Source organism: Diadema antillarum, unplaced genomic scaffold, assembly GCF_040938485.1.
Source record: "Diadema antillarum isolate AM-2024a unplaced genomic scaffold, OU_Dant_1.0 scf00000032, whole genome shotgun sequence".
In the NCBI taxonomy this organism is placed as follows: domain Eukaryota; kingdom Metazoa; phylum Echinodermata; class Echinoidea; order Diadematoida; family Diadematidae; genus Diadema; species Diadema antillarum.
Window position 1 is genome coordinate 1,271,792 of NW_027270921.1, and position 123,282 is coordinate 1,395,073.

Sequence of the window (123,282 nt, forward strand, 5' to 3'; positions counted from 1 at the left end):
ATGACTGTGGTGCCATGCAAACACTCGCAGGTGGTCACACGAACCTGAGTAGGTCTTGATTGGTCGCAGCTGAACTTTCAAAATGCTCGAAATTCAGACTCAACTTGGTGCAATCGATTCACTCGCATTAGTTTGTAAGGCCGTGTCACACCTTTCCGGGCAAGCCTTGCGTGCGACTTGCAAAGAACAATTTTTACTACCCGGAGGTCCCGGAATGAGCCGCACGCGACAGTACCTAGCACGTATCTCACTCGTAGTCACCCGGAGGTGTGCACTGCAAATCTTTTTACCCGCAACCATGTCTAGGCCCTGTCACACCTTTCCAGGCTTGTTGCGTGTAGGATTTTCCAGCATACCGGCAATTTCTGAGGGCGAACAAGGATTTAGGCGAGTCAGTGCATGTGCCTTACTTGCTGGACGAGTTCTACTTAAATTCTACTTGCGCGTATACTGTGTGACCTTTGTACCAGTCGCGTAGGGGCTGACAACTCAGTGAAGGAATTCCTCTGAAGGAATGGCAAAGTCCCACGGAATGTCATTATCTTGGCTGCATACGGGGACTACGAAGTACCTGCGTAGGAGTTGCCTGCGAGGTGCTGCCGCTAAGGAGCCTCCTACTGGCGTTCTGCGTGGACCTCTCGGGCAGCGTTTTTTTTTTTTAATAGACGGCACAGATTGGGCATGGCGCGTATTAATCATATTATATGGAAACACGTTGGTTAGGGTATAGGGTTAGGGTTAGGGTTAGGTAGGGTTAGGGTTAGGGTCCCCAATCTGTGCCGTCAAAAAAAAAAAAAACACGCCTCCGTGCATTCCCGCGGCTCACCCGAAAAAAAAAAAAGAAGTTTGGCGTCATGCTCAAAACTTGGTTGCGGTTAAATCGGACTTGCGTGAGCACCTCCGGGCAAACTACAGGCGAGATTCGTGCTAGGTACTGTCATGTGCGGGTCATCTGCGGGACCTCCGGGTAGTAAACATTGTTCTTCAAGTCGCATGCAAGGCTTGTCAGGAAAGATGTGACACGAACGTAAGACCTGGTACGACCAGTTGTGCGACTGATCATTGATGTACGAGCATGACGAGTGTTGTACAACGCATCACGGCTTCATGCCGGCTAAACGACTGTGTGACTATTCCTAGGGCGTTTGTTTGGGGACTATGGGGCCATTCTTCTTTTATCAATATCGATGAACATTCAAGAAAATATAAATCCAAATACGTTTGCGTACATTTTGCAATCAGTATTCTATCTATTACATTAATTTTGCTCATATTTAAGATTGACAGGGTAGCCCGTTCACATACAGTGGGCTAGCTTCCACAGGGCCCTGTAATATGAAATATCAGACATGGAAATCCTACAGCACAAATCATACAAGCATAAATATAATTATGTAAATACAGGTAGATTGCTTCATCTGATAACGTTCAATGAAAAAATCATCAAATGAGTCAAAAATCACACAAACATACAAAATAAACGTACAAAGTCAATCCATAGCATAAAAAAGAAGAGCACTAACCATAATTTTCAGAATACGAAAGGTCACACTTTTCACATTTCCCCAAATTGAAAAATTCTTTCCTGATCAGCTCTATTCACATACAAAGTTGTTTTTGGTTTTTGGTTTTTTTTTTTTGGATGTAAGAATAAGTCTACGGAAAAGCTTAACTTGAATAAAAGAAAAAAACAATGATAAGGCATATACGGTCCGAGCTGGATTATCCGACTCTCTCTCTTATCCGGATTTCTCCACTATCCGGACGCCTCTAAAGCGGGTGAAGAAAAGAATTAAAATGATATCACAGTCACAGTTAAAACTTTTAAAAACTCACACTACAATTTTCCTGTGATGTTCCCTTCAGAGACATGTTATTGATTTTGCGGTATGATTTCGAAATTTCATGACTGTGTTTTTTTGGTAGGAGATGTCGACTGGAGGATCATCAACTAGATTGCTCTGAATAACAGTATGTATAACGACTTTTGTCCTTCTTCCACTCAGTTATAATAGTGTGTTTGAGGTAGAGATGGAGTTCTGGCATCTTACAATTCCTTTGAAATCGTGCGATATTTGAATAATATGAGCCGCTTTTCCCCGTAAAGACCACGTGAAGTTATCCACTTCTCTCGTTCCGATGGCACTTGAATACACTACTTGTTGGACCAGACGACGAGTAGCTGCCTTGAAGAGTCCATTGGTTGCGTAATAAATGATCGGATTCCAACTACAGCTAGCCATCAGGAACCAGGACAAGAGTACATCAAGCCAGTTAGGTATGCTATTGATGTACAGGATAAAAAACCAAGGTGTCCAAGTCAGCCAGTGAGACAGGGTAATGATGGCGACTGTCCTTAAACCTTTGAAAGATCTCCGAACCCGATGTCGTGGACGATTTCGTGGCGTCATCGTTCGAATTTCTGGATTTCTGTCCTCACTGCTATTAGTTTCGACTCGTCGTGACTGTGAGTGGGCAATGTATAATATATGAAAAGCTGTCAGGATTTGAATGGCTAGAAACAGTACGACAACAGATAGTAGTACTGAACTTGTAAGCACAGCGGGTACCTGAAAATTGTCCAGAAGATATACTGCTGAAGCGAGACATACAGCTACTCCAAACCAAGCTATTTGAATTTTCACTGTTCTTCGTTTTGTGAGAAAGCGTGTGTATCTAAGGGGCTTGATGATTTTTAGATACTGGTATAAACTCATCGTTATTATTGTTCCAATTCTTGTAAATACATTACACAGCTGTATGTAAACGCAAGATTCTCCTGTTAGTTCAATGGCGATATGTTTACTCACTCCATCTTGCAGTACAAAGTTACATAAAACATAGATGGCATAAATAACGGAGAAGACTGCGTCGATTATTGCTAACATTTGGTAGAGAAAACAGTCGATTGCATCGAAAACTGCACTTCGACGGATCAGAAATATTATGAAAGCATTCGAAAGCAGCGATATGGGGCAGAGTGGTGCAACGACAATAAAGAGCAACAAACGGTTGACATTAGTGTTTCCCTGATCAGTATAGGCTTGAGTTGTCGTTTGTGCAGTGCTCCTGAAGGCGAGTGTATCCATCATTGCACCAAGAACCACAGGGTGTTGTCCTTATTTTCTGGCGGATTGTCCTTTTTAGTGTAACTTCCTAAGTCAGATGGCTCATTTTATATCACGGCAAAAATTAAGAGAGAATAATTCTTCCGAAGTGACTTAAAAGTGACATCAAATCAGTGCTTGCTTTACGGCAAAAGTCTCCAGCATCATATCTTAACCTGGAAATGCGGTATCAAATCGCCTAGGAGGAACTACAAACATACAGTGTAGAACTGTATAAACATGATAACAGAGGATAGAGGGTTGATTACACACCACTTGAGTGACATGCTTAATTTCCTGGCTTCAAGTTTCTCTTCTGAGGTAAAAACAGAATGAAATGAAATCCAGATTGGACAAAAAATGTGACGTAAAAGCTTCACATTGAATGGAAGGACGGGATGTGGTCAAGAGAGGAGATGTCGTGTTGGCAGAGAAATCATTAGTTCTGTATTACTGTTCGCAGATTTTGGCCTATACCGGCAAAAACCCACTCAAAATGAATTCAAATTTTATGTAGTAAATTTCAAACGGTCACGTAGATGTATTTCACTTCACATCAGAAATGAAAAAAAAAAACCTTTCCTACAAAGAGGAAGACCATTACCTTTAATACAAGCTCTTGTCATTGAAATGTATAATCATATATTGGAGATTTGGTGTGTGTTTTCCTTCCAAGTGTAAAGTAATTAACGTGAAGGACTATAAAGGCGATAGAAAGGTTTACAGCTTAACCTGTGTACGGGAAATCGTTACATTGCACGTCGGTTCTGTCACGTCGCCAAAATATGGAATAGATCACGCCACTACCCCGTACTGACTATCTACGTATACATAATTATCATGGACATCCATCTCGCACTCATGAAATTCTTCAGAGAAGGAGACTTGTGCCCTTTTTAGTGTTTTTAATGTTATCTATACGCTTTTCTAATTATGAACACACTCAAAACAAAGGGACAAAACCCAAATAGATGTACCAGCTTAATTTTGGCAATTATCATTAGCTTGAGTTCTATCGGTTCTTTCTGTGACAACTGCACTTTTTTTTCTAAGACATCGTATGCTTTTCCTTTTCCAGCGTCCACACACTTTTATCTACAATCTTTATCATAGCATTGAGAAATGCGGCATATGTAGGTAAATATTTTTGTCTGGGAGCAAGTCTTCACCAAATAATAGGAGTCGATTTTTATGCCCCATAATAAACTGTTTCCATGTCCTCTTATACTACAACAGTTTCACATTCGGACATCTATAGATCCAGATGACCTATTTAGTGACAGACACACAGATATAATTATTCTTATTTCATTAACTTTTCTCACTGGCTTACCTGTTTTTTTTTAAAGAAATATTTTCTCTGCAATGGTATCACACGCTAGATGTTCATTGCGACCGCTTTTTGCAGTTAAACGTACCCGGCTCCTTCTGCGCCAGCCCAAGCCGCTAGCCAAGGCTCCAGATCTTGATTCTCTAATGGCTGATGAGGAGCTACAGAAGTTACACCATCCTTTTTGTGATTGCCTTCAAGGAATCAACAGACAAACAATGCGCACACATACCTCAGCAAGATGACAGATCTAATATTTTTATTTAATTTGATGTAGCAAGATGATGATTTCCATTTGTCCGGTTGCTGTTTAAGCGAATCTTTGTCATATTCATGTATAATGCAGAGTGATTTCGGTTTGCGTAGTTTTTTTTATTCCTTTTTTATTTTACTTTCTTTTTACAATTTCACTTACCACTGTTGGGCCCCATGAAACCTTGAAGATACAATCTCGAGAGAAAAGCTAAACTGTTAGCTTCATCTTGAAATGAAATCTTTCGTTACAGTGCCAACCTTACTAATGTTTCAACGTTACAAAAATGTGCCCCTATGTTTTAACTTATGTCGCGTGAATTTTCTATGCTGATCTTGATAGGCATCTCCATCTTACAAATATTACGCTGCACCGTAATGAAGATTCTAAAATCGGCTGTTACGACCTCGAGGATGACATGGATACGATCGATCACACACACCTCATTTTTTGTAACGCTAGACAATAATAAGGACATGTCAGCACCAATCGTCTAGGAGGAAACGACAAAACCTGACTTTATTCCTCGCCCGCTAAAAGTAGGATCTCTAGAAACATTTTACCACTTAGGTTACTCGTGAGTACACGAATAAACATCATGCATACATAGCACTGAACATACAAATGTACGACAAGGCAATATTCAGATGCACATACTCATTATTGGGCTGGTACTAAGGACACTAAATGAGGAGATTTCTTCCAAAAGACACTAAATCCAGTTTTACCAATGGATTTAGCGCCTTTTGGTTGAGAGCTCTTCAAATACAGGGTAGGAACGCATTAAACACGTGAAGCAATATTTTGTTAAAATATCAACTATTGTGTCATATAGTTACGTCAATTCATTCTTCTACTTACATAATTAGACATTCTTTTTAAACTATATTGGGAACGAAATCAATAAGTTTCACAATCCAACTTAACATTCATCCTACTAGTTGACTTGAAACTGACAGCAAAAATTACAAGACTAACCATTATAGAAAAAAAAAACGTATCCTGTTCTCCGAAAGATGACCATTTATTTTCATGTTTAGAAGATGATCACTTCCTATACCGAGAAAGAGAGAAATAAAGAGGAAAGATGACTTCATCGATAATGCAGAAACATTTTCTGCATCAATCACACTTCTAACAATGTTCTTGTAAGAATATTCTTTGACTTAATCACTACGAAGACAAAACAATTATCACTAACATTACATATTTCACGAGTAATAATTGGTCAAGAAAGCTAGCGACAAAACACATAGCAAATTAGAGATTAATGAAATTGTACAGTCACTATAATGTACAGCCTACAAAGCCTCGAGTTTTCAGTAACCGATATATGGGCGGGGTCAATTGAAATCTATTCTAAGCCGGTGTTACAGGCGATCCGTTTCAGGATCCAGGGGAACCGATATACTGGCCGAATTCAATCGATTGGTTTCGCCGGAACGAATATACCGCACAATAGGCAGTATGCACAAACGTTTCGCAACCGCCGATCCTATCAGGGTTGTGCGAGTAGACCTCGTTTAAAACAAGATAATATCGTTTATTGTGGATGCCTATGCCAAACCGTTAGACTGTTTTGGTTTGCATGAAGTCATACCGAAAACCTTTCGATACTGCCAAACATAAATAATGTTCTTAGCCTTAGAGACTTTATGCTATTTCCGAATCCGAGGATAATAGTGAGATACGGAAACAACCCATTTTCACCCCTCCTCATTTATGTCCCCCTGAATGTTATTTAAAACGACCACGTTAACAACAATGTAATGATACGACTCGGAACGTTTGAAATGTGTTTCACTCATAATTTTCGTAAAGAATAATTTATATCGATTTTGTCGGCAGTCCGGTATGTTTTGTAACTGAAGCACACTGACATACTTTCAAACACAATTTGAAACAAATTTTCTTAAATGTACTTATATACATGTTACATACCTCTTGTGATATCTTTACACAATCATAACATACAAGGATTTTTATGTTGCATTTATAAGGTAGAGTGGCAGGGAAACATTTTTACGCACCTTTAGCCACTCTTTAGCCTACAGAAGGCTATACAAGTGTTTTATCCACAATCCTCTGGATTGTGTATTCTTTATTACCACTTCTACAACCATTAGCACATTATGATTATCTAAGGCATAATTTACCATTTTGCAGATGAAACAAAAACCCATTCTTTAGTGCTAGAATTTGTGGTTGAATTTCTGTGCGTTAACATGTGTCAGGGATATCAGAATTAGCTGGCACAGGAACTACTCTGAAACATATAACCTTGATGTACTAATTCCTCTTTCACAGAAGAGCAAATGGGTCCCTCCAAAGAAGTTTCATTATGTTGAAGGGGATGTGATTCAAAATTACTTTTAAGGGATGGTATAGTTTTGGCTAAGATGGGGATTCAGATTTCATTTTTTTTTTCAAGATAAGTAGAAGCCTCTCATTCAAAATGTATTAGAGAATATAATGCTAAAAGGAAATGAAAAGTTTATTTGATGAAAATCGATTTGCAATGACTGGGATATCAAAAAAAGAAAGTAAAACAAAGTCGTCTTAATAAAAGGTAGGACCCACCGTTTATCAAGACCTCTACGTGTTTGAATATCTCAACCATTTCAAAACTGATTCCGCTTAGAATCGTGTGCTCTTTTATATTTCATGTAATTAGTTTTTAGTTATTTTGAAAAAAAAGTTAAAACCTTAATCCCATCTCAACAAAAACTATACCATCTGCTTATTTTCTACTTATATTGAACCACATAAAATCCATAAAATCTTACCGGTATTTTGATTGCCAAGTTATTGTTGACAATTAAGGCATTCAGCAGACATCAACTTTCCTATTGAAAGGAGTTTCCATTGCCTCCTTGTTTTTACTTTTGGCGTCATGTGTACATCAAGCAAACCATTACTGCCCACTCGTCACCGATACATAGGTAAACTAGGGTCGCAAAGGATTGCTTATTTTCTTTAACTGAACGTATCATTAAGAGATCTCTCATTTTCACATCTCTAAATAATTTTTCTCGTCGATGGAACGATATCGTGATAATACACCTTACAATATTTGGACGTATAACTACTTGTGTTTTTCTTAACAAGGCTTTGTTAAACTATCCACTTTTAGCGTTGCCAAAGGCACTGGCATACACTTCTTGGATTGCACGTCGAGCGGCTGCCTTGAATAGTCCATTTGTTGAGTAATAAAGGATCGGATTCCAACTGCAGCCGGCCATCAAACAGAAAGATACGAGTAGATAAAGCCAGTCAGGCGTGCCTTTGGAGTACAAGAGAAACATCCAAGGTGTCCAGGTCAACCAGTGAGACAACGTAATGATGGCGACTGTCCTTAAACCTTTGAAAGATCGCCATCCTCGAGGTCGCTGACGATTTCGTGGCTTCATCGTTGGAATTTCTGGATTTCTGTCCTCACTGCTATTCGTTTGTACCGCCCAGATGCGTCGCCACTGCGAGTAGGCTATGTGTAATATATGACATGCCGTCAGAATTTGAATGGCTAGAAACAGTACGACAACTGACATGAGTACTGCATTCACAAGCACATCGGGTACCGTAAAGTAGCCCATCGGATATACAGCCAAAGAGAGACCGAGAGCCACTACAAGCTCAGCTATTTGAATTTTCACAGCCCTCCGCTTCGTGACAAAACGTGCGTGACTAAGGGGCTTGGTGATTTTTAAATACTGGTTTAAATTCACAGTGATCATTGTACCAATTCTTGCGAATAAATCGCACAGCTGTATCTGAGTACAAATTTTTGTTATTACTTCAATGACGTGGTAACTTGATGTATACGGAGTAAGAAAGCCGCACAAAACGGAAATGAAATAAGAAACGGAGAACACTGCGTCGCATGTGGCCAATATTTGATGCATAAAAAAGTCTATCGCATCGAAGGCTTCACTTCGACGGATCAGATATATTATGAAAGCGTTGGAAAGTAGTGACATAGGGCACAGTGGGACAACGACAAAGAGCAACAGACGGCCGAGATTTCCCTTATCAAGAGTGTTCAAAGATGTATTTGCGGCTGGTTGAATGGGCATTTGTGCAGTGCTGCTCAAGAAAAGTATATCCATCTTGACGATGAGATGTTTAACGTCTTGTGTTGTACTTATCTGTTCGATTGTCCCTGTCAGTGTAAAGATCTGTAAGAGGGCTGATGTATTATAACACGACGAAGTGCAGGAAGAAAATTCTTCATGAGATTATTTCAATAATGGGTATGCGAAAGAATTTGTCACACGGCATATGGTTCCTGCGTGACACTTTACTATGCCTGTTGGTAAATCACCTGAGGCGAACTAGAACCAGTCGGTAGCATTCACCAGTTTTTCGAACTGCACGAATGAGCTTCTTTTGACAACACTTGACTGACATGCTCAATTTTCCGACTGAATTTTGTGTCTTGTGACGTAAAAGATAAAACGAATAAAACACACATTCGAAAGAGATGGAGATGACACTAAGATTTCATTTGGAATGAAAGGGAAACGTGTCATGTCATGAAGGAAAACCATCAGCACTAGATAAATATTCACAGGTTTGTTGGAGAAAATGATAAAATTGTGTGTGGGCCTAGTTACTTCCTAACACTGGCATTGATGCATGTCACTGTCGAATCAGAATTGAAGAGATAAGAATTACCACCGAGGGGAAAGATTATTAATTTTGATACGAATACGTGTCGATTAAATGTCGAGAAATTGATCTGTGTTTGCTTTGTATATAAAGTAATCGTCATCTTCAAGGACTAGACTACAGAAAGCAATACGGAGTCTACACGAAACCGTTATATGTATTGCACGTCGGCTCTGTTGCTCTGTCACGTCACTATTGTCATATTATGCCATTAAACCTCTGATTATCAGTAGATGAGATGTCATGGTCATCCATTTCATACTAGCAAAATTCTTGACAGTGAAAGACCAATGACAGATGAAAAGAACCAAGAACTAATGAAAAATCTAAACCACGACTTTAAACAAGAGACGATTATCGTGACCTGTTCATAAGGTGCTATCAAAAGTTATTGGTACAACTGCGTTCAGATGATACAGAAGTTGATGGTGTAAATTTAAGTGTATCCCTGAAGAGAACAAGCAAACTGTATGAACAACATAGAAAAATGGAAATGTGTAATTAGTGGGTGTGGTATGATTTTCCCCTGCTGGGAAGCACGTTGTCTTAAATCAGGCCTAGAGTGGAATCGTGGTCTGTTTAATATTCCCTACCATACTAATGGCAATACGGTTAAAAGTTTCCAGTGTGAATAGTTGAGATGTCGAAGCGTTCGAGTTTAGACCACACTATTTTGAACATACACCAACGCAAACATTCAAGTATCAAGTTACGCACTCACAGGCATGACGTGCGAAGAAACATGATCCACGCAAAACATACGCACAATCTTAAATAGTCTCATTACGTTTAAGTATGGTATAATATCTGCACATACTTAGATATGTGGAAAGAAGTACACGTCGTATATATTACATTTTCTTCAAAATAGTTTATTCAGGTAAAAGGGTCTTTTTCAGAAGGTATCAAGCAAACACAGTGTATTTTAAGATGACAAGCTTTTACTTTTTCTTTGTATTTTGGAGTGTATTTAGAACACGCGTTAGTAGTTTAAGATTGCAAAAAAATTGAAATGCTTCCCAGTTACATCTTGATCGGTCAGTGAAAAGATTGCGGATGTTCCGTATGTCAGCGTTTGGGTTCATATGAAGTAATTCAGATCAGGATCTGTTGAAGTAAGAAGAGAGAGGTAAAAATAACATGTCACTTACAGTGTATGGTTTCTATCTCTTAAACCGTCGGTCTTCTGTAATCAGACATGTGTCTGAATCCATATCCTTACACTGGCAATTATTTTCAGATCACTCGTACACAAGGTCATTATAATGTAAGATGTTATACAATCGTATTACTTTCATGCAAGAGGCGGAATATAAGAAAAAAATAATAGTAGTAATACCAAGCATTTATAGCAACATGATGGTAGAGTATCAGCATTCTTATAGGTAAAGCTTGGCATCATAATCGAACTGCAACGATGATCCGAAGTCTGAATACTGTTGCTTCTGTTATCCGACTAAGTTGGGCAAAAGACACCCCATCACGGATATCTAAACCTCTAAACTTTGTTGATATGCGTATTTTTCCTTGCAATGTTAGATTACAGTGTCAAATTCTAGTACAGTGAAGGGATTTTTAAATTCATTTTTTAACTATAAGGTTCACTTACCTAAATCCAATGTCAGAGGAAATCTACTACCAGATCTAGAAGGCTTTAGACGGGGTCATCCCACGAGACCGACACCCACGAGTCTTACGGTCCACGAGACCGACATCAATAATAGGTTCATGAGTCATACAGCCCACGAGTTATACGGCTCAGGAGTCATACAGCCCATGAGTTCGACACTACACACAAAAGGCTCATGAGACCGACGCTAAGCAAACACAGCCCACGAGACCGACACTAAGCAATAAATGCTCACGAGACCGACACTAAGCAAAGAAAGCCCACGAGACCGACAGTAGACAAAGAAGGCCCACGAGACCGACAGGATAAACAGCGCCATCTACATGTCAATTACCTGTACATGGTATTCCATGAACGGAAAATAACATACTGGCGGGTGCAATTTCGTCATGCTATCAAGTGAAAGGTGGTAACCATCTAAATATGAACGACATCGTGTATTCATACTTGTAGGGGAATTGAAAAATAGAATCGTATTCTTCATGCCCCCCCCCCAAAAAAAAGAAGAAGACAAAAACACAATTGAATTAATAAAAAGGGACAAGAACGATGTATGGATTAATTTTAGAGCTTTGATAATGCAATCGTGCTATTTTTTTGATAGGCTTTCCCAGTTTTTAGCTAGAAGATGGATGTACTTTTTACCTCTTCTCTTTCTTGATTCACTAGTTACTTAGGCTATATTAGGTATCCTACCCTCCTGCTTAGACGTTTTGGAGTAAGATCTATATGTAATTTTCTCTGTAACTATAATGTATGTAATTCAACTGATTAAAACGTTTTATATCGCAGGGATTCACCTCGATTTGTGGCTTGTGTTATTTTCCTCCAAACAGTACATTTTTCGTGAAATACAATAGCTGTTCTCATGGATGCATTTTGTTTTTTCCGAATCCCTAACGCTACCTTAATAGACGATTACGTTATATGTATATATATATATATATATATATATATATATATATATATATATCATTTATACTAAATCAACACCCTTGCAGGTGACTACCCCCTATCCAGATCATGTATAGCAGGAGTGATGCACTGGAACATTGACCATTTTGTGAAATATAATTCCTTGTAAACTTTATTTCTCTGCTGAAAATGTTTTCTAGTTGATTTATCTGAAAGTCGAAAGTATTTCATTTTCCCCCTAGTACGTGTATTTATTTTAAGTTGAAAGGGACAGGCAGTGTTTTTTTAAGTACACATATTTGTGTTTTGCGGAAAGGGACAGGGATGGCATCGGGGGATGAATTCGTCTACCTCCTCAAAAAATAAAAAAGGGACGGTGAAGGTACAAAATGTCTATTTCATAAAGTACTGTTATAAACAAGCACATAAAATTATATGTATTTGTACTAAGGCGACCATTTGATTTCTTGCACACTTTCACTGATTTTTGTTCATTTTTTTTTCACAAACACACAACCACGCAAACACGATTAAGGATCCTGATCATTTCTGTGGGTGGGGGCAACTGATGGGGTAACACCCTGGCAACTCTTCTTTTTCCATCTCTCATTATTATCTTCCTTATGCCATTATCAGGACACCCTATACAATTTATTGGTCTATAGGTGGCGCTGTTCATCCTGTTACCGCACTGTGTCGGTCTCGTGGGCCTTCTTTGCTTAGTGTCGGTCTCGTGGGCCTTCTTTGTCTACTGTCGGTCTCGTGGGCTTTCTTTGCTTAGTGTCGGTCTCGTGAGCATTTATTGCTTAGTGTCGGTCTCGTGGGCTGTGTTTGCTTATTGTCGGTCTCATGAGCCTTTTGTGCGTAGTATCGGTCTCGTGAGCCGTATAACTCCTGGGCTTATTTTACTTGATGTCAAACTCGTGGGCTTCATTTACTCAGTGTCGAACTCGTGGGCTGTATAACTGGTGGGCTGTATGACTTGTGAGCTGTACTATGACTCGTGGGCTGTATGACTTGTGAGCTGTATAACTTGTGGGCTGTATGACTCGTGGGTGTCGGTCTCGTGACGTGCACCCCTTTAGACGAGGGGTGTTAGTAGACACCTTTATGAACACACTGGTGAAGAAAGCTCTTGGTAAGCAATTTTTCCACAGATGGTCCAGAGATTTTCTAAAATGCCCTAACTAAATGTAAATACGACTCGGAACATTTGAAATGTGTGTCACTCATAATTTTCGTCCAGAATAATTCATATCGATTTCGTTGGCAGTCCGGTATGTTTTGTAACTGAAGCATAGTGACATATTTTCAGACACAATTTGAAACAAATTTTCTTAAAGGGGTAGTACAGTATTGGCGGAGATGAAAATTGGGCTTTAACTTTTTTGCGAGATACCAAGAAAACACTTATGAAATAGTACAGAGCATACCATTTTGAGAGGAATTCAAAGTTTATTTGATGAAAATCGGTTTGGAATAGCGGAAACATCCAAAAACAAAGTAAAACAAAACGATCGTAATAAAGTGTGGGTCCCACACTTTGTTAGTATCACTCTGTTTTGGATATATCTCAGCCATTTCAAAATCAATTTTCATCAAATAAACGTTGAAATGCTCATGGAATTACATGTTCTTTCATGCTTCATAAGAGATTTCTCACTATCTCACCAAAAAACGATAAAAACCTGAAGTTAAGTCTCAACCAAAACTATACGATCCCTTTAATCTTAATGTACTTATATACATACCTCCTGTGATATCTTTACAAAATCATAACATACAAGGATTTTTATGTTGCATTTATAAGGTAGAGTGGCAGGGAAACATCTTTACGCACCTTTGGCCACCCTTTAGCCTACAGAAGGCTATACATGTGTTTCATCCACAATCCTCTGGATTTTGTAGTCTATATTACCACTTCTACAACCATTAGCACATATCGATTATTAAAGGCATAATTTACCATTCTGCAGATGAAATAAAAGCCTATTCTTAGTGCTTTAAGATAGTAATGTTTTTAAATGTGAGTTCGGGATAGAAACAACCTGTGTTTGAATTTGAATCCGTATAATTAATGTTGTAAAAGTTATAAAAAATGTTAACAATAGTCATAATAAAAATGGCTCTACACTAAACCGCGTACAGCTCTAGTTTATTAAGAGAAATACTGATATCTCCTTATTTTTAGACTTTTTAGAAAAATTTTTTACAAGATAAGATGTTTTGTGATACAACCAACCTACACATTTGCATTAAATTTGATATCTTTTTAAATCACTGCTCCCAAAGGTAAACAGGACCTTTAAGATCATGACAACGGGTTTACTTCACTATAGTAATCAAGTAAATGGAACTACAGTGCATGGTAATAAGGGTAATGAATGGGTTTTCGATGGATATGGTTTGTGACCTAACATTGCTGGCACTGCTTTCACTCTTGCATTACTAATACATTGTAATGTCGCTACTGCTTCTCTGCTATACTGCTAATCATAATGTTAGCACTGATCATTATTAGTAGAGATCTTTTGGGACATTTGAACATCACATACAGAAACTGCCCATCTTCGTTTCATCTGATGTGGGTATTTGATAACGTTTTTGTAGTCAGAAATCAACTTACCACCTTAAATCATATGTAGCAAGTGTTGCTGATTTTTACTTGCTCCTACATGTTTCTCCTTCCAGTGGTAATCTGCTGTTCTTACTTGTTTCTCGTACCGATTGAATTTCTGTGCGTTAACATGTGTCAGGGATATCAGAATTAGCTGGAACAGGAACTACTCTGAAACATATAATCTTGGTGTACTAATTCCTCTTTCACTGAAGAGCAAATGAGTCCCTCCAAAGAAGTTTCATTATGTGATGTGATTCAAAATTACTTTTAAGGGATGGTATAGTTTGGTTAAGATGGGGATTCAGATTTCAACTTTTTTTTTCAAGATAATTAGAAGCCTCTCATTCAAAATATTATAGATAATACAATGCTAAGATGAAATGAAAAGTTTATTTGATGGAAATCGATTCGCAATGACTGAGATATCAAAAGCGAAAGTAAAACAAAGTCGTCTTGATAAAAGGTAGGACCCACCGTTTATTAAGACCTCTATGTTTTTGAATATCTCAACCATTTCAGAACTGATTCCGCTTAGAATCGTGTGCTCGTTTATATTTCATATAATTAGTTTTTAGTTATTGCGAAAAAAGTTAAAACCTTCATCCCATCTCAACAAAAACTATACCATCTGCTTATTTTCTACTTATATTGAACCGCATAAAATCCAGCGGCTCTTACCGGTATTTTGATTGCCAAGTTATTGTTGACAATTAAGGCATTCAGCCGACATCAACTTTTCTTTTGAAAGGAGCTTCCATTGCCTCCTTGTTTTTACTTTCGGCGTCATGTGTACATCAAGCAAACCATTACTGCCCACTCGTCACCGATACATAGGTAAACTGGGGTCGCAAAGGATTGCTTATTTTCTTTAACTGAACGTATCATTAAGAGATCTCTCATTTTTCACATCTCTAAATAATTTTTCTCGTCGATTGAACGATATCGTGATAATACACCTTACAATATTTGGACGTATAACTACTTGTGTTTTTTTAACAAGGCTTTGTTAAACTATCCACTTTTAGTGTTGCCAAAGGCACTGCCATACACTTGTTGGATTGCACGTCGAGCGGCTGCCTTAAATAGTCCATTTGTTGAGTAATAAAGAATCGGATTCCAACTGCAGCCGGCCATCAAGCAGAAAGATACGAGAAGATAAAGCCAGTCAGGCGTGCCTTTGGAGTACAAGAGAAACATCCAAGGTGTCCACGTCAGCCAATGAGACAGCGTAATGATGGCGACTGTCCTTAAACCTTTGAAAGATCTCCATCCTCGAGGCCGTGGACGATTTCGTGGCTTCATCGTTGGAATGTCTGGATTTCTGTCCACACTGCTATCTGATTCTACCGCCCAGATGCGTCGCGACTGCGAGTAGGCTATGTGTAATATATGACACGCCGTCAGAATTTGAATAGTTAGTAACAGTACAACAACTGACATGAGTACTGCATTTGTAAACACAACGGGTACCGTAAAATAGCCCATCGGATTAACAGCCACAGAGAGACCGACAGCCACTACAAGCTCAGCTATTTGAATTTTCACAGCCCTCCGCTTCGTAATAAAACGTGCGTAACTAAGGGGCTTGGTGATTTTTAAATACTGGTTTAAATTCACAGTGATCATTGTACCAATTCTTGCGAATAAATCGCACAGCTGTACCTGAGTACAAATTCTTATTGTCATCTCAATGACATGGTGATTTGATGTATATGGAGTAAGAAAGCCGCACAAAACGGAAATGAAATAAGAAACGGAGAACACTGCGTCGCATGTGGCCAATATTTGATGCATAAAACAGTCAATCTCATCGAAGGCTTCACTTCGACGGATCAGATATATTATGAAAGCGTTGGAAAGTAGTGACATAGGGCACAGTGGGACAACGACAAAGAGCAACAGACGGCCGAGATTTCTCTTATCAAGAGTGTTCAAAGATGTATTTGCGGCTGGTTGAATGGGCATTTGTGCAGTGCTGCTCAAGAAAAGTATGTCCATCTTGACGATGAGGTGTTTATAACGTCTTGTGTTGTCCTTATCTGTTCGAATTTCCCTGTCAGTGTAAAATCCTCTGTAAAAGGGCTCATACGTGTATTGTAACACGACGAAGCGCAGGAAGAATATTATTCATGAGGTTAATCCGATAATGGTTATACGAAATAATTTGTCACACGGCATATGTTTCCAGTTTCACACTTTACTATTCCTGTTGGTAAATCACCTGGGGCGAACTAGAACCAGTCGGTAGCATTCACTGGTTTTTCGAACTGCACGAATGAGCTTCTTGTCACACCACGTGACTGACATGCTCAATTTCCTGACTGGATTTTGTCTCTTGTGACGTAAAAAATAAAACGACCAAAACGTAGATTGGAAAGAGATGGAGATGACATTGAGATTTCATTTTGAATGAAAGAGAAACAGGGTATGGGAGTATAGATGTCATGAAAGACAGGAAATCTATTAGCACTGGATTGCTGTTCTCAGGTTTGTTGGACAGAAACCCATGGAGAAAATGATAAAATTGTGTGTGGGCCTAGTTATTTCCTTAACACTGACATTGATGCATGTCACTGTCGAATCAGAATTGAAGAGATAAGTATTACTACCGAGGGGAAAGATTATTAATTTTGATACGAACACGTGTCGATTAAATGTCGAGAAATTGATATGTGTTTGCTTTGTATATAAAGTATTCTTTATTATCAAGGACTAGACTTCAGAAAGCAATACGAGATCTAGAGACAGAGGTGATAGGAAACCGTTATATTACACGTCGGTTCTGTCACGGCACTATTATACGCTATGACATATTGTGCCATTATACCTCTGGTTATCCGCAGATAAGATGTCATGGTCGTCCATCTGATACTTGACAGTAAAAGACGAATGACAGATGAAAAGAACCAAGAACTAATGAAAAATCCAAACCGTAACTTTAAACGCGCGCAGATTTATCGTGACATGTGTATGATATTATTGTTGTAGAAATCAGCCGGTGCGACAACTGCGTTCTGTTTGGTGGTGAGGTTGATGGTGAAAAGGTGTATCCCTGAACAGAACAGGCAAACTGTACGAACAATATGAAATATGAAACTGTAGAATCAGTGGGTGTGGTATATGTTGGAAACAGTTAGTCTTCAACCAGGCCTAGAGTGGAATCGTGGTCTGTTTGATATCCCTTACCATGCTAGAAATGGCTATACGGTTAAAAGTTTCCAGAGTGAAGAGTTAAAGGGTGTGTACAGTTCTGGTCGGGGTGAGGAATTTGCTTTTAACGTTTTGCGAGATATTCAGAAACCACTATGAGATGTCAAAGAGCATGAAATTCTAAGGAGTATCAGAAGTTTATTTGATGAAAATCGGTTTTGAAATGTCTGAGATATCCAAAAACAAGGTGAAACAAAGAGATCCTAATAAAGGTGGGGCATGTCGCCTTTTATTATTATCACTTTTGGGGATATCTCAGCCATTTGAAAACCAATTTTTATCAAATAAACGTAGAATCCTTCTTAAAATCACATGCTCTTTCATATTTCATAAGAGGTTTCTCATTATCTCACTTAGGAATGTTCAAAACGTGAATCCCCACCTCAACCACTACTGTACAGTCCCTTTAAGATGTCATTCTGTTCGAGTTTAGACCACACTATTTTGAACATACAACTGTACACCAATCCCGGACACCAATCATCCAATGCAAACACTCAAGTATCAAGTTACACACTCCCAGGTATGACATCCAAAGAAACATAATCCACGGAAGACGTACGCACAATCTTAGATAGTCTCATTACATTTAAGTATGGTATAATATCTGTACATACTTAGATAATTATGGTATAGTAAATGGAAAGAAGTCCACGTCATATGCATTACATTTTCTTAAAAATAGTTTATTCAGGTAAAAGGGTCTTTTTCAGAAGGTATCAAGCAAACACGGTGTATTTTAAGATGACAAGCTTTTACTTTTTCTTTGTATTTTGGAGTACATTTAGAATACGCGTTAGTATAGTTAAGATAGCAAGAAGATTGAAATCTATTTCCGTTGCAGTCACATCTTTGGCGGTGTGTGAAAAGATTGAGATGTTCCGTATGTCAGCGTCGGGGTTCATATGAAGTAATTCAGTTCAGGATCTGTTGAAATAAGAAGAGAGAGGTAAAAATAACATGTCACTTACAGTGTATGGTTTCTATCTGTTAAACCGTCGGTCTTCTTTATATGTAATGAGACTTGTGTCTGAATCCATATCCTTACACTGGCAATTATTTTCAGATCACTCGTACACATGGTTATTATAATGTAAGATGTTATATCAATTTTATACAAGAGGCGGAATATAAGATGAAAAACATTAATTAATACCAAGCAGGTATAGCAACATGATATTAGAGTATCGGCATTCTTATTAGTAAAGCTGGCATCATAATCAAACTGCAACGATCAACCGAAATCTGAATACTGTTGCTTCTGTTATTCGATTGATTTGGGCAAAAGACACCCCATGGCGGATCTCTGAAATACTAAACTTTGTATTTTTCCTTGCAGTGCTAGATTAGAGTGTCAAATTTCAGTACTATGAAGGGACTTTTAATTTCACACTTAACTACAGTGAAGAAGGTTTCCTTACCTAAATCCAGTGTCAGAGGAAATCTACCACCAGATCTAGGAGGTTTAGACGGGTGTGCCCATGTTCGCTGGCACGCAGTTGACGTAGCGCCTCCTGTTGTTTCGCCTGTACTTCCTGTCGCACACACAGTTGTCTCCACGCTTGTTCTGGCAATCTGGGATGAGAGTTAAAAAGAAACGTAGCGGTTTGTTGTTGTTGTTGTTTTTTCACATAAACCATACTGCAGGAAATGTGCAAATGTTGATAATGGTTATCCGTTACAAAGCTAACGTATTAAAGAATGGAAACCGAAACACAATTTTTACATGAAAGGACGTGTAGTGGAGTAATGTGTAGGGTAAAAACATTGTTCTCACAACTGACATGTACCATGACATCTTCTTTCTTTGTTAGGTTTCTCCAATAAAGAAGTCAGACTCAGAAAAAAAAAGTCTAAAGAAGACATAAACAAATGCAACGGATTAATACTGGTTTGAAAGGTCTGTGGTGTAACTGCATATTCTTGATTACCCGCTTAAAAAAAGTTAGTTGTTGTTGTTGTGGTGGTGGTGGTTTTTTTTCTCTCAAGTTTCTCCAGTAATATAACCATCATTACTTATGCTCTTCATAGTAATAAAAAAAAGTGTAATGATATTCTAGTGACTTCTTGAACAAATTGGTTGTCACTAGATTTTTTTTTTCTTAGAACCATTAGGAGGATCGCATTTAATTCCATCTTCAGTTTTCCGGTTGATTATAAATACATGATGTGATCAAGAAAGCAATTATGCATAAACTAAAATCAGTTTAGGTTGGTTTGATTTGGTATGAAAGCTCAAGTTGATTAACATCCTCTGTTTTCCATACCAAATCAGGACCGTTATTGTATCTTCATGCGTTGTAAACTGCCATAAATCTACCAGATGCTGAGTATTCTTGCATGACATGATTATTAACTGCATCATGCGTGGAAATCACAGAAAAAACGGATTACTGGAATGTAATCATTATAATTTTGTTTTTCTTGATTTCATTTTGTTCTCATATAAGTTTACGTGATCTTTTGCATCATTTTCCTTTTCATTTACGACTAAAAAGGTTGAGTAAATACTTGGGCTCTACATTACAGTGTACCTATCATAAATACTCTCAGTCAACGTAGCAAAGGCTTTACATTTTAGTAGTCTCCTCTGATCAGTCTTGATTACTGGGTAGAATAAAATCTGCCAAAACAAAATCGTGTCTATGTGGCAAACATAACGTGCACCACACTGCGTCTTTCACGTCTGTGTGCACAATACCAGAAAGTCTACCGCGAAGTAATATGCATGCCTCGGGAATCATACTGCAGCTTTGCGGATAAGCGAAAAGAAGGAGTGAACTTATACAACAAAACATCAAAACATGACGTTACCAATTAAGACATACGCTAGAAGACGCAGCGGATCTTTTAACACCTGAATGCTCATGAACGTCGGTAATGATGCATTCAGTAAGTTTTATCCGTGCGCATCATACCCGACTCGTATTCACTGTCACAGTGACTGAGCCATGAACTCTTCAGGTTCGCTACAGCAAAACTAAAGGGCGTCGTTTGGTATAGCTCTTCAATCTTTTTCATCAAAACTTCATCTTCATTATCAACTTGAACATCAATGGCAATTAGTAAAGTTAATCAAAATAAAAACAACAACAAATTTTCCTTGTTGACTAAGAAGTCCTGATGATTTTGTCAATCTATATTAAGGGATTGATTTTTTCCCACGGTCATTTTGAAGAAGAAGAATAAAATCTTCAATTTGTCCAAGATCGTAAATCTTACGTATTGCTGTTTAAATGCCTTCAGTATTTCAAACAATGCATTGCTACAATAACCGTTTTCTTTTGTTGTTGTTCCCTTTCCATTATTCTTCCCCTCCCTATTTTTATTTTGATGGATATCCTTACCTTTTTAGATCTTTGTTTGTAATATCTTCATTCTCGCATTTTTTAAGGGGAGGATGGCGGATGCAATTTCGTGATTATAATCATCAAGTAAAGTCATTAGCAATGAAAATTACTCAAGATGGGGGCGAAGAATTGTCAGAAAAGAAGAAACTTCATCTGTAATGACATTCCTCTAGATTATTCTCATTTAATCTCAAGATTTCATAGAAGTGCAGAACGTCCTTATCATTCGTCAAACGAATCATAAGTCATTTGTGCCCCCCCCCCCCTCCTTCTACAAGCATTGAATATACTTTTTTTTTAAAATTGGTCTACAGTTCTGACTCTATTCCTGGAAAATCACCAGAATATTGCAACTAATGGTTAGTAAAGTTTGTTTGTGTAATATGACGTTGCTTATTATAAGGCTTGAATTTCGTTGTCTTATATATGATTTTAACAGTCTTACATTTGAATCGTCCCCTCTTGACCATGGGCTCACTGCCGTACGCCATTTCCTCCAGGAGATCGCCCTCCTCCGGTGATCGCTTCTCAAGCATCTCAAAGAGCTCGAAGTCGTCTTCTTCCTCCACGGCGACCACCGAAGCCACGACGACAGCGAGAGCGAGGATAAGGTAGAAGGCCTTCATGGTTTCTTCGATGATTCTAAAGGACAAAGAATATAATTCTAGATGATTTCATGAAAAACAAACAAGGCATTATTAGCAATTAAAGCTCCTCCAGTTTTGAACAAATTCCACGTCCTATGTGTCCCTATAGATACACGTCAAACTTTTCCCTAAATTCTTTTGGGCTTGGAAGATATTATGTCATTTTCTATTTTGAAGACTTTTCATGTCAGGTAACAATATAAAGTATTAATATCTACAGTTCATATGTTACAAAGCTACTACAAATTCACTCTCGCAAAATATCACAAAAATGAATTATCTTACATCGGTTATGAATTATATCTGCTTGTCCTCCCAACACAAAAACATATAAACACATATGCATACCCCTACCAGACCTTTGTAAGTTAGTCAAACTAAAATGCCAGCCAACGACCGGCTAAACATCATCACATTACAGTGGAACATATTTTGTTTGATAATGATCCATGGGCAGAACAGTTTGAAATGTCCACCTGTTGGAGAGTTATGCAGAGTGGAATAAAGTAACATGCTATAATAAGTTAATACATTTGATTATCAAACTCAAAACGGATAAAGAAATAGATGACGTCTTTAGTTGACAGGAATAGTAATACATACTGTTCTAATATGAGGGTTTTATTCCATTTAGATATTGAGTCTAGATCTCGCAACCTCCCTCAAAAGCATTTCAAACTCTTCGGATGGATTATCATGCACGTTCATTCCTGGCCACTCATTATTAGTATTTATATCCATACTTGCCAAGTCGAAGAAGTAAAAGCCCTTTGAGATTGATATCAAATGAAAATGTAGATTACATGCTATTTTTATTATTTGTTATTACTGCGATTCTTGACTCTGGGTTTAGCTGACAAATATATATATATATATATATATATATGTATATATACACACAGTATATTTTATATTATGTTGTAAACGAAATGGATGTCACAAATAACAATAACACATTTAGCCTGTGATTCGTTCATCCAAAAAAAAAAAAGAATGATAATGATTTTCTCTCATCAATTAAAAATAATCAAACGCAATTTGTTATGTTACCACACAAATGAAATTAATTCAGTTTTGTTTCTACATTGTATCGAACCATCAATGACAGACTAATCAGCAACCACTGGGATTACGAGGCTGTTGGATGAGAACCTGACAAGTGATATTTGAATTACATCTCGAGTAATTATCATTATTATTTTTTCGCTTTAAATTCACGTTAGCAAATCACTTTAGGACAGTGTAAAAACAAGTCTTTTAAAGTAGCAATTCTTGAATTGAATAAAGACTGATTCAAACTTACCGGGTTCTGCTTCTGATCACTCTCAAAGTATGCCTGGGATGATGTTCGGTACGATTCTTGATGGGATCTGCGTACCACAGAAACCCCTTATATACAAATTGATTCCGTTTGTAACGCTTTATGCCGTCCCTTATCCGCTCAATGACCCTATGCAATAAAAACAAAATCCATCAACGTAAATTCATTACCACTTCCGTCCGCATCAGTCCAAGGCTCACGGGAGTAAGCCGTTGCCAACAAGATGTTATGGTGGTTCCACACAGATTCGACGCCTAATATACCCTGCTCCAGCACACAATGGGTTAAGAAATCACCATTATCACACTTTATTACGCCTCAGCAGGCTAGTCGTTCCTCCAGTAGTGAATTTTTGATGTTATATTTCAACGTCATGCGGTAATCAGTTCTTGGGAGAGGCAGCCAAGCTTGTCTCCGGCTATGTCATCAACTCGTAGTTTGGCAGGATGATAATTCACGGAAATAATAACAATCATAATGATAATGAATTCAGCTCAAAGAGCTATTACCGCTTGATATACCACTGGTGTATGACATATCATCTGCATATAGGAAAGAAATTCAATGGAGGACAAATTAGCAGTGTATTTAAAAAAAAAGAAATTACCTCATGACAAAAAAAAAAATCCAAGGAGTTGAATCAGGGGGACGAATGGTGAACATTGTTTTGTATATACTTGAACGTGTGGGGAGAATAACTGAAAAGTTAATGATTTTTTAATAAAATGATAAAGCATTGCATCACACCCACACCCACACACAAACGCACAGACACACACACAGTGATACACTCTCTGTGACTTATTCCAGCACTTTCCACTTTTTTTTTTTTTGCTGCATAAATGTTGATCTCTCCCTCTTGTATGATGTATGATGTCGTGTCCTTTGTGTACTACGAATTAATGATAACTTATTATACGTGTGTGTGTTTCTATGAATGTTTTATGTATACGTACTTTTGGAATGGAAATAAATCTCAATTGAACTGAACTGAACTGAAAAACTGATTACTGGTTATTTGTTTATTTGTTTGTTTTTTTCTAAGAATCATAAAACTGCACTTGTCTTGTACTAAATTATGTAAACAAGAAAGCGGTTACTCTTGACTTTGCATATAACATGGTAAACAGATGAAGAGTTTGTAATCCGAAATCCTCACATAAATATGTGTTATCTGTGTCTGTAAATGTCAGTAAATGGACAGCATTTCGTGTCTATATTAGTGTATACATGTTTCATTGTCTTTCACTGCACTTCTTTTACAGGTCGTGCAGTTTGTGGCCCACCATACAACCTTTAAAAGATCACCGAGTAGTTCACTTCTCTTTCTCGGATCACTCGATCCCATGTTGGACCTCCGAAACAGACTCTAACTTTTCAGTTCTAATTCACTATACGGCAACTCCCTGCAATGATATTCTACGTATATGTAGAAATGTCCACCTTTTGAATCCCAAATTATTAGTGACACATAAATCTATAAGACATTCGGGTCCGGACATTTGGAATAATCTCCCGGATAATATAAAGTCCTGTTTAAGTACTTATTCTTTGAAAGCTGCACTAAAACGATATTTGATACAATTATATTCTCCAAACCAATTGAGCTAACAAATATTTATAGTATAGATTGTCATCTTATTATCAATCTCTATTTTCTTCCTTCAACTGCATCTTGCACTATCACCTACGACTGCACTGCACTCACCTGATCACCTTCCTCCAAGAGAGTTATGTCGTTGGATAGTCATTTTATGAGGCCTCCATCCATTTCAGGCTTAATCGCTTATGATGGTGGTCTCCTGCATTCAATGATCTCTGTTGTTTACTGAAAAATACTGTTAATCTTATTTTATGTTTCTGTGTATCTACATTGCTTAATGCAATCACCTATGTGTATCTATTTATGTACTGTTATCGATTTATTTCACTGCACTTGTTATTCTTTGTCTTTGTACTTTTTGAAGTTTGCATTCAAATTGCATCTGATTGAATGCAGAAATAAAAGTAAACAAACAAACAAACAAACAAATGACACTGTATGCAAAGATGCAGATTTTGCTCGCAACTTTTGTGATGCCTTGATAACTCGAAACAGTTGTATGCATTTCGTGCTTGTATGCTATCTTATAAAATCATGCAAAAAATGTCCCTATTGTTCAATACATGAGTCTTATCTGAATTTTCCTATGTATTTTCGGTTTGAATAATACTTGTAGATGTTCGGATATTGTGAACCTCATCCTGAATGCTTTGACATTTCAGATAATATGTTGTTTTCTGCTTTGCTGTGAAGGTTTTGTTCTTACATACATGTAGGCCCATTTTAACAAACTCTTGATTCTTCCTAATATGGAATGAAAAATGTTTGTGTGTATGGTTTTGTGGGTGTGTTTTTACGTGACGCTACCTACAGAGACACCAGAAAATATGATAAACGTAAGCCATGACGCAGGTATCACGTGGGTGCCGAGTCAGGCATGATCCAAACTTGAACTCATGGCCAGATTGTTTCCAGTGAAGCGCGCAAACCGTTAGACAATGACACCGCCGCTGTTCAATCAACCATTGAAATCTTCGGATATCTTGCGTCATAATGGAACGAGCTTCAAGTGTTTTAGAATAATTATAATTATTGAATAACCCCTTGCTTTCTACTCCCTATTCCATCTTGGTTTTTTTTTACTTTCTCTCGCCCTCTCTCTTCGGGATGAACGTATCTATCAGCCACTGTTTTTAGAAATATCTATCAAAAAGTGAAAATGACGCAAAAAAGTTTATGAAGTTGATTAATTCAAACGATAAGCACAGCTGGTATTCTAGATTTTTATGTTATAATAAGATCTTGCTCTCCAATCTCATCCAACCATTTACACATATAAGGCAGATGCAGTATTAGAGATGCCTTATCATACAATCGCAAAGTTAACCATATTGTCTTTCTTTTTCATTATGAACTTAGATATTTATAATTCTATAAATGCATAAATATATACGTTTATATGTATCAATGTATATATACATAGGGCCTATATGAATGTATGTATGTATGCATAAATATATATGTATATACATATATACATATATATATATATATATATATATATATATATATAGGAGTAACTGTTGCTTTGGCGTCTTGTCCACTATCGGCGATTTCACGCTGTGGCGATCTTCAGGCAGACTTTACGGTATCGAGCACTTTTCATCAATCCTCAACAAACTACATATTCCCGACGGATATATACCCAACGGATATATATATATATATATATATATATATATATATATATATATATAACCTGCTATAGATCAAAGAACGGATTAAAGGTAACTGGAGAGGAATAGTGTGTTCATTGGTGTTGGATACGAAAAGTTGCTTAAGCGGAATTTGTAGTGACGCACAGCTTTATGACGGAATCTTATCGGGTATGTGTATGATGTTTACTGACAAATTCCGCCCTCTTCCGAAATTATGCTACTGGGCAAACAAGTTCAGTTAAGATCAGTCAACTGCATTTGATCAGACGCATGACAACAATTCAACAATTTCCCAGACCAAAGAATGATAATATGGTAAAGAAACGCCGTCATTGACCGACGTAACCATTTATTTCAACATTGCTGTTAGGAAAACCACGGTATGTTAAATACTAGTAGTTGTTCTTGTCTTTCGTTATTGGTCACTTGTTTTGTTTCAATGGCAAGCAGGTGTAGTAAAATACAACTGTTGAATCCATGACGAAGGTATATCTGTGGACCTTCTCTCTGCCCTTAAGGCCACTGTCGAGGCATTAACAAGGAAAATGGATCTTGCTGGATAGGGTGCATAATTTTCTGAGTCTGTTACGTCATGACTGCTCCTGTTGATAGAAAAAGAGTATAATTATATATAATTGTGGATTTATATTGCGCAGTTTCTATGAAGCATATACTCAACTGCGCATAACAATAAGATATAATCAAAGAAAAAATCAGATTCATAAGTAACATAATCTAATTCTTAACTGAAAATCATACAATATAAAAAAATATATATGATTAAGGGACTGATAATTGCATAATCCTAATTCATAAAATATCTTATATCTGGGAACCATGTAGATAATGTACTAAACTGTAACTGGGAAACTTTCATGAAATAGATGTGTCTTACGGAAACTTTTGAAACTGTTGATTGATGATGTATGTCTGATTGCGGAAGGGAGGATATTCCAGAGTTTTGGTGCAGCACTAACAAAACAAAAGAGTAGACAAACTGTCATTAGTGTTCTTTTGTATGATTATAGTCCAACTCACAAGACTTGACTCACATGGGATGTAAAGAATTTTGTTAAAGACTTGCAAGATTTCATAGCAATCGGAATCTTAACTTCACTTGTTTGTTTCCTTTTACTCAGGCTAATGAAACACATGTGACATCAGCATCTAAAGCATATTGAACTTATATTACCGAGCGCTCCAAGAGAGAAAACGAATGATAAGTAAATTACCTCTATTTTTAAAGATTCTCAATGCCAATTTTTTTTTGCAAGAGAAAAGATGTCACCCTATGAAGCCTCATTGGAAACCCCGTGAAGTTGATATGAAAACAAAATTGTTAACGTTATTATGCTGACATGACGTTTAAAAATCATTTTTCAGATTAATACATGTGATATTCCAGTTATTTCCACTCAATGTCATAACCAATATATTAAGAACCAGAAAATATGACATGTATTTTACAAGTACCTGAGCATTTTCGTTGCTGCAGTGGTTTACAGCCCCTTGTCCTTGGGTACACAGTTAACATAACGCCTCCTGTTGTTTCGCCTGTATTTCTTGTCGCAGATGCACTGGTCCCCGTGCATATTCTCACAGACTGGTCGTAAGAGGGCGACAACAAGAAAAAACATTGTTTAACTGCCACCGATGCTCAATAGAATAGATAATTAAAGCAATAAATCATCCTAGATAGCACGGATGATAAACCTGGCGATCAAGATTAGAATGACACTTTGATTGACAGCAGCAGTTGTTACGGAGTTGATGATTTGCGGTTATCATTTATCTCTTATTCTTTATCACATTTATCATCATTGCCGTTATTGTTATCACTATCATATATTTATAGGCAATGGCATTGATATAGCACAAAGAATCACTGAAGAATACGGTCAATAGGGACCACCAGAGCTGATGAAATGATGAAGATTCTAGTCCTACAGATTGTGGATTGCATTATAAATCGAGGACTTTGGACAGTGTGGACAAGGATATTGAGTTTTCTGTGCCAAACGACAAATGTGCTGTGTGTAGAAGAGAAGGTTAATTATGCATTCAGCACTCTGTGTGAGACATCCTTCAGATTTACGTGACAAACAACTCCACCGAGTCACAAAATTTGCATGACTGCTTAGAATGAATCCACTTAAAACCTGTGGTTGTAATAGAGTACAAAAGTATTATGCATCATTTATATTGGGAGTCGTGGGCGCCCTGTCTACAGGCAACTGTGATGAATAAACTATGCTAATTGCTAAAAAAACGATGCATTTTTTCTTTGTTCTCAACAAAATTGAAATTTCTCTCCCACGTGTAACGCCGTGCCGCCAAAGTTTCTATCGACATTAATACTCTGAATTAAGTTAAAAAGAGTAAGCCTTTCAATTTAAGCATTGTCTCCGTGTATGCTTTTTGTTGTAATGCTCTCTCCCCGAAAATTTAAATTTGAGTGGTGTGAGAGCATGTCCTAAGAACTCTAGAGAAAATTCTATCCCATCACCAAAAATACCCAAAACTGTGAAATATAGGTTTTCCCATCCATTTTCTCACTTTTGTCATTCAATTTGAAAGATTTATCATTTAATTTCGTCCCGAGAAGCATGTGGAACGCAAATCCTAACTTCAATTTCGTCAATTGGCATTGTCATTCGTTTTTCTTCAAACATTTTCGAAGACATAGCATTCAAAATCGTCAATTGTCATTCAAATTCATCCCTCCCGCTGACGGATCGCAAAATGTGAAGATCAAATTCGTTTTTGTTCACACAATTTCATGATTTTTCATTCAAATTAATGTCAGTTAATAAAAAAAAAATACATGAATGACTGGGAAATCACACCGGATAGAGATATGAGACGAATATACATGAATGAAAATTTAACGAAAATGATTGACGAAAGACGAAATCGATCCTGCTGTTTTGAGTGCTGCGAGTGAGACTGACGAATTTGAACTGTAAATGACGAAAATCGCCTCATCGCTCCATATGCATCCGCATGAGTAGATGATGCCGTGGCTGCCTGGTCAGCAGCCCGCGGCCCGGCGCGGCGCGGCAGCACCAACCTAGCTGCGTACGTGAACATTTGCGTGCGTTTGCGTGTTATGAGAGTATCGTAGTATACTGATCGTACAGAAAATCATCGAATTGCGCAATCGAATGCAGTACATAAAGCCAGACGACTACTCTGAGATCAAGGCAAATGTAATTTTTTGCATTTTAGAGATTGCTCTATCTCTCTTTATATATTGCTATATCTCTGCATGTGAGTACTCTTATATTTGATAGGGATATTACCAGTACAATAACCTACAATGTCAGAAAACTAAATTTCTGTGTACAGATACACTTTAAGTCCACGCGCTGTTCTTTATTCTTGTTTCTTTTGTAGTGGTATGTTCAATTATTTGTTAAATTATTTCCAGGCAATCTCGCTCACAACAATTATTCTCATTTAAGTGGATCTTCCCATTTTTTTCAATCTGAATGAGATATAAGAAGAAAACATATCATGATTGGATTTACAGCGTAGCGTGTAATCAAACATTAGTATATATGTTCTCTTATTTATGTGAATACTACTTTGTTCTGTGTTCTTATTTGATTGATTTACGCTTCATTCAATGACATTTTATGCGTATTTTGTGCTCATTTTCTCTATCCCGTAGATATGTAAGACATGACTGAACTGCATGGGCTGAAATAATAAATCAATGAAATCTACCGAAGATATGAAAGAAGTGACAGATATCTACCTCTAAATAGCTCATGATATAAATACTACCACAAAGACACAGATACACATACAATGAGAGTGAACCGAAGAGTTACAAAGTGGAGTTCATCCTCGACACCCACGAGTCATACTGCCCACGAGCTTGTTATTGAAAAAAGAAGGCCCATGAGTCATATATAGCCTACGTTCTAGACACCGAGTAGACCAGGCCTATGAGCTAGCCACTAAACATACAAGGTCCATGAGCTCGACATTACGCAAATAATGCCACAAGCTGACACTCACAGAGAAGAAAGGCCCACTAGTTCGACACTACATAAATATAAGCCAACGTTGCAATGTAGAACTGATGGGCCTTATCCACCTAGTCTCTAGCTCATGGGCCTCGTTTATCTAAGTGTCTATCTCGAGGGCTGAAGGACTCGTGGGATGTAGGACTCGTGGGCAGTATGACTGTGGGTAATATGGCTCGACTCCAGGGTGTCGAGGTCTTGACATGCACCTCAAAATGGAAAGGGATACCAAGGTATAAGGGCGACAAGAAATCAAGGCAACCTGTACTCTGACGAGAGCAGTGTAACACAGGATATTCAAATACACACTTCAGAACTAGAGAAAAGGAGAAAGAATGCGTATTGTGGTAATGCTGGATATAGGAAAATCAACAGCTTGAAAATAGCAATGACAAAGAATCCATTTGAGCCGATGCAGCTTTGATCTATTGCTAGAACAACAACAACAACTACTACTACTACTACCACTAATACTACTACTACTACTACTGCTACTACTACTACTACTATTATACACTACTACATGTACTACTACTAGGCCTACTATACTACTTCTGCTGCTACTACTACTACTACTACTGCTATATGTACTACCTACTATTATATACCTCATATCTAGAATCCTCTCATCTGATTGGTTAAAAGGGGAGTCATGAAAATAGCTGTGCCCCATTTTTTAGTAACTGTGACCGGGGGCAGGGCACAGTTGATCAACTGTGCCCTGTAATAGGTTTGGAGACAGTCGCGTCCCCGTACACATAGATCGCTCATTATGTACGCACCAATGATACGACCGCAGCGCATTCGTTCAGCGTGCTGTAAATGAGACTAGCGGTCACTGCACAGGTCGCAGCGCGATGATTTGACCTAAGTTTCATTCATGTTCGCAGACGACGATCGACCTTCGCACTGCCAGTTCACGGTACGTGTAGTCAAAACGTAGTAGCGCATTTGTTTACATCTGTCAAAATAGCGAGAACATGGCTGAAAATCAGAGATTTCACCTAGTGAATGATGAGGAACTCAAGGCAATGATGGATGCCGCTGCTAGCAAGAGTACTAAGCAACAAGTGAAGTACGCGGTGAAGGTGTTTGAAGATTACTTGAAGCTTATTGGTATGGATTTGGCAACGGTAGTTGCACTGCCGAATTCTGACCTGGATGATATCATCGGGAAGTTCTATTGTAGCGCACGTCAACAGAATGGTGAATTGTACTGCAAAAAGACCATGCAGGCAATCCGTTTTGGGCTCCAACGTTTTTTCATCAATGAAGGTAAATCTGACATCATCCTGCATGCTGATTTTGCTGGATCATCAAGAATCTTCAAGAGCTTCTCAGCAACATTGAAACAGAAGGGAAAAGGATATGTAAAACATAAGATGGCAATAGCCGAGGAAGATATGAGCATCATTCAAGATTCTCTGGATGTATCTGATCCATTGGGCCTTCAGAACAAGGTATTCTTGGATTTCATGTTGTACTTTTGCAACAGAGGACGAGAGAATCTGCGAGAAATGACACGTGATAGTTTTGAGGTGAATGTGGAGTCGCGTACTGGAAAGCGATACATAACTTTTAACGATACACTCACCAAAAACAACCGTGAGGATGATCTTGAAAAGAGCCAAGGTGGTGTGATGATTGAAACAAATGATGCGAGATGTCCAGTGGCTTCCTTCTTGTCATATGTGGAAAAGCTCAACCCAGAATGTGAATGGTTCTGGCAGAAACCCAAGCCAGAAGTGCCAAGGTCAGGTCCATGGTACTGCAACTCTCCACTTGGGAAAAATAAGCTTGGTGATAAGATGAAGGAAATTTCCCTGAAAGCTGGAACCCGCGTGTATACGAATCACTGTCTGCGTGCTACTAGCATCACGTTTCTGAGGGATGCAGGTTTTAAAGACAGGGACATAATGTCAGTGTCTGGTCACCATTCCGAATCCAGTTTGAAGCACTACGCAAGAACCACAGAGAAGAAGAAGGAAGAAATGGCCCGTGCCATAAGTTCAACAATTAGATCTAATCCAAACCAGCAACTCCAAATCGCACCATCTGCGGGACCATCAGCTATTGACATCCCTTCAACTTCCTCGATTGCTGATAACATTCCTGGCCATGTAAATCAGGATCTTGATCTGGAGGCAATCTTGCGTGACATTGCTAATTCACCACGGGGCACAATGAACATCCCTGTCAGTATAACCAACACCAGCAGCCAGGAGAACAAACCCACCAGTTACAATTTTCACAACTGCGTGGTGCATTTTCATCAGAAGTAACTTCAGAAGTGTGAAATCAGCCACCTGTAAATATGTTTAACTGTTCTTGACTGTGTTAAATTATTTGTGTTGGAACAGTTGGATTGATGGATTTCAAAAACATCCGTGATGGATTTTAACTGTTACTGACTCTTTTGTGGAACTCAGTCAAACTTTCTGATTTGGATGGATCGACACAGTCAGTACTCCAGTAGAACTAGAAGAGGTCATAATTTTGGTAAGTTCTAACAATCTTATTACATTTCAAAATCAAAGCGGATGCTATAATTTTGAACAGCTTTTAGTCCTTGTTTAGACCTAATTCATGACTCCCCTTTTAACCAATCAGATAAGAAGATTCTATATTTTCGGTATATAAAACAAATAATAACTGCTTGACATTCGGGTCACAGTTAAAATTATGGGCCCTCGGTGCTGTGAAAACCATAACCATGCCCTCATCTTCGCTTCGGGCATAGTTACGGTTTTCACATCACCTTGGGCCCATAATTTTAACTGTGCCCTCATAAGCAGTCATTATTTGTATACTACTATATACTACTACTACTAGTACTTATACTACTTCTACATGTACTACTACTACATACTGTAAAACATGATATATTCGCGGCATGAAATTTTCGCGAATTGGGGCTGACAGCCTTTTTCATGGCATGAAATTTTCGCGAAGTGCCACTGGCGTTCAATGCATATAGTGTAAACAAGAACTTTCGCGTGCATTTTAATTTCGCGAATCTTGGCGCTCGCGAAATTCGCGAAATTAAAGTCCTCGTTTTTACTACTACTACAGATACTACTTCTACTACTGCGACTACTCACAAGTGAATCGTCCCCTCTTGACCATGAGTTCGCTGCCGTAGAGCATTTCTTCCAATTCCCCTTCGTCCATCGATCGCTTCTCGAGCATGTCGAAGAGCTCATCCTCCTCTTCGTACGCAGCTACGGAGGCGACGACGACAACGAGCGCGACAAAAATGTAGAAGGCTTTCATGATTGGTCCTTTTATATCCGACAGGGGATGATAAAACGCGAAAGAAGGGTATCAAAAACGAGATCTCTGGTATGTGTAGAAAAAAGCAGTGCTCAGGGCTTACAAAGAGCAAAATGAAGAATGAGCGAAAAAGCGACAGAGAGTAAGGGGAAGAGAACGAGAGAAAGAGGTTGTAAACAAGTCAGACAAAACAGGAAACAAGCAAACGCGTGTATATATTTTTTTTGTGTGTGTGCTTCCAAATAAACACTAAATCGACACCTTGTCTGATCATGTTTTGTTATTTTGTTCCTACTTATGCTTTTGTTTGAAAACTATTTGTGCGTTTTCAAATTTCTGACCAAGAAAGTTATTTGAAAGTTTCAAATAAGTGAATAACAATCGTAGAAGGAGATACGTTTGAATCAATTCATTTGTCTTTGTGACAGATCTTGACTTTGATCTGTCGTTTTGCTATAATTATATGCTTGAGATTCACTTTTGTAATCTGGAAGCATAGGTATGAATTGAAACAGCGGCAAGGCATAAAAACAACAACAAACAAACTTAGAATTTTGTAACGGGAAAATACAAACAATTACTCAATTTATTGTGATGTACCACGTGTATTGCAATAGAAAAGACACCTAACTAATCTTACCTTTGATAAAATGGAACAAGGAACTTAGAGGTTGACGGCTTACTGGAACCTGGCTGTAGCAACAGCAGGGGATCTTCCCTATTTATGGGAATTGGGCTTGCTCCGTTTTCGTCAGAGTTATAACCCGTCTTTCGTCTACTAACAATAATATTGATCTAGTCGATTTCACAAAAAGGTCGCCGACTTTTCAAAACGTTCTGAGAGAGAATTAGCTTGGAAGGTTAAGGTTTATGAATTCCATATTTCACTGAAGTCATTTTTCGGGGTCAGAGCTTATCACACGAGGGGAAAAAAGGGGAAGAAATGTCACGTTCACCCTTCAACCTGCTATCCGCCCATCTGGGCCAGCCTTTATGATTTACCGCCTAATGTGTCATCGGTTAATTACTTCAATAATACCTCTTTGATTTATCATACGTCGAGGTTGCGTTGGTACAAGCGTGCCCATACAAATTCAGATTGAAAGAAAAGAAGTGATCGTTATCATTACAAGTTGATGATGATGATGATGATCGACAGCATTTGTATAGCACCATATATCTGTTGAAGAAACATTCAAAGGTGCAGTCTCCTCCAAGAAATTTAGCAATTGAATGCCTGGTGAAAGATGTGATGTCTTGAGTGAGGCTTTGGAATGATCCAGTTTGTCAATTTCACAGAGAAAAGATTGGAGTTCCATCGGCTAGGAGAGATAGAGGAATATGCCCGGTGATCATAGTCTTCCATTCTAATGGTTATTATGGTGTGAACTGACGTGTACACAATTACCGTGTAAAAGAGCTTGCTTTACACTGTCTTGCCATTAGGCTGCCTTAAGTTGTAAACGTTTTTCTCTCTTCAGACGTCTGAATTCCTCGTTACTCTGTAGATATTCTCACAACTGTTACCGAAGGATGATTAAAGTGTTTTAGCTATTTATCGAAGTAAATAGCACAAATTCATTTAGTGTTTGAGTGATAGCAATGATGCCAAAGAGAAGAAGACATGAGCATACATACTCGGTTAGGACTAGAACCCACGACCTCAAGATTGCTAGACAGGCGTTATATCCACCAGACTTCCGCGTATGACTTCCGAGCTTCCGCCCGATAGCCAGTGAGGTTCAAATTGATGATGATAATGATAATACTTATATCAATTTATTCTGATTTATATTTCTCTTGAATTCTATCATCATTACGACATTATTCAATCATATAATTTTTCTACCTTTCTCATGTCGAATATTCTCTTCATAAACAGGTGATAGACACATCCGCTGATATGTATGTAATGTATTTATATTCGTATATTTGCAACAAAGACACACAGACAGAGTCACAGACACACACGCACACACACATACACACACATAATATATATATGTATATATATATGTATATATATATATATATATATATAAATTACATATTACATATTATACATATAATGTATTCATATATGATATATAAGTCTCTTCTCTTGGAAACTTGTTCTCTTTTTTATTATTATGACATCATGTTATTTTTCGACTTCTTTGATCTTATTGTCATATACTATAGAACAGAGTGTGTACCGCCTATTTAAGTAAGCCAGCTGTGGAAGAGGGCGAAATAATTTCGTCGTGTTTTTTTTTTTCCATTTTTTTTTCAGGTCAATTCGAGAGTTATATAAGAAACTAAACAAAACACTGCCGCTTCTACTCTTGTGATTTTTTTATTTATTGAGACAGTGATAAACATTATGTGCGTTGAAGCATGGCTTTATATAAACATAACAGTTACAACAGCAATTGTGGTCAATATTGTGATAAAATGATTAAAATAAAGATATTTATAATGCTTATATTAATATGATTACTAAGAATCATGATGATAATGATGATAATCATGGTGACAATAATGAAAATGTTTATGTCAAAGTGGCCTAATCATTTAGGTCTGCCCTTCCATAGTGCTTCTGCCATCATCTTAAATTCAGACATTAATTCAATGCGTACCCTTAAGGTACCAACTTGACAGAATTCTTTCTCGGCATCATAGTAGGAGTTTAGAGGGTTTCTTCACTTTATCACAGATGGAAGATAGATAACTGCTTTTATTCAACATTGGAAGACAGTGTGATTTTGTCGCAAGTATTCAAATTCTTATTAATACTGGATGCAAACAAATTGCAAGAAAATTACAGTATACACTTAAAATCATACACTACACACAATATGTCACAAATCCAATCATTTCACCAATACCATTGTAATTACAATATAATGCAACAAACAACATTACGGTATATAGATAGTAACACAAGAAAAACAACAACTGTTGTAATGAGTGAAAAAAGCAGTGTTTTGACAATCGATCATAGTTACATGTTTGCGAATAAGAACTTAAAATAGACTGATGTAAATTCTTCTCATTCATCCAGTCGAAGTACAAGATCAAAGATTAGTTGAATCAAGAAACTGGAAATAAACTCACTGTTGCGACGTTTCGCCAATTATCAATTGGCTTCTTCGGGCGAATGAAGCTCCCGATGATGGAATGGCCCTTAAATAGTGCGAGATTGTGCAGAGCGCACTGGACCTTGTCCAGCGCGCGAAAGACGGCTTGGGATCTTGCGAACGGCCCGGTCACTTTCCATAGATCAGATTGTTGAAGCGTTAGGGGTTTGTTTGAGTACAACCTATTTCTCTTTCAACGGCAAGCACTACATACAACAACATGGATGTGCTATGGGTTCACCAGTTTCTCCCATAGTGGCCAACATCTACATGCAAGAGTTTGAGGCCACAGCACTGAGTACCTACTCTGGACACAAACCACGTATCTGGCTCCGCTACGTGGATGACACTTTTGTCATCCTCCATGACGAAGAGAGTGCGTCTTTCTTTGGTCATATCAACTCCTTGGACAAGCACATTTCCTTTACACAAGAAACATGCAAGGATGGACATCTGGCATTCCTAGATGTTGAGGTCCACGTCGATTCAAATGGTACCCTCTCCACTTCAGTGTACAGGAAACCGACCCATACGGACCAGTATCTTAATTTCCAGTCACATCACCCCTTGGTTCACAAACTTGCAGTCATCAGGACCCTCTTCCACAGAGCAGACACCATAGTTCACAGTCCACCGGAGGTTGAAAAAGAAAAGACCAACATCAAAAACGCCCTGGCTGGATGTGGATACCCAGACTGGGCATTCTCTAAGGCAGACACCCCGAAACGACAAAGCAAGAACACACAGAGAACCTATGGTACACAGGGACGGAAAGTCACCATCACTATCCCGTACGTGCATGATCTGTCGGACAAGATCAAAAGGCTGTTTCAGAAACAGGGCATCACTACTGCCTTCAAGCCCCACAACACATTAAGGCAGAGATTAGTTCACGTCAAGGACCGAGTCGCCAAAGAAAAACAGAGAAACGTAGTCTATGGCATCCGATGTGCCCAGGAGGATTGCCATGATTTCTACATAGGGGAGACACAACAATCACTAAAAGCTCGCATGAACCAACACAGAAGACCCAGCAACTCAGAAAGCATCCCGGATTCAGCAGTATACACACACATCAATGCCAGCAAACATTCGTTCAACACCAATCAAGTGATTATTCTGGATAGAGAATCCAAGTGGTTTGAGAGGGGCGTCAAGGAAGCCATTTGGGAACGTGTGGAGAGACCTACACTTAACAAGAGAGGAGGTCTCCGCTTCAATTTATCGCACGCGTGGGACCGGGCCGTTCGCAAGATCCCAAGCCGTCTTTCGCGCGCTGGACAAGGTCCAGTGCGCTCTGCACAATCTCGCACTATTTAAGGGCCATTCCATCATCGGGAGCTTCATTCGCCCGAAGAAGCCAATTGATAATTGGCGAAACGTCGCAACAGTGAGTTTATTTCCAGTTTCTTGATTCAACTAATCTTTGATCAAGAACTTAAAATAGATACAAAGCTTAATTACAACACAGTTTAAAGCCTTGTCTAGATCAATATTCAGTGCATTCCCTTCTTTCCGAATACATGACGTTGATATGGTTACCAAAGCCAACCAGGGGAAGATGATTTGAAGTGCTGTTTAGTATCAATTGCAGTCAGCAAAGTGACTTCTACTTGCTAAATACAGACTTACTTCAAGAATCTTCTTTGGGAACAATTTACATTGCTGTTTCTATTTGATTTTGAATAACTGTTCTTGGTGTATGGACGCAAAAGACGAAGGGATGTCTACATCAGTGTTGCACCAAGTGTGCACGTCACTACAAGTCCATACACGCAACTACCGTTACCACGAAGTCCTCGGTACTGCAGTTTTCTTTCGTTATATCAAAAGTTCGTAATATCCGAACAAATAAAGTGTACAGAGGTATCTTATTGATAATTTTGGGCCCTAAAATTTACTTCGTTGTATCAGAAATTTCGCTATAAGCGTGTTCGTTATAACGGGAGTGCACTGTATAACATCATGATGATGAAACATGATCTCCCTGGCGAGTCTTGACTCAGGGTTTGGGGACTCGGCTTGAGCTGCCTGTGCTGTACCGTCGGTTGTCCTCGTATTTCCGGATGCGACTAGTCGTGTCATCCTTGGCTCTGAAACAAAGTAAAAGAGTATATGCTTTGATCACGGTTAATGTTTGCTTGTTTCTTTGTTTGTTTGTATGTTTCTTTCTTTCTTTCTTTCTTTCTTTCTTTCTTTCTTTCTTTCTTTGTCTTCCGCAAGTGGGAGAGTGAGCCTGGAGATAAAATTAGTATCTGTCAAAAAAAGCTGCTATCTAGTACTTAGGTATGATAGGGTCTCTTCGACTTTGTTGATTTTAATCTGCGTGTAATTTCATTGCAATGCTCATTTTGCATTCAAGTTTCGCTGCAATTTATCCATGCGTGTCTTTAAATGGTTTAGGTCCTACGCATATTCTCAGTTGAACGTATGGAGGTCGTAGTCGTAGTAGTAATCACCAGTATCATAGAATTTGATGTAAGATTTCACCCGTGTTGGCACTGCAGGGCATGTTAATATTCGAGAATGTCATTTGGAATACAATCATCTTAGTCCCGAAATAGACAGCTTTTACAACATTGATTGCATTGAATCAGATGATGGTCGGCCTTTATTGCTCTGATTCAGTAACAAAAACTTCAGCTCTATAGATCATCAACTGAGAACGGCAACTCATAAAAGACTGTCAAATCAGGCTTGTGCCGAAAGGGTGGGTTGGGTGGTGGCGCGTCGCGTTAATGGGAACACCACCCTTCGTCCAAAGCCCCCCCCCCCCCCCGGTTTTGCCGAAAGGGTGCGTTGGGAGCGTTGGATCGCGTCGCGTTGACTGGAACCCCACCCTTCGTCCAAAGCCCCCCGGTTTTGCCGAAAGGGTGCGTTGGTACTTTTTCTCTTTTTCTCATGTAACCCTATAAAGCCTAAGTTATTTTGATGTTATTGTTTGATGTTTCATCGTCACATTTGGCACATGGGTAGAGCAACTCATAGTCTACATGACCGCATACTTGATTTTTTTCATGGTGACACATAGAGGGCGCTATTTACCAAAATATAAAGAAATACATAGGAAATATGCTAAAAACATGATTTTCTGTATAATTTCTTTGTCCCCAGTATGTCTTATCAGAGACCAATATTTTTCATATTTGCCTCAAATGATCTGCAAGTCAAAGCTCATTATTTTATATGGTTGAAATTTCTCAAGGTCAATACATGGGGGCGCTATTCATAACAAAATAAAGAAATACATTATGAGACCTGTGATGTATTGTTAGGGATAGGTACATGCATAGTTATCATATTTCATATTCCAATAATATCGGAATTTTAAGTTTGCAGATTGATAATGTGATAAACAAATGATATTAGAGGTATAACTTGGGTGGAGGAATCAAAATGACACAAAATAGAATGGCAATCTTTGGAAAATACTGTTATTTTCAAGTATCTTTATTATATCTACGGTTTTATGGCATTGTCACAGAAAAACAAAGGAAATAATAGGAAAAACATTTCAGGGCCATAATTACTTCACATTTTGCTCCTTCAGCAAATTTCAGCCAAGAAACGCCCATTTTATACATCATGATATGGTTAATTGGAATTGGAACAGAAAATATGCAAAATCTGACTGACATGGTTGTCAGTTTTATTGTTGCCATGGCAACTAGCAATACCAAATATAGCTAAATTATATATCAAAATGTTCGAAATAAGATTTTTGGAAAAGTCACCAAATTTGGTTAAAACTGGATTAAGGGCGAAGGAGTGGCGAATGAAAATCTGGTAGGGGGCACAATGTGCCCCCCCCCCCTTGGGCTTTATAGGGTTAAAAGACGAGTTTTGAATTCATGTTTAACCAACTGATATTAAACAACAAATAGCAATTAGACCAAGCAGTAATTGGACGAAATGATGACTAGACCAACTGGTATATATTAGACCAACTGATATTAAACAGTCTATTAGACCAACTGGCTGTAGACCAAGTTGTAATAGAGTGTAAACCGATCCGGACGATAGCCTCTTTGAAATGGTTGTTTGAAGGTTAAATATAAATTCAAAACTCGTCTTTTAATATTACATGAGAAAAAGTACCAACGCACCCTTTCGGCAAAACCGGGGGGACTTTGGACGAAGGGTTGGGTTCCAGTCAACGCGACGCGACCCAACGCTCCCCACGCACCCTTTCGGCAAAACCGGGGGGCTTTGGACGAAGGGTGGTGTTCCCATTAACGCGACGCGCCACAACCCAACCCACCCTTTCGGCACAAGCCGTCAAATCATCGTATTCCAATATCGAAGTGTCCGACCAAGAATTGTGACCATGGCGTCTACACTCTTTGTTAAAATAACAACAACAACACATCGGACTCACTTTCGCAGCTTCACGCCAAACAATGGCTTCTCTTGTTCCTTGTTAGTCGGCTTCTTGTCCATGCCCATCAGGCTGTTGTAGCGCATCAAAATCGTCGCCGTCACGCGTCTGCGCAGTCGGGGTATCGTTGGCGATGAGGGGGCGCCCTGACGGATGGCTTCTTGCTGCAGTGATAGTATGAGTGTGGAAGGAAGAGGAAACCATCTAAATCACTAGTCCTGCCAGAAAACATCTTGAGATTAAGAGCAGATAACAAGTTCACCTATCGCTTTCACATGGAGACCCGATTGTGTGTAGTGCTGTATCAATTTCATCTTACAATAGTATTCATAATGCTATTTCTAGGGTGGTTACAGCGCACTTTATAATAAAGACCCATTGTCAACATTAGCTCTTACCGCTCAACACAAATGGCACGGTATATTCGTGCATTCACGATGATCAGTCAGTGAAATGAGAGCTATCGTGATAACGATCACTGCTCTATTAGTTTCGTCCGTTTGGTTTTGGTTTGTTGGCACTTGCCATGATTGCAAATATGATAGCATTTGACACAATCACAAGACCATCTATAATACGGACCGTGACTCATGCATAATGGCAATAAGTTAGCATTATTAGGGAGCTTTAGGTTTGTGTCGTGGACGTTTAAGAGGAAGAAAAGAGCGACTGTTCTGCGCATGTGTCGTCTGAGTTTCACGTCTGGACTAACCACATTAGCGTCCGCTGAAATTCACGGCACAGAAAGCTGCTTGATGCAATGATGATTATGGCGGCGCCATTTACTTCTTTATACGCTGATCTTCGCGAAACCTGAATCTACTTTGCAACACGACGCAGGAAGAGAGGAGAACTGCAAACGTAATCGTCGTCTTTAATAACGCCCGCGTCGCAAATCTAAAGCTCCCTATCATGTATTTGTGAGGGAGTGTAAGGTGGGGAACTTGAGTTTCATCACCGCGTAAGGATTGATGTGGCATTATATGTCTCCTAAGATTACAAGGAGTGTACTTATAGCCCTGACATACACAACTCTGTGGAACTATAAAAATGAATCTTTGACTTCCGTTAAATCACCTTAGCCATGAGGGCTCCTTTGCGGCCAATGACGGGCTGGAGACGCTGACTGCTCTCACTCATCACCATCACCTGTGTCCCCTTGTTTCTCGCGCGGAACTTCTCCATCACCTCCCCTACGTGAAGTGTCAGACCGTATACCTCCTCGTGGTAGCGTTCCTCGTCCTGAGGGGGTTCAAAGGGCAAAGAGGCGAGGTCAGAGTTCATTTCATTTTGTCGTCAATATTGCTTAATGTTTCCTAAATTTAATTGCGCTTCTACTGTATGTCACCATTACTCTAGGACTAACCAAATTGGTCTAAATAATATGTAAATGTTTTCTGTTGGGGAAGTTCTTGATAACTGTACGAACTTTTAGCTTGCTTGTAAAATGCATTGATCAGAATTTGGGACTAGAAAGTTTGCTGCCTTTAAAGCAAGACTGTCAATTACTATCTTCTATGTAGATAAGGGCATAAGCAGACATGCTAACTGATGAAGGAGAAAATGGTTACAGAACAAGACATAAGGTAGCATTTGCAAGCATCAATTGATATTCATATTTGGATTTATGATTATCACCTCATAATGAAATTACCTTTAGACGCCTCACAAAGCCCTTAGCTTCTGCTGCCCCCATGCGTCCAAACTGAGAGATGATTTCCTCTACCATGTTGCTAACTTCGGTTATCATTTTGACGTCACCGCTGACGTAGATATGGCCATGGCGGCGGAACAGGACGTTGTAGACCAACCACGGATGGTCCTTCAAAATATCTTGGACGTATTTCTGGAATGATGACGGTGACCATGATTAATTACATATGTTTGAAAGGCAGGGACCCAGCTAAAGGTCAACTGAGATTTATCATCTGTTTGGTATCTAACATTCGACACAATAGAGTGATAATGCCCAGTGCCGTAGTAAATGATGCCTATAACTGGTTTATACAAACTTATCTTGAGAGTTATACAACAACAGCAACAAATGTTACTAAATTCTTGTCCTATATTTGAATCTTAATCATCTTTTTAAAGAAATCAATTATTCATTTCTGAAAGTCTTATTTCCTCTTCATTTGACGAATCGTTATTTCTTTTAGCTTTTATTTTGTTTCAACAATAAACATAATTCAAGTATTATATCGGCTTTGGAGAGTAGGTCCTTAAACACCTTTTTAGTCACCTATAAAGGAATAAGATGAATAGGATGAATCATGTGCTCTTAACTGCAAGACGCCATAAATGTAGCATTGATCCTGCATGTACAATGAATCCTAAGTGGTTGGTTTCATATTGAACATGGCTGTTTAAGGTATTGAGCCAAGTGTTCTGTAATGATTTTCTCTCTTTCTATCTTCAAAAGAAAAACCCTCATTTATACACACAAAAGAAAATAACACAAAGAACTGTTGATATCATTTTTCCTAGAGAAGATAAGAGAATGCCTACTCGTGTTCGGCCAGGTTCCCGTGAGTATCCCGTCAGCACGGAAGTAAGCGCCCCTTCGTCCTTGGCAACCGACGTTTCGCCCTTGAAGAGGTCCTCCTTCGAGTTTCGACAACCATACACCAGAGTCATGTCTCCGTACGTATCCGAGCCGTCGCCTTCGCCGCGGCGGTTCCTCGCGTCAAAGTCTTGGCGCTCCTGGCCGTCTCCACCGGCGCTGGTGGAGGGGGAGGAGGAGGAGGCAAGTTGTCTCAGCTCCATCTGACGCTGCTGCCAGAAAGAACGGAAGGGCGCCACCCCGTTGCCAGGTCCCACCATGATGATCGGTGAGGATGGGTCTTGAGGGAGGTGGAAATATGGAGCCCTGCGCGCGTGGTAAAAGATGGAGAACATGATGGCTTTGACATATTGTTTTGAAGTATTTTCGATTTGGACGTTCTCGTAGTGGACCCGTAACCTACGTGATAACGTAATCTGAACTACTTGTTCATTCTCATTGCAATTGATTGTTCATTCTCTCCGTTCTCTAGCATCGGGATCTACATTTTGTAGAACGAGTCAAGAGATTATTTCATGCAAGCCACTCATGACTTCTTGACGTTCATGTCATGACCTCATGTTGGCTGTAAATCAAAATGTGTTTGCATTGAGTGGACAAGACTTCAACGGTTTAGTATCAGTCTATGGAAGGGTTTTTCTATAGTTTTATCGTTCTATAAATGCAAGGATTTCAAGGGAAATGTGGAGCAGACTGTTCTGAACAAAGAGGTGAACTCATGATCACAGAAAAGATGGAGACGATATCTTCAATCCTGAACAGTTATCACACTGAGTGACTGACATATATGTTTGACTTTAAGTTAAGATCAGTCTTTCTGGAATGAACAAGGTGTTGAAGTGATCTGGTGGGTAGATACTCATCAATTTTTCAAAAGGGCAATGGTGATCTTTGTTAATCAATTATGAAATCTTTGCGTTCGCTCTAGAATATGATATATTGGATACTGACTGTAAAGCCAAGTCACACTCATGTCAACTTAGATAAAAAAGGAGCCTGTACTTCTGAAAAGTTAGTTATGTTCACCCACTTGTCGATAAAGGCAGGAATGACGTCATCTTTCCACACCCGATAGAGCCAAGACGAGCAGGTTCCGTAGTGAACTGGTCCTCGTCCGTCTAGTGACAGAAACAAAAATATGCTGCTGTGCATTTCAATGGTAACTTGTTTACGATTCAGTGTTAGCTTCTGTGACTCCGCGTATATGATACAGCAACTTGCTACGTTGTGTGGCATTTTTTTTTCAGACTCGTTGAATCACCAAATGATCTCTCTGGGTAGTTGTTTTCCCCAAAGGCGTCTATGACTATGAAAGAGTGTGAGGGTATTTTATCTCTGATTCATTTTACTTATCTTCTAAGTTCCTGTGATGAGTACTTAATAGGCCCTAATTTAGAACTAACATCAGCTAAAGGCGAAGCTATCGTGTCATTGTCTGAATAACCATCCCTGTTTCCAATCGCTGCTCTACAAAATCTTAGATGAATGGACAAATTTGAGAAGAAAAGAAGTTGGACAATCACATGCAAATTTGAAGTGTAATCAATCCCTTGAGGTTTTACTTCAGTGCTTTGACCAGAAAAGTAAAACATATAAAAATCAAATTGTATCAAATTTCTTTTCTAAATTGCGTTTTCAGTGATAAGTGATAGGAACTCGTGTTCAACCGGCTACAGATCCACACATTAAAAACAAAGTCATTACCCTAGCAAATTATAAATCATAAGTATGAATGTGGACTTTAAAAGTAGTATCATCAGAGTTTTACATTCATATCTTAGGTCGAGTTATTAAAGTATGCATTCAATTTGTCACTGCTCATTGTTCAATATCAGTATACGATCACTCCGGGAACGTACGGAAATCACGTGACCACAACCACAGCACGCTCACCATTTGGATGATACGTCAGCACGGACACCGTGGCGTGAATCTCGTTGGCGTACTGTTTGGGACTGGAGCTGATGGAATACTGACGAGGTTTCAGCAACGGGAGCTGAGTGAGCAGGAGCGAGGCGGGTACCTTGAGGGAGGGGTAGCCCTCCAGCACCTCGGCCATGTTTGGCCAGTTCTCCGATCTCCATTCCTCGTACTCTTCGCCTCCCTAATAAGTTTGTAAAATTCAAGATGGAAAAGATGGATAAATATCTTTTGATTTTTTTATACCTATTATCATTTCACTGTAAATGTTTTATTTCATTTCTATAAATCGATTGCCAAGCAATTTATTTCTGTTTGTCTCGGATATAGCTCCACTTTGTTGATGATTTTCTATTCTACCTAACTTCATAATGTTTCACCAGAAAATTTCAGAACCAATGCTATTTATACAGTCAACGCCGCCTAAGTTGAAACCAAAGGGACCGGAGAAAATCGATCGACTTACGTGAATTACGATTTATATGATAGACTTAACACATGTTTATTTCCATCCGAGAAGAACTTTTCTTCGATTTAGCCGATTCTTCGACTTTTGCGAGGTCTACTGTAGGCAAGATTGACTGCATTTATCTGTAAAAAATGCTAATGATGTTCAATGACAGAAATGATTGCTGCGTACAGGGAAGAAAAAGAATAGTCACGACATAACACCTTTGATAGAGGTAATTATAAGAATGCTAGGATGAGATTAGAAAGCAATGAGAGAACCCATTACCAGTCCAAGAATAGTGAGCTTCTCTTTGTCTCGCGGATCAGTGGCGCGCGTTGCTAAGAGACGGAGGAGGTCCGGAGTAGGGGGCGTGGTGATGTCAAGAAAGCGTTCGAAGGCTGTTCGCATTGAGCAGGTTGGGAGGCGAGATACGGTCGTCCACACTTTTAACATTCCTGCAGTTATAGAGAAATGTATGATAGAATCAGCTTTTGTTGAATACATTTTTTTCTCAACGATGAAAATATTAAGGAGATTTCTGAAAACATAATGACAATAGACTGTTTATAATGCCCCGTATGAACTGAACCTTTCAGTATGTTCATATCTCATTTTGATAATGCTAATACACAAATACACAACTTTGGTAAAACATGCAAACACACACACATACAGACATAAACACACACGCACATACATCCAAACACACGCACACGCACACACACACATACTCACACACTCACATACTCACACACTCACATACTCACACACGCAAAGAACCAAATGTATCGTGAATATCTCACCCAACTGCGTCTCTCTCGGCTCGAGTTTCTCGAGTTTGAACACGGCATCCGGGGCTTTGTGGTAATCCAGGCGTTTGAGGATGCGAGAAACCAGCGCGTTTTCATTGGCTGGATAGATGGCCACGTGATCGCCAGGTTCATACGCCAGCTCTTTCTCTCCATTTGTGTTGAGACGGACGAGGATTGTGGCCCGGCTGAACGATAAGGACGAATCAATCAAGGGTAATCACGTCATGTTCATCATGTAAGATAACTGTAACAACATATATCTACTCTCAAACAGGGCATCGAGAACCATACTGCACCTGAGTCCTGTTGAATAAAAGATTAGTTCAGACATAAAGTCAGAAAATCAAACATAAATCTTTGAATACTCGATTCTGATTGGCTGATGCCTTACTTATGTTTGATTGCATTATTTTATGCAACAGGGCCCAGATATCTTACAATATGCAGATTATATGCAGATTATATGATTATCTAGTGTACGTACCAGGCGCCTCGACGAGATCGTATTATAGCGCATATCTTTGGTAATTTCAATATCATCATGAATAACACTTCATAATATTCATGCATGCAGGAAATATGACAATAAAAGAAAAAAATCACCTTGATTCTTGCGATAAGAGGTTCTTCCTGGAAATCATGTTGGTTGGGTAGATCCGGCGCCCGTGCAAGGCTGACAAAGCATCACAGATATCGGGTACACCTGTTGTGGCGTTCGGTCCCGCCGCGTAGATTCGAAACTTGGATGGAGCCCATTCCGATCCCGCGGAGATGACCGTTGGAGTAGGGACTAGTCCCGAGGCGCTGTCTCCTATTTGGAACCTCTCACACGCAGACTGTTGGTAACAATGGATGAACATGGAAGCACAAGATTTAATTTCAGGCTTAAAAGCAGTGTATTAGTTTACTCAAGTTCATAATAGGCCGTCTACTCCTTGATATAAATGAAAAAATAACTACAATAAGGTCGCCAGTAATGATAAAAACGACACCAGTATTACTAATGGTGATGATTAGACCACCTATAATTTGAAAATTATTAATTACAAATTAATGTTCATGTTTTCCTTGCACAGCGAAACCATTAGCACAAGCGATACGTTGACTAACGGTAGTAATGGTGATCAAAAAGAACATCAGCGCGCTACTTTCATGTTTGAAATGTAAAAATGACATATCATGCTGACACCAAAATATATGATTTGTCTGTACTACTAAAAGGATTTCTTAATTGAAAACAAAAAAAAAGAAATAAAGAAAGAAATGGCGTCGTAGGAATTATATGAGTTTTGATATAGTCGGCTTTGTGTGGTATATTATGTTAGGCGCATGGGGTTTGTACATACAATGTATATACACTCAGCAAAAAAAGAAAGTAAACACTTTTTCGAGGTCATATTTTTCATAGAAGATTTTTATAGAAATCAATGTATTATATACCATATTAAAGGTAATCAAATTGGCTATTAAGCTCATAGGTTAATGGAAAAGAAAACTTTACACATGAGTGAGCACATTCGTTTTTATCCTCCAAGGCACAAAATCAAAAATTGCAAAAATTGACATGTTCTCTTTCATTTGCAAATGCCCTTCACGATAACACTGACAACAAAATACCAGTTTAACACAATGAGAGACATGAATGAAATAGGAAAAATTAATTTTTTGTTCTTTTTATCTCTTTATTTCCTCTAAGAAAACAAAGTGGGAAACTAAAGGGGAAAAATAAGAATTTTCTGTCAAGTCAAACTTCAAACGACATAGGGAATAAAAAGCATAAAGATGGTTAGTTGAGCAGAATTTCTTTATTTACTTCTTTTAAACTGGTGATTTAAAATCCATGTGACAATTTCAAGAACCTAACATTATTTACAATTTCCTACTTTGAAAAAAAAGCTCAAATTTGTAACATTTTTGTTAATTATTACTTCTTCTCTTATTTCATTTGAATTTAGATTTGACATAAGATGCTTTATTTTCCTCCATTATTTTTTTCATTGGTCTTTTAGGCTTTAAAGATATAGAGATCAAAGGTTTGTTTTTGCAACTTAATTCATGTTTCTTTTTGTGTGAAATTTGTTGTTTGTTCTTATTGTTCTATGGAAGAACATATACGCATGAATGACAACTTGTTCAGTTTTGCAATTTTTACTTTTGTGCCCTGGAAGAGAAAAACAATGGTGTTCACTCATGCGTTAAGTTTCCCTTTTTGTTGACCTACCAGGTTAATAGCCAATTAAATCACCTTCAATATGGTATATAATACATTGGCTTTCAGCCAAATATTCTATGAGAAATCTAAACCTTAAAAAGCGTTTACTTTCTTTTTTTGCTGAGTGTACAATAATGATAACAACACTCAATAGAGAGGAAGACGACAGCACTGAACATGTTGTTGTTGTTGTCGTTGTCGTCGTCGTCGTCGTTGTTGTTGTTATAGTTGATGTTGTTGTTGATATAGTTGATGTTGTTGTTGATGTTGTTGCTGCTGTTGTTGATGATGATGATGATGTTGTTGTTGTTGTTGTTGTCATTATTCTACCATTATTGCTGTGTAAACGCAAACAGTCAGATGAGCCATGTACTCACTCGGAATGTTTTCATCAGCCAGCAGTCGAAGGATTCGTCCAAGCCCCCCATCTCATCCCCGACCCCCATGTCTCCCAGTCGCTCTCCACCGAGGCTGTCCAGCATCCAGTCTACACCTCGGGCAAAGGCGCAGAAGTATGGGAATAAACTGGACCCGAGACCGAATACCGCATAGCTGGAATCAAACAACGTCACACATTACTGGAATGATCCCTACGAATACACCCAGCATGATGCCATAGCAATGAGTGATAATACTTGATCGGAAATACACGTTCGTGTGTAGTAATAGAACCGTGAAACATCGGATTCGTCTTTTATTTTTCTTGTTTTCAATCCTCTCTGATGAGGCCGACATCAGTTATAAGCTCACTATAGCTGAAAGCAATCTTCCATTCATACTACGGTAAGTTTCTGTGCCAAGTCTTGCTGTAGTTGCATGAGAACAGACACAATGTTGCGAAGTGGACGTTATCTATCTGTTGTCATATACTTGTAAATATGCGACTAAAACGTCAAGGAAGCAATTCTCAAGTATCCTTTTTTATGTAGTCCCATACATCAAAGGGGTCGATTTTGATACAAAAATTAGGAGAACAGTGTTCAACACTTGTGAATCCCGTGATACATTTCATTTCATTTCACTTATTGTTTCTGCATGGAACAAATCAGCAAATCACTGTAGAAATTATACACATCGATTCATCATTCATCATTGCTAACTTTGCACGTGAAAGATAAAGAAATCATCGTGAGAGAATACATAAAATACAACAAAATATCAAACGACCATGCAGGAAAAATAAACTAACATGAATCATCAGTCCACATACATTTTATACGTAAAGCTGGTGAAGCGGGTGACACGGGAAATTGCTGAAGATTTATCATTTATATGAGGGGAGGAGAGAGAGCCATGCAGGGATGACAAGAGAGAGAGAGAGAGAGAGAGGGGGGGGGGGAGGGAGAAAAGAGAGATTTCAACTTTCAGTTTCCAACATCAATGACGACCTTACCTGAGACTCCCCAAGATCCCGGCCCCCTTGAGATGGAATCCACCACCTGTCTCTGAGAACGGGTTCTCCTTCAGGAATTTCTCACAGCGAGGAGACACTGGGGATCTGTACGTGACATAATAAAATTGATGCTGATCTTACTTCCGAAAAAAAGGGCTGAACTCCATTTCTTTAATATCTTTCTCTGTGTTTTATCACTAACAGTAAGTGATGTCAAATAATCTGTTGCAGGCAGTGGGAGGTGTACCATATAAAAGAACGCTGAAGACTATTGATGAACTAGCTTGAACAATACCTCCTAGGTAGGTTTGTGTTCTTGGCCTTTTCAATAGGTTTTGACTTGCGTTTCTACAAGGATTTGTTTTACCCCATTTCATAAAACGATTCATCAGGACGATTAAAGATTTATAGACTTTTATAGAAAGTGGCAGCATCTATTCCCATTCGATTTCTTTTCTACCAGTGGCTCACGAATGAATTGGTTATCAATGGAGACATTTTCTGCATTGATTCCTGATCTAATGACTTGGATATCGATTGATCCATATCATATTTTTCGACAATTATGAAAATGTGTGAGACATTTGGGTGAACAAAAATATTATTAAAATTTGAGAAAAATCATAATGAATTTGCTTCAGAAATTTTCGGATATTTCGATGTTCTCTAATATCTACATTTGGCTGCTGGGAAAAAGCTATAAATCAGAATTTGAAGATGCACTGAAATCATCTTTGAACTTACTCTGGAGGGACCGTGTTGTTGTTATTGTTCTCAGTCATTTCCATCAGATATCGGCAGAAGTCCTGTTTTAATTCATTGTGTGAGAACAAAAAAAGTTTCGATATAAATTCTTTTACAGAAAGATTCTAAATTGTCTATAACTTAACATCGTAGAATGTGAGGATTAACATAAAATGGAAACAATAGTAGAGTAGAGGATAGTTAAATAGATCAATATGCCCTTAACCTTGTAAAACAATTCCCAACAAATACATGTTGCTGATAAACTGGACCTCAGTAAGATAACATGGTACAAAAACAGATGAACAGTGATGAAGCTTTAAACAAAAGTTAGTTGATATATAAGTTAGTGTAACTAGGACATTACCTGCCCGTTGCTAGGTGGTTCCCCGTTGCCCTGGGTACTAGTAATGACGAGCAGCAAGTTCTCATGCTCGAGGTTCATGACGTCATACTCATCCATGCGCATGAGTCGGATGTCGAAGGCCTTTCGGAACATCTCGTAAACCTTCTTCGCGTAGTGCTCGGACTTGCCCGATTGGGTGGCGTACAGCACGGTTGCCTTGAAGGTACCGGAGAGCGCTCGGCGGAGTATTCGCGACGAAAATCGAGAGGGACTGTGAGTGGATAAGAGTTAGGTGAGGAGAGAAGAAAAAAAAAAGTTTTCACAAATTGAATTGACCTTTTACACAGATAAGGAGGGTGTCAGAATAGTACATGAGATATGATGATAATGTTTATGTAGGATTTCACATTGCGCGATTTACTGAAAATGTTAGCATGTTAGTCAATGTACAGCATCAATGTTCGCATAATCACTCTTTAACAATTTTACCATTAACACACCAGTATGAAAACATTTATATACCTACGTCATAATTCTTCATGTTCAACAATGCAAATAGTATGTACATAATCTGTGCATTTGCCTCATGATTAAATACTCATTTGGAACCAATGTTCGCATAACCACTACAATGATTATACATTGGCTGCGTACTAATTACTAATTAGTTATCACCTACTTATGCACTTACTCATAGTTCTCCACGTTCAACAACGTAATTCAGTAATGTCCACACAACCAATAGGTTATTTTCATGGTGTGTGGACAGAGAGTTAGGCTGTTTATCTCACGTGCTGGAGGATACGAAGACTTTGGCCTTGTCACGACAATTAAGCCTTTTTTTAAAAAATAACTATTTATCATGAAAGACCATTAAATCCATGAATTTTGTTGGGTGTATCATTACCAAAAACGCTAGCAAACGACATTCGTTATTTTTGAAGCTATCGTAGAAATCATCACAAAAGAAAAATACCAAAGTGACTGCAGGAGAGAGCTGAAAGTATAATAACAGAGAAGACACGTACTCTGCTCCGGGGGATCGCAGCCTGTCCATGCCGAGTCTTCCCGATGTTATCTTAGAGTTCCACTCGGGTGTCTGCCAAGGGTTGTCCTGTGCGTAATAGGTGTTTTTTTTTTTGAAAAGTCGGGAAAAAATGGATTATTGTTTGGTTTTCTGTCTGAGCCAGGGTAACCATACATACAAACGAATAATCTCACTTATAGAAATGAATAATCCTCATATTTCACATGTATTCATACTCTTTAATATGTTACTATTTGTTTGTATTTTACAATTTGCACATTCAATTCTTGATATGTTTAAGATTTACTTCTAAAATCAAGAATATAGAACATTAACACAAAACCAAAGATACGACGATTACCATAGATATCATATGGCTCGCTTCTGTTGGACAATTTGATGAAGTTAAACTTAAGTGGAATACTATAAAGCTTAATAGAGGGATGTAGTTATATCACAGGTGTCGGTCTACGACGTTTACTGTGATATCGTTTTCTTCTCATAACATATACCTACTTGTCACTATTTTCTTTACAAACAACATAGCAAAAAATTTAGCATTGTAAAATTAATTTTAAACGAGTTAGACCAGAAGCAGTCTGGCAACACACCTGGACAATAAACGAGGGAGCTAACTGGTAGCAGAGCGTCTCCTGGTAGAACAGAGACGTCAGGCTGGCGGTCAGCGGGGAGACGACCGCGCGCCAGTCCGTCGGGCAGCCTCCTCTGACACGATGCTCTGTGGCGAAGAACTTCATGAATTCTGCCGAGGCCGTGTGGTGATCCATGATGGTTACACCGTATTGCTGAATCAAAACAAAAAAGATCAAAGAGACATAAAAACGTCTGTGTTCCTTGTTCAGCAATGACATCCAACACACATTGTCCAACGGAGAAATGATTAGACACGTACAAAATCGTAGCCACAAATCCTAGCTTTTTCCCCATTTCTGTTCGTCAACCTTTCATCTTTCCCTGTGTAACTCTTTTCCTCTTTCTTACATAATATTATTACACTTCACCCTTTTAATGTGTTTTTCCCCTCGTGTCTTTTGATATTTACATTCTTGTGTTATTATCTTTTAAGGATCTATATAACTTGATTTATTTCTTTTCTCTGCATATCTCCGTTCCTCAATTTCAGTGCGATGGGATGATAGGACTGTGGTCTGATATTACCCAAATTCGTCTTTGCTAACGTAACAGAATATGCAGTGACTTTCTGCGAACATCATCCTAATCTTGCGGAACATGAGTCAAAACAAGCGAAAGATCTCCTCCCCCTGTCTGTCTGTCTGTCTATCTGTCCGTGTTTGTGTCTATTTTTTTTTCGCCTAAGATGTGAAAGAACACAAACCTGGAAGCTGTGTAGCACGGCCACGTTCATTTCCACCAGGGTGCGGTCTTTCCATAGAGAATCTGATGACGAGGTGTCTAGACCGAGACGTTCGGCTACCATCTGGGTGAGTGGATATTTAGGGCACGCAGTTTACCGAGAGAATAAGACCAGATAAACGAGGAGACGGACGAATGGAAGAGGGGAAGAATTGGAGGAAGATAGAAGAATGAAGATAGAAAGAATTAAGAAAAATGAACATGATGAAAGGTAAAAGTAAAAATATGCGTCAGAAATAAAGCTCGCAATTAACACAAAATTGTATCTCGTACTTTGTAATACTTCTACTGAACTTTTTTTCTTGTCTACGCAACAATGATTTTTGAGAAGTAGTGTACTCTGGTTTTTTTTTTCAGATGAAACTACAATGTGAACAGATATCGCTTGATATCGATTGACTGTGTATGAAACGATAGAGATGAAAACAAATATTCAAATCTAACCACTCTTGTGATGATATTCCTGCAACAACTCTTACCTTTAGCATGTTGTATCTCTTGGCGCCACACAGTGCGATGTTGGCGATGTCCGTGGCGACGTACCACTCGTTGATTGGACAGGCGGGAAACTGGATGCCGCCGACGTCGAGTAGGAAGTTGGCGCACGACGGCATCGTGTACCACTTCAATCTCAAGTCGATGAACCAGCGAAGCCTTTGGGAATCAAAAGACAAAAACAGGAAGTCTAGACTGCAAATCTGCATTGATGCGAAGTCATCACAGAAGCAAAAATGAAGGAAAAAAAAAACAGAATTCCTACATTATCACAAATGAGGATAATCATGCCAAAACTTCAGTCACTCACTCGGGATGGACCAACTCGACTTCATGGACAAGTTCGGGTGGGATGTCGAAGACCTCGGGGTCGTCACCGTTGACTTGGAGGACTAGGGGGAGGATGTCGAAGCGGGTCCGAGCGCTACGCCATCCTAGAGCCCGACAAACCTGAATTGAGATATAAACCCAAAAGGTAGAAACAGGATTAGTTAATCTTGAACACTTGAAACTAATAGCTCAATGGTCGTGCCGAATAGTCTCACTTGAAATCTGGAAATAAACACCAGATCGATATGTGATTTACTATGAAGTTAAGCGTACAGGTGTTCTTTCACATTGTGATTCTACTCTCTATGTACATGATGTATCAATCTATCTATCTATCTATCTATCTTTCTATCTATCTTATCTATATATCTATATATCTATCTTTCGTATCTCTCTCTCTCTCTCTTTCCTTAAAACTTACTATTTCATAAACATTAAGTAATCTGGTATTCTACGTTGGTGGTTTTTAACTCAGAATGGTTTAACTTGATTTCTAGTGCTAGCAGGAAGAAAATTACAAAGGACGCTTCAGTGATTGTTATTGCCGCTTATACCAGAATCTGTGTCTGTATTGTGCTTTCAACTTATGTATCTCACTGATGAATGATATTCTCTGATACTAGTAATCTGTATGCACACATGTTAATGAAGTATGTATAGCTGTGACATAGTGGGTAGACTCCCGACTCCCGTTTGGAGGACCCGAGTTCGAATCCCGCCCAGTGCTTACATTCTTTGACAAGATTTTTGACCCATGTCCCTCTCGACCCAGGTGCATAAATGGGTACCTGGCAACGCTAGGATGATAATGATAGCAGTGCCCTCTTGTAGAACAGTGGAAACACTGAAGAGGCTAACCTGGGTGAATAAGACCTTATTATTATGTGCGTGTGTCTGTCTTAATGTAGGTGTCTATACATAATGTCTGAGCTCGAGTGCTTACATCGGTGAATTCTAGATTGCTTGGATCCCCTAGAACGGATCCGTCAGGCTGTCGATAGCCGGCGTAGCCCACCAACTGGGAGTTCCAGATGCGGAAATCCCTCTGTCCATCTCCGTTGCGTGCGGGGAAGATCGTGATTGCTGGTCTGGTGGATAATGCACGAGTAAACGATAGACGAAACCAGACTGAAACATAAAACTTCAGTAGTAGTTGTTAAAAGAAGAGCCAAAAGCAAGGAAAACTCATGCAAGACATGTCTGTCTCTATATATCTCTCTTCAAATGTACACATAAATACACATATACTGAGTATGTAGTATCTAATAGATTTAGATTTATGTATAGAGATATTCTTTGTTGTTTCATACCATGTATTTAAAGATTCACGGAGACACCAAGAAAAACATATAAAAACATAATGAATAAGGGCACAAACAGATACATAATATATATATATATATATATATATATATATATATATGTATGTATGTATAGCAATAATAAAGTCACAACAGAGGAATGCAGGGAATGCATTAATAGCCAATCTTGATTTTAATGAATAATCCGAATGTTCGAGGATCCTTCCTCTTCATCAGGGATGACTGTGCGAATTTTTACAATGATTATTAAGAGAACGGATCTCTTAATTATCTCTTAATAATCATTGTGAAAATTCGCACTGTCATCCCTGATGAAGAGGAAGGATCCTCGAACATTCGGATTATTCATTAAAATCAAGATTGGCTATTAATACATTCCCTGCATTCCTCTGTTGTGACTTTATTATTGCTATTTCTAGTACTGCCAATACGCGGAACAACTACAATGTTTATATACATACATATATATATATATATATATATATATATATATATATATAGCTTATATCATACACAGAGAAAAAAAAAGAGACAATGAGATGGAGAGAGAGATACATATAGATGCTAAAGAAATTAACATACCTCACACTGCCTTTGTTTGTTGCGTAGAGTAGATGCTTACAAATCATCTCAAACATTTCCCGAGAAGTAGTCACCTTTCGGCCATCGAAGACCTGCGTATCAACGTTGGAAAGAGATATTCCTTATCAAAGCCAGGAAGTAACACTTTAGACATTGATTCTTCGTAATGACTCTCCATAATGATATCATTCGTCTATTTTCAACCGTCACGATACTTAAATAATGTATGTCATGCGTTGATCGAACACCAATTACTATAAAGTGTACCACAATGTCTTAGTGATTCCCATTTGCGATTATTTCCGGCTTCAAAGAATTGTGTGTAAATATCAAAATCAAAATCTCATCAATTTTGTAGATCTCAACTCAAATTGCTTAACTGATTTTAACGTATCGCATATCAGTTTGTTGTTAATGTCCTTTCGAGTATCTTTTCGTTGAGAACTATATATGAAATCTTGCTCTCCGTGGATTCTCATGTTTTGAATCTAAAAGTAAGATTATTTCTCATTTTCTTATGACGAGCTCATTCACTTTCCAGTTTGCATGTTACAAAGATCGTTTAAATCTTGGTGTGTTTCCTTTGCTGCTAATTGTGCTGATGGTTACCTGAAGTTTATTCCAGTAAATACGGCACTTTGACTGTGGGAGATTTCTCCACGCAGATTTGGCGCCAAATATGAGCTCGGCCTCCGTCAACTGAAACGTTCCAGTTTCCTTAATAGCCATCTGGACCTCGTACAGCCGACGCTCATGTGACACTGTTCCAGATCTAGCAAAAAAAAAAAAGAAAGAATGTGATTAATTGATCGAAATCAAATTGTCGATGACTATCTGTTTGTGATCCATGCGTTTTGTTTTCCTTCGCAAAAAAAAAAAAAAATATTTACGCATTGTATGATTATCTAATACTGGTCAGCCAATAACCTTAAATAAAACGTGAACCCGGAATTCTAAAGAGATGTAATTTATCAATATTTGATACAATCATGATCACAAAAGACAAATTTTCTGCTAATTTCTTTCTTATTGTTGTTGTATTTTCTGGGAATATATTTCCTTCCTATCGAACACTTACCGTTGAGCATGTGCATAATAAAGGTCGACGAACTCTCTTGCCAGACGAATCTTCTCATCTTGTGACCTTGGAAGTGGCCTCTGACGTGTTGGTGACGTCATCGGCTCAGTGCTCGAAATTCTGTGTCGTGATTCGGTGGATGTTCCCTACAAGGTAACAAGAATAAAATGTTCTCTTTCTAGAGTAAGTATATACCATGTCCTCATTGTACATTCTACCAGGATCATGTCAATAGTTTTTGGTTGAGATGGGGTACTCAGACTATAACTTCTTCTCTTTTTTTTGCGAGATTATGAAAAATGAAAGAGCATACAATTCTCAAAAGAATTCAAAGTTTATTTCATGAAAGTCGTTTTGAAATTGCTAAGATATCCAAAAACAAAGTAAAACAAAGTGGTCCTAAATAAAGATGGGTCCCAACTTTTATTAGGACCTCTTTGTTTTGTATATCTCAGCCATTTCAAAACCAATTTTCATCAAATAAATTTTGAATTCCTCTTATAATTGTATGCTCTGTAACATTTTCATAAAAGGTGTCTCACTATCTCACAGAAAGTTGGTAAACTGAAGCCTCATCTCAACCAAAACCACACCATCCCTTGGAACTAAAACATTTCTGTTGGACTACACTTCGGCATCTACATAGCTTGAAAGAATCTAAAAGCAATCAAAACGTCAATTTCTTTTTACATAGTTCATGAGAATTCGTTTTGTTCGAAGAGCCTGCTATCATCCCCTGTCACAAAAGAGCGCGGCAAGCGTATAAACACAAAATCGACTACATTCGTGACATATCAAAAGCACATGGTGGGGGAAAGCGATTGACCCGCTTCGACGCCCTATAATGTTTTAAAGGAATGCAGATCATACCAAACTGTATTCAATAGAATCGCGGGCGGGAATTTAAAGTCCCCCAAAAATCGATTTCTTCTGCTGGGTTCATCGCATCCGGCAAACAATACCTGACCTTACAAAGTTGTATCGATTTCTCATGGATATTTAATCTCGAAGACTTTACGTGCCTAATCTGCAGCAATGGTATTGGTTTTATGTGCTTTCAGTGTGAGGTACGTATATAAAGAAAGATAAGCCGAGAAATGACAGAAAAGCAAGCAAACATGATATCAGTGGATCATCAGAAACAAACAGCACAATGTTTCCGTGAAGAAATGCATCTCATTCTCGTCGATGTTGGAAATGGGTATTCCAGCGGGGTGAAAAATAAAGCCAGTCTAGGAGCTGCAAAGTTTCGCAAAATGTGTATTGTACTTTTGACAATCTTGTTTCAGAGTGCATTCAATAAGATGATACATGATATAAACGAGTGTATGTCTGTGCGTGTTTGTTCAGATATACGATCTGATCATCTTAATCATCATGAATAATTCTCAAACACTAATGGAGCAGGAGAGGACGTATAATATTCCTGGGGGGTTTTTTCGGGGTTGTTGTTGTTGTTTTTTTTGCGACCAACAAGACAACATAGTTGTTGGAAATACATAACAGAAGGCTGCGAAAAAAGTAAGATACATGCGTTACCTGATTTGAGCTCCTGTGGATACCCTTTGAAAACTGATGATAAAACTTACTTATAAAAAAGAAACGAACAAACAAACAAACAACTCAACGTGTTTTTATCATGTGTGTTTACAAGTAAAACACACATTGTCTGAATGGATTATACCAGGATGGTACAACGTAGAGGCTATACGAATTTGTTCAGTGAGTTTTGTATAGATAATGATTGCAACATTTCTTTTCTCTATTTTTTTTTCTCTCTCTCACGCACACACACACACACACACACACACACCAACCTTTATTGCCTGTGGGTGCAATGTGTCGACAACCTCAGAACCATCGAGGTGGTTAGTGAGCACTTTAGAGCTTTGTTTCTTCGCGGGCGATCGATTTCCTGATTGATGGAGTGTTCGAATGGCGGGAGGAGATGCCATCGATCTCGGCGACTTCTCCTGCTTCGCGCCCTCGGCCTCGCCGCCGGGGACCCAGAGAGAAACGAATCGAGCCGGGGCTGTGGAGATCAAAGACGGGTTCGAGTCGAACGAATCCTTGTTCGCCGTCGGCGGATCCTCCTCGGTCTTCCCGACAGGTCTCTCACCCCTTTCACCGCCCTCGCTGATGTCGATGGTCGTCTTCGTCTTGACCTCACTCTTACCAACAGGTACTGACTCCTTTCCTTTGACCGACATGGCGGCGAGGTCATCCGCCATCCCGTTTACCATCTCGTGAGGGGCTGGCACATCGTCGAATTCTTCGTCGTTGTTGTCCATTTCCGTCTCCTCCACTGATATTTCTTGCTTCCAAAAGAAAGTTACGGCGAGTGGGACACCCTGCTGAACTGAGAACTGTCAAACCACGTGACCTATATGGCGGTAGGAATGTCCTGTCTTTTCTCTTGCTCCAGGAAGTTGGAAGTGATGCGGAGTGATCAGATCTTGGAGATCCTGTCCAACCTAGAATCTATCAGTCCACGTTGTTCACCACGTTATGTCTCTTTGCACTTTCGTTTGTCACAGTGCACCCGAACGCCTTTATGGCAGAGACTCCTTCACCGGTGAAATCGTGTATCTTTACAATGTGTAAGAGAAGGAGATGTTTTGTGGCACGACAAAGAAATGTATTGATCTGGTTCTACAAAACGCGTGGGTCTCTATTAATTATGCATACCCATGGGTCCTCTTACAATTTCTAGCAAACTGACAGGCAGCTTTGAGACTCGAAGATCAACTAAGTAACGATAATCATTACTAAAGGTTGGCAAAGAAGTCAAGCTACATTGACCATGGAATACAGAGAGAATGCGAGGAACAATGAGGACGAGAAGAAGAGAACGATTCAAGGGGAAAGAAGAAGAGCGTTAATGAATTCTTGTGTGTTCGCCGAAGTTTGTTTAATCCGTAATACGTATGCAAACACACTTACTGCATCTGTTTATTGGAATCGGAATGTTCGATGCAATCCATGCATTGCATTCGGTTATAGATTGAAATAATCACATATCGCAGGACTGGTGTACAAGATGACAAAACGAAAACAAACAAACAAACAAAGGACACGCTTTTATCACGCCATCTGTGGTGCCCTATAACTGTCGTAGAGTTCCTCAAGAAGCAAACATTTTACATGACAATCTCGTGACGTTTATTTCGCGAAATCTTCTCGTTTGCATTTTGCATTACAATACAATGCAATGCAATGCAATGCAATACAATATAACAATACAATACAATGCGATAAACTTAATGTTAGATATAGATATGATCTTTCCACCAAAGGCTCAGAATGTTTACAAATTTACATAAATTGAACATTTAAAACACATTTCAGAATAATGAATGAAAACAATATCAAGCAAGATTTAATCTATCATTTGGAGAATACACAACAAGTTCATCATGTTCATAGAGGCAAAATACAGTATGTCAAAAAAAAAATTACATTTGGACACTTTTGCATTGATAACTTCCAATATGATTAATCTGTCTGAATGTAATTTCATGGTCTTCAAATGTAACATATTAGCTATATTTCGCAGAAAACCCCATTCAATTTAGTTAAGTGGTCACAGAGAAATATGGATCGTTGTAAAGCATGTCATGAGTCTGATTCTTTCAAGTTAAGCAGTTGGACCCTCTTGCTCTTGCAACTGCATAGTAATGTGTGAACATAATGGGGACAGAACTTGGAGGGAAGGGATTCCTGACATGCTTTGCAAAAATCCTCATTTCTCTTTGACCACTGAACCAAATCGGATGGGGTTTTCTGTAAGATGTCGGTAATAAGTTATAGTTTCATACCCTGAAATTGAATTTGGATTGATTCACTAAAGTTCTCGTTGCAGAGGGTCTCGTATTTTTTTTTTTTGGGGGGGGGAGGCATATGGATTGCAAATGGGTGATTATAAAAAAATAATAGCATTAATCATATCAAATCAAAAGATGAACTGGACAAGTATTAAAAGGTGAAGGTCAATCAAGTATAATAGAAAGCTGTGGCATCTGTTCAGCCGAGGAACATTTCCACTCATCTCTCACATCACTGCCAAACCTGACTATCTAATCGGCATTGCACAGAAGTCTTTTCCCCCTAAATCATTTCCACTCTACAAATAAATGATTATTAAAGAGAACTGTGGTCAGGTGCCTTATAGGCTGTATATTCTGTAACAGAGGATCCCGGATTCGAATCCTGTCTGGCGTTTATATCCTTGGATAACGTAAACTTTCACTGCATTCGGAGTTCCTCGTGATCCAGGCACATACGTACACTCAAGAGGTAACTGGTAAAGAGAGGATAATGATTGAAACAAAAGCAGAGCATGCCATTAGCACAGTGAGACAGATCAGGATCATTAGAGTAATAGACAATGTAATGTCTTCGTATGAAGAGGGGGGGGGGGGGGAGGCGACAGTTGGGACTCGCCTTGTGCGCACGGCGCACACCTACGCTTTTCCGGCGGAGGTGGCAAACGCAAGAAAACGCAATCTTACAATATTATTGACCCTGGTATGGCGAGGGGTCCCAGGGCCGTCATCACTTCGCTTCGATTAATACATGGCATAATAAGTCCGTCTTTTCATCGGGCGTAGGAAATCAATGAACGATGAAGCGGCAATCCAAGCTGTTTGATGGCGGTCCTGTCACGCTTGCCTAGTTCCCACTCATCGCTCGGTCTTCTGTCTTCTCTATCTCATCTCACTTCCCAAGGTTCAATATGCGCGATTAGGTACCCTCTATGAGGTATATGGACATACCATCTGCAAAGGTGTGATGTATGTATAGCTTGCAGGAAGAAAACGCTAGGAAAGAAAGAGAGGCAGAGAGAGATAGATACAATTGTATATGCACATGTGTACATTCAATTAGTGCACCTGGAAGAGGAATAGAGGGAGAGCAAGAGAAAGGGGAGGCGTTGGGTGAGAACAGATTAAGGGTCGTCGACTCATATTCGCACATATATATATATATATATATATATATGTGTGTGTGTGTGTGTGTGTGTGTGTGTGTGTGTGTGTGTGTGTGTATTATATACAGAATGATGAACAAAACAATTATCTAAGATATTATTACGTCAAAGAATTAAAAGGACAAATTTATCGGCAAGTACAATTGGAAAGAAAGAGAAGGGTCATTTTAATGTTCGCTCTTGTCAATATCGAAAATAAAATACTTCGAAAGCCAACTGATCCACAATGCACCCGAAAGGGCTCTGCGTTATACACAGTCAATGAATAATATCATAGTCACGAAACATGTTCGGATTGTTTCAATTCCCTGACGAATAAAACTGAGTCCTCCCCTGCTTTGTTCAGCCAACAAATTATACGTAAGTTCAGATGTTGTGCTGTCCCGTGGAAAAAAAACCCACACCAAACAAACAAAGAAGACGAAGCCTGAATCGGTTTCTCATTTGATAGTACAGAGTTCAGCACCCAGCTCGGTTGATTGTACTTAATTTTTTCCATTCTTATGGCAGGAATTCACAATATTGATACCTGCAAGGAGATAGAAGGTATACTTCATAGGTGTACATTATAGAGCATTTAAAATTTGGTGACCTAAAACAATTTCGATGAGATACGAGTCCAGGTCGAGTGATTTCAAGCACTTTCTACAGACTTGCCACACAGTCCCTAGAAAGAATAACATCACCCTCTGAACTTAAAACTTTCGTATCTTTTCGTTTATTTCATTTCCAACACATACGATTACAACATTTAAATGCATATACATATCCATGATACAACAACGCAATGAAAAACAAATAATGAACCATAATACATAATACAATTTTATAATAATTTCAAGACAAGTACCAAAACAAAATGGTTGGGGATGGAGGGAACTGCTAAGAGCTTGTAGTCTGCAGTTCCCTCAAATTGAAAACTGGGAAATTAATACTCATGAATAGCAACTTCCGAGGGCGCCCCCAACATGTAACGTATGATGAACATCAGAAAAGGATGAAACTGATATACTAGCGAGAACTACAATAGGAATAAGATAAGCATAGCGATATCCACGCAGTGGCGGATCCAGAGGGGGCGCACCGGGCGTGCGCCCCTCTTTATTTTTAGTTAAAACAAAAGAAATAAAAAGAAATAATGGGGGTGGGGTTACTCGTGCGCTCCCCTTTAATTTTGTAAAGGAGCCTCCCCTTTACGGAATTCCTGGATCCGCCCCTGCCATGTATTCCAATTTTTAGGTAAGACATGATGGTATTGTAGATAATGCTCAAACGGATGTCCTAAAGTTCGAATCCGGACAAGATGTCCCATCCATCATGTCATCTTAACAGGGGCGGATCCAGGGAGGACCGCAACCGGCGCACGCCCCCCCCCCCCTTTATTTTTTGTTGAAACAAAAGAAATAAAAAAAAATGGGGGAGGGGTGGGTGCGCCCCCCATTTAATTTTGTAAACACGCCCCCTCTTTACGGAATTCCTGGATCCGCCCCTGCTTAACAATGGTCACACAATGTGTACTATGCACTGATGGAGGAAATAGTATAGCAGGAAATGTCAAGGTCATCTTGGAAAAAACAAATAAAACAAACAGTGCTAACTCTGGAGAGACTGTCAAGGGTTAATAAGAGCACATTATACCTTCATTATAGAACATTTGTTCGAAGACAATGATATCATAAACTTTTTAAAAGACGTCGTATCAACAGCAGTTTTTTTTTAAAACAATTATTCGTAGCTTTGATGGGCAACAGCCTTTTATTGGCGCCGGCAAGGTCTTGCATTTTAGGATACAATTCTTTGATAAATTGCTTCTACTCTGTCCTTATGATTTTTTATGTAGCCTGCATGTGCCCTCTGTGTAACATTCCACCTCCCTGGTAATGTCTTGGGTGGACCGTCGCGCCATTTCGTGCGTCGATTTTCAACGTATTTCCGCTCAACACAGCCAGGCGCCATCATTCGGTGGAAAGTGAACATTAACAAAACAAAAAACCAGAAAGTTGTGGCGTCGGGTATACGTATAGGCCTACATTAAAGTGAACGGAACCCCCTTTTTTAATAAATGTTTCCTCAGCAATTTACAATACAGAATCTATAGTTTATAAGAAAACTAAAAAAAAAAACTCGTACATTGAGTATGAATTTCTTCATTAGATCGGATATATATAAACATACTTTTGAGTGAGTGTTTGAGACCATGTTCGTGGAAGCTAAAAGGAATTATAATGTTTCGAAAATTGTTTTTTAATTAACGTTTATATTTAATGATAATAAAAAACACATAATGCAGATATATCTGCAGATCAACTGAAGACTTTTGAGGCTATGAGACCACATTGATTTACGAACGTGATTACGACGAATTTGTTTGTTTGCGTGTGTGTGTGTGTGTGTGTGTATTTCTGAGCAAACAGTCAGAATTCCATAACATCTGATAAAAATCCAAAATTCCATAGGGCCTAACTTTCTTATTCCATGTTCATTTTCAATATACTTCAATCATTTTCTTTGTTTGAATTCACTCAAAGTCAGATGGTAGGGCCTACATCAGAAGTTGGTTGAAGTTAAATTTAAGCTTAAAGGGGAAGGCTAGTAACTGATCAGTGGGAATCAGTGGAAATGCTTGGAGATGATTGTTCCAATCCTTATGGGATTCATTCAAGAGTTCATTGTATATCTATTGTTGTGTGAAAATGATTTGCTTCAGAATGGTCTCATATTCAAGTAATGTGCAGTTTAATGCTTCCAGGTTAGCGTCCCTGGTCAGTGACGGAGCATTAATCTGCACATTACCTGAATATGAGGCCATTCTGAAGCAAATCATTTTCACACAAGAATAGATATACAATGAACTCTTGAATGAATCCCATAAGGATTGGAACAATCATCTCCCAGCATTTCCACTGATTCCCACTGATCAGTTACTAGCCTTCCCCTTTAATTCTGCAAGTTTGTTCTAACTTTGGTCATGAAAGTGGGGGTAAACTCATTTTCAATCCAGGACAATCTATCTAGGACCAGGGTCGTCAGTTCTGATCGGGTTAGCTCAACTCTCTCTTTTGAGGTAAGCCGGTGAAGCCGTGGTATAGCATGCAACAAGAATCTGGAGAACCACGCGGCTGTGGAACGAAGGCTATAAACAGCGTTCCAGCCAACAGCGCCCTCAGAAGATTAAAAAAAAAAAATGACACACAACGTTATAAAAATAGTGAGAAGAGCAGAAGGCAGTATAGATGTTCAAAGAAGAAAATCACAACTGATACAAGGAAAAAAAGTTTTAAAAAATTGAAATCTCTTTTTCTATTACATCACCGTGAGTGACAACGTATAAAGGACTTGCCGTTACTATGGCTGAAGTCACATCAAGGAGTGTTTCTATACACACTAAACGCAAAATTTCTGGCAATAGCTACAACTTTGCATATAGAGACAGTTCCTCGGGGTATACATACATCCGATAGTTCCGACCCGATCCGATACTTCAGCCTTGATTCATGTTTCAATTATGTCATGTTCAACACTGCTTATTTTGTGTATGATTTTATCGTTTCGGAAATAAAAACAAACAAACAAACAAATGACCTGGTGCACACATTGGTTGGAATATTTGGAAAATAATATTCAGGGGAAATCTGAAAGGTTAAGTGGTCGTATACTTCGCCTCTTGTTCCGCGAGTGTTTCTTCGCTGTGCACTCTACGTTAATGGAGGTGTATAACGCTTACCGGCTGTAGCAAAATAAACGGCAGTGAATAGACTGGTGACAGAGATCACGATAATGTCATGTATATTCTCACAAACACACTAGTAAAAAGGAATCTTAGACTCTTTAATCATTGCGTGATTTTCTCATTTGCTGATCAAATTATTGGAAACTTATATCTGAGTCAAAAGAAATATGGGAGTTTGAAAAGTTCTGGTGGGCGATTGCCTCCTCCCCACCCACCCCCTCCCCCACCCCCCCACCCCTCCCCCACCCCCGCCATGGGGCTGAAGACAGGGCTTGGCTAGAGGTATTATTTGAATGGTCAGTGGTAAAGGATCTATTTTTCTAGTTCCGAAAATTACCAATGGACGGCCTGGGATTGAAGAATGTTTGATAGGGGTCAAGGATAGTCGGGCAGTACAAAAATGGATGAAGGTTCTAGATATTGAAGCTATGATTGGCATGTTGATATTGCGTTGTTTGTCAAAAGAAACAGAATTCCTATCATGGGCTTATGAATCAAGTCAAGCCAATCAGTCAATTAGTCAATCAATCAAACAAGAGATCAGTAAGGACCATTCTCCTACGTGCCCGTCCTCAATACCAAAGGCCTCTTGACAAGTGAATTATACACGCAATGTTCAGTATGACAGCACGGACGGTACGCACGTCACTTCCATCAAGTTCATCGGTTAGTAATTTGAAGCCATGAAGACAGATTTCATGATCGGCGTATTGCGTGAAACACAACAGTGTAATAGACTTGCTTAACCTGTTCTGTGCCATTAAATCAATTTGATTACAGATTTTCTCCGCTTATTACAGTCTCGTTCCTTCACTCGAATAGCCATAATGACATAAAATGTAAAGCAATCCATAGCTGTCCTCGTCGTCAACGTTTTTGCAAGTGCTGCTGCTTTTTGCTGCTCCCACCGAGGAAGCAAAGGCTTTAGATGATCCGTAAGCAATAAGGAAGTACATTTCTCACGCTTTTATTGCGTGTGTGTGTGTTAGTATACTCGGTTTCTTTCTTATTGTAATAATTATAATTTTCTTTTCTTGTGGGAGGAAGGAAAAAAGATTACAGCTGTATTGATAATTTCAAGCGTAAGATCGTAGTAGAAGTTTTGCTTCATTGGACACGCTTTCTGAATACAACTGTTCATATTTACAGGGGTAGCCCAATGATAAGTCGGCATAGAAATGACACCATATCATGAAAATGGGTATTTGCAAGTCACTAAGCTCTTTCCTGAACATTTATTGGAACACGCAAGGTACGACGCTGATGTTGATAGTCCAATTGACCCAAGAAATTCATAACATTAACAGGCCGGACCTGGGGCAGAAGTGCGCATGCTCAGCGTGCTGTTTATCCAGCCTTTAGTTACAGTTAGCCTGAATTCTAGGCTTTGTTAGGCACTTTGAAATATACATACTCGTAATATTACATTGTTGCATGGGTTTTGAGTGCTATCTCCCTTCTTCAGTATAATTCTAGGGCATTCATTTACTGGATGAATGTTTCAAACTTTCGATAGGTATAAGGGCACAGTTGAAGAAAGGTTTACGACCGTGTATGAACTAAAGACTAACACCCTGGACTGGCAGTGGCACATATCTGGGGACGTCGAAGGCACTGTATACCAGTACTTAGGTCTACCAGGGGTGCACTCGCTTGAGTGGCTCTAGTTTGAGGTGTATGACGTAACAATCATCCAGGTGGACAATTGAATTGGGTTGCTATTTATACCGTACATGTGTGCTGCAGGTATTCTAGCAAAACCTGTACACATACGGATTATATAACTTCTCTTTCTGGGAGTCCAGATGACTTTTGACTGAAAATTCTTCACGTATGCAACGGGTTGACAGGGAGAATGTCGCATGAAGATGAGTACAAGTTTATTCCGCGCGAACTTTGGAGTATGGACCCCGTGTACAAATCGTATGCCCGGTTGTATATCGACGATATTCTACACATGAACGCCTATGCCACGGGCCCAGCTGGTAAGGACGAATATAAATGGTGTTTCCCCTTCGTCCAAAACGTGAGGACGAGACATGATTGGCCCAAAGTGGGGCATGCACCCTCTCCCATAGAAATTAACAAGATCATAGTCATCTGTGATATAGGAGGAATGTGTATAGGTAGTTGATAATAACTTGTCTTTTTCAATCATAGTCTTTCCCGACGGAAATCTGAAGAAATGTGTGCCGAAATGTCAAGGCATAGTCTTTTCCCGGGGCCCAACAAAATGTCAACATTGTTGTGCGTGCGTGTGTGGCTACGTTTGCTTGTTACAGTGGTGGAATCGTTACTGGGTGGGCTGCTATTATATCGGTACCATCACCTCGTAAAGAAAAGCTATGAGTATGAAAGCCTGGACTGGAATTGTGGGCTATATATTGCACTGAAATATTGTGCTTTCAAGAAGCTGTGACCATGAGTATTTGAATGTTTAATGGACAAAATTATAGTGGAACAAAGTTGAACGTTGGGGAGAAAAGGTCAATCATGTGAGTTTCGATTGATTATCATGAGGGTTGCATTTGGCCTAATGCAATGGTGTAAAAATTATTATTTATGGGAATTTGTGTGACACAAACACTAATTATGTATAAAGGTGTTTCAGAATAATGATTTACTGAGCAAATATTGGTAAACTTGGAACTTTCCTGCGCAGCACCCTTTTACCCAAACTTTACAGCATAACATAAATGAAAAGTCGGAATAACTCGCAACAGAGTCCGTTCAATTGAAGAAGAACACCCATTAACTCTTTTTCTTTTAGCATGTAAACATTAATGATGATTTCTTCAAGAGAATTGAAGAAATAATGTAATCAAAATTGTAATCCTTTCTGCTGCTCTGGGTGATTTGAAATAATTATTTGTCGTATTATTTGATGACAGCCTTCCATGGCTGTACTGAGTATTTAATGAATTAAGATTTCCCTATGAATCTTAAATGCCTCTTTTGTATTCCCGTGTATATATTGTCTCCTCGTAGATTTATAATAGGCCCAAGTAGAAAAATTGCACTGCACATTCTGTAGGCTCTGTCCTAGTTTGTTTTAAACTTTTCATATGAAGCAAATAAAAAAAAAAACCAAGAGCTGAAGATTTCCATGGTTGAGTGGTAGGATAACTCTGAATGTCGAAAATAATTCATTTGATTTTCGGTTCACATAAGCCAAACAACAAGAGTTGTGATGTGAAAGTAATTAGACCGCAACATGTAATGTCTAGAAAAATTTCTGTTTGGACAAAAATTAGAATGATTCCTCCCATGCAGCAGGAGATTCACAGCACACATTTGACGAACATGACACATTACAAATATATGTACTTCTACACTGTTATTGTTATTTTGCTATTACTATCATTATTACCATTTATCATGATTGATATCATCGTCATTATGATTATTATAAAATTCGAAGACTGCAGACATTTCCTGTATCTGTAACACTCTATTAATCATATACATTTTGTCCATTAAGATTATTGTCAGTATTACCAGTTATCATGATTATTATCATTGCCCTTATGATAATCATAAAAGGTCAAAACTGCAGATATTTTCTCTACCTGTAACACTCTTCCAATCATTTGTTTTGTCCAGTAAGATTTAGTGAAATAGACACTATCACAGCAACTCACTTCCTCTGGAAATAAGAACAATGCCTGAGCCACATACTTTTTTTTTCTTTTTGGTTAATGATTCTTTCATTTTTCTGCATGATAAAAGTAAAGTGTGTATGGATAATTTTACAAAAGGCCTACTGGGTTATGAAAGTGTGACATCATCTTCGAAGTTCACGGGATCAAACATTATTGAAATATCCATCTGGGAAATCGAAAGTTACTCTTGGTGACAGAGCATTTTTGTATGCTGCACCAATATTATGGAATAGTCTCCCTTTGTTTGTAAGACAAGCAGTTACAATTAATGAGTTTAAGGCCAGGTTAAAAAGTCATCTTTTGAAGTAATGTATTTTCTGTTTGAATTTCTTGTATGCATGTCATTTTGTAATGCGCAGTAGAGTATATTATCATAGTAGCTGCGCAATATAAATGTCCTTTATTATTATTATTAGTGCTAAAAAGAACACCTTTTGAATTTGATGAAATGCCAAATAATGCAAAAAAAAGGCTTTATCTTATAGATTGGCTTTAAATTTGCTGTGAAGGTTGAGTTTAAGTTTGAGTGATAGACACGGTCCCCAAAGAAATTTTAGAACTTCAAATGTGCCCTGTATTTCTAAGTATTACTTTTCAACCGTCTTCTTCTGAATCTAATTTGTTCCATGGAGTTCTTTAAAGAAATAAACTTTAAAACAGAATAAGAACCAAATGTAACATTCATTATGAGGTGGACATCAGGGATCATCAATGTTAAATGACATGAAATATTGTGATGATTAAAAACAAAAAACAACATGCATCCAATGGTTTTTAACTTTATGAGAATGTTATAGATCAGCACTTGCCATGTGACAAAAATTGCACATTGGTTATAGTCTTGCAAATTTCTAGAATACTCATTCTCACAATTTTTGTCTTTTTATGTCATGTTTTTGTGTCCGCTTAAGACAAAAAAAAAATGGGTTTCACCCAACATAATTGGAAACTGCTGGATTTGAAACACAAAATTATTTCATTTATCTTTTTACCATAGTATACTCAAATATTTTGATATTTGAACCTGAAATTATTTGTGGATAAATCTCCCCAGTATTATAAAACTACAACCATGATACAAAGTATATTTTCTGTTACCTTTATTGCTATTTTATTTGCTTTCCTGTGAAATTTTCAGAACCTGAGCTTTCCAGTGATCAGGGGGGAATATGCATAATTTCACACTAAATGTTTGAAAATTTTAGGACAAAAGCACTGAAATTTCATATCGCCATACAGGAAGAATATAATTATGTCAAAGTTGATACTCGTCAGAGTGTTCATCTACGAAGATTAATCTTTTGTTTAGGTGTAAGGAGAAATTTGTGAAAATATTTTTGGATTTATTTTGATATTATCCAGGGCTGCACATTATTAAACCCATTTTTCTACTGGTCCGACCTGTCCCTGTCAGGCCACTAAATACCCAGTTTTTTCCTTGTATTACTAAGCTTAACCTGTTCCTGTTCTTTTTGTTGTTTTTAAGCTGGCCACGACAATTTTTTTTTTCTACCAATCATGTCAGACCAGTAAATTTGGCAATTCCTGAAAATTTACTGGCCCAACAGTGATTTTTAATGGTCTGGGACCATCAAACTGGCACCAGTGTTAAAGGCGTTAATTACCATTTGCAGATGAAACAAAAGCCTGCTTTAGCGCTTCAAATACCTGTAGTACCAAAATATGAGTTAGGGATAGAAACAACCAATTAGATGTGAAAATTTTAATCAGTATAATCAATGTAAGTATTGTTAAATATGAAATGAGAACAATAGCTATAATAAGATTATTTCTAGACTAAGCTGTCTGCAGTTATGGATTATTGAGTAAAATATTGGTATCTCCTAATATTTTAGGCTTTATTGCAAAATTTTTGTGTGGTACTGGTAGGATGTCTTGGTGATACAACTGTGCTACACATATGCATCAAATGTGATAACTCGAACACTTTTTAAATCACTGCTCCCAATGGTAAACAGTACCTTTAATCCAATGGTAAACAGTACCTTTAAAGAGGAAGGCTAGTAACTGATCAGTGGGAATCAGTGGAAATGCTGGGAGATGATTGTTCCAATCCTTATGGGATTCATTCAAGAGTTCATTGTATATCTATTCTTGTGTGAAAATGATTTGCTTCAGAATGGCCTCATATTCAGGTAATGTGCAGATTAATGCTCCGTCACTGACCAGGGACGCTAACCTGGAAGCATTAAACTGCACATTACTTGAATATGAGACCATTCTGAAGCAAATCATTTTCACACAACAATAGATATACAATGAACTCTTGAATGAATCCCATAAGGATTGGAACAATCATCTCCCAGCATTTCCACTGATTCCCACTGATCAGTTACTAGCCTTCCCCTTTAAGCTTTGTATTATCATCATTTGGTATTAAAAGAATTTCTTTCTGGATAACAGGCAGTGTACAGGCAGTAACTTAAGTAAATTTCAGTGTTCTGGTAATATTATACATAAAGTATCAGTGATTATAAATCGACATTTTCTATGGGTTTGTACCTTTATCATGAGTTGTGGAGACTAGTTGTTGTGATGTTGAAATGTATTTGTTTTCTGACCTTGAAATCCTGAGAATTTTTCATTTGAAATTTCCCAATGTCATTCTTGATCAACAGTGAAAAGGTGGGGATAAAATTTGTGGTCTCCATTTAATGATATTTTTGGTGCCTACAAGCCAAGGAAGTGTAACAATCTATTAATGAAGAATCACTGCAAATCAAATGTTCTAAACTGAAAAACCTTCATATACAATGTAAGTTGTCATATAATCAAGTTTAAGTATCCTTTCACATTACATCAGTGATATCTGATATAACATGTAGATAAACTTTTCTGTATGCTTCAACAGATTAGAACTATTTCTTAACCACTTGAGTCATGTATCAATGACATGCAGTTACAAAAGTTAGTAATGAATGAGGTAATCATTATCTAGTAGTAGAAAAAGAAAATTGCATAAGAGCAACAAATCAAGTTTACAGGAGAATGAAACCAAATAAATCTGAATTGAGGGAATTCCACCATATTAGTAGAACATAACAGTGAAGTTTGTTGTCATGTCATCATTTCATTCTGAAACAAATATTCATGAGAGACATCAATATTCACGAAATCATCTCCTAGGCATTTCATGCCTTCATATTCCTTTAAATGATAAATGTAGTAACAGTTTAAACTGTTATTTCATGAGCATTGAGTTAATGCCAACACCACATTCAGCAAAAGGCACTGCAATCTAGAAGGGCCTGAAAAAGAATACTGCTACTCTCAGCACTATGATAACATTTATAAGGAAAAATATGTATTTGATATCACTAACGTTACAACTGACTTGGTTTTTACTTTTCTTTTTGATTAAAACTGTCAGTGATTATTTATAATGTGACATTTTCATTTTAATACCTGAGGGCTTGGGTATGTTATTACCGACTTGTTAATTCTTATATTCGCAGTGATGTAGAACTGGCATTTTGTTTTAAAGTACAATGTACTTTGCATGTAGATAGCCATTTCATATTTTGTAAACTGATGAAAGAATGCCACAATAAATATGAGCATGCATGCAATTATATGTATATGATAAACATAAGCCATGTTCCCTTACAACAAAAATATCACTAAGATATGTTGTCAAATCTACAAAGTGGCACGAAAGGTACCAGGTAAACTGAATTCTCAGAGCAAAGTATGAAAAGCTTTTGTCCATTACATTGTGTAAGTTGTACAGTGTCTTTAAGAAAGCTTGTCTGCAGACTGAATAAATAAGCCATAAGGCAGATTTCTCTGCATTCGTGATTTTGATGACTACAGATTTCTCAGAACTGGAGTGATGGGGAAGTTGACACGGTTTTCCCCTTCTTCATTTTATAGCTGCTTCCTTGTCCACATTCTAGTCAGTTTACAGATGCAATATTCACAGCTCTTCTGTTTCATTTTCCTTTTACATCACATGTCATTTTTACAAACTAATTTAACAGATAATGTCAATATTTAAGAATGATTTCTCTATGGGCAAGGTGCTTCTTGTTTTTCAATACTGTCTTTAAATGATACAATTTTACCAAATCATTATTGAACTTCATTTTTTGTTGTTTATTTATTGATCATGTCAATGCAAATGTGACTCACAATAAACATTTCTTGTTGGATATACATTCATTTTCAGTCATAAGGTAGACAACTAAGCAGTTACAGCATTGAGGCTTTTAAATACCACAATACAAATTACAGACAAGCAAATAGTCCTGCTTATCACTAAATGCAAACACAGACGCTGACGCATACATGGACCCAGAACTTGATGAGCAGACAAAGTTGGATAGTCGCAAGGAAAACACATGGCAGTATGATTTGTTTCCTTCCATTTTGTGGGCACTGCCATAATAGTTCAGTCAATTTTGGGGAGATTAATTTCACTCTAATCTATTATGATTACATGCAGATCTCACTGTAATATGCAAAAGAATATCACTGAAAAGGACAGCATTGAAGTGGGCGATAATGGTGCCGTTCTGATGTAAGTTTGACTGCGTTCAAGGGCCGACAAAACTTTTGCCAGAGGTCATGCGGTAGATATCCCCTTATTTTGCCAGAGTCTCTCTTCAAGTGATGCCTGACTGCATGGCGTTGTCTTGAGTGAATCAGAATCTAGAATCCATAGCTGTAGCAGAGCAAAATCACCAACACATTCAGGGCCCCCTCTTTTATACTTGCGTCACTTTCTTGTACGGGCTCCCAAATAACTTTGGAACTGATTTTTAGTCAAGATAGTCTGCTTGCTATCAAAGTCAGTCCTTCATGTAACATCTGTATCATGAGTTTAGTGAGGTTGTTCTTTTTCTTGGCGAAATTCAGAATTGGAGGTGCACAATATAAGGCCCTATATGAGAAGATTTCAAAGAAATGAGTTGTAGGATGCAATTGACAAAGTAAACAATTTCCTCTTTGTTCGTGGAAAAGAGCATTTAATTATTATTTGAAGACGGGGTTAGTGGCTCAAATGAAATCTGCGGACGCTAGTCCTTAACACTTTTTGTGGGTGTAAGATTTGTAGGAATTTCTTTGTGAATCATCTAACTCTGATAGCTCTCATTTGCAAAGAAGTTGCAAGGTTGTATCATGGCTATTATTTTCAAGGTTATTTGTTCATGTTTCATTGTTTTTGATGCTTTATATTTTTATATGTTTTCAATAGAAGATGCTTGCCACAGTGTACAAATATTTCTACTTTGGTCACATGCCTCCACAGTTATGTTTGCATCAAGCTTATTGTCCAGTGGTGAGAGCTTGGCCATATATATTTCATCTTATAGGGCCTACTGTTTGTGTTTCATATATCAGCAATGAAACAGAACTGCTGACGTAAAGGTTGAGTAAGTTTATCTCTCTAATGCAATTTTGTGTCTGTGTGTACCTCAGATGGATTTCGTAGCAAGAGTCGGTAATGCAGCTAGTTTACATAATAAATGCCACAATGAGTGCCAGTCTGCTAAAGGTTTGATACTTACATGCTAGAATGGCAATGGTTCAATAGATTGGCAGTATTTAATCTTATTTGGGGTTATGTGGGTAAAGGTTATGACACAAGTGTTTGACCTGTTACCTAGTAGGAGATTCTGGAATCTCCATTGAATTTGCATAGCATGCAAGAGGCTCCGGCAAAGGAGTGGTTGTTGATTGGGTAAATACATGGTTTCAAAATTGAATGTCAATAATTGTGAGATATCTCACTTAAAAAAGAGATGTATGGTATGTATTTGCTTCCACTTCCTTTCAGTGGAAACATGGTATGCAGTACAATAAATAAAATATAGAGCTGCACCAGTAGGTAGGCAGGCAGGTTGACTTTGTTTGTACTACAAAAGATTGTTTTGCTGTGACCTCAAGCTCTGTGGGAGTTGGCCTTTACCAGGCTTCAGTGGGGTCAATCAAGGGTCAGACCAGCAAGTGCCCTGATAAATGTCAGAATTCATTTCTTGCTGTAGTACCTGGGACTTGTGTTCCAAAGCTCCTTCAAAAGACTCCACAGTCCAATCTGTCCTCAAGCAGTTTTAGGGCAATTTTTCCAGTGCTCTGTAGAGCATATTCAGCAACACAAGTTGAAGGAGTACTAGGCCTATATGCTGTCTGTCACTACAAAATCCTGATAGAGCTGCAGAACACTGATTTTCACATCTTGATCCAGTGATCTAATGATATGTAATATTTAAAAGTTATTTCTAAACCTACCTCAAACCAATGTATAGTCATTAAAGGGCTGCTACCATGATTTACAGTTTTTAGCAAGATCTGTACGTGTCAAAGTTGAGCTCCTATCAAGTGTTTGAAATATGATTAGACATTTAAACTCACTAGGTTGATTCAATATCCTATACCATTTAGTAATATGCTTCATGATAAGTGAAATCTTCCAATTTTAAAATACTCTAGACTTTGAAATTCCGACTGGTCTTAGGTAAAGTATAAAACTTCTTGGAACAAATGTCTAATTTCCTATTCTCTTGCCATATCACCTTACTTTGCCATTTTCATGACATTTATGTCCATGACTTCATCAAGGTATAATGATGATAGGTCATAGGCCTATATGCTACTTGGTTAACACTTTGTGGAAACGATGATCACAAATAAAAAATGTTTTTCCTCAACATGCAGTTGTACAACTGTATGGTTGTAGCAGGTATATGTAAACCTTAATGGTAATTAATGTTGCAGCATACTTCAAAGGATTACATGCAAATCATTATTTTGTCCAAATAATATGATTCCTGACAGCTTCTCAGCAGCATTAAGTGTATTGGGGAAAATAAAGGTAACTTTGGCAGCTGCCATTTTAAAGAGGAACTTCAAATAAACTTCATCTAGATGGTTTTGCTATCATTATTATTGCAATAACTGCAGTCACCTCCCCAATGATTATATCGCATGGATGACTCATTTTTGTGAATGCTTAGTTACTTTGTGAATATGTGACATACTGTGGGAGCCAGTTGCCTGTGAATGTTCTACAAATATTAAGTGGCACTATATAAATGCTGTTCATCATCATTATTGTTTCCTTTGCTGAACACTCACAAAGTAACCACAAAAATACAAGTGTACATTGTAACTCACACCAGTGGCAAACCCGCTCTACAAAGTGGGCTTCGTGTTTGGGTATAATTGAGTTCATTAAGAAAAGGAGAGGAGCAGACAGGTAATGAATTTGTCAGCTTGGCCAAGAAGGCTTGAGGTGTGGGCTTGTGCTCTTCCACGTACAGATGTGCATCACTCACTTTCCATGTAGTTTATACTCAACTGTTCCAGTCTAAGCATGAAACTTTGCTGTCCATCTTATGTTGTCAAGTCTTGTTTCTGTCAATTCAGCAAGAAATTAGGAAAAATCCTCAGAAAAGTCACACAGTTTACTTCTAGTAGCCCTGAAAATTTTTGTTTTGGGTCAACAAGGTTGTTGGGTTGTTGTTATTGTTATTGTTATTGTTATTGTTTTGATATGTTGTGAAGGAATAAACCTTTATAATAAAATCAGAGATTCAAGCCTTAATCGGGTTTTAAGTAGTACTTCAAGCAGTTTTTGTGAACCACACAAATCATTTCTGCCTCAAGTTGATTTCAGGCATATCCATCCATGAGGCACTTTAGGCTACATGACAGCGTGCATGGAAACTGTATAGAAAACTTTAAAACTATCAGCACTAGCTTTGATACCTCAACATGATCATGAAAGGAATACAGTGATTGTCAATGATTTTGCCAACTTTTAGATTAATCTGATAATCCCTTCACATTGGTCACTACTCTAGGAGTTTTCAACCCCCATTTCATTGCATTTACAATTACAGGTGATTTGTCACACTTTAATGATCTCCTTATTTCAGAACCACTCTTTTAAGAAGTAACAGGTTGGGTATTCTGTAATTCATTTCATTGCATGACAAAAATGCAATTTTTTGAGTTGTATTGATTAAAAAGTTAAGATTCTCCTCTTTAGGAATCTTACCTTACCTAAAAATTCCTATCTGGTGACTTATTCCTGTTCTTGTGATCCAGAGGATCGTACATACATGTTCAGGTAGAACAGTCAAGATGAAGACCAGAGAAGATGGACCTTTGTGAAAATTTCATAAAACAGGGAAAACTTTTCCAGCTGGTCTGTGCAGTCCTTAGACAAGATTCACATTTCCAAGTCCTTTGGAATTTCCACACTCTTTATATTCCATACTGCAAAAGCATGCCCATTGGCTCTCTCTCTTCAAGGGGAAAAAAACAAACTAAATATAGATTAATCTTGTGTTGTTTGTGCATAGCACGCAGTAGTGAGGCAAAATATTGGTCTACATTCATCATACTTAATTGTATCATGATCACACCACGCCGGTAATTATCTTCAAACTTGAAGGACAGGACTAACAGAAGAAGAAGAAGAAGAAGAAGAAGAAGAAGAAGAAGAAGAAGAAGAAGAAGAAGAAGAAGAAGAAGAAGAAGAAAGCAGAAGAAGAAGAAGAAGACGAAGAAGAAGAAAGCAGAAGAAGAAGTAAGCAGAATTGACATTCAACAAATATTTCAATTAAATATCCCATAGATCTTCAAGGTTTTAAAAGATCAAAGTTGTCCAGAGGGACAATGCTTTGAGACTGAGGACATTGCAGTATTTTTTTTTTAACATCTATCTGTCAAGATAATGATTCCTCCAAAGAGTTCTCTCTTATTTTGCCACTGTTTCCTTGATATTTTCTTTCATGACATAGATTGTAGATTCTAGTTCATATACTTGATGAACATAACTGCTGGTAGTTAGAGCTATTTCTTGAGAATCACAATAAATCATTTGTGTGCAAAATACTGTACCAGTACCTCCAGGACCCTGTTTTATGAAGAGTTATGATTGATTATATAGTTGATTTCTATCATAAGTCTATGGCAGCCTGTGTGTTAAGGAAATTTATAATTGATTATATCTTTTGATAAAAAGGGGCCCAGACGGATTTAGTATGTGGCATACTCTGTCCATGTTAGTTAGTAGAATTAAGTTGTTGGATCAGATGTTGACTGGTTTCCTCTGACGGGCTGCAGACATTGCTAATGTGTTGATGGAATTGCTCTCTGTAACAGAAGATCCATCATATGATTACTTCTTGGGGAACCTGGGCACTTGAAATAGATACTTATATGAAACAAATGGACTGTTTACCACATAGCTATTAAAGTTTACCATAGTGGCCCATGCTCAGAATCAAGTCTGCCTGTCTTTGTTGTTGGTCAGGCTTTCAGCAATCTTTCTGGTTGAAGGTATGATAGTGAAATGTCTACAAGTGAGGTAATGTTGTAAGGGCATTTTGTTTTTCTTTGCTAAATGATTGGAATAATTTTGGTAGTGGGATTTTCATGACTACTAGTATATAGAATAGAAAAAAAACCCTGATGTACTGTTTCATGTTAAATGATGCATTTGATAATGATGTAATCAGTGCTGTAAACATGGTACTACCAATATTTGTGTCTTTCAGATGCCTATGCATACAAGAATCATCCTATCTACCGGGTGGACATCATGGGTCTTGTCGTGAGTGTGGCAGAGAGAGAGAAGTTCTTCCATTATGCTGGTAAGTTGAGGAGAATCAATGAGTCTTAAGATTACCTTAAAGACCTATTCCCAAATGAACACAAGGTGACCTGTTACTGAAAAGCAATGCTTTTTCCAGATTTCCTTGGGAACCATTTTGGTACTTGGTTCTGCTTCAGAACAATCTGTAACTGGTACTGTCACTTTCTCCTGAAAAGCAAGCTTTGTCAAGTACAGATGTCAACAACAGATTGTGTATACATAAAGACAGCAGGTAGAAAATTGGTTTAAGCTGGAAATAGTTGGTGACAAATTCAGTGATTTCGTGTTGGTGATGTGCTGTTAGTTGATCTGGATTGGAAATGGTCTGTTGGTTCCAGTTGGCTCCAACTTGGTTCTAGTTCAAAATTGTTGGTAGTTGGTTTCATTCCTGAAGAAGACTGCTGGATCCAGTTGTAAGCATTTTGCAGTTCTGCATACCAAGTTTCATATTTTACTGAACTTCAAAACAGAATATCCAATTGGCTACAACTTTGATTTATCTGCTTTCAAGTTTAAAAACAGGGTCCTGCACAAGTAAGGGAAAGTTGTATTATTTCAAAACAATTGGTTGGTGACACATGTTGACATAGACCAAAGGGAAAGCCTAGATTTGGAGTGATTTGGTCTTTGTTCCAAAGTCATGATCACTTCTCACGAACTGACTTCAGCTCAGTTGATAGAGTGGTGCTCTTACTAATCTGTGGGTGATGGATGGGTTCAAATTTAAGGTTGGTTCCTTTGTCACTTTCACTAGCATAGTGCAAGTAAGTAATTTTTGGAGAACCACAACAGAAATATTTTACCATAATTGCACACACTCAGCTCAACAGCATATTCAAGTTGGAAGTTACAGATGTGTTCTGAAATTCACATTACCAGCTACTTCCTAGCATATCTATGGCACCTTGATCCAGGTATAATTAGGAAGCCATGTGAGATGACTCTTTAATGTGTGTGCTTTCCTGACTGTGCACAGGTTGTATTTATCTCTTCATGCTTGCCTGATGTCACTTTGATTTTTTCACTTACTTGTCATAGTGATTCACTTCGATTAGTTTTAAACAAATTTCTCTTGATGGGAATAGACTACTTCAAAAGGATCACAGATTATCGTTACCATTGACATCTATCTGTGAAATTACAAACTGTGTTTCAGTAACTATTAGCGGCTCCTATTCATAGCTATATTACACTATTTGCAGATAAGAAAAAAATAGTGGTAAGTTTCTAATTATCCAATTTTTATCGAAAGCTAATTTTGGTTTCTTGTGGTCATACACTATAGAATTGTCATGAGTGGGTGAAATGACCTCTGAGGTTCTGTTGATGTCATACACTTAAACTGAGTATTATGTAGAATGGCAATAACTGCATTTGCCTTAGACCTTTTGTAAGAGAATTTTACTGGAAAATTGAGCTGTTACACATAAAGAGATTCAAAACAGTGTTGTGCAGTTCAGACCACTTTCTCAACATTTGCAGATTTAACTCAAATATTCAGTTGTACCAGGTTCCATTTTAAAATTTCTAGTATCTGATCCTTCACCAGAATATAGCATACATGTATCTCAGTCAGCCTGTTGCAGATTGATTTAGTGTTATTGTGATGCTTATATTCCTAATTAAACAACATCTGATAGTGGTATTCAGGAATTTGTGCAGGGTGAGAAAGAGAAGAGTTCAAGTGCCAATGTTGTGTCATTTCTTGAGGGTGCTATTCAGTAATTGATAGTCCAGGATAAGAAAGAGAACATGTGCCGAAGTACATTTCTTGAGGGAGTAGTCAGTAATTTGTGCAGCCTGGTGAGAAAAAGAGCATTCGGTGTATCAATGTTGATTCATTTCTTTAGGGTCATACATGGAGGAGATTCACAAGATGTCCTTTTACATCACTTTTTTTATGTATAGTATTATATGATGAAAATTTTATACTAATGTATGAGGTGTCATTCTGACACCAGATTTGTACAAAGTGGTCTTTAGGTCTTCTCTCATTGTAGCAGCTCCCGTTGGAAAACTTGTCCTTAATCTGATGCATGCAGGAAACTGCTGCATCATTAAGAATATTTTATGGGGATTTTGGGATATATTAGGGCATGGGTTAAGTCACAAAAGGATAATTGACACTATAAATGCTGTTATCATCACTGTGTCTCTAGACGATGCATAACATATTTTTTGTGTGTGCTCTAGATACAAATTCAGAGAAAGCTTCATAGTCTTCAGGAATAAATTGAAATAGTGGGTTACATCACTTGACAAAGATTAGAACAAAGGACACCCAGATTGTTCATGAATTTAAAGGTTCCATGAAGTTCTTTCCTCGTCATCCTCCTTACAAGTAGTGGCATTGCTATTGAATTTGCCTCCAACATGTAATCTTTACCAACCCTGTGGTTATCAGAGTGTTATACTACTTCTGTGAGATATTGATAGATCCTGAGGCAGATAAATTGTCATTCTTTTTTTTCTAACATTTGCCAGCCAATGTGTTCATTCTTGTTGCTTGACAAAAATGGAATGAGTGCTCTTTGCTCCTAATTGTCTGCAGTTGATGATGGAACGGGAGTGATACAGACAACCTGCTGGAAGCCAAAGAGAGATGCGGTCACCAGGGAGATGCCACACCCGGTAACACCAGGTGTCTATTTCTCTCTTCTCAGACATTGACTCACTTGTGCATTCTACCCATTGTGATACCCATTGTAGCATTATGTATCAGACAGCCTTTTCCAGTTTTCTTTGCTTACACAGATTTGCAAGCACACCCTCAAATGTTGGAGAAATCAAATGTGACTGCCCAGCTCAAAACCCACAAAAAGTATGCCAAACTAATTTTCACTTTTCTATTTGAGAACCTGTTGAGGACAAGTCCTGAGAGTATACTTGGGCAAGTGTCTATGGGAATTGCATGTTGCAGCAAAATCACCCTGTCCTCAAGGGATTAAAAGAGGAAGTGCTAGTCTTTATAAAAATGATATAACTTGTTCAAATTAGACTGACCTAAGCCATTCAAAGAGTGACTTAAATAGAAAAGAGTTAGGAGGTGCAGTTTCATAGAAAGGGAGAAAAGAGGATATAGAGATAAGGTTCACTCGTGTATGCTGTGCAGAGGTATCAATTAAAATATTCTATTTCTCATTGAACGCCATGTCTGTCCAAAAACATATGGTCAAAAAAAACTGCTGATATGTTGATTTCAGTTTTGTTTTAAGCTGCCAAATTTTGACAGTACAAGGCAAACTTTAAAAAATCTGAGTCTGTCAACCCAAACAACATATTTTGGTCCTTTACAGAGCATTGTATTTTGCGACTTTTTGTGGTTTTTGAGCCTGGCGGTCAAAAATTCAACTTGAGGTTTTCATAAGCATCTCTGCACTATACTTTGCGCCAGTTGAGCAAGGGCGCCACCAAGATTAGAGCATTTCCACAATAGGTCGCACAATGCTCCTGTGTCCCTCTTCTTTTAATCACTGTGGTGACAGTGATGGCACTGGCATTTCTTGATGACTCATTTTTTCGCTTAATGTCAAGTAGAAGTTGTGTTACTAATGGTATTACCACCGATTCTTCATGATTCAGGTAATGTTTGCTGTGTTGATGCATGTAGACCCTGATCAGTGGACAACAAAAAATGACATATTTTGGTCCATTTCATAGAATCGTAATTCGGGACTTTTTGTGGGTTTTGAGCCTGGTGATCAAAAATTCAACTTAAGGTGGAGGCATCTCTGCGCTCTGCTTTGTGATAGTTGAGCAAGGGCGCCACCAAGGTTGAGCATTTCCACTAGAGGTCGCACAATGCTCCTGCGTCCATGTATTTGTAATCAATGTGGCGACAGTGATAGCGCTGGCATTTCTTAATGATTCATGTATTGCTTAACGTAAAGTAGAAGTTGTGTTACCGATGGTATTACCACCAATTCTTCATGATTCAGGTAATGTTTGCTGAGTTGACGCATGTAGACCATGATCAGTGGAAAACAAAATGTATATGATGGTTCAAAATGAAAACTTCTGCTCAGTGTTGGTGGCATCATAATTGGAGAGGGTATCATTTTCATTCGTCATCAACATGATATGGTGATGAGCTTTACTTGTAAAATTCACTCCACTGGTTCTGATAAAATTGTAATTATGGCTGCCCTGCAGCCTCGTGATTTCAAACCTTTTACAAGTGAGTGGAATATGATACTGGCAATGTGCAGCATTGCAACACTGGTGCACTGTGAAATGGTACTCCCTACCTATTAAGAAAACAAAGCACTCACAGACACATGCACAACCAAAATCTCCCCTGGTCAAAACTGTGGAGCTGAAAATAAGAGTTATTTTTCATTTTGGTAGGTTTAGTCTTAGCAACACAAATTCCACATGATGATGAGCAATACCAGAGCTACCAAGTCTCACGCATTCTGCGTGAGACCCAAGCATTTAGGGGCCGTCTCACGTCTCATGGCACCCATTTTTCTCACGCATCGGGCGAACTCTGCAACTTGGGCCTATAATAATGAGCAAAACTCAAAAGATTAAAGTGATAGTTTCAATTGAAGGTATATTTTCCTTTTTGTCTTTCAAAATAAGTAAAAAATAGTCACTTAAAATGCACCCGATCGCACCATTATGAGCTAAAAATTGAAAAAGCTCCCTACCGTGGGAGGCCACAGGGGGAAAAACCCCTCCCACGCCCTCGCTCGCACACACATTCGCTCGCCGAGATGCCGAGTCATGAAAATCTCACTCATAAAAAAAATTTGAACTTGGCATCCCTGCAATACATGAGTGATTAAGAAATGCCAGTAACAACGTTATCAGTACAGTAACTACAAAGACCATGGATGCAGGAGCATTGTGTGACCTATTGTGGAAATGCTCTAACCTTGGTGGCGCCCTTCCTCAACTGGCACAAAGTATTGCGCAGAGATGACTCAACCTCGAGTTGAATTTGTGACTGCCCAGCTCAAAACCAGCAGTAAGTCGCACATTTCGATTCTCTGTAATGGACCAAAATGTGTCATTTAGGTTGACCAGCTCAAATGTTAAACTTTGTCTTGGGAGGGTACTCTTCTCAACGTACTGTCAAAGTTTCATAGCTTAAAACAAAACTGAAATCAAGATACTAGCAGTTTTTCTGGACCACATTTTCCGGACAGGCGGTGCTTTCACTTGGAAATAGAGTATATTTTAATTCACAACATGCATGAATGACCCTTATCTTATCGATGAACAAATAAGACAAGCTTGTATCCTATTGAATGGCTGAGCACTATAGATGTATCAAAGACCACCTTAGTGAATGGAAAGCCTCAATACCAAAATGAAGAGTCTTATACATGTATGCCATGACCATAACTTGCGACCTTCAAGTAAAGCAAAACCTGATATCTCGAGAACTTAATGCAGACTTTCAGAGGTAGTACCCTTGTTCTTAGTATTCTCTGCATTTCTCTTCCTCAAGGGGATGCAGCGAGTGAGTTGGTGGCATCCCTGCAGACAAGAAGGATGGAGGCGGATGAGGAAATGGTCACACCCTTTGAGCTCGGAGACCTTATTCATGTGAGAGGGAGGATCAAGATTTTTAGAGGAAACATAGAAGTGTCGGCATCTTTCTTCCGTAAGTTTTTTGACTGTATTTGTCCCCTTTGTTGTGACATTGGTATCCACCGTTCATCCATGCATGACTAATGTCCATTAGAATTTCTATGGTGGCACCCCTCAAAGTTATTCAAATGACAGTGACTTCCAGTTTCAATACCTTCCTTTAGAGAATCATGAGCATGCTGTGAAACAACCTTTGTGGAAAATATGAGTGAACACAACAGTGAGATAATGGAAGTGCATTCTCATTCACCTTATATTTCCTGCAGCGGCACTCGAGTGTGCTAGCCTAAGACAGCTTACTGTGCTTTTCTTTCTTGTTGGCCCGATGTGTGGTTACATAGTGGGAAGAAGAACAAATGACAGCTAGATTTTAACTCTTTATGTGCCACGGTGTCAACCCCCTGTGTGCCACGTTACTGTGAGCCTGCAACGCAGGCATGCTTTGGGAAAACAATGTTGATCATCGTACTTTTTGTAGATTTTTGTTATGCTGGACATGCAAGGAGCAAAGTTGTAGAGAACATTCCAATTGTTGCTTTGATGTAAATTTTGTGACAAATGTATGATTGTTTTTATTTCAAATGACCATTAGCTAAAGTATTTTCCAGGCATGACTTTTACTTATAAAGCAGTGGCAGAAACTTGGAATTAAGTAAAAAATCCAATAAGGAACTCTGCTTGATACTCAATCACCACACAATGCAAGATATACGGTGCATATCAAAAAAAAGGTAATCCAACTTTGGAGGGCTACTATGTTATAATTTTCAGCTATGGAGAGCATAATGTTGATTGTGAGGAAAGGGGAAGTCTTCCTCTTTCCATTGATACCTAATTATGTTAACAAATGGCATGCATGCCTGAGCATATGAACTTTAAAGACAATAATGACAAATTGCACTTTTTCCAAGTTTGCCTGTTATTGTAAAGGAACAATGCATATCTCACTGCATGGATGAGATCTGTCAGTGAAAGTGGTCAAATCATCAGGCCAGCCTGCATGACTGCACGTTCGTGTTTAGAGTTTCTTTTAACCTTTTATGGTTCATAACCTTCAACATGGCCATGTTGTTGATAACTTGGTCCTTCCCATGAACACTAAACTATTATCCATTTTTCTCTCTTCATATTCAAGACATGGTTTGTCGCTGCGAGCTATGTGTTAAATATGAACAGAGAAAAATAAACTCTGTTGGTTGGCCTCTGTGGGAGTGACCAAGTTGAAGGGACTGTACAGTACTGTTTGTGGTGGGGATTCATGATTTGAACATTTCTAAGTGAGATAATGAGAAACCTCTCATGAAATATGAAAGAGCATGTAATTTTAAGAAGGATTCAACGTTTATTTGATGAAAATTGGTTTTAAAATGTCTGAGATATAAAAAAAAGTGATAATGATAAAAGGCGACAGGCCACGCCTTTATTATGATCTCTTTGTTTCACCTTGTTTTTGGATATCTCAGCCATTTCAAAACCGATTTTCATCAAATAATTTTTTGATTCCCCTTAGAAATGCATGCTCTTTGACATCTCATAGAGTGGTTCCTGAATATCTTGCAAAATATTAAAAGCTAAATCCTCACCTCGACCAGAACTGTACACACCCTTTAAAGGACAGGTGGCCATGTTAAAGGTCATGAACCATAAAATGTTAAGAGAAACCCTAAACACAAACCTTAAACACAAACCTGCATTACATACAGGCTGGCCTATTTGGCCACTTTCATTAACAGAACTTATCCATGCAGTGAGGCATGCATTGTTCCTTCACAATACATGTAATATGCAAACTTGGAAAAAGTGCAATTTGTCATTGTTGTTTTTAAAGTTCATGTGCTCAGTCATGCATGACATTTGTCAACATAATTAGATATCAATGGAAAGAGGAAGAGTTCCCCTTTCCTCACAACCAACATTGCGCTCTCCATAGCTGACGATTATGAAATAGTAGCCCTCCAAAGTTGGATTACCTTTTTTTTTCCCTTTTCTTTTTTTTCTTTTTTTTTTTTGATATGCACTGTGTGACAGGAATGGGATCAGGAGGGAAGCTTTCATTGTTCTGTGGGATTTGACAATTTATTGGTTGGTTTAGGCGGATTTGTGCATTTGAGCAAAATATGCGAACTTGGCATGCCGTTTACTTAGTTGGGTGTGTGAAAGTGGTGCATAAAAAGTTAATCCATGGACCAGATTATGTGCTAAGATGACATGCCCATGTTTCCTTGAAAATTAATTGCATTAAGAGCCTAAACATTCCATATGGTACCACCTGCGTTTGTTGTTATTCAGCTATTATCTTCATGCATTTGAAAGAATGGATATAGACAACTTCACATCATGAAAAATACAAAAGCATTCCAAGTGCAATATTTGCATAACTTAGGTCATACATGTATGTTGAAGGAATAGATTCTAGGCTTGATGTTGCTGTTAAATCATCGGTAATCAAAATTAGGCATTCCTAACTTGTGGAAATAAGTAATAGAAAATCCCAATTTTAGGAATGTTACTTTACGTGTATATAAAGAGGCTTTGAAGTTTAAGGGTCTATTGAAATATATCCTAACTCACCATCTATCATACACAGAAGAAGTTTGAATCTGTTTAGCAACCGCATGGATTTGAAGATTATCCTAAAACTTAAATTACCCATTAGTTGCAGCCTTTTGTAGATTATCCAAGGGGAGCAATGCTTAACTGCTAGGTGTAGACCTATTGGAAAACTCTTGTGTGATTTTCACGTCTACTGCCATTGAATTCAGGAGCAGAAAATAGAGAAAAACATCAGCTGGAAGAGGCATGGGTCTACAATAACTTTAAAAACACACTACTCTCACTTCAGTTTAGACCGTCAACTTAAGGTTTGAATGGAAGGAGTATGTCAAGTTTGGAAAATGTTAGAAAAGGGAAATAAGCATTATTGATCAGTGTCCATTTATGAGTATGAACTGGTAGGTTGATCTTAATCACTTTATGTTGGCCTTAGTGTGTGATGTGAGGTTATGTTATATGTGATGAGTCACCAAGTTATCATGATCAAATCACAAACCCTTACTGCCAAAAAGATTGATCTTGATTGAAGTATTTAAATGTCAGGTGTGATATATCTTCACATTTGTGTCTGAATTTCAAAGTCCCTGAAGGTTCAGAACTACAATTAACAAATCCTGTCATTGGTTCTTTGAATGTACAGTTGAACCTCTCGTATCCGGACAAGTCGGGACCGGGGATCATCCGGATAAGGGATTTGGCCGGATACGGGAGACTCAATGCTTTATACATGTACACATACACATGTACTAATGTAGCCCATTGTAGTACCACATGTAGTAATGTGTATACCGCAACCTTTTCATTGTTACACTCAGTAACAGACCCCAAAATAGAGGTTCGTGTTTGCAAGAATGAAATCATTTTCTTTTATAAATTCTTGGGATGATTTACCTAAATAATTATTAAGAAATGTATCAAGTATATGTAATTCATGTGTGTTTGTGTAGGAGTTCTCGAGGAGTTGGGAATCCCCCTTTCCTCCCGTAATTCTTTAAAAAAAAGATAAAAAATCACGGCGAGATTGCGTCCGGATAATAGAGAGATCCGGATAAAGGGAGGCCGGATAATAGAGGTTCAACTGTATTTGTTTAAATTGACACATAGTGTCGGAATGCCCAATCTTTAGCTTGGTAGACTGCACTTGGTAGACTGCAAGAAAACATCAAAACTCTCTTTTCTTTAAGACCATGTTTGTCAAGTAGGTTAAATTGCATGCCATTTCTGTGCTACAGTTTTGGTAGCGAAGTGGGAAAACTTGTTCGTATCATAAGAAAGCTTCGAGTCTAGAGAACTTGAGCATACTACAAAATCTTGTAAAACTCAAGAAATTAATGTTATCAAGCTGTCATGATGATGGGTCAACATAAGAAATTCAGTCATGTGAGCATTTCAGTCACACTCACCGGAAGTCTGCTTGTTAATCAAGAAGACCTTATTATCCAATAAATGTGAGAAAAGAGTCTTGAAATATGTGATTCATCTGCTGGTCTCCCCAACCTGCATTGACTTTCCCAGAGTGATGTGACTGGCATTTCAAACTATAAAACCATGAAGCAGATCCCAGTCAAGTGAATAGTTGAGAGTGTATTCATTTTAACTTACACTTGATTTTGCTTATGACCAGTCAATAAATACACTCAGCAAAAAAAGAAAGTAAACACTTTTTCCAGTTCATATTTTTTTCATAAAAGAAGATGAAAATCAATGTATTATGTATCATATCAAAGGTAATTTCAGAGGCTATCAAACCAGTAGGTCAATATAAAGGGAAATTTTACCCATGAGTGAACACATTTATTTTTATAAGAATAAAATAAGAATTTTCTGTCAACTCAAACTTCAAATGACAAAGGAAATAAAGGCACTAAGATTATTAAGTGAACAGAATATCTGTATTTCATTCTTTTGATTTAGCAATATAGAAATTCATGACACAAATTCAAGAACCAAATATCATTTACAATTTTCCTAATTTGAGAAATCAATTCAAATTCCTACCATTTTTGTTTTTATTGCTTCTCCTCTCATTCCATTTGAATTTGGATTTGACAGAAGATTCTTCATTTTCCTCCAGTATTTTAGCCATTTTTTATTTTTTGAGCTTCAAAGATATTATAGAGATCATAGTTTTACTGTTGCAACGTAAGTCATGTTTTATTATTGCGTTAAATTCGTCTTTTGTTCTTATTGTTACATGGGAGAGCACTTACACATGAATGACATCTTGTTAATTTTTACAATATTCACTTTTGTGCCTTTGAAGAGAAAAGCAAAGGTATTCACTCATGCGTAAAGTTTCTCTTTTTATTAACCTACCAGGTTGATAGCCAAGTAAAACACCTTTCATATGGTATATAATACATCAACTTTTAGCCAAATATTCTATTAGAAATATAAACTTGAAAAAGTGTGTACTTTCTTTTTTTTTTTTTGCTGAGTGTATAATGACCAGTCATTAGCTCTTTCAAATCTCCATGGTGACTGGGCAAGATCTAGATTTCATTGTTTTATTTAATTGTGAAAATGGCTGAAGCAGAACGTAAAATGCCTACACTTCAAGTTCTTTAGACAACAAGGATCTGCTTTATCATTCTGTATAACAATGCACATAATTTTGTTCAGGAATTAGGTTAATTACCCACACTTGGTACCTTTGAAACAATCCAAACGCCCGTGGCTATCGCCTCGTGTGTTTTCGACTCTTCCAAGTGTACCTTGTGTGGGTAATTCTTACTAATGGCATCATTGATGTGTATTATTTGTATATCAGTGGTACCTGTCACAATATCTCACCCTTCCCCACATGACGATGCTCCTTCCAGATCATTTATGATATATTTCTCCTTAAAGTTATGATAAACATAAAAAGATAAAGCAGTAAATATGATACCAGAGCTGCACACACTAAGCCATTTTTTTCTTCTGGTCTGACCTGTCTGTTTGACCAGTAGGTGCCCAGTTTTTCCATTTTTTACTGGTCCATTCCTGGAAGAGTTACTGGCCCGACAGTGATTTTTACTGGTCAGGGACCATTAGACCAGTGCCAGTGTGTAGCGTTGGTGATACTATTTTACTGTCTGTATAACTTAAATCTGACAGGCGCCACCAAGAGTAGCTTTCTGTGTTCTTTATAGACTGCTGCAAATGAGTATACTCATGACTTGAAAACAACAGATTTTAGTATTGATTTGCTGAAGGACACATAGATTTAATGATGTGGTTATTGTTCCATCTAAATCGTGTAGAAATCTTGGAGTATTATTTGATTCTACAATGTCCATGTCTGTTAAGATCTCTGCCATTTGTAAATCTGTGATGTACATGTCAGTTACACAATTTAGGCATTATTCACAAGTATTTAATTCGTTCAGCCACAGAAAAAGTAGTTCATGCCCTTATATTGTCTCGATTTGACTTTGGTAAATTGCTTTAAAGTTGCCCTCACGATATTTGTTTATAACTGCTTTCCAGTAGAATTGTACATTGTGTAATATCTTATTTTTCATCATTATTGTTTCATTTACTTCCATATACATGTGTGTGTAGTGATCTTAGTATTTCATAATTCACTTTTCCTACCGCACCTCAAGTACATTAGTCATGTGGAATTGACACATTATAGGCATTATTATTATCATCATCATCATCATCATTATTTAGCAGTACTAGCTCATCAAAGTGTTGTAATGTAATTTATGAAGGACAGTTAAGCTTCATTCTGGTTGTATGTGGCTCAGCTTCCTCGCTCAGTGAAAAAGACGAGAGTGTGTGACAGATATCAGTGAATGTGGCATTTCTAAACCACTTGGTTGTGCCGTGCTTTGGTTTTATCTACAGCCATGGATTCAAATGGTCGCAGATAATGGTAATCATGTGTGTGTGTGTGTGTGTGTGTGTGTGTGTGTATGTGATGGAATCTACATTGACAATCTTTAGTTTTGTCAGCCTTGGGGCACAGTTTTGAGATGTCATTTAAACAGAGACTGAGTTTCCTTTTTCACTGTTGTGAGATATATAATGTGTAAAGCAGTTTACTTGTGTTCTCCTTGTAATGTCTCTTGCAAAACTAACCTCTAGTGTTGCATACTGGCTTTCAATTATAGTGTGCTTTGATTGATCATGAAAAAACAAAAACTGCGCACAGCATGTTTCAGCTGTTGATATCACATTCTTTAGAAATCATCTTAGCGAAAGAATGTCGTGTCTGAATACATCATTACTTTGTTATCAATAATTGTAACCTGATTTATCCCTTTTACTTTGTTATCGATAATTGTAACCTGATTTATCCCACAGATTAGGTACAGAAAGGAGCGACGTTTTAAAATCTTGAAGGATTTTGTCATTCACGCATACGCCTACTGGAGTTAGGGCGCCATCACAGATGACTAACATTAAGTAGAGCGGGTAGAGTGTATGAGGTTTCGTGTATGTGAACATAGTGAGTATTGATGCGAGAGCAGGTACTGTAACAGTTGTATCTCAAAGATACAGGCTCTCTTGTAAAGAAAATTTTTGATGTTTGCTGGTATTAAGGCTTTCATTTTTTTTTTTGATAAAGGCACACTTGCTGGGTCAGGATTTTTATTAAGTACTATAAACCTTTAACAGTTACTTGCCAGGATGTGTGGTAGTGTCTGTAACAAACTTTGTTGTTATTGTTGTTGTTTTTTCATACTGTACCTGGCACTCTATATAAAAGAACAAATGCTGCAGCAACACCATATAGAGCAACCTTTTTCTAGCCAGTGCAATGCAAATTAGTTTTCCTTTTACTGTGTTTCAGATTTATGACCTTTAAACTACATTTTCAGACTTTATTACAACAGACGAAAGCCTGCCAAGAAGATGTGGCCCTACAGTCATTTTCAAAATTGCCTTAAACTTTTTAAAAAGTTGCATTAAACATACGGGAACAATTCAAGTCGGAAGGAAGATTATTCTCAAGACTGTACTATGTGGTAATAAGAGATGGTGACTCAGAGAACAAATATGATATTAATGACATAATTTCTATGTCGGCAGCAAGGGAGAAAGCATCTCGCAGCCAATCAGTTCAGCGGCTGAAAAGTATAGATGTGTTTATCTTGTACAAGGAAGTGTCTGGCAAACCAGGAATGTCAACTTTGTGTTCTGTCTACGTTACCGAATCTAGTTGTTGTTGTCGTATCGCTTCTGGCATAAAAGTGTAATTCACTTAAAATTCTGAAATGGATAATTTTAGCATGAATATACAATCTTCTAAGATCTTTATTGATTCATTAGTAAGTTGAAATTAACCCGTTGAGGACGAGTCCCAAATATACTCGGGCAAGTGTCTATGGGAAATGCATGTTTGTAGCAAAATCAGTCCGTCCTCAAAGGGTTAAAGATGCTTCTGTTATAGCAGTGCTTAAGTGTCTTCTTGGTGTACCCCATCTCTACCCTCAACAACTTACAGCTTACCACCCAAAATGAATCACCTGTCTAATCAAGAAATTTGCAATATGTGTTTTGTCTAAAACTTTTTGGAAATAGAGCATTTTGGAAAGCGGCACTAGATCTTGGGAATTACTTGTTTGTGAGTAACTCAAATGCTTTTATGGCAGTCAGTTCCTGTTGGAATTTTCTTTGTAAACTTTTTGTTTTGTGTTCAGTGTACACAGAGACTGTATGGTGTTATTAACAAGTGTTAGGAAATTGGTATCATTATTTTTCATGTGCATGATGTTATCATATTACATTGCAGCCATAGTAATGAGTGATATGACTGTATCACATTAAAAGCATGTATTCTATTTAAACCATATTGACTTTGAGAAAGCAGACAGAGCATCAAACTTCAGAGGGATAGCAACACATTGCATGGCTGTGGATAAATTTGGTTCCATTTTCCTAAATTATGATTACTTTATTAAAAAGAGAGAAAAGAAGGGGAGGAGAAAGGGTGAAAGTTTGAACAGCTGCCATATGAGGCTCCATCTTTGTAAGGCCATGAGAGAACTTTCAAGGTGGTAAATATCCAAAGAAGATCAATAAATGTAACTGGTGTCCATTCTTAATTATAGAATATTAAGATGAGTGTTGATGACATAAATATTATGACATTTGTTTGCTGTGCTTTTGAGGTATTTTAGTCATCATCAGGGAGTTTGTCTTTCATGGATATATTTATACATATTGGCAGTGACATTGTTTGGTCTGGTTAAAATCACTTCTATCTGTACACTGTCTCAAAATTTCTTCCTTTTGTCAGAGACTTCTGGGCTACTGTATAAGGTCTGATAAATCCTCTGTTTGTCGGTAATAAAAACTTACTGAGGTAATGTACAGACTCCTGTGATTGTGAGACTTTAACCAGTAACACATCTGCCCACTTGAAATAGAAGATATTGTACATTGATAACTTTAAGGTTTGGAATCAGGACCGTAATGCTCCGAATGACATTGTACAGAGATGTGGCCTCTTTTTTATGTGGCTGATAGTTGTCATTCTCAAATCAGATGTTTTCAGTGATCGACATGCGATATCATTTGAGTCAATTTGAGTGGGGGCGCTGTAGCATAGTGGATAAGACTCCTGACTCCCAATCGGAGGACCCGAATTCAATTCCCTGCCCAGTGCTCACGTCGTTGGACAAGATGTTTCTGCCCACCTTTTCCCTCTTGACCCAGGTATATAAATGGGTACAGTACTTGGCAATGCTAGGGTTATAATAATGGCAGGGCCCTCTGATAGAGCAGTGGCAACACTGAAGAGGCTACCCTGGATAAAGAGGACAATAATATCAAGTATTACATCCTAGTTCTTATTATGGTAAAATAGAAATGTGCATCACGCATTTCAAACTTGAAAGGGAGTATTTATTCAAATGGTTGCAAATTGTGTCTCCATGAATTTGCCAAAGGGAGGATCAAGGATCCCACATTCCAGATGGAGATGAAGCGGATGGAAGAGCTGCCAATTCTCTACCAGTCTGTGTATGACCGCCCATTCCAGTTATCAGCCGATGTCCAGGAGAGGATGATGGCTAGAGAGGAGGAGGAGAGATTGGGCCTCAAGCGAGAGGTGAATACTTTTCTTTTCTCTTTACTTGTCCTGGGCCCCGTTTCATAAAAAGTTGATACAATAGCAACCCTTGCTGGAATGGCAATTGTCATGGTAACAACAAGAGTCCAGCTCCCTGATTGGCTGTTGCTATTGGAGTTTGCCATTCCAGCAAGAGTTGCTATTCTATCATACTTTATGAAATAGGGCCCTGAAGATTTTGCCACTCTCTCTTTCAGTGTGATACTTAAAAAGGACAAATACTGTTCTCTTTCATACCATTTGTTTGTCAATGTTCTCTCTTTTTCTCTCCTTTTGTGAGTTAAAGGACAAGTTCACCCAAAAATATATATGTGGATTGAGTGAATGCAGTAATTTATTTATAGAACTTATAAGGGAAAGTTTGAGGGAAATGGGATTTTTCTTTTTCAAAAGTTGTGGATTTTTAAAGTTCCAGTGCCGCCATTGCTGGATGAGAAGAGTACAACACTTTGTGATGTCATTGCAGGACAGAGATATGACAAAAATATAAACAGAATTCAATATATTTTTATATGTCTGGCAAAATGAAAGAGCACTTGGCTTACCTCTTTCAGAAAGCAGGGGGAACAATTTTTCCCTTAACTGGACAGGATGTCAGTAACAAGGCAAGGGAATGTGTACTTTTCATAAAAAGGAAATGTTGTGGAGTTTTTCTTAATATTTCATTTATATCGTTGTCCAGCAGTGATGTCACAAACTGTTGTAGTCTTCTCAGCCAGTGGTGGCAGCACTGAAACTTCAAAAATACGGAACTATGGAATGGATGGCTCTGATTTTCCTCAAACTTCACTGATGTGTTCCACTATTGCTGCATTCACTCAGTCCCACACATACATGTATGTTGTGGGTGAAGTTGTCCGTTAATCATTTCCAGTCATCAAACTGTACAGCATAGTTTCACAAATTGTCTCCATCAGTTTGTCAAGGGAGGATTAAGCGCCCCATGTTCCAGATGGATATGATGTTCATTCATTTTCCTCTATCGCTCCTCGCCTATGGAACTCCCTCCCATCATTTCTCCTTGAAATTGACAAATTGGAGCACTTCAAAACCTCGCACAAGACTCACATTTTTCACCAGACATTCAATTGTTAACTCTCTTGGAGGAGTCTGTGCCTTTGAATGTTTTTTAAAACAGGATGGTGCTATGCAAACGTTGTGGATCATCATTATCATCATCATCATCATCATTGATTTCCATCTAGGGTCCTTGATCTTTTCTTTACAAATTGATGGAGACATTTTGTGGTTCCTTCATTTCATCACCAGTAATTCTTCTAGCTATCAAAATCCTGCTACTGATGAGATTACTTATCCTTTTATTCCATGCAACTAACAAAATCCCCAAACTGTTGATGGAAGTGGACTACATAGTTAATCTGTTAACAGCTACCATTACAGTGCATAAGGCTACTGTACATAGAGTTTTTGGTACATGTAGTTGTTCTAAAGCAGTGCTATGCGTACTGTTTTACGACCTGTATTGTACAAGTTTGTTCTATGTATGTCTTGTGTCATTGACTTGAGACTGTTTCCAATGTTGCGAAAGAGAAAAATTCAGAAGAAGTTGATTCATTCAGAATAAAACGTCTTTGCCATAATTGCAGAATCCATTAATGTTGTTTTTATGAATATTTATTTCTCATGAGTATATCTTTCTAATTTCTTTTTGGTTTCTATGTAAATTGATATATTTTTTGATGTAAAAGTTTACATTCAATGATGTTATTATTTATAAGTATAAACCTTTATCAATTTGATAATTAATATCGGCTTCAGGACGGGCAAGTGCTTACTGTGTGTCTGAAAACATTAATATAAGAGGTCAGTTATTAAAATTCTCAGCCTGGCTTTTAAATCCTATGCAGGAACATCTGGTCAGTGTGGTCAAGCAGAAGCTGGTAGCACTCCTGGAAGATAAGACCATTCACAACTTTTATCTTCATGAGCTGGAAACTGTAGAAGAGTTAATGGAGACTGCATCACTCCCATGTGTTGAATACCAGCAGGTATGTCTCAACCTCTATGTGCCCAAACAGAAAGCTCTAACTTGCTCTGTTTTTTTTTTCATCAGCATTTAGATGATTAGTCAGTCAAACCAGACTTAATGGTATGAAATCTTTGAAGGTTTCCGTGGAGGTAGAACGTAAGTGGTAGAATGCTTTTAATAACGGTGCACCACATATTTTTTCTTCTGAATTTATGTGGCCCTGAAAATAGCCTTCTCACTCCTGATGTTTCGGCAAGCATGTTTGAAATGGCAAGAAGATGCTTGCCGAAATGTTGGGAGTTGGTAGGCCCTTTTCAGAATCACATACATACCCAAGAGAGAATTATGTGGTGCACTGTTAAGCCTTCTACCACCCAGCTGACCTAATTGTAATTTAGCCATCCTACTTGAGCATAACTATGTGCCTCAGTCCAATATGGGAAGGCTTTTGTGACGCAATGAAGAGATTTAGAACATTAGGTAATCTCAACATTCATCGGCAAGAAGTTTCCATACCTCTGTGCCAACTGGCAAACATATCACAGTAGAGGTCGTACATGCTCACCACAGCCCATGAAATACTTCTTTCAACCCGTTGAGGATGGGCTGGTTTTGCTACAACACGCATTTCCCATAGACACTTACCCGAGTATACTCGGGACTCATCCTGAACGGGTTAAATATGAAGGTCGTATTCCTGTGGTAAATGTTGTTCTGTGGCCTTGAATTCACTGTATAGTGATCAGATGAGTCAACATTCACTTGCATCACTTTGACCTGAATGACATTACAACACCTTCACCGTCAGCTTCTCATTCGGATGCAGCTAAGTCACCCAATACTGGGATATGCTTTCTGCAGGCGCCAATATGTTTAGGGCTACCAGCTACTGGCAGCCTGGATCTGGTAACAGATATGCCAGTAATTTTGTGAGCGTGATGTTTTGTGAATCAAGAGTGCAAGTTTGTTTGTGGTTTAATTCTTGACTGAGAACCACAGTGATGGAATGAAAAAAAAAAATACTATCGCCAGAAATATACTATCCTCAGAAATACACATACCAGGTACCAGTTTTCCATCATTGAGAAAATATTCAGTGCATTTTTGCCACAGGAGGCAATCAATTTGTGATTTGTCGATCTTGCTTGTGCTGGTTGATTGCCCAAATTTACAAAAAACTGAAATGCTGCGCCATATATGGCATATACAGTAATTGTACACTTCATTTTATTTCAGTCGTAAAGCAATATGAAATGAAAATATTCAGTGCATTTTTGCTACAGGTGGCAATCAATTTGTGATTTGTCGATCTTGCTTGTGCTGGTTGATTGGCCAAATTTACAAAAAACTGAAATGCTGCACCATATATGGCATGTACAGTAATTGTACACTTCATTTTATTTCAATCGTAAAGCAATGTAAAGATACAATACAAAGAAATGTGTCAGTCATTCTTATCCATGTGAGCATATGAATAGTAAGCAAATAATCAACGTTGGTGAAGGTGATGGGACAATAAAACTATCACTTCCAAGGCGATCTGGATGTAGCTATCTTACCGAAGCGCAGCTGAGGAAAGATAGCGTACATGTTCAGATTGCCGAGGAAGTGATAGTTTGTCTCATTGCCTGAAACTAAAAGTTGATTATTTGCTTTATATTCCACATCTAGGGTCCTAGATATTCCCATTTTATTCCACATCTGAAACTGTTTTAGCTGTCTTAGGGTATCCTTGGGGCTTAGGCTACGTAGTTTACTTTAGACGTATGTGCGTAGATGACAAAACAACGAATTTGCTCCGCGCGGGTCCACGCCCCGCGCGTGGCACTGAAATAAAAGTGCATTGCACTGTGGTCTATCACTTGACCCAGGTCAAATGATAGACCACAGTGCAACGCACTTTTATTTTACGCGTACTCAAAATTGTAAGTTATATCACGCGTTAGGACTGTGTGGACTAAGAGCTGATCAGCGAAACAAAATGACTATCATCATAGAGTGTAACGAACCTTCTCAGGTGATGTGATGGGCAAAACTACGCTTTATCACGTGATCAGCTCTTGACCAATCCTATAGCAAGATTCTTAGTATGTGGAATATAATATTTTATATCAGTTCACTATTAAAACAGAAAATAAAAAGGGGGAAATGCAACCACACATGGTCTACTTGTTTGCATACCTTTGCAAAAGAGGGTGGTCTGGAAAGCCAGAAATCTTGCCCGACATTGCTGAAAGAGCTGACTGTAGATTGAACTCAGTGAACTTTTGATTTAGGAATAGGTGTACTCAGTGTTAACTCAGGTTCTTGGGAACAGGACGATATATAAATTTGAAAGCGTTAGTAGATAAAAAGCATTAGGACATCAATTAAGCCTAGTCCTCTGCCTTATTGAAATGGGTTTTGGTACTTTGAGTATGAAGCTATTTGAGGTTCAGCAAGCTTAGGAGTAGTTTCAAGTGTCTCGGGTAAAGGGTCCGTGAAGAAATCTGGTTATAACCATAACAATGTGTCACATAGCTTTGAGGTTTCTTGTGCTCAGGATAACCAACTAATTAAAAAGTTCGCATTTCCTCTTTATTGATAAGCATGCACATCCATATTTGCAAGATGATTGTGCAATTTTCAAAAAAGAAAAAAAAATGAAAAAGACCTTTGTCACAGTTTCTGTCTATGCTGTGGGTTTTGGTTAAAAAACAAACAAGAAAATTACCTCTCTTGTGATAAATGATGTGACGAACCTGGTGAGAATAGACTGTAGATTTTCTGTGAGAATGGACAGTCAAGTGCTATCTGCTTCCACTTGAGCCTGATGAAGTCAGTAAAGATTTGCTTTTTTCAGGGTTTAATATTTCTAAATAAGTTCTGTAAGCACTTCAGTGATACTTCATTTATTACATCTCATTTCCAAGAAACTACCAGAGAAACAGTGAGAATATATGCGACCAAATATACACAGTTTTGGGAAAAAAAATCAGCTTTGAAGTTTTAGATGCCACCAATCATGGACAAGATCAGGTTTTGCAGTAAAATCATTGCACTATACAAACATGCCCCATTTTTAAGCCCAAATTTTGAAAGTTCAAAACATTCCCAGACTATGAAATTTGGATTAAAGTTAATTTACCTGTTGATCAAATTTATGACAACTGAAGAACAAATGAAAGCTCTATTTTTTCAGTCAAATCCCCTTAATTTGTATTTACATGGCTGTAATGTCTATGGAAGGTTGATGTGATGAGGGTGTGAATCACACGTGACTTGTGTGATTTTGTCATTCCATTACTTTCAAGTCTGGGAAATGCGTGTTGTAGCAAAATCAGTCCGTCCTCAATTCTTTCATCATACTGTAAATGCTATCTTTTGTGACTCTTGAAAAGCCAGTGGACTTTGATTTCGAGCCTCGTTTTTCAGAGGGTTACACCTCTGCTGTCTAAAGAAAACATGATTATGACGTACATTCCTTGGTCACTCAGAAGAGTGTCAGATTTTTTTGTCATTGTTGTATTGTGCAATTTAAAGTTCTGGTGCTATGTTTGACACATCAGTTTGTTTTGTGGGGTTTTTTTTTCAGTTTGGAAATGTGACTAAATTCTCAGCCAGTGGTGCAATGACTCATATTTGTTGAAGACATTTAACATTGGAACGCAAAGTATGGCTATGCTTTGGGTTAACCCTGTATGTGCCCCAGACACTAAGCTGTGAATTACCATTCTGTTGTAATCAGCATTCACCTTATCTTTTAAATTTGACTTTTAGTTGTAGTTGAATTTTGCCAATAGACTCAGGATAGCAATGTAACAGTCCCACAGGAAAGCCATTCTGACACAATAGGGATTAAGGAGATTAGGTTATTATCTACTTACTCATTGGCAGTCAGTGTCTAGACATCTCTGCCAATCATACAGTAAGGATTAAGGATAAATTTCCAGTCGCTTTCAATCAAAAATGTGTTTCAAGCTTATACTGTGTTTTATGTTAAATTCATAATGCTATTCAGTGATGTTCTGATTTTCAAATTCATCCCATTTCATATATTCACTTTTTTTTTTGGGGGGGGGGGGAGGGGGGTACGGTACAACAATTTTTTTTTTCTTACAGTGGTAACACAAATCCTGTTAATGGAATGACAACAAATGCATGCAAACTGGATTTCAAGTATTGAAATTCAGAAGCAAGATGTGACTTGAATTGCTCACTACCCAGGTACATGAATAGCCATAAAGAGGTTAGTAACCCAGCCTATTGCCGCATTCTCCAATACTTCTGTAAGAAATGTCTCACAGGTTGCCACATCCATGTAGTTCAAAATAAAATGAAGAAATAATGCTTGTAAAAAATTTGAAAAATATATGTATATGCAAATTGATATTCAGATTTGATGAATTTAATGAAGGCCATGACACATTTCATGAAAATGCTGTTGTAACATGCTTCATAAAAACTGAACCGATATCAGCAACTTTCCCACAATTTGAATTCAAACTGGGCGGTAAAAAGGATATCGCAATGTCAAGTTTTGAGTAAGTATAAGATTTTTCAACCGAATCTGTTCATTTTAGAGATTTTGCAGCTGTTATATCCAGGTAGTATGAACTTCCTACTAGTGGTTGATTAACAGATGCATTCAAGTGTCAAGATTTTTTATTCCCCAAGAACCCATTTATAAACTAGTCAATTCACATGTTCACAACAAATTAATTTCAATACCTTTAATTTAGTTGCGTGCAATAGCTCGTAATTCATCAAGCAAGTGTTGGGCAGGCTTTCTCATTTTCAGAAACAAAGCATATTTTGAGAAAAATTTGCATAGAATATGAATATGTGTGTTAAATAATCTATGTGAGTGAAAACTACATTTAAATATATCATCAAATTGTCTATGCTACAAAATCTTGGAGCATATTGGCTAGAAGAAGTATACTTTGTTGGTGCTTGATAAGCAAAAAATAAGAGGAAAAAAGATAACCAGACAAAGAAGTATCTTGTATAGTCTTCAGAAAATCAGTTTTGAGTTCTCCTTAGTAGGATTTCATTTCATTTCATTTCATTTCATTCATTTATTTAACCACGGATAAAAAAGCCCAATCAGCAAAAGTGGTTTTTCAATGGGGCCGTTAATCAATGTACATAAATCATGTTAACATGATAAGAAATGAATATTTTCATAGAATATATTCATGCATATATGCTCAGAGTCCAAGTATACAAAATGAAAGACAAACATAACACTAAAGATAACTTTCAAAACAAGTACCAGTAATTAGAGCAAGCTGGTTTGCCATGTGAGAATCTTATATCAGTCAGATTCCAGCAATGTACAAATGTGTGTAAACTACCATCTTAAAAGGATGGTATAGTATTGGTTGAGGTGAGGATTTAGCCTTCAACTTTTTGCAAAATACTTAGAAACCACTTTATGAAATATTAAAGAGTGTCACAATTCTAAAAGAAATTCAAAGTTCAATTGATTAAAATCGGTTTTGAAATTGCTGGAATATCCAAAAACAAACTAAAACAAAGCGATCCTCATAAAAGGTGGGTCTAAATTCAAAGTTCAGTTGATGAAAATCGGTTTTGAAATTGCTGAGATATCCAAAAACAAACTAAAACAAACAATCCTAATAAAAGGTGGGTCCCACCTTTTATTAGGATTGCTTTGTTTTGGATATCTGAGCCATTTCAAAGCCAATTTTCATCAAATAAACTGTGTATTCCTCTTATAATTATATGCTTCTTTATATTTCATAAGAGGTTGCTCATTATCTAAAAAAAAATCAAAATCATCATCAAAAAATTTTGGAAACCTGTTGCCCCACCTTAACCAAAACTGAACCATCCCTTGAAGAATGTTGAACAGTATTAATATTATGATTTTGGTATTACTGTATCATTCAAACTCCATGCTCTCAAAGAGTGTATGACTTTTGCTGCGTAATTTTCGAAAAAAAATGGACAGAAATGGTGAGAAAGCCAGTTCCCTGATAATCACAGTTTTGAGAATTGTGGTTTTGAATTTGAGGTGCCATTTGTTGTTGTTGTTTTTTGGTTTTTTATTCAGAACACTGTTAACAGATTCCTTAACCCGTTTAAGACCAATCCCAAGTATTCTCGGGCTGGGGTAAATGGGAAATGTGTGTTAAAAATAGGAAAATCTGTCTGTCTGTGATAGGTTAAAAAGTGGGAAGTTTTGGGTAGTCTCTGAAGATACCCTAAAACTAAAAAAACAGTCTGTACAGACAGGTTGTAGTTAAGCAATCCAATTTTCTGGGTTTTTTTTTAAAACAAATACAAACATTTCTGAATTTTCAGCCAAACTCTCTTACTTTGCAGCATTCTGAGGCCTCTCATGTCAAGATAAACACATTGCTGCCAAATCCCCTTGAATTTGCAGAAGGCTCCCTGAGAAAAATGAAATATCTTTTCATGTCCTGACATGAGAACATGAAATGCCTCCCTGATTTCAAATGATATTTGCCTATTAAGATGTAGATTGTAACACACAAGTTTCTCCTTATACAAACATTTCTGAATTTTCAGCCAAACTCTCGTACTTTGCAGCATTCTGAGGCCTCTCATGTCAAGATAAACACGTTGCTGCCAAATCCCCTTGAATTTGCAGAAGGCTCCCTGAGAAAAATGAAATATCTTTTCATGTCCTGACATGAGAACATGAAATGCCTCCCTGATTTCAAATGATATTTGCCTATTAAGATGTAGATTGTAACACACAAGTTTCTCCTTGATTGCTCTATGGAATCCCACTTATTTTGATGGTGAATGTTGTCAGCCCTGGTAGTCACGGTGACAGGGCACCTTCTTGATGGATTGGTCTTATGATAAACTTTTGTCTACCGCCCTATCTCAATCTGTAGACATCAGCCACAGGTGGCCAAGCTCCAGCAAGGCAGATTAAGAGCATCTTCAAGGAGGCGGTGGACAGTCTGGAGCAGGAGGGTCAGGTTTTCAAGAGCAGCGAGGAAGTGGGACTCTTCCAAGTAAGGAAACCATTGAATGGCACACTTGATGATGGGAGTCCAACAGCAGATGCAGCAATTTTGTAATGAGTGCTGTTACTGATCCTTGAAGTATATTTGACCATATTATAGCAATTACTGCCCTCCCCCAGCTAAATACTGATTAGTGATAAGGTTAGAGTAAAGATTAGGGTTAGGGTTAGGATTAGGTATAGTGTTAGGGTCAGGGGAAGGATCTGGGGTAATTGTCCCGGGGTAATTGCCCTAGCACCATATTTGACGCAAACAGAATGGCAGGAGAATTTGGTGACTTGTTGTATGCCATGACTCTGCGTGTGTGTAGTGATTGCTGAAAGTAGAAAAAAAGTGGTTTGCAATTTCCTCAGTTTCAATTATTACTAGTGAGAAAGGCGTCTCCTATTTGACACAGATAAGAAACACTATTGCGCTAATGTGATGCATTTTGGAAAATCTTATACCATCTTCAGTTATCATGGATTCAGTGGGAAAAAGTTTGTTTTGTGCACTGTAACAAAGGCGAGAAATCCAGTGAATTGAGGAGAACTTCATCTCAAAGACTAGTGATCAAGCAAATATTTATTCGAAGCAGTTAAGTCTTACCAGAGGGTATTTTAGCATTGTGAGGCCTCTAAATGTGTTTGGCATTAGGATGGTAATGTCTCTTATGTCAAAATTATGTGTATGTACTCCATTAAATCATGATATTACCTAGCAGCTGGTATTTAACAATTAGTTTAGAATGAGAAGAATGTACTTACTGTAAAAGATTAATATGTCATCTAAGGAGTATATCTGTTTCACAGTTACTCATCAATATTTTAAATGCATTGAAAATGGTTAACACAACATTTGCTCCTGGGACAATTCCTCCACTGTTATTTTCTACAAGGACTTAGGGTTAGGGTTAGGGTTGGGATAGGTTTAGTTTGATGTGAGGATCAGAATTAGGGTAAGGGTTATGTTTGTGGGTAGAATTTATGTTTTGCTTTATAGCATGCAGATATTTTGTAGGAGCAATTGTTACAGGAGCAAATGTCAGTGAACTGTGAAAAACTGAGTTGTAAGCCATAAGATATCACACTTTCACTAGTATCACCCTATTTGTGTAGTTTGCCAATGTATGTACTGAGTGTGAAAAGTGGATGTCTGGTCATTAGTGGGAAGAAGACATACGTTAAGGATATTCCAATGCTAAGATGCAAAGTTTACAATATCTCGACAGGGGCGATGGATGATACAAATTTGTATAATACCAGCTGTTCCCTTCCATTGCATTTCATTTGAGAGACACTCACAACAAACACGATTGACACAGGGTAGTGTATACCCATGTCGTCATAAGAAAACATAACATCTATCTGGCAGCTTGATGTGTACGTTGTCTTTAACCCAGTTGGTATGCTGTTGAAGGTGGCAATAATATTTTGATTTCCTGTTCATTTGCATCTTTGATTAAAGTGTCAATTTTTCTTTTCCGCCAGCCCACGCACGGAAACAAGAGACTGAATGACAGATTGCTGGACATTCTTCGGGCAGACTGCCAACTTCCCAAGTGTGAGTACAAATATCATTGATGTCTTCTCTTTTACTGTATATGCCATATATTCAGTAAGTCTAATTTTTCGTGAATCCAAACTTCCCGACAATTTTGCTAGTGGTTAAATTGGCAGTTGTGGAGCACAGTACTGAACAGAAAAATGTCTGCGTGCATGTTACATTCATGTCAGGAGCAGAGTTCATATTTTCGTGTGTTTTTAAATTCCCAAATAGCAACCGACTCGTGAAATTCGCAAAAATGAAAACCTCATGAAAGATTCGGCATATATAGTAGTTTTATACCAGAGAACCTCAAATAGGGAGTAGGGATAGTCTTTTCCCCTTCTCTCCATCCTTCTCTATCTGTAATATTTTTCTCTATCTCTTTTTTCTCTCTCCAGTCTTCTGTATCTCTTTCTTCCGTCATTGCAAAGCAAAAACAGAAAAGACCGGAAATTGTTTCATCTGATATCCCATCCTCCCCTCTCCTTCCGTCTTTTGGTGTCTTAGAGCATTGTATTACCGTGACGTCTGGCGTACCTAGCAAAGCTGATCATGCAAGATGAGAAGAAGGCCCCATTCCCCTCCTTCAGCTCTTGTTTTCGTTTCTGTCACGAGACCCGTCGTTGGAAAACACTGCAGCCATGGCAACGTGGCGTAATGTTGTGGTGATGGTTGCTTCCTCTCCGTCTCTCGCTTTCTCCTCTTCCTCTTTCTTCCTCTTCCTCTTCCCCGTCCCATGAAGAGCGTCCCCATTATGATGTTAAAGCAGCACTTCTTGCTCGAGCAATTCAATGTTTTGTGTCATTATGATTTTTTTTTTTCGACAACCCTCGATGATATGCTTTTCATGTTTTGCTTTCATGGATGTGGTTAGGTACTGAAAGTTGTCATCAGGAAAGCATAGGAACATATCAGAATCTAACAAACAAAATAAAGAAAGGAATTGTCCCCCCCCCCCTCTCTCTTATAATGATTTACATAAGGATTATTGTTTAATTTTCTATATGCACTTTACATACATGTGCTAACAGTCATACACACATATATAACAGCATTGAAGTAATTACAGTTTTAGATTTAAGAAAGTCATTAAATAATTAAGTTACAAGTTTCTTCAGAGTGACAAATGAGAACTCTACTTGCATTCTACTACTAGTATTCTGCATTTTGAATACAGGTGGGTCTTGAGAACAGTCGTAAATAGTGCAAATGAAGGTGTTTTCTTGATTTCTGTAGACAGGGAATTCCAGTCAAGGGCAGATGCCTAATTGAAGGCTCTATTGCCATATGATAATAATAATAATAATAATAATAATGATAATAATAATCATAATAATAATAATAATAATAATAATAATAATAATAATAATAATAATAATAATAATAATAATAATAATAATAAGGTCTTATCTACCCAGCGTATCCTCTTCAATGTTGCCACTGGTCTACCAGGGGGCCCTGCTATCATTATTACCCTAGCGTTGCCAGGTACCCATTTATACGCCTGGGTCGAGATGGACATGGTGGGTAAAAACATCTTGCCCAAGGACATAAGCACTCGGCGGGACTGGAACTCAGGTCCTCTGATCGGGAGTCGAGAGTTTTATCCACTATGCCACAGCGCCCCCACATCTTTTGTTTGGGTTTAAACAAAGCACACAGATCGAAGGTTTTGTAAGCACTGGCTCTGAGCTGTAGTATAAGAACAAGAATTAGTGGAAAAATAATGAGAAGAAGAATGATAATGGTAAGGGTAACGGTAACGGTAATGGCAAGGGTAATGATAATGGTAATGACGATAAAAATGATAGTGACTACATGTGAGGCACACAGGACTGCCTTTCAACCGTCATGGTGCTTTGGTACAAACAATCAGCTACACATGGCATGATACACAGGAAGAGAGCAGCAATTGAACAGCAATTTGAACTACAAGCAAGGCATGGATAATTAAAGATGAAATAAATGTATTTTAAAGGCATACTTTACTATTTGCAGATGAAACAAAAACCCAGCATTAATGCTTCAAAATAGTTCTTAAATGTGAGTTAGGGAGATAGACAAGCAATATAAAGATTTGAACCAGTACAATCGAGTTAAAGGGGATGGCTAGTAACCGATCAGTGGGAATCAGTGGGAATGCTGAGGGACGATTGTTCCAATCCTTGTGCGATTCATTTAAGAGCACATTATATATCTACTGTTGTGTGAAAATTATTTGCTTCAGAACGGTCTCATATTCAAGTAATGTGCAGATTAATGCCCCATCACTGACCAGGCACGCTAACCTGGAAACACTAAACTGCACATTACTGTAAAACGAGAAATTTTCGCGTGCATTTTAATTTCGCGAATTTTGCGAGCGCCAAAATTCGCGAAATTAAAATGCACGCGAAAGTTTTTGTCTACACTACATGCATTGAACGCCAGTGGCAATTCGTGAAAATTTCATGCCACGAAAAAGGCTGTCGGCTCCAATTCGCGAAAATTTCATGCCGCGAATATATCATGTTTTACAGTACTTGAATATGAGACCATTCTGAAGCAAATAATTTTCACACAACAATAGATATATAATGTACTCTTAAATGAATCCCACAAGGATTGGAACAATCATCCTCCAGCATTCCCACTGATTCCCACTGATCAGTTACTAGCCATCCCCTTAAGTATTGTTAGATATACAAAATGTGAACAATAGATATAATAAAAATGTTTCCAGACTAAACCATCTACAGTTATGGTTTAATAAGAAATATAAAGATATCTCCTTATATTTTGGATATTTCTGGGCCATGATTTTCCGATTTTCAGTGGAACAGAAACGTGTCCGAAGATTTTGATTTAGCGCTGCAGATAAACTCTGCCCGTAGCAATGAGGTAGTGATCTTATTGGTCAGTGCGTGGCATCCCGGTTACTGATTGGTTGTGCGTAGACTGCTGGCACTAAGCTTGAATGAACATCGCGAATGTTGCTATGAGCAGACCTTCTGTTGCAAGTGGTGAAAACTGTCTTCACTCCCATTGATCACGATTGCATCGGACAGAAAACTTTGAAGGCAATTTTCTCAAAATGCTGATTTCCTAGACCACTCGACATGGTCTCATAAAATTATCAATATCTCTGCAACTGAGTAATTCTATGAGTCATGTTATATATGAAATTAAAGTGGAAGAGTGAGGGAATAATGTCATGTCATTATCAGAAAATGGACCTCCCCCGACTTTTGGAATCATTTTGTTGTAGCTGGTCACATAATGGCTTATTGCAAGCCCAAAGTAGCTTCTCTCTTTTTTGCGAGACATTGTTTAGTGTTGCTGCTTTTTTTTGTCACGAGAGATTTTGTTCAAAGCAAGTTATGTGCAGTGTGGGTTTGCATTCTCTATTTAAAGAGAGCCACATAGATCATAAATACTCCTACAAGGTAATATTATCACAAGCAACTACAGAATGCAGAAATGAACTGCAACTAGTGGCTGGTTTTGTAACTCTTGTGTGGCTTGCGATATGACACCATAAATCAATAATAGGCTCTGATAGCTTCGTTGTAGCTGTTTTTAGACAATAACAATGAAGAACAGTACCCATAGATGTGCATTGATTTCATAAAAATGGCATGAGGGACATGAAAACACAGTCCCTACATCAAAATGGATTCAACCATGGTACAGTAGCCAGAGTGAAGTCAATAGATTAAAAAAAAAAGAAACAAGGACAGACAAGGACCTTTCCATATCAAAATTGGGAAGTTCCTTGTGATGAGCCACATCAATACCATACTTCTCTACAATATCTTGCAGCCTGTATTGATGAAATGAACCATTCATATTGCAAAGGTTGATAAATCATTGTACAATGTTTACTTTGCCGTGGTGAACACCATCACCAAGTATTTTACAGGGAAGCCATGCAGCACACATTGGGTAGTAAAGATTACCACAAGATGCAAGCCCAGTAATGTAGATGTCAACAAATACTTGAGTAATCGTTCGCTACGCTATGAAAACTGATCATGACCCATAATTGATTTATACAACAATGAAACTAAGCTCCGAAAGCAGAAGGACTCTCCTTCAGTATAATTGTTTCGTTAATCCCTCCGATGCTGGTGTGCGATTCTCTGGCGAGTAAATTTTTCTGTGCCACTTGGAAGGCTAGATGAAGCGAGAAATGCCAGGGCAGTGTGAGAATTTCACTGACGTATTCATCTTTTGTGTCGTTTACATGTCTGTTGGGTGTGCATTACAGCTGTGTTGTTGCTGGGGAGTTCACATGTAGTTGCTGTCAAGGAGGTTGTGTGACGTAGGCGAGATGTGTATTCACTTCCTCGAGGAATTAAAGGGAGGCACTCTGAAAAGTTGAGAAGTCACATGAGTTGATGTGCAGAGCCTAACTTGAACCCCTTTTAGACCATCTTCACTCTCTTTGCCCAACTGACAGTAGTAAGTCAAACCAGCTTTGCACCCATTTTATGTTTCCTTAAAAGTCATCTTCTCACACACAAACATTAGATGCAATGTGAGCAGAACGCGTCCCTCGAGTTGATAATTAAATCATTGTTTCCCAATGTAACACAGCAATTACCATGATGAGGTGAATCGATAAGTGATAACGGACCAAGATTTTGTACAACATCTTCACGATCGCCACGCCAACAGCTTCAGCGTTTCAGCACCGTTTCTCAATCACTCCCTTTGGTTGCCGTCCAAGTTGAATTGCTCGCAACAAACCACATCTAGGACGGTAATAGTCCCTCCCATAGCCATCCGTAATTCTCCTAATAATCCTGATGAAGGTTGTGTGTTTCTCTTACCTTTTTTCCTCTGTACAGACGAGGACGGCTGCCACTTCTGGCACATCACGGATCGTCTGCACAAACATGGCGGGCTATGAGCACATCAGTTCTGATGCGGTGAAGGAGGCCCTCACTTGGCTGGAAGGAGCAAGCGCAGTCATCAGTACAACTGCCAAGCACTACATGGCGATCAGCTAGCAAAGGGTCGACATACCAAGCCAATTTTTTGCCTGTTAACATTCAACGTTTTTCTGAAATAATTCCTTTCCAATTCCAGCGTGTGTTTCGTTATGGGGTTGGTTTTTATTGTGTGTCTTTCTGGGGTTTTTTTTCTGTGCTCTAATAGTCATTTTTCAGTGCCAACAGAGTTGCAGCTGCCTTTTTTTTTTACAAGAATAGTTCATTTTTTCAAAAGACAAAAACAAAATTGAAGGTAATAGGAGTGAGTGGCAAGTATTTGTAATAAGATGATGACACAAACTACCGTACATATCATAGATGGGCCACTGTTAAGTTTGCCTGGTGATTTAGCTTCCATTCGAACTGTCCTTGACATTCAGTGCAAATAGCTCACAATTGTGAAATCTAATTTTTTCATATGCAGCAAATTTGCAATTAATATTCATGGTTTCATCTTGCAAGCTACAGATTCTTTGTAGGTGGCAATGTTGTTGGTTTGTTTACTTCCGATTTTTGTGTATGCAACCCGCCACCATGAAAGCATGATAAAGTGTTTCGACCTCAATTTTCTGACTTTGGAATTGTATTTTCCATACCCTAAGCATATAAATAATGCATGGTTTCTCATACTTTACAAACAAGGTCCTATCACAAAAACAACTAGAAAAGCACTCTGAGAGCGCAGACCTCTGCCAAGCAGCTACTTTCTACCGATGATCTTGCTCTTCCCAAAGAGATTTTTCACCTCTCCACCACTGGGGAAAAGCTCTTTGGGCGAGAGCAGTGATTTCCACCCATAGGTATACATACTGAAAAATCACCCGATTTCCCAATATAGAAGCCTTTGTTACGTCATAAACCCTCAGCTGCATGGCGTACCTCACCCTAGCAGAAAGTGGAGCATGCACTTTAGTGCGCGTTTAAAAACCTCACAAATGCGCAGCTTGAACTCCCAAGTTCATTGACCCTACCTGTCAAAATATCAAAAATCCTTCATAAATTCCCAAAATATTCTCAGATTACAACCCAAATTTAATCATTTGTTACTTGTGTCATTCTCAACCTTTCCTGTAAGTTTCATCCAAATCCGTTAACCACTTTTTGAGTTATTTTGCACACAGACAAACTAACTAACTAACAAACAAACAAACGGTAACGAAAACATAACCTCCTCCCTTGGCGGAGGTAACAAAGGAAACAAAATGGGAATTCTAGCCACCATATCAGCACAATTCTTTGAGGACTGCACTGGAATGAATAAGCAGTCAAGCATGCAAAGAAAGAAGAAAGTATGGGAACTATTGTTGCCTCATTCTGTTGTTTTCTCTCAATAAATGTAAAAATCATTGGTCTATCAAATAAGACAGAGTGGAACCTACTACCAGATAGTGTGAAGACAGCCCACAACCTTGATAAGTTTAAAGCAGACCTATCCACAGAAGCGGATCTAGAGGTGGGGTTGGGGGTTGGGGGGGGGGTGCAACCCCCCCCCCCAAAAAAAAAAAAAAAAAATCCGGGGACCATTTTTTTTTTTAAATCTTATCTTTTTTTTTAAACTTGTAATTTTTAATTTGGCAATGACCTCCATACCAAAAATAGTGGTGTTTTAGATGCAAGAAAAACGCCATTTTCACACACAGATTTTCAAAAATTCTCCCTACTTGTGGGAGGGGGGACACCCCACCTCCCACACCCTCCCCCCCTCGCTTGCTCCGCTCGATCGGGCTCAGTCGCTACGTTTCCCTCGCATACTGCCCCCAAACCCCCCCTTTATAAAAAGCTAGATCCGCCCCTAATCCAATATAGATGTGTTAAACATAACCAAAAATATCACTTCAAAATTTAATTATTGCTGCTGCAAATGTCCTTGACCACTGTACCGTGATAGCCCACCAGGGCGTTGTGTGCAGTATAAAACCAGAATAAGACATACTTTCTCAAGTGGCTGGAAAAGAGGTTACAGGGTCTCTGATGCTGCTCTGAAAAGGTTCAGGTCATACTTCCAAACCAGAAGCCAAATCAAACAAGACCTTGAAAATTTGAATTTCTATATCAACGCATATCACCTTGTGTTAAATTTTTCTCAGCTGTAGGATTTGTGACTTTATGAGGGTGACAGAACTTATTTCTGTTTTAGCTGAATGTTTATAAAGATAAAGAAAAGAAGAGAGGTTTATGATGACAATTATGTCTATGCTGTAGCTCTTTTTTATCATCTCTCTCTCTCTCTCTCTCTCTCTCTCTCTCTCTCTCTGAGAAACAAATTATTTTCTTTTGTTTGTATCTCTTCACATTTACTTCTCTCTGTATCTTGTCTATCTCTTTCTCTTTCTTTCTCTTTGAAGCAACCATTCACATTTTCTTTGTATCTCCTTACATTTACTTCCCTCTGAATCTTCTCCCTCTTTTTTTCTTTCTCCCTCTCTTTTTCTCTCTTTGAAACAACCTCTCTTTTTCTTTGTATCTTATTACTTTCCTCAGTATCAGTATCTTTTCCATCTCTTTCTCTTTTCTCTCTCTATGAAAAAACCATCTCTTTTTCTTTATATTTGTCACATTCACTCCCCTCCATGTCTTCTCCATTTTCTTTCTCTCTTTTTCAAATATCCATTCTCTTTTCTTTGTATATCATCTCATCTACTTCCATTTGTATCTTCTCTATCTTTTTCTCTTTCTCTTTCTCTCCTCTATCTCTCTCTCTCTCTCTTGAAACAATGATTCTCTTTATACCCCTGCCAAACGAAGTTTGAAGGGGGTATATAGGAATCAGCGGACGGTCGGGCGGTCGGGCGGTCGGGCGGTCGGTCCGTTGCAAATCTTGCGTCCGCGAACTACTTCCTCAGTTTTCAACCGATTCCCATAAACTTGGCACAGATGTGTGCCTTGGGTTGTAGATGTGCAAGACGTATTTTTTGACAGTACCCAAAAGTACGTTGCCATGGTAGCGGCATATTATGGGCAAAAATGGGTACAAATCTTGCGTCGCGAACTCCTCCCACAGTTTTGATCAATTTTTATGAAATTAGGTACAGATGTTCATCTGAATATGTTAATGTGCAAGACACATATTTCCGCAGTGGCAAAAAGTGCGTTGCCATGGTAACGGCATGTTATTGGTAAAATATAGGGCAAAATGCTTCATGGCAAAACTGCTTCATCAGTGTTCTTCCAATTCTCATGGAATTCATATTGAATGTTTGTCTTAGGATATAGGTCAGCATGACACATTTCTTGACAGTGACAAAAAGTATGTTGCCATGGTAACAGCTCACATATTATGAGCCAAAATGATGGAAAATTTTGTGTTGCAAACTACTTCCTCAGTTTTTGCCCAATTTCCATGAAACTTGGTACAGATGTGTGCCTTTGGTTGTAGATGTGCAAGACGCATTTTTGACAGTACCCGAAAGTACGTTGCCATGGTAACGGCATATTAATGGCAGAAGATCAAGGAAAGATCTTGCGGATTTAACTACTTCCTCAGTTTTTTGACCAAAGCTTATGAAATGTGGCACACACCTTGATCTTGGTGGGAAGATGTGGAAGACATATTTTTCGGACGTGTCCGAAGCTGCGTTGCCATGGTAACGGCATATAAATGGCAGAAGATCAAGGAAAGATCTTGCGGATTGAACTACTTCCTCTGTATTCGACTGAAGCTCATGAAATGTGGCACACACATTGGTCTTGGTGGGAAGATGTGCAAGACATATTTTTGGACATGTCGGAAGCTGCGTTGCCATGGTAACGGCATATTAATGGTGGAAGATCAAGGAAAGATCTTGTGGATTGAACTGCTTCCTCAGTTTTTGACAAAAGCTTATGAAATGCGGCACACACAATAGTCTTGGTGGGAAGATGTGCAAGACATATTTTTCGGACATGTCGGAAGCTGCGTTGCCATGGTAACGGCATTTAAATGGCAGAAGATCAAGGAAAGATCATTCCTTGGGTAAGACTGTCGTCACGGGACGGGGGTATTAATCACCTTAAGTGATATTTCTAGTTTTCTTTGTATCTCCTCACATCCACTCCCGTCTGTATCTTCTCTGCCTCTTTTTTTGTCTGACTTGTATCTGTCAGGCTTTCTCGTTTCTAGAGTTGTATCTGGAATGCAAAGTCTCTTCATGATTTAAAGGGATGGTATAGTATTAGTAGAGATGAGAATTGGACTTTTAACTTTTTGCGAGATACCAAGAAAACACTTATGATATAGTACAGAACATACCATTTTAAGAGGAATTCAAAGTTTATTTTGAAGAAAATCTGGTTTGGAATGACTGAAACATCCAAAAACAAAGTAAAACAAAGCGATCGTAATAGAGTGTGGGTCCCACACTTTATTAGAATCGTCTTTTTTGCATATCTCAGCCATTTCAAAACCAATTTTCATCAAATAAATGTTGAATTCCTCATAGAATTACATGCTCTTTCATATTTCATAAGAGGTTTCTCATTATCTCACCAAAAAATGTTAGAAACCTGAATTTAGGTCTCAACCAAAACTATAGATCCCTTTAAAAAGAGAAAACACTTCCAAGAATGAAATGTGGGGAAAGTGTGATTTTGGAGGAAAGATTTTTGTCATGACAACTGTTGTTAGATATATATATCACCAAATATTTGACCTTCATGTACTGAAAGGAAAATGTGTGCATGTACTGTATTCTTCTTTTAAAGAAGAGAATAAAAAACTTTCAGTTTTCCGCCGACATAATAGCAGTATATGCATTATCTTTTTATTGTGTGTTAATTATGATATGTGAAGGTATGGTTTTGTATAAATTTTACCTCTGCACATTCCATTATGTATCTGTTTTTCCCCATGTTGTAAATGTAATTTTTACAACAATACACATTAAAGGAGAACAGATAGATAGACAGATAGATAGATAGATAGATAGATAGATAGATCGATCGATTGAGGCTATGCAGCAATATCAGTAGAACACATCAGAAAAGTTTAAGGAAAATCAGACAATCTGTTCAAAAGTTATGAGTTGTTGTGGTTTTTTTTCTCCAAGGTTCAGTGCTGCCCTCACTGGGTGTCAAGACTTCAACATTTTTTGTGCGGCCACGCTTAGACAAAGATATAAAGAAAACACAAAGGAGGTTCAATGATATTTTTTCACTTTTCTGACATAATCAAAGAGCACTGACTTGCCTCTTTCAGAAAGCAGGGGCAAAAATATACACTGTAATACTCTTATCATACGGGGCTGTATATGTGAGTAGGAATTCAAGGGTATCTGTGAGGAACTGAAATTTTGTGGAATTCTCTGAATGTGTTCTTCATATAGCGTTATACATGTGTGATGTCACAAACTGTAGTAGTCTTCTCATCCTTGGATGGTGGCACAGAAATTTTAGAAGTTCAGAACTTGTGCATGAATTGTCCAAATTTTCATCAAACTTTGCTGATGTGTTCTACTGATACTGCTGCATCACTCAGTCCACATGTATATACATTGTATGTTTTTGTGTCATGATGAGGACGAGAAATGAAAACAATGTGATGACACAAAGTTTAAGCCATATACATGAATATACAGAATGTACACACACACACACGCACACACACACACACACACATATATGAATTAAAAATATGCAAAATATAAAAATACACATATATATATTCATGTATACATTTATGTATTTTCATAGATATGAACATGGGTAGACTCTTTCTTTGATGTGTGTTAGTATATTTTACAATGTTCTGTGAGGCAAGTCTGTTACTGGTTTGTGTTACTAGTATCTCAAATGCCAGAAGGAGTTCATTCAGTCTTTGCAATCCAAGGAAGAAATAACAGAGAGTGACGTTAGTGGGAGTCGTGTAAGTATGTTGATACAGGTTTTCTTCCATAGGACGGAAAGCTATGCCAGGGCTGTTAGGAGTGCGTTGTTTTGTGTGTCAATATTATAGCAATCATACAACCCAGGCACTGCACACATACACTACACACACACACACACACACACACACACACACAAACACATGTGACCTTATAGACCAGTGTAGATTACAAAATATTACCTCAATGAATCAATTACACTCTGTGTTTTGAACAGGTCGAGGGTACTACTTCCTAAATTTTGTGAATAACACACACACACACACATTTTTTTTTTGTTACAACAACAACAGCTTGTGACAGATATGACATTTCAAATTTGATAGTGTATATGTTTGTCCACTAGAACATATGGACAGGCCCATGATTATTGTCTCTGTCAGTGAATTGAACTTGTAATGCAAATAGAATGGAACTGTGTCCTTAATAGTATTTGGGACTCAATTGGGAGTTATAGTGTTGAGGGTTAGGTTTAAATTTACATTGGCTCATGTAAAACTGGTAATTTGAATTATCAAGTACTATGTATAAAGAGGGTTTCATTACTCTGGTATGCAAATGTTCGGAGTTAGGCTGATCAAACATATATGATATATATATGACCAAACAAGGGAAAAAAGAAACTACAACAATTAATGGGTTGGTTTTGTTTTGCTGTTCCATTATAGCTGTAAACATTGACAAGCCTAAACCAGACTGGGTATCGAGAGTATTTGTGGTCAATTTACTTGCTTTGATTGTCCAGAAGCCTGTCATTGACCACTTCATTTGAATTTGTGCGTACTTGGGGACATTGGTTGCATTTCGGCCCTTGTAATGTGTTCGAATGTGTGGGTGTATTTTGGGGATGTTGCTAAATATTGGGCATTCCTTCTCAGTTATACATGTTTGGTCATCTTGTCAATGTTTCCATCACGTAATCAAAATGAAAATAATAACACATGAAATGTCAGGCGTAATCTGCGTCAGAATCTTGGCACCATGCCGATGTGTACATTCGATGGTATCGATAACATCTTTGCGTCAACTAGTGGGTTTCTTTGTTCTGATGGATCTTGTCATTTGAATCCTAAGTAGGTAGTATCGCTTTTTCTAGAGGCAAATGATTTTTTGTTTTTCCTTACATGCTTTCATGCAGACGAGTTTTGATTTCGGAGGAGCAGCTGGCATGCAGCCAAGGTGATCAAAGCCTTGGGTGTCGTCACAGCTGTTTGATGGTCAATCAAAGGTCATCGAATACATAGTGACTTGACAGATCTGTGGTTTTTTCCCCCTGTCGTTTGGTGCTGAAACAGAAAGAGTAATTTAATTGCGCGGAAAAGCTCATCAAATAGAAATGCGCTAGTGGAAAACAAACAGTATGTTATCAATTTTGAGAGTTGACCAAAATTTAACCTCTCTCCTTCTCTTTCTTCATTTAATGTTGAGCAGTAATAAAAGTTCCATTAATGGGGTTGATTGTTATAATGTTTTTATCGCCACGCTATGCAAGCTTTGCGTCAGAGCATTTAACTGCAATATAGGACCTGATTAAACGATAAGGTCTGAAAGTAGTTGGAAAATTTCACTAGTCTACATTTGCCGTTTTTCCTCAACATTTTTTTAAGGATAATTCCGAATGTGATTCTGTACACTTCTGCAGAAAGTATGCATAGCTAAAGACTTGTATCCGTTAATGAATGTCTTTTTGTTGTGCCCACTTCCTCACTATACATCGACGGTGCCTCTTTAGTTTACCAAATCATTAACCTGAACTTAACCAGCGGTACCTATAGCAAAAGCTAGTTTGCGTAACAAAAAAAAAAGAAGAGAAAAAACAAGGATAAAAATAGAATAAAAATAATAGAAAATAAAAGAAATGATAGGAACCAAATAAACCTATGGGCAAGACAATAAATATGACTAAGGAAAGGATATGGCTTAGGAATGTCCTCGATATAACCTTATTCACTTGTATTTTAATAGATATAGAATAAATGTACTTCTAGCCGTAGCGCAAGCTCATCAAATTGGAATTGTATTTTGATGATTTTTATCTTGTTTTATTCTATGATGTATATTGTATTTTGTTTTGAATTAATAAACATAATTTGATTCTGTGCATTATGTCCACACAGAAAAAAAGCGCAGCAACAATGGTGATGCATGTACTTTTATTACAAACATAGAAAGTTTGTTAGGAGATCGGGTTTATCTCTCAACTGAGGCCGACAGATCTATATCCCTTCTAAGTCCAATTGTTACAAAGTTCATTGGTTTCCTATAGACCTTTGCTATAATTATCGAGGTCACTTTATTGAATTACAGTGACGGGAGGATACTCTGCGTAGAACGTGAACGACTTCATTTTGTCGGAAAAAACGCTGTGCATAATAAACAAGGATAACACTCGATAGAATCAAAATGTTTGTTTTGGCGTATATCAACAGAAGGGTGTTCGTTTTCTGTGCTTGCATCAATTTTAATTTCTCAAGACGAGGGACAATTTTTTTTTTTTTTTTTTTTTGCCGAGCAGTCATGATTTTAATGACAGCAGGCCCTACCAATCACCGGAAGAGGGCGTGCTTTACTTTGTAACGTACGAGGAAGCGAATCGGCTGTCTTCACGACCAGAACAACGCCAACCTCTGTATTATGGTATCGGAACTTGTCATCCGATGTTTAGGAATTAATCCGTCGAACCTAGAGTCACATGGGACCTGAAGTTCATTAGACGTTGCGCATCCCAATACATGGGATCTAATGCCATACAGATGCAATATTTGTCTATGCATGTGGGTATGTGAAATAATAATAGGTGCCACCGATCAACACCAAGACATGAAAGTATTCGAAACAAGCAAAAAAAAAAAAAAAAAAAAAAAAAAAAACCGCTGCTAATGAGTGTTTGTGTTTGGGCGCGAATATGTACATCTATTAGATATATATATTTATTTCATACATATCAAATATTGAATTATATATATAATATGTATATATATATATATATATATATATATATATATTATATATATATACACCTTCGAACGGGTATGAGGGATACGATATATCTTTTTATTGACAAATTATAATAAAAACAGGGGGAAACTGACTCTCAACACAACATAAAATCACCTGCTGAGTCTTGCGGTTCTAGTTTGTTATAGTGTAGGCATTTAATCATTCATTTATCTTCACATACAGTTGTATAAAACCTCAGTACAATGTATTGACTGTACATGTACACACAATGCCATCAACGCTCTCAGAATACGATACCAATATCTGCATCTCCTGCCTCAATTTTGTACGAAAACATCGCGATCAAGTTCGGTGAACCCCAAGAATGCATCTATAAAATCTGCACCCCTCCTCCCCTCTCCTTCCGCGTTTACAGTGGAATATGACGGCAGCATATCAAGATGAAATGAAATCTCTCTGTAGAAACAAAGAGCTGAAGTATTCCTTTAACCCTATTTTAACTGGGCTATTTGAGACCAAGTTTTTACTGGGGGGGGGGGGGGGGGGGGGTCAATTTGACCCCCCTTCAGATCTCGGCCGCCGATGGCGCGATCGCCGCAAAATTTTGCCTGAACATATAGCCGGATGTCAACTACAAGATTACTAACTTGGTCATTCAAAAGAAAAATTTTGATTTTCTATTTTTAGTAAATTAATTATGCAAATTTACGCATGAAATCATATTTTCACCTATAACTCCATTAAAAAGACTGAATGATTGCTAAATTTTTTGTGTAAGAGTTCCTCAAGACACATTGAACAATTTTCGTGTAAAAAAATAGCACAATCAAAATCAGTTTCTTTTGTTTTCATTGTTTTGTTAATTTTTTATGTATTTTATTTGTGTTTTTTAACCTTTTGTTTTCTATTGTTTTTTGGCCAAAATTTGTTGCAGGCACTTTTGCAAGCTTATCTACATTAAAATTGATTAATTTCAATGATTAAAAGTTGAAATAATCGAATTTATATCAATTTAACAAAAAAAAAACACAATTTGCATTTGATTTGCACACGGTATCATGAATTTGAGCCGTTTTCGGGTTGACATGCATACGCAAAACATTACGTAACTTCAGAATGGTGTACCCGGACATCGCAAATTTGGTCTCAAAATATGCGGGAGACTTCAAAGAAAAAAGTCATGAAACGACGCGGCGAAATCTTTGCGCGTTGCGGAATCGCGGCGCGAAATGTCGAGGGGGGGTCAAATTAACACCCCCCCCCCCCCAGTTAGAATAGGGTTATTGCTCCTCCCTAACAACGTATGTATACACACTAAATCTTTCCTCATCTCAAGTGATAATTTAATGGCTGCCCACTTTCCGCTTTATCATTTATACTTGTAGCTGAAGTAATGGCCTTGAGAATTAAGCAGAACAGTCATATAAGGGGTATCACTGTTATTACCGGCAACACAGCCCAACAAAAAGAATTCAAAATCTCACAACTGGCTGATGATACTGTTATTTTCGTCAAATCGATAGAGTCTGCTAATATAGCACTCGGGGAAGTTAAACGTTTTGGGCAAATTGCTGGATCAGTTTTGAATGTCATGAAAACAAAAGCAGTAACAATGAAATTTCAAGAAAATAGTGTAAATGATTTGAATTGGACTAGTGATCCTGTAAAATATTTGGGTGTATTTTTAACAAAGAACAGAAATGAATCTGAACAATTGAATTGGTTTTCAAAATTAGAAAAGGTCAAAACTATGATAAAATTCTGGAGAATGAGAAATTTAACATTGTATGGTAAAGTGGTAATTATCAAATCATTGATAATTTCACAATTTGTGTATGTAGCGTTAGTACTACCATTTCCAGAGAAGTTCATTATGGAATTGAATAAATTGATTTATAATTTTCTTTGGAATTCTAGGAGAGAAAAGGTGAAGCGATCTATTTTACTAAATCCTATTGAAAAAGGCGGTTTGAATATGTTTGATTTACATGCTCGATTTCAATCGTTGTATTTGTCGTGGTTCGCAAATTATCAAAATTGCCATCCAGACTCGCCATGGAAGTTTATGTTCAAATTTTGGGTCGAGAAAATCGGTCCAAGTCCTCTGATAATGAAAACGAACTGTTCATGTAAAGATATGTTAGCACTATGCAAGAAGCATAGACTACCTCGTTTCTACACTCATTGTTTACTTTCGTGGTGCGAATTAAGATATATTGATTTTCTTAATGTGAACAACATACTAGATGAAGTATTGTGGTATAACAGTAATATATGTTTTAATGGAAAAACTTTGTTTTTTGAAGAATGGCACAAGAAAGGTATCGTGACACTTAATGATGTAGTTGAAAATGGATGTTTAAATCTCGTGAGTCAATTTGTTGTGCTCTCAATTGTGATAATTTATTAGTGGACTTTAAGCAGTCAAAACTTAAAAAGGCAAATTCCAAAGATATGGGTGGAAGTGGAACGTATATTAGAAGTAGATGAATGTGAAAACGCTCGCAAAGATTACGATATTGATTTATATGCAATAAAGGACAATGACTATATTAGATTATGATTATATTAGATTATCTAGAACAACATCGAAACAATTTCATAATTTGTTATGTGAGAGTAAGAAAAGTGATCTAACTATACTGTTATGTTGGAAAGACAGATTTGATTTGAGTACTGATTTTGATTGGAATACTGTTTTGAAACAGAAATTTCGAAAATTAAGGAACAAGAAAGTTAAGCAATGCTACTTAAAGACAGTACATCGTATTTTACCTTATAGATATAATCTTTTCAAATGGAAAATTGTAAGTGACAATTTGGGTACATTTTGCTCTGAAACAGAAACCTTTAGTCATGTTCTCCTGGAGTGTCCCATATACACACATATATATATATGTATATATATATATATATATATATATATATATATATATATATACATATTATATAAACCTTCGAACGAGTATAAGGGATACGAAATATCTTTTTATTGATGAATTATAATTAAAAACAGGGGGAAACTGACTCTCAACACAACATAACATCACCTGCTGAGTCTTGCGGTTCTAGTTTGTTATAGTGTAGGCATTTAATCATTCATTTATCTTCACACACAGTTGTATAAAAGCTCAGTACAATGTATTGACTGTACATGTACACACAATGCCATCAACGCTCTCAGAATACGATACCCATAACTGCATCTCCTGCCTCAATTTTGAACGAAAACATCGCGATCAAGTTCGGTGAACCCCAAGAATACATCTATAAAATCTGCACCCCTCCTCCCCTCTCCTTCCGCGTTTACAGTGGAATATGACGGCAGCATATCAAGATGAAATGAAATCTCTCTGTAGAAACGAAGAGCTGAAGTATTCCTTTAATGCTCCTCCCTAACAACGTATGTATGCACACTAAATCTTTCGTCATCTCAAGCGATAATTTGATGGGTCTTTTAAAAATAATCCGGTGGTAGGAATTGATGATAATCTATACTCCAGGAGCTCATGGTACATAATATTATATCTTTAAAACAAAACAAAGAACTATCGCCTTATGTCAGTGTATGCATATCAAAATTAGTGGAGAAAATACAGAATTGGAGGAATGTCCATGTTCCAACCCATTCCTGACATTATTATAGTGGTATCTAACATCTCTAGGATCTGCCCCTTTCCTTCTGTTTGTCTCTGTCGATCTGTCCGTCCGTCTGTATAAAATAATTATCTCTTTTATCCCTTCAATCATTTTCCTATCTCCCTGCCCCCACCTCTTCTATCTCTCTCTCTCTCTCTCTCTCTCTCTCTCTCTCTCTCATCTATGTATCGCTTTCATGTTTCTTTGTCGCTCGCTCTGAATGTGTTTTTTTTTTTCAAATAAAACTTTGCTTTGAATATACTATTTACGTCTATAATATGTGACAATCTTTTAAAACAGTA

At 38.0% G+C, this 123,282-nt stretch overlaps 3 protein-coding genes across 3 annotated transcripts; 2 read left to right on the plus strand and 1 right to left on the minus strand.

Annotated features, from left to right (window-relative positions):
- The first annotated feature begins 36,969 nt into the window (after positions 1-36,969).
- Positions 36,970-38,666, plus strand: LOC139742226 (uncharacterized). The gene is made up of 2 exons (XM_071652805.1): positions 36,970-38,023; positions 38,653-38,666. The coding sequence occupies exons 1-2, from the start codon at positions 36,970-36,972 to the stop codon at positions 38,664-38,666; spliced, it is 1,068 nt and encodes a 355-aa protein (XP_071508906.1).
- Positions 38,667-38,740: 74 nt separating this feature from the next.
- LOC139742236 (nitric oxide synthase 3-like) lies at positions 38,741-60,077 on the minus strand. The gene is made up of 24 exons (XM_071652818.1): positions 59,604-60,077; positions 57,787-57,932; positions 57,318-57,480; positions 56,709-56,800; positions 55,748-55,892; positions 54,785-54,924; positions 54,459-54,633; positions 53,942-54,043; positions 53,196-53,390; positions 52,586-52,671; positions 51,579-51,828; positions 51,212-51,273; positions 50,468-50,572; positions 49,452-49,626; positions 47,466-47,698; positions 46,854-47,047; positions 46,336-46,505; positions 45,573-45,783; positions 44,710-44,797; positions 43,625-43,985; positions 42,771-42,962; positions 42,194-42,358; positions 41,117-41,280; positions 38,741-38,831 (listed from the first exon to the last, which is right to left on the minus strand). Exons 1-24 carry the CDS (start codon positions 60,075-60,077, stop codon positions 38,741-38,743), a joined length of 4,179 nt encoding a protein of 1,392 aa, XP_071508919.1.
- An 8,195-nt stretch (positions 60,078-68,272) lies between these two features.
- Positions 68,273-110,519, plus strand: LOC139742549 (CST complex subunit STN1-like). The gene is made up of 9 exons (XM_071653084.1): positions 68,273-68,491; positions 79,699-79,794; positions 82,348-82,437; positions 85,255-85,410; positions 94,838-94,998; positions 96,888-97,032; positions 103,892-104,007; positions 105,489-105,561; positions 110,379-110,519. Exons 1-9 carry the CDS (start codon positions 68,362-68,364, stop codon positions 110,438-110,440), a joined length of 1,029 nt encoding a protein of 342 aa, XP_071509185.1. The 5' UTR covers positions 68,273-68,361; the 3' UTR covers positions 110,441-110,519.
- Positions 110,520-123,282: the final 12,763 nt, after the last annotated feature.

What these genes read in the sequence shown, in the direction of transcription:
- LOC139742226 (XM_071652805.1), top strand. Translation starts at nt 36,970, where the DNA reads ATGGGTTCACCAGTTTCTCCCATAGTGGCCAACATCTACATGCAAGAG.
- LOC139742236 (XM_071652818.1), bottom strand. Translation starts at nt 60,077, where the DNA reads ATGGACAACAACGACGAAGAATTCGACGATGTGCCAGCCCCTCACGAG. An exon ending in ACAAACAAAGGCAGTGTGAG is followed by an intron (nt 55,893 to 56,708) that starts GTATGTTAATTT and finishes ATTATCCACCAG; the next exon opens with ACCAGCAATCACGATCTTCC. An exon ending in AACAACACGGTCCCTCCAGA is followed by an intron (nt 50,573 to 51,211) that starts GTAAGTTCAAAG and finishes TGTCACGTACAG; the next exon opens with ATCCCCAGTGTCTCCTCGCT.
- LOC139742549 (XM_071653084.1), top strand. Translation starts at nt 68,362, where the DNA reads ATGTCGCATGAAGATGAGTACAAGTTTATTCCGCGCGAACTTTGGAGT. An exon ending in GAAGTTCTTCCATTATGCTG is followed by an intron (nt 79,795 to 82,347) that starts GTAAGTTGAGGA and finishes AATTGTCTGCAG; the next exon opens with TTGATGATGGAACGGGAGTG. An exon ending in AGTGTCGGCATCTTTCTTCC is followed by an intron (nt 85,411 to 94,837) that starts GTAAGTTTTTTG and finishes AATTTGCCAAAG; the next exon opens with GGAGGATCAAGGATCCCACA.